The sequence below is a fragment of the Sylvia atricapilla genome, chromosome Z (genome assembly GCF_009819655.1).
Source record: "Sylvia atricapilla isolate bSylAtr1 chromosome Z, bSylAtr1.pri, whole genome shotgun sequence".
In the NCBI taxonomy this organism is placed as follows: Eukaryota; Metazoa; Chordata; class Aves; order Passeriformes; family Sylviidae; genus Sylvia; species Sylvia atricapilla.
The window spans coordinates 24,238,900-24,383,078 of NC_089174.1; the positions used below are offsets into that span (position 1 = coordinate 24,238,900).

The 144,179-nt window shown below is 36.8% G+C and overlaps 1 protein-coding gene across 1 annotated transcript; it reads left to right on the forward strand.

The window, feature by feature from the left end:
• The first annotated feature begins 32,025 nt into the window (after nt 1-32,025).
• On the forward strand, nt 32,026-98,327 carry KCNN2 (potassium calcium-activated channel subfamily N member 2). Its single transcript, XM_066340016.1, has 8 exons — nt 32,026-33,185; nt 33,371-33,466; nt 52,238-52,656; nt 76,668-76,809; nt 88,855-88,965; nt 91,407-91,534; nt 96,082-96,151; nt 97,998-98,327. Exons 1-8 carry the CDS (start codon nt 32,034-32,036, stop codon nt 98,283-98,285), a joined length of 2,406 nt encoding a protein of 801 aa, XP_066196113.1. The 5' UTR covers nt 32,026-32,033; the 3' UTR covers nt 98,286-98,327.
• The last annotated feature ends 45,852 nt before the right edge of the window (nt 98,328-144,179 follow it).

The window sequence follows — 144,179 nt, forward strand, 5'->3', positions numbered from 1 at the left end:
GTGTATATCACTTACTACATGAAAATAGATATATATTTAAAATTGCTCAAGAGCCATGCAGTTTACCTCTTACTTCTGATAATTTTCTCCTTCTTGGGGTTTTCAAAAGAAGAGGTAAGGACAGCATAACTAGGGATTTTTGGCCTTGATTTGCTATTAGATTTTGTTGCCAGTCTTGCTGCAATAATTTCATACAGACATTCTTGGGATTTTTTTTTGCATGTGCATTTGTTTTCCATGATCTTACTGTTAATAAAACACAAACCGAACTTGAGGGTTTCTTTTTACTTTTTCGCTTGTGTGGCTGGTCCAGTTTTTACCTCTAGCTTTTAAAAGCATAACTTATTTCTCTCACCATTAAGAATCACCTGCATTTTTTTCATGATCTTAATGCAACGAAACGCTAGCATTCCTCTTTTTCCAAGGATGCAGTTGTTAAACAAACTTGGCATTCAGTGGTGACCACTTAAGTTAAATTAGCAGTGGTTTAGAGCTACAATGTGACAGTATGAATTCAGTCAAGTTCCTCCACTTCCAGCTGGATATTCAGCTGTAAAATGTGCTCAAAAAGGTTTCAGCAGGTGGTCACAGCTCCAGAAGAACATTGGGAAACATCTTATTTACAGGGTCCGCATACAGTCAGACACTAATGCTGTGGTATGTATACATAGTAATATGGCTCCCTTTCCCCCATTTTTTGTCCTGTCCTGTTAGGATTTTTATTCATGGCCAGTTAATTAATTCAGATACTTAGCAGTACCTATAAATAAGTATATCTTAGCATTGATGTTCAAATTAAGTTTTAAGATTCAGTTTCCTTGTATAGAGTGTAGCATCCATAAACTTTTGGCACTCTACAGGGTGCTCCTTGGGGCACTAAAGGAATTGGATGTTTGTACACTGTTCTGCCATATCACATAAACACCATAAGTAAAGGGCATAAAATCTCCTTGTTTCCATTTTCTGCTGATGGAGAGCAGCACCTGAGAGGTGGATTTGGCTCCCTGTTTCTCCCTTTTTGTAATGTAAAGAAGCATGGGGCTTCTGGTAGTAGCTTAGAATAAAATAAGTAATGGGACACAAGCTGTGCAGCTCATACCTTCTGCCCCTTGAAGATTTGAAACTTTCTCTTCAGAAACAGGAGTGCAGCAACCACTGTATGGTTTATTAGTTTCAGGCTGGCACGGACTGCTGCTACTTTTCAATGGATGATCACGTGCAGACCTCTGGCTATCTCAAACCCACTGTTTCATGTTCACTAAAGAAAAGAGTTTGTATGCTGCAAAGTTTGGACAAGTGAATCTCATTTGTTGTTAGTGCAACGTCTTTCAGCATTTGTGCTAAGTTAAGCTTTGGACGGGTTACCAAAGATAAAAGGAACACACAACCCTTGATAGATGTGCATAGCTTCACAACAGTCTGTAGGAAAAAAGGAAAAGCAAAAGGATTAGTCTGCAATTCTTCACTAGTATGGTGTTAAAGTTCCTCTAAGTCATGTTTTCATGATTAACATAGTAGAATTAAAATAGTTAAAAATTTATCAAGTTTCACATAGATGTTCATTTCAGAAACATGGTAGATTAAAAAGCTATTTTACTTGGATTGTTTGCTACAGCTCTTTGCCAGAACTTAAAACAAAGGGATGGAGAGGATCTTTCCAGCATTCATTATTATCTTCAGGACAGTGAGAACCATATTGAAATTAACATGTTGTAGAGGTCACTCTGAAAAGGAGGCTGAGCATGATTCCCAGTGGTTCTGGATTAAGAACCGAACTCTCACTCTGGGGAATAGAATTTTAACGGTTGTACCAATTGACTCAGTAGGCATCTCTCTCTGTTTATCATCTTGCTTTGATAGAAACATGATAAAAAGTTGAAAGATATTTTCAACTTGTTATTCAGATATCCTTTTCATAAATTAGTAAATGATTTTAAGATCTACAATCTTCATTTTCTCTCTGAGTGCAATAAGAGCAAACATACAGACAAAATTAAATTTATTTTGCTTGGACTTGGGCTCTACTAGCAATATTTGAAAATTTGCATATTTCATGTATTTCACCTATTAAATTTTAGATGGATCTTCCTCTTTGAGGGAAACATCTATATTTTTTGATTTGGAATGGACATTAATTTGAAAATGTCAGTAAAATAGGGTTATTTCTTCCTATTTCTGCAGATTTCAGTCTCATTATGAAACCATGAAATGGTTTGGGTAGGAAAGGATCTTAAGAATCATCTAGTTCCAACCCACCTGCAAAGGGCAGGGACACCTTTCACTCAACAAGGTTGCTCTAAGATCCATCCAGCCCGGCCTTGAACACGTTCAGGGATGGGACACCCACAGCTTCTCTGGCCAACTTGTTCCAGCACCTCATTGCTCTCACAGTAAAGAAGTTCTTCCTAATGATGGAACTTTCCCCTGATATTTTCTTCTCTATTCTTTTAACTTGTTTGAATTAGATGTAGTTTCAGATGAAGGCCAGATTGAAAACAAAAATATATGACATATATAAGAAAATTCTTGCTCATAAGATTCAGGTACTGCTATTTGGGTTTGTTGCAATAAGAAAATTTCCCTCTTTTAAAAAATGTCAAAAAGAAAAAACAAAATAGAGTTACTAAATAAATCCTTTTTCTATAGCTCCTAGAAGTAAACACCTGTCCCTTGACTTTATTCCTCCTCTCCTTTAGATTTTTACTAGTTTTTTACATCTTTTTTTATTACTGTTATTGTCTTATTTTGCACTGGCTCTCTTTTGAGCACCTTCAATACACATTGCTCAGATTACATGTGACCATGATGTTTCTTGAGGTTCATGTTTTATATTAAATCACAAGATGATGGGGAAGTGTCATATGACTGTTGCCAATGCTGAAAAGATATTGCTTTATAGACAATTGGATAGAAGTCTAAGCTGGTGCAAACTCTGACATGGATCTCCTCCGATATTCTCCTTATGGTGAACTCCGATACAAAGACCAAAAAAATTTTCCATAATCCAAAAATCTTATTTTTCATTGATAACATCAGAAGGGTCATACTTTCAAAATAAATCAAGCACCAACTAAGACCTTAGGGCAGAATAGAAATAAAAAGTGTCTGTATAGGACTTGCATTCCACCTCTGTCTTGTCAGCCAAATGCTGCTGCTGCTGCTAGCACAGCTTACCCCTGAGATGACATATGAGGCTGAGAAGCTCCAGGTAGAAGAACAAAGCCCTCTCTTTTACCACCTCCAGGGAGCTCTGTCTGCCTTAGACATCTTAAAAGAATATATACATCTAAGTCAAGAGCAAAACAGCTACTCTCTGTGATGTATGATGATCACACTGTTTTCTTGTGTTTTCTTTATTTTTGTATGTTCTTTATTTTTGGTGTTGAGAGGGCCTGTGGATCGAGGCATTTGTTCCACAACAGTAGGAAAAGATCAAGTAATTAGCTCTCATACAGAAAAGCTACAAATGCTATTAGGGTTTTGTTTTTTTTTTTTAATATGGAATTCATTTAATAAGATAGGAAGATATATTGGGTTTTAATTTCTTCATTCATTGCAGGCTAATGAAGGCAAACATTTAATCAAAACATTCTGTCTACTGGAATGATAGAATCATGAAATGATTTGGGTTAGAAGAGACCTCAAAGAGCATCTAGTTCCAACCCTTCTGTTATGAACTGGGACACCTTTCACTAGACACTTTTTCAAAGCTCCAACCAACATGGTCTTGAGCACTTCCAGAGATAAGGCCACCTGCAACTTCTCTGGGCTACCTGTTCCAGTGCTTCACCACCCTCATAGTAAAGAATTTCTTCCTAGTACCTAACCTAAATTACTTTCATTTTAAACAATTCCCCTTTTTCCTGTCACTACATGCTCTTTTAAAAACCTTCTATCCATACTTCTTGTCAGCTCCCTTCAGGTATTTGAAGGCTGGTTTGGTACAAAATAAAAAATTAAAAAAAAGGAAGAGAGGAATTATGATCCAAAAGAAGTGTCTCCTGGTCATTACAAAGAGGCAAAGAGGCATTATTTCCAAGGCAGCTAAAATGTCATTCAAGGGTGTAGGAAAGTAATGAAAAGTTTTGGAAGAAAGATTTCAATTCTAGCTTTAAACTGCTCAAATGAGACACCAGTGTACAGAAACCCCAACTGTGAAAAAAATTAATGCTTTGCAGCTATGCAAATTTTAACATGCATAGGAGGATAATGATATGATAGAATAGCTACTTTGCATTGTAATGCTGCCAGGGACTGTGGGATCAAAGACAATGAAAAAATTTGATGATGTGTATCACATTGTGATAAGCATCTATTAATTAGTACACACTTTTGCATGCCAATGTATTCATAGATTAGGCAGCTTGCAAGAGACTAACAATGGATCTGGAACAATGATATGTGTTCAGGATTTGGTTTTGAATTACTGAATAAATGGAGGCCCAGAATATTAATCTGCCTTAGAAACTTTCAAAACAATTCTCACCTATGCAATACCCTAGCTAACTGGCTTTACAGGTCAAGTAGGTCTGGTGGATTGCAAGAAACACTAACATTTTCTTCCATGTTTGTATATAACAACCCACCTGAGGGAGAGAGCGTATAGGCCATGTCTGTTTCTTTTTCCATTATGGTGGTTATGGTCAGGAGACCTTCTACAGGGGAAATTCTGCAGGGTGGCAAGAATGAACTAACATCTTCTAGAAATGCAACCTAAGCCTTGCTGGCTTCACTTGTGGGCTTTGCCTCACTCCAGAAGGATGCAGTGGTCTTGATACCAAAAACTGGTGAAGCAAAACTCTTTACCATCAATGTAACATTCTATATTCATCCAGATGCACAAAGGGATATATGCCATGAACTTCTGTACATGCTGAGTACAGAAAAGGCTCCTGTTTATGTACTGTATTTCACATATATTTTCATTTGTTTTCCTGGAATGAACACGCATATGATAATAACTTCTTCAAAATTAATAAAAGATATTCACTCCCTTTTGTGCATATGTTCCTCTGTCCTGGAGACCTTTTTGGTGGTCCCTGGTGGCTGGTGACCCCAAAGCCATAGCTGACAGCCTGATGAAGTACTTCTTTCAAAGTTAGGAAAAAAGTTGGCATAAGTGGGCTGGTTACTCTCCCATTCTTCTTCTTGGTTAATGTTTAATCTGATTCCTATAGAAATAAGCATTGTGTGGTTACATGGGCTGGTGGTTTTTGAAGAATAAGCATTGTGTTAACCCACCAAGTGTGCAAACAGCTCTTCATCTTAACAGTCTTAGAGGACTCCTAGAGATGGATGTGCCTCTGGAGCATAAAAACCTCCAGTGAAAGCAAACTAGAACCTCACAAGGACAAACTAAAATGGCTTTTGACATGTCACATTGTAACTAAACCATTTCTACATTTTTATTCATTCATAGATGTGTATGCTTTTCACATACAAGATTTGCCACAGTCCTGGATGAAAAAGATATGTAACAAGATTGCTGCAGACAGACTGCTCTTTAGGTGGTTGCAGTGTCTAGTGATCTGGAGATATAAAGGAGCAGTTGTCTTGATTTAGTGGTCTGTTAATTCATTTTGGTAATTAAGACAATTTGAGGTGCATATATGATCATGGTCCACTAAGGGTTTTTTTATGTAATCTATCCTCTGATATAAATTATTTCAGACTCTCCTGGCCCCTCCGTGCCAAAGGCTGATTTCAAATATCTCAACTTAGTTTCCTTTAATTTTTAATGTTTTCTAAAGAAGTTAGATTTTAGATTCAGCAGTAACTAGAGAAAACTCTGTTAGTGATTATTGGCTATCAGAGAGAATGACAAGCCTGAAATTTAAAAGAAGTCTGTGAGTAGTGAGTAGTGTAATTTCCTCAGCCAAACTATGGATCATTTCTCTAAATGCTATTGATAAGATAATTTTTTGATAATAGCAGGGAGAGAGGAGAATTTTACTGGGTTTTAATCAGAGAGATTACCTTTACCACATTTAAAGTATTTTCAACTTAAAGCTTTTCTGCAGGAGTAGAGAAGAAAGGGTGAACACACAGCTTTGTTTACTCCGAGTATCAGTCCAAGTCTATCACCAGAACTAACTATACTTGAAATAAATAAAACCATTTATTACTCTAAATGAGAAGCATCAGAGAGAAAGAAATCAATTGTTCTGAGACATTGATGAATTTGGCTCAAGGGGTCATTGCCATCAGCAGACAAAAGCTGACACATGCTGCATTGTGCTGCACTGCACGTTGTGCTCCAACAGGCATGCAAACACAATGCTGTTCAGTTTGCATCGTATGCCATTGGTAAAACACCACAGTCCTGAAACGTTACAGGGAACTATCTGTCCTTGTGCTCCTGTAACTGGAATTTAAAATTGTGTCACGTGTGCCTTTAAATGGAACTTTCAATTATGTCACTCCCACAGAGCAGCTGATAAAAAAGACCAAGGCAGGAACAATACTGGATTTTTAAAAATAAATCTTAATTAAAAGTTAAACAACTATGAGTTTGGAAAAGGAGTCTTCCCTCCAGTAATGTGTCAGGGAGAAAAACAAAAGGTAGGTCAGGAAACATGGGTTTTTCTAAAAAGTTCTTTGCTGTGCTGCGGAGGTAAATAAGAGACAGCAGTGGTGACTGTGGTAAGAATGACATGCATTGTATAGATTAGGTGCACAGCAAAAAATTAATGACCTGAACTTGTGAGCCACTATACACATTAGCCCAAAAATATGTCACGAAGTTTTTGAAAACTTATTTAGCACAGGAGATTAATACCTAGCTCTTCTAGACCCAGCAACAAAGAATACAGCTAGAAGAGACCTCTTGAGATTATCTAGTTCATTCTTAGCCTAAGGAACTTTTCCAGAAATTTTCCTGGTAAATGGTGTTTTTTCTAGAAAACTTTATATTCTTTCTTGCATAATACATTCCTTCTGTTAACCATCCATACCATCACATACATCTTACCTATGTGCAGTTCAGGATTATTGCTCTTGTTCTACGGAGACTTAAGGAAATACTCATTAATTCTTCCATTGAAATGTCATGTCTCAACTAAACAAATATCTCCATCATTCCTGATTTTCCTAATGCCCTGAAATTTTGTTACCAGTTGTTGTTGCTCTCCTCTGAAAGCTTTCCCTTAGTGTTATAGTTCCTAAATGGTGGTGCTCAGAGCAGAGTACTCCCATTAGTAAGGCTTTCACTCATGTTGGTCCTTAGTCAGTTTGACTGCTGCTAGTCCTGCTAATAACTCATATGATTCCATATCGGAAAAGTATGAGTTGTTAAAGCCTCTTTAATCTATGAGTCATTCTATGCCCAGGTTCTTTCCTGAAAAGCTGCTTCACAGATGTTCCTCCAGTTGAACTTGCTCAATTCATTATTCCCACAGACACATGGCATTGTGCACAGATTATTTCCTTGACTTGTCAAGATAATTTTGCATGACTTCTTTCTGCCAAAGTGGGTGCAATTTTTTCCACTTCACACACACACAAACATATTAAGTGCACAGTCTACTCAAGGGTCCAGAATCATTAATGTAAAAACCCATTTGATCATTTTTTACAGTTTAACGGTGAAGCAATAAGGACTATTCTGACTATTATTTTTTAGTCATTTCTATGTTTGGTTTATGGTAGCTCCCACCTGAACAGTATTTCTGCAGTAAAATTATGGAAAGGTCATGAGAGACAGACTAATTCCTCTCTAAATTAAGAGGTATTGTATCTACTCTCTTTTATGTATCTTCAAGGCTTTCAAAGACTTTTTTGCCCTTGAGGAGATTGTCTTAGAGGGCAATGTATTTTCCCTCTACTTGTAATTTTAGATTAGAGAAACTGGTGTCATGAATGCCGAAAGGGAATTGCCTAAGAGAATTGAGTATGTGATATCTTGAGGTCTATTTCATCCCAATTTTCTGTGATAGAAAGACATTGCTGGCTAGATCATTCTTTGGCATTCTGCTAGCTTTGTATAAGCCTGATGAATACAGAGACTTATCACATAAAACTCAATTACATGTGTTCCAAGAAAGAGGTGGAATAAAGATATACTGGGTTGTTGGGGAAAATACATTTTGGAAAGTGGAGACAGTTTATTCAAGTCTACATCACCCTTAATTAAGGATTGAGCCCACAGTAAAATCTCAGTGGAGTCTCTGCTTACATATCTTCTTGGTAGTTGTATGTTTTGTTCTTCACCAATAAAAATATCTTGTCAGTTTGAACTGAACTCCTCTCTGCTCTGCTGTCATTTCCTACTTGCAAAGCCACCAACAAGTTTTAAGTTCTCTGACTCTGAAGATTTGAAACCAGTGCAGTTTAAACCAAACTCCATAGAGTAGCAGGAACCATTGGCACATCCTAGTCCACCTTGTGTCTTGTGTCCACCTGCCTCTTTGCAGAGCAGTGCTGTGACATAACTCTGCACCACCATTTCAGAAGGAACAATGGGTGGAAAGGAAGAATTGTGAACCATACTTTAAAGACAAATGCTTCAAGATGCATTGAAAGGAGATATAGTAACTGCTTTTCTTTGTGAATGTCAGGGTAAAGAGTATAGAGGGGATAAAAACGTTTGGTTTTCCACTTTAACTCCGTATGATTACTATTTGTTTATTTCAGAATGGTTTCCAGCTCCAATAATGGTTTGTAGCCACCTATCCTTGTTGTCGTTATTATCCTGGCAGTGCAAGAACTTAATACTAATTAATGCACAGAGTTTAGAACCTGGACTTTTGTCTTTACTAAAATTCATTTTTTGATCAAGTATTAGTTATATAGCAATGCATTTTTTGTTTTAATCCAGCTCTTGCATTGTACAGGTAATGAAGTTTGACACCTTGTTCCCATGTTTTCCACTGCACAAACACATTAAGCAAGTGCACATAGAAACTACATGACAGTTATTTTAAAACTCCCAGGAGGCTTACACAGAAAGATTGGATTGCACGGAAGATAGGCAGAGAAAGAAACTATAGTGCAGGGTATGCCACTTGTGAAAGCTGAGTATTTTCTAAACCACATACCTGTCAACCCTGGTTTCTTCTTTTGGTAAGAAATATAGTTTGTCTGTTTCTTCTGGGGGCAAAACAGCAATTCTCATGTCTCAGTAAATGTGAATTGTAGAATATATTATTTTCTGCTATAACTAACAAATTATATAGTGAGCCTTTTTTTTTTTTTTTTTTTTCCACTTAGTGGGTATTCTGGCACTATCTTAAGAAGCTGGCTTTATTTCTGTTGTTTCCAACGTTTCTTTATGGTCTGCTAATGTTTTCTAACTACCTCAATGACTGGTCTTAAGAGAAAGTACATCTGTTACGATAAAATAGGTGGAGATTTGATTTGTAAAACAGTTTGTAAGCTCCCATCCCTTCTTCTGTACATGCAAACACATATACTGAAAATATTTGGGCTACAGATGGGAGCATTTGAATAGTTGAGATTATCAGCACAAGTACTGGCAAATAAGTGAACTCATTGATACCCTTATGTTCACTTTTTAAAAAGTTGCATATTTCTGCCCTTTTCTCCTTTTATTTCCTTCTCAAATAAAAGAGTCAGCAAACTCACTCTTCCCAAATATAGAAATGTGTTAAGTTCTTCTTGTAACTAGATGAAAATATTTGCTTCTGGTGTAAGGGATAACATGATCTTGTCAATAATTTTTCAATAAATGTATCAGGCTTTTCACCACTCTTGGGCAGACAGTAATTTACTCAGGAACCTCATAGACTTGTTTGACTGCTGGGAATATATAAGCCAGTTTACCCCAAAAGTGAGTGATGCATTTCTTGCTCCTCGTGAGAGATGTTGGCTGCTGTGCTTCTAGTTTGACCTGTTACCAAAAGGAATGTAACTTTCAAGAGCAGCATAACACATTAAAAATATAAAGGGTTATACCGAGACCTATAAAAATATTCAGGGTTATACCCAGACTGGAGTCTATTCTCACTTATGCCCTTAATCAAATCATAATATAATATGAAATGCTTACATCCAGCTGACTGAAACTCTTGCTCAGTGAAATATTTGCCCTGTATTCCAGACTTGAACTAGTGACACACACTTATTCCAGTCTTTTGCTCAGGGTATTAGAGAATGCCACACATATTTTTAACTGTGTCAAGCCATTGTAAAAGCTAGGATCTGCTGTGAGTTATCACCTCTGGAAAGACTGCACTATCTGCATAAAACTACACCTGTAACTATGGACAAAATGTCCCAGGGGTTCACTTGGTTTCTAAGACGTTTGTCAGCTACTGGAAAGTTCCTGCAGTTCTGTAGCTGTAGTTCACCATCAGGAATCTTGTGTGAAATGAGAACATGTTTATGTCATTTAACTTGTATAAAGTAGGCAATTTCATAGAAGATGCAGAAATATTTGAGACTAAATACATCACAGTAGACTCTTTAGCTTACAGTTTTGTAAATTTGAAATCAATCCAGAACTACATTGGATCCATTCAAGAAAATAGTGCAAGTCTAAGGATATGAGACTGAGCTTCGTGTGTTAATCCCTCTCAAGCCTAGCAACAGCTGGAATTATCCTGTTAAAAAGGAGAGGAGAATAAGAGGTGTGTTGAGGGGTGTGTAGACATAAATATTCAGTCTGGATCAATATTAAATGAAAACTCCAACCCACTTCTGTAATCATAAGGTGGGAAATGTGACTATTCCTCCAGAATCTTACAGTAACAAGTATGTAGTGGGTTGTCCTGTCTGGATGAAGATCTCCAGTATGATGCACTATGACAAACTTGACATATAATAGCTGTGTTTTGGGAGGCTTCTTTACGTTTTGGATTTTTTTTTGGGGGTGGGTTGTTTGGTTGGTTGGTTTTGTGTTTGGTTTTGGTTTTGTTGTTTTGCTTTTTATCCTTACTTCCTTCCTGCCTTCTTTCCTGTCTCCCTGCCTCCTGGGCTCCCTCCCTCCTTGGCTCCCTCCCTGCCTCCCTCCCTTCTTTAAAAAAAAAAAAATACCTACTATACTTTCTAAAGTGCACCTACTTGAAAAAATTCTCAATATATCATTAAAGGGCAGTATACGTAATATGATTTGAATCCTCCTCCTAGGATGGCTACCATACAGTCATATAATAAGGCTGTTGATTATGTTCAGAGGTCTACTCCAGGGTAAATACTTATTTACTTGTTAGCAGATAATACAAAGACTTTGTTAGCTTCCTTCCTGTGTACTTGAATGTAATGCTTTATATGCCTGAACAAAAGGCTAATGATTGTAGAGTAATAGATAATGAAATCTGAGACCTAAATAAATGGAGAAGCAACAGACATCTGAGAAAACAGAATGCTATGGCTAAAAAATGACTTTTCTGATTGTAAAAAACAGACCCAGCAACTCAGGGAATGTATGAAAGCTTTGTATGAGTCTATCTTCTTGCAGAAGGGAGCTTGCCAAATAACAAGGTTCTGACATATTGGTTCTGATCAGAAACAGTCTGATTATGTTGGAATAATGTGGTTGAGCCCTATGTTTATCTGTTCATATAAGTATTTATTCTTTACATTATATTATCAAATTAAATTCCAAAATCTTTAAGATTTTTTCAGTTTAGAAAAATTAACTGAGGGATAAAAATGCTTAATTTTTATCACATTATAATGATTTAAGGGAATGGTTGAACAAAATTGTAATTTATACCTTTAAATATTTATCTACCTTGGGCTCTACATCTTGATACTTAGTTTAATCTGTTTATATCTGACTTTATTTTAGGAGCAAATGTCTCGGGTCAAATCCAACTTGATTCATGAAAGGTACTGAACTCTATCATTTAAATCAATGACTGCTACTAACACTGATTTTAAAAAGATATAATGAATCATACTTTCAAGTGTTCTGCCCATCTCAAGGTGTAGCTCATAACGTGATTAATCACATAGGCATAACAGACAGGATTTGAACCATAACCTCCTTGCTAGCATAGCAAAATATGCCCTAATGGTAACGGAAAAAAAAAAAAAAATCCCAGGATCTCTTCAGGCTGAAGTGACTTCCTGACCTCCAATCCGTTTGTTGTCCTAGTGATCTTACTGCAGATGAAGAAGAGGGTGTGAACTGTTCACATATTGGAGTAGCCAAGTTCTGTTTTCTCATGTGCAAACACTGTATGTTGCACTAGGGACAAGCTGCCCAGGTCTTAGAGAAGAACAATGTAGCTGAGCTGTTTCTGCAGTTTACAGACTGTAAACAATAAGGTATAGGAAGGTAAGATGTGACTGGCTCACAGGCAGAAAAATGTCTGGCTGTGCTAAGGCAGCTAAAGTAAAAATGGGAAGTACAACATCCTTGCAGATGATGTAAAAAAACCTTCTGTTTTCATGAACTGAGGGGCAACATAGCAAAGAAGAAAGTTGCATTTCTGTGTGAAATACCGGGTGAGGATCAGTGGTTAAGGCACACCCAGAACACATCTTATGTTCTGGCTGTGTGCTGAGACAAGAGTTTCTCTAAGAGACTCATCACACAGAGGAGTGCTGAAATATCACAGGACAAAGAAGCATAAATTCACCTTACTAGTGTCTATCCCAAAGTCTACCGAATTTCTCTAGATGAATCATTTCAATGTTGTGCAATTCTCTGCTGCAGCAATCATTTCTGCACATTGAAAGTGTCCACATTTCTAGCCTTCTCTTTGCAGCTTTCTATTCACTGGTACTGCAACTTGTTTCTTCCAAAGCACCATACAAATAAATTATTCAGATGAATGATACTCTAACTTTTTATATACTTCCTTCTGTTCATAAAGTTTCATTAAGTAAACACTTTCTTTGGCTTTCACGTTTTTTTAGTTAGCAGTCGCACACATGTAATTAAACATCAAAAGACATCCAACCTTCATAAAAAAGAAAGCAAGCAACATACTTACCAATTTGGTGATAATAAGGTTCAATTATTTTACCAAAATGAAAAAGTAATTTCTAGAGTTGATAGTATAGTGTATATATATATAGTCAATTAAAATAATTGCTAATATATGTATTCAAGCTAGTATTATTTATTCACTGAAAATGTAAAATGCATTTGCTGTAATTGTCTATTAAAAAAAGAAAGAAACCCAATACCAACAGCCTCCACTTCCCTCCCCACACTCTCAACTTATTGTGGGTCCAGTGAATTTTGTTTTCTTTACAAATTGTGGCTTAATTATCATGACTGGAAGACAACACTTGACTGAGACAGAAACCTTGGAGAGCAGTGAGACTCCAGGCATTTTAATACTAATGGGTAAAACAGCCTTGGGCTTGTTTTGTTCCTGCCACTCACCTTGAGACCAGAAGTACAAGAAATGAGATCATGGGACATTCCTGAACTGACTGGATAAAAAAATTGTTATTCCTAGATCAAAGTAATGTGCTCTCAACAATTTCACCTATTCAATTTGTATCTATCACATTAACAGATACACAACTCTAGTGAGAAAATAAAAAAAAACGCTGAATATACTCAAATATGTATAAATAATTAAAATTCAACCCAGGGAATACTACATGAACAAAGACAGAATCACTTTTTGCTGTTAGCCATCTCGCCTGAGTCAAATAAACACGTTTTACAAAACCCCAAAGCTTTTGTTAATGAATTACAGATAAGAGACCTCAAATGAACCATGGATATTTTGTGTTTTCTTTCTTATTAGGGATCAATCACAAGGGAAATGTGGGCAGACTCTGAATCACTAGAACAACGTGGGCGTACCAAAGAGTAATAACACAAGGGAGCTCAAGACTGCAGCTGTGCTTTGCTGTTGTGTTGATACACAGGATACAGAGGCACAGAAGATGAGGGAGATTTTTATACCCCCTCTTCTCCTTATCCATCTGAAAGCAATAATGAAAATATGATAAGTATTCACAAACATTCACTTTAATCTGGGAAGCCTTCCGGGATCCATTTAATTCTAACCTACAGCACCTAATCCAGAACTACTTTAGCACTAGAAAACTCTGTTGTACCTTTGCTGTGCAGTTAACAAGTAATCTCACTTTGACACAGAAATTAGATGCCACCACATCAGCCTCTTTGAGGCAGTGATCTGGTAGGGTTTCGTACAGAGCACTAGATTTTGTACAAAATCTAGAGGACCGCAACTTTTGTGAAATGTAATAATCACGGGCATTGTTGTCTTCCAAGCACAGCTGGAAGAGGTAATGAAGGTGATGCTCTGGACTGGTATAGGACAAATATCAGAGTCTTGGACAGCAAGAATTCCTGTCCCACTGAATACTGAATAGGCTGTATAATCATGCTTCTTACCTTTTTTTTTTTCTCAAAGATTTCATTCAGTGCTTTGGCAGGAGAGAGATACAGACAATAAAATATTCTGGGAGGGTTTCCAAAATGTAGGAAATGAATTTATAATTCCTAGACTATGATGCAGGAGTGAAGATGCTGTCTCTGTTTCTGTCTGTCTTCTATACTGACATGCTCAGAAGAGGTTTAGGGTTCTTAAGTGAAGCGAGATATTTTCCTCTGCTTAATAACCTGGGGAACAGAACACATATATTGTATATTTTTACACTTGTGTTTACCTATTAGCTAGCTCTTACAGTTCCTCTTTGGGAAACAGTATCTGCACAGGAAGCCCAAGTGCTATAAGGCTTATTTCTCTTCCTCAAAGCAGTTTTTGCAATGCTCAAAACTGTGGCATCAGAGTGGCTTCATGATAACGCATGCTAAATATGACAGTGAAAGTAGAGCAGCTGATACCATTCTACACAGAGGTTTGATTAATTAAGGTTTGATTAAGGTTTGATTAAGGTTTGATTAATTATTAAAGGAAATTAATATCCTTTTACTTACTTATTAATATCCTTTTACTTACTTTTATAGGCATTTGATCCTACTGAATACTTGATTTTCAGGTAAGGAATTTTTCTTACATACTTCAGAAAACTGAGAACTAAAAAGAAGGCTTACACATAACTCTTACAGGTATTTCATACAGGGACTGGTATTTCCACTGGCATCAGAGGCAGTTACATAGAACAGGTAAAAGTCCAAGACCTTCACAGGCCTGCAATGACTTTGGAAACACTGCTTTTGGTGATTTTAAATATTTCCAAGGCATGATACTTGAGACTGGATTTTCAGCAGCTTCTGAAGACCAAGATGCTCTTTGAAGTGTCAAGTATATCTGTCACGAATTAATGGAGCCAACTTTTAAACTTATTTCTGAAAGAAATAAATTAATTCTTTCAGGAGATATAGAAAAATTAGGTTCTTTAGCAAAGCACTTGTGAGGAAGCACACTGATGAATTAAGCGTATAAATATAATGAATGCATATTGATATGATGGGATAACCCCACCACTACCATACTATATTATCCAGATTCCAATCTATTTTATGAAGAAGAGAGCTAGAAGAATTTTTCAGTTCTTTGGTGCCACTTTCCCCTAAGTTAAAATCAAATCCTTTGTAAGTCATCTGCATAGTACAAATATTGTGGGAAGTAATTTTGAAGTAGAAAGACACCTTTTTCACAATGCTGCATGCTGCAAAAGCTGTAACTAGATCTAAAATAGATTTTTTTTTTCCTCTTTGGCTTAGCCATATGAGGAAGTACAAAAAAGCAAAGTGAGTATAAAACAATGTCCTATATATTTATAGACTGGCTATATATAGTCCAGCTGCAAAAGCTGAAGTTCAGCTTCTATAGTTCTTCTTTACTTTTCTTACATTTTGAAGATTGAGATAAGCAACATTATTTTTATGTAGACTGCTAATGCCATTCCTGTTAGAAGAAAGACAGAGAATTCAAAGGAGAAATTAAAATTCAAATGTTTGACTTCTTTCATTAACTGGATATCTTCTCTACAAAGGTTCTTCTCTTTTTGTAGGATCAGCATTTCTCAACTCTGTTTTTTCTCTTTCAATAATCCTTCTTTCCCCTTCATATAATTGAAATCAATATTGTCAGATAAACTGCTTCCTAAATTCCCTTCAATGAAGAGGAGTGATAGAATGAAATAGAATAGTAATAAATAGTAAAATTTGAATTTTCTTTCTCCCTGTGACAAACAAATTTTAGGCATAATATTCCTTTTGGAAAGGTAAAGAAAAATGTTGCATAAAAATTGTTGATCAGCTGTCAGTTAAAAAGTGATTCAAGGATCCTAGTTCCTCCAACCTCCATTGCCTTGGGTTTTTTTAATTAAATCAGTCAGCAATTGCATGTTGTTAGGTATAAAACTCAAGCTACTATTATAGCTTGAGTAAAGCTATGTAAAGAGGAGGAGAAACCTTTATGTATCTCACCCTTGATGAAACTATCACTTTTGATAAAAACCTATACATGTTTCACTTTAAAATAGAATTTCTCCATTATCCAGCTAATTCAGTCATGTAAAAAGTCTTCCTCTAAAATCCAAGCAAAAAAAGTCTTTTTCAGTATTTATGTACCTGGATGGTTTGCTGGAGGAATCCCTCTGCCCACTGGCTGGTAAACTAGCCACCTTAGCAGGGGTATTCCAGCCACATGACTCACATCCTCAAAGCAGGAAAAAGAAAAATATGCCGTATTTTACTGCATTTTAAAAAATATTCAGCTTCCATTTTCCTTTGTTTTATTTATTTACAGTAGAGCCTTGATGGAACAGCAGTAAGATTGTCAGGGGTGCTATGAATTCTCTTAGAGATAAAATCTGGAAAAATTATTAAAAAAATCTGATGTTTATACAGAGAAGAAAACCCAATGGTTAAAATCAATGAGTTTAAAATGCTTTGATGAAATGACTTGGTATTTTACTTCATTAAATTATAAAATAAATTTTAGCTTTGTGCTCTTGTCACATGAAAGTTTATTTTGGTATTTTAAAAAAGTTTTATGATTGGGTAATTATGGTAATGATTATTTACTGAAAAGACAACTCTATTTCAGAGTCCTCTACAGATTTTGAAAACCCAAATATGTTAAATGGTTGTCCCTTGTTAACACCATTGTGGTGACTTCATCAAGGAAATTCATTGAATTTTTAGATAGGACATCTGCTGAAGGGGAAGAAAAAAGATTTTAATCTTTCCCAAACACATACCAACCCAAGTATGTACTATCTTTGAATATAGTTCTTATTAATTTTTGCTGTTCTAGCATCAGGTTTACTGGTCTGTAGTGTCACTTATCTTCCCAGAAACCTTCACACTGCATTAGCCATTTGCCAGCTGTCTGGTGTTGATGAAGCCTTTAGCAAAAGGTTATATACTCTGCAATTCAGCTACTTCATATTGAAATACATTTATAAATACTGGTGATATTTCCTCCTTTATTTTTTTACTATATCCTCTTTTACTGCAAACACAATATAGGATAGGTATTCAAAACTGTCAATCTTTTTCTTCTTTATGGGGCAATTGGTGAAAGATGTAAAATCAGGACTCAAGACTTTGAGGTGTTTATCATATCTACTACTTGATTATACAGATGTTTTCCCTTCTAGTAGCCAAATTCTCACGTCATTTGTTTTTGGGAATGCCCAGGACTAAAATTTTACATGTAATGATCAGCTAAGCACTCAGCTCTATCTGCCTAGAACTGATTTTAAGTATTTTTTTCTGCATTTGTCTCACCATCATGGCCAAATCCATTGGACATTTTAGCAACTTGCTATATAATTTTTCTCCTTCCCTCACTGGTCTCTTCAAACCAGAGGTATTGCTACCTATTTACACAAATTCACTTCTTTAATAATCTTAAGAGGTAGAAGTGTCCCCTAGCATGCCAGAGAGCTATGCTATAGTTCTTTTCTGTGTGATAAAATTTTAAATCCTGCTGAGCAGGATCCCTAATTGCTAGAACATAGGGTAAGGTTTTTTCAATTACTCTTACGGTTGAATAGAATAATTAAATAGCCACCACAAAGCTCTTCAGACTAATAGCTGAGGAAGTAATTTGGGACTTGGAAACCTGGATTCCAATCCCTGTACTAATGAGTGTTTAAAGTTCATTCTATTATTTCAGAAAACCCTTTATGTGAGTGGCTAAAACATAGAGCTAGGAGATGCACATTAAAACTCATCAAGTAGAAGGAGATATTGACCCTATTTTTTCTGCAACATGGGCATGTGCTGAGCGGGTGAAACATTGCATGGGAACTCTTGCATCCTGTTTTTACTTTACATCCTCTCCACTTTTGCACAGAGCGGTGATGAATCCTGTGCCCCAGGAAACAGTTTGGATGTGGGATCTATCTTGGGTACTGTATGGTAGTGTCTCACTTCCCTGAAGTGCCATCGTCCCTCACAGAGTAGTTGCCTCCCAGCTAGCTTAGGTTCAGGTGATGCTTCTCTATTTTAAAGTTGGGTGATTAACTCTTCAAGTATATTAGGTAAAATTTCAAGTTGTAATCAGCAGGTAAAGAGTCCCTATTATATTAGTAGCTAGATACCCAAAAGCAGTTACAGTTCTGAGAAATGCAGCATCTACAACTACTGCTGGTGTGGTGCACAGCTTTTGAACCTCTAATTCAGGTCACAGAAGTCAAGTGATGCTCTGTGAAGCAAAGTTTGTATTCATGAAGGAGGATTTTCACTGGTTAACCATTTTAAGTACATATCATTTATGTCCTAGAATAATAGAGTTGATAATTTTATGAAATTATTGTAAAGATATACTCAGGTGAGAGACAGTGTAAACCATGATTAAGAAATCCATCTACTAGGAAATTTTCTGGAAGTAGAAACTTACAGTATGCAAGCTACTGAGTGGCTGTTCATAAGAGACAAAGCCTGAAATGAGAAAGGTGTTCCAGGATATGTAAAACTTGCCTACCTTAAATGACCACCTTTTCAAATTAATTCTAAAAATGAGAAAATACAGTTACAAAGATAAGAAAGATTGAAAATTAATCCTAATTTGGATTCTCTTCTAATGGTTCCTCCTTTTGCTGGTGGTCTTGTGTATTTCACTGATCTTATAATTTCTCAAGTATCTGGATTATTATTACATCTTTATCCCAGTTTGGTCATACATTAGTGCTCTGGCTCACTGAAAAGAGCTAAGAGGAGATGGGCAATTTAGTGGCTAAAAATCACCCCTTAAACACTTCACTCTTGAGATCCTCCAGGCATGCAGGGATTCAGATAAAACTAAGACAATGGAATAGAATTTTTATCAAGTTATAAAAATGCTAATATACTCCCTTCCAAACAAGAATAATTTTACTTATATTATTGTAAAATGTGGATCTTTGCCTCCATGATCAAATGGAAATGCTATTGCAAATAAACATTATTGCTACATGCAGGAGCTGTGGGGGAAAAGGCAAACAGTTAATTCATGTTTATTTAATAACTGCTTATTTAGAGTTAAATGCCTATTGTTCCTTTTTGTGATCTCATTCCTTCATATTCTGAGATTTATCATTGATCTCATTCTTTCATATTCTTTCAGTTTTTCAAAATCAGCAAGAGTCTCTTTAGTAAAATAGGTTTAAAGGGATGACTTTGGCATAAGAAATTTCTAGAATTACACAAAACTGTTATTAGGTAATTCTATTCCTGGAGATTCCTAGGAAGCAACTATACAAACCAAAACTAAATATGTGCTTCCTGTAATATGTAGACATAGTCTTATGCTTTGAATCTGCTTGCCTGTTTCGCTCATGAACAAGTTTGCACAATAAATATATTTATGCAATATTTTTACATGGAAATAGCAGCTGGACAAACTCAGTAATAATGTGCAGAGTTCTTCAAATTTCTCTTTGAAAGTTCTTCTCATCTAGCATGGCATTTTGTGTTCATTGTGATATTGTTACTGGGGAAGTACTCTCTAGTTTTCCAGGGCATCTGATTTCATTATTAAATGCCTGTTTTCATATGTTTTCTTTCTTCCTGAATTAGCCTAATTCCAGTAATCTACTTTTAATATAGCTTATTGATAGTAATTTAGAAAAACTCTTTACACTCAGGGGAATGACCTGAACTTGCATTTGCACTGTGATACTATTTTCTTCAGGTCTGGAATACTTTTCTTTTGTCTTCTATTGAAAAATAAAGTCTTGTACTAGAAATAAGAAAGAATTGCAAATCTGTTAGCAAACAGTAATTGGCTTAGTTTTCAGAATTCCTAAGCACCTGATGTAATTGTCAGTTTGGCAAAATGTATCAGTCAAGAAGTTCCAAAATATCTGTCACACCACCTCAAAGAGTATTTCATAACTTGCAGAGTACCTTCACAGGTACAGAAACAAATCTGTCCCCTTGACTGCAGTGCTATATGACAAGTACTTTTAGAAACATGAACTTTCACAAGCCTCCAGAAAGTAAACTGGGTTAATCTTTGCTCATCCTTAACAGGATAGAGGATGTTAAGAGTGACCTCATCATTACTAATCCGATGTTCTTTGCTTGGACATTGGAGATAAGCTTGGTTTCAACGAATGACATAAAACAAGGAACCTCGGAAAACTAATGTTAATTAATGTTAAACAATTTGTTGCTTTAATGTAGCAACAAATAAAGAATTTTTAATGTTCTTTTGCAGTGTCACCTGAGTTAGGAATATTAGACATCACTGTGGGTAACTCAGTGAACAGCTTCAGTATACTGTCACAGATAAAGATGTATATTTAAAAAATAGGATTAAGAATAACAAGAATAGCTTAATAACTTTGAAGATACTGCAGTAGTGTTCTGCTTTGAAATGCTGTCCTGGACATTCCTTCTCAAGATGGGTGTTTCAGTACTAAGGGTGGCTAAGAAATGGATAATTTCCATTGGCCAGCTATAGAGAACTCTTTTGAAAGAAAAAACTACATGGACTTCTCACTTCTTAACTTTTTTGAATGGTCTTCTCTTATAAAACACAATGTTATAAAAATAGGGTTTTTTAAATAAAAAGGCCTAAAAATAGAATGCAACAAGAACAAAAGGAATAAGACTTGAGTATTCTTTTTATTATCAGAAAAGTTAGCAACAATAAATAAAATATTAGAAATAGGATTATTCAAAATTTATAATGGGATTCTTTTTATTTTTTTTTCTAAAATGTGAATCTTTACAAATTACTATCTTCGTGAGTCTGATCTCTAAAGTCACAGAGATTAGAAGGTGGATGGGGTATCAATTTAGATTTATCACTGGTATTTCAAATAAGTGACCTTGGAAGGGTATCCAAGCTATTATCTCATAGCAATCACTGCCAAAATTGCTACAGGGCACATCTGAGACCAGACAGGTCTGTGCAGCCTGCCAGCCTGCTGCATACTGGAGATGCACTAGAAAGGGGCCCCTACCAGAAGCAAAGATGCTTCCTTGCTCCACGCTGACTGATCCAGCCACACCAATCACCAGGCTTCTGTCACCTACAGCATTTAAAGTCTGGCTGAACACATCCCCTAGCAAGGGGAATGGATGGTCCCCTTATCTACTGTCAAGTCCAGAGCAGTATTCATACACAAAATCTCTGCTTAGAGATTTAGCTCCCATCAGGGATATGATGTTCTCCTAAACTGGGGTCTGGGCACTGCTTTCTCCTCACAGATTACAAAGAGGGGCAATCCTGGTGCTCACAGGGCTTATCAGCTTTCTGTAGCAGAGAGGAAGGACATGTCAGCCTTCTCCAGCATCTGCTGAGGACCTACATCAAGCTTGTAAAAATGATATTTTCATTAGTAGGACTATCCTTAAAAGAGTAAGTACTTCGTACTTATGCCAGTACTTTGTACAGTAGGCCAGTTTTCACTGCTCAGGACTTACGCTAAAATGGTATTTGTATTCTAGATAGATAAAATGTGTTCCCAGAATTTAACACTGGCATTAAATTACTGACATCCTTGCGTTTTAAGAAATTCAGATATGGTGACACTCAAATTGAGACAATTGGTTTTTGTATATATATTTTATTTCTGGCCAAAACATCTGGGCAAACCTCTCCTTCTTTTAACCACACTTTCCAAGTCCTGTGTTTCTTTGTTTTTTTAAACATCTGCTGTCACATCTATTTAGGAATTGCAGCTTTTTATCCCTCATTACAATTCTTTCCACCTCATACAGTTCATCTCTATAGTTCCACTATTAGTTCACAGTGACTGCTATCTTGTTTTCATTTCTAGCTCTGCTGCCATGAGTCACTTACATACTACAGATCAGAGACCAGTAAGCAATATTGCACTACTTGGATGGCTTTACCTCCTTACAAAGAAATTGTTTATGAGCATGCAATGGGGCATTTTCATGCAAGCTCACCCTTTGGATCATAATAATGGATCAGAAATTACACTCTTCCCTCCAGTGTATGACTGTGGAATCACTTCCAGTGGTTTAGCACCCAGCTTCCTAGCCTGCCTGCAGCCTTGTTATTACATGATTACACATGTAGCTACAACATTTTGGCAGAGTTTATGCCTACCAAAAGCATTCACCCTTCTGCAAATGTAAATTACTACACTTCATTAGAAACTGGCACCTATAATTGTATGTCTTTTTTGTTAATGCCTCCTGTATTTCACTTGCTGTAGATCTATCATTCTCACCTAGAATCTGCAATTACATTTGCCACTGTCTTCTAGGACAGTTTTCAAAAGTAAGCCTTTGGACTATGTTTACAAAATATATGTTTATTTGTGGAAAGAGACACTTCTGTGGAAATATATCAGCAAATATTAGCTGGCACATACAGCTGTGCAATACATATCTGTACACATATCTGGCATACATATCTGTGCAAATACATGCCTGTAGAAACAAAAGCATTACACTCAAAGCAGCAGAACTAGAGTAGAAGGAGTAAAACTGAATAGTTTACTTCCCACAGAGTAATTAGGTAATTTAGGTTCACATCAAAATATGTTTAAGAATTCTTTTTAATCTGTGATGAAACCAGAAACTGAAAGAGGTTTTGTGGTTGCAAATAAAAGGAAATAGATAAACACATAATTTCATAGTAGGTGTCATTATTCTCTTCCTTATTCAGGAATCCTCATGCTAGACTAAGGCACCCAAGACCTTTCAAACTTCTGCATTTGTTTAGGAGATCCAGCCCCACAGGGCAGCACAGAGTGGTCAGAGCAGAGACATTCTTGTGCCACCCTTTTGGTATTTTTGTTCATTGGATAGATAGCTATTCATCAGTGCAGAAGCAGAAAGGACACTATTCACTTGCAAGTCTTAGCTGCCAGACCTTGAAGGCCTGAATGCATTCTTTGATTTGTGTTGTTTAACATTAAATTTAATAGCCTCATAAGGGGACATGAAAAACCTTCTGTTTTAATCCCCTCATACACAGAAGGGAATGTGAAAAGGGCATGACATAGGAACACTGCTTAACAGGTGATTGTTTGAGAAAGCAGAGATGGGCTTTATTGATTTATTTTTGTGAATAAACATAGACAAACTTTTTATAATATGGGTTTTTTTAAATTAATGCCACAATTGACATTGTAAATAAAATTTGTGGATATTTGAGTCAAATATAAAGTATTTTCTTCTTTTTCTGTTATGCAAAACATGCTCATAAAGCACAATTCACAAAGGTCCTGGTGAAGTTGAAAAAATTGCCAAAGCTGAAGCGTCTCTTCAGAGTGAGTAAAGAGTGCATGTTTAAGCGACTTAAAATTATTTTAAACTAGCAGCCATATTGGAGCTCCACCTCTTGGGAAAACTGTTCTGGCAGTTATGCTGCATGCACATGAGAAGGGAAGCAAGGCAAAAAGTCATTAAAGTTGTCATTAGCTGAATGACAAACAAATTAGATGCATTAGCTTGTAGTGAATCCTCCTTTTCCCACATACCTAACAGGAGAGATGAAATGCTGAATTTAACATGTAAGAATAACAGTTTCTACAGGCTGGCATGCTTTAAAGAGTAAGCTTTCTTTGAATGTCAGATTAAACACCCAGAGATTTTCAAAAATTTCTAGCAAATACTATACAAGCCTCAAAATTTCAGGGAAATTCTGAAAGTAGCTTTAGGATCTGGAGTTCAAAGTGTGTGCTTCCCTGAACATTGAAATGCTGATATTGCATTGAAGCAGATATAGAAGCCTGAGAAATGAGAAAGTCTGAAAATGGCCACCTGGCTCCTGTGGCTCCTCCAAAGGGGACAGCACTAGATGTTGCTACCGTTTGGTGAAGATATGCACACTGCTTTTGGAAAGGTGCCTATTAAAGGGCCTTGCTGCACCTCTGCGGGGTGGGGAGGAGGGGGGGAGTTTGTTCCTGTTTCTCTTCTGATGAGAGTTACTGATTTTTGTCTAGACACGTGTCTTGTGTACTTTCCTGCTCAGTGACCCAATGAATCATCTCAAATTTTATGAGTAGACAGTGGTGAGGGGAGGAGATGGGTTGCTTCTTCCCTCAGCTACAATACAGCAGTACAGCTTGATTGTTTAGGACCTGCTCTCTGAGATGGAGCTCATCCAGGCTGGCAGAAAAGAACTTTTTTTTCTCTGCTCTGTTTAAGAGAAGAGCACCTAGATACACACACTTTAAATTTAAGAGTCGTAATGTAAGACTTTACAATTACAACAGCTGATTATATTTAAAGGAAAATGTTTTGATTATACCCCATCTGGAGAGAGTTCTGAATAGAACCATTGGTTAGGTGTTGGGTTTGTGATTGTGTCCCTGTCCTACGTTCACACTTCTGACTAGCTGAAGCTCAGCACACTGGATTGCTAAACACTGTAATCTGCATCTCCAAACTCTGGAGTGAGGATCAAGGGCCCAGAAACAAGATACATGTAGGTGCATATAGATGTTGCCTCTCCACCTGTCAGAGAACATGACTTGCTGAATACCAAAATTTTGTTCTCAAAAAGACTTTTCATTGCCAAGCAGTGTGTAACACTTTGATGACTTGTTGCTCTCAACACTGTCACTTGCACTGCTGTTCCCTGAGACAGTACAGGAAGGTCTCTTATGTATGTGCCTTGACCATTCTGCAGTAATGATCACAAAGCGGGAAATGGATTCCTACTATCAGGGGTTTCTACTCCAGAGGATAGGCTTCTGTGACGTAAAAAAAGCTAGTTATATTCTGATTAGCTTGAACACTGATAAATTTTCAACATTGGTAAAATTTTCTGAGAAAGAACTTGTAGGTCACACTTTGTAACAGTAACAATTACAGAGATTTTGTAATTGAAACAGGAAGATCTTTTCCACTTTGAACTTGGTTTTGATCTTCTGAAAAGATAAAGAATCTAAAACACTGCTCAGGGGGAAGAAACCACACTGTCCATATATTTTGCATGTTTGCATCAGACTGCTGTAATATAGAATATATTCTGAATGTGTGAAGATGTACAGAACAATAATGCTTAAAAAGTAGTTTTTCTTCTGAGAAATTTTCTGGTTACCCAAACTTATAAAAGCAGTCTACTATGTTATACATATTTTTGAATGTCACTTTGCTAATACAAGGGCTACTAATCTCATACATTTGGTTTCAGAGATATCTTTTATCCATCTGGAAAGAATTAATTTTAATCCTACAGAAATTCTATTTTCTGAATAGGGTAGGATTTCATGTGAAAAGTTGTTGTGGCTTAACCCCAGCCAACCAACAAGCCCCAGGAAGCTGCTCGCTCACTTCTGCACCAGAGAGGTCAGGAAGAGACTGGGAAAGGTAAAAGACAGAGTTGTAGACAGTTTAATGGGGAAAACAAAATCCATGCACTCAAGCAAAGCAGGACACAGAATTATTCCACTGCTTCCCATGTGCAGGCAGGTGTCCAGTCATAACCAGGAGAGCAGGGCCCCATCATGTCTTCCCATCCTTGGGAAGACAAATGTCATCACTCCAAAGGCTCCCCCCTTCCTCTTATTTCCCCTCAGCTTTTTGTACTGAGTATGATGTCACACGTCTGGAATACCCCTTTGGTCATTTGGGGTCACCTGCCCCAGCTGTGTCTCGTCCCAACCTCCCATGCACTCCCAACTTCCTCACCAGCATGGAAGTACAAACGGCAGAAAAGGCCTTGGCTCTGTGTAAGCCCAGCTCAGCAATAACAAAACATCTCAATAATTATCAACCCTGTGTTCAGCACAGGTCCAAAACACAGCCAATGTGAAGAAAACAAACTCTTACCCAGCTGAAACCAGCACAAAAGTCCTAAGCACTTTCACTTTAAAATAAGTTTTAAAACTGTCTAGTCTTTTCCTCAAAAACACAGCAAACTTTAGGTTGAGTAATACTGAAATAATGGATAAAATAGAAAAGTGAAAAGAATTATACTTCAGGGAATGCAAATTTTATAAAACTTTCCATCAAGCTCTGGAATATCACTTCAAATGTTGCTTAGTTGTACAGCTTATCCAGATAGAGACAGCTTGAAGCAGAGGCTAGTCGAGTAACTCCCTACTTTGATAAATGCTTCCCTGTCTAGTACCACCTCACTCAGAAGTGCTCTCAAGCAACTTAAGTGTCCTGTTTCCTCTGCAGCAGGGAAGGGTTAGAAGAAAGGGGTAATGTGAAAGGTAGAGGGTGGGAGAAAAGGAAGTGCTGCAGAAGCATCTAGGAAGGAAAGAAAAGCTCTACCCTCTGGAAATTCTTTGCTCCTCTTCCAAAACTCACTTCCCAAACCGGCCATCTCATAAATTAGAAACACAAGCATACAATACAATCAAGTGAATATTGAGTAGGAAGTGTAACTGCAGCTAACATAAAATTGAACATTTGCTTTCATCTTTTCCCTGCTTCCATTTGTTCTGCAAGTGCATAAACTTTCCAGCTTCTTAAGAAATTATTTCTGCAAGCAGGACCACAACATACATTAATATTTCTGTGTACTATGAGCACATCCAAAAACCTATAGGTGTGATGATGGCACCAACAAACTAACAGACTTCTGCGACAAGAGATTTGAATGTGCTGTGGAAATGGCAGTCTTTCAGGGTATCAGGATTGCAGAAACAAATAAAAAATCTCCCAGTAAACACAAAGAAGCAACCCCACATTTTATATACATTTTGAATTGTGAGGGCTGTTGACTGGAAAAACCTACCGTTAATTTGAAAGCACTCTGACACACCCGATAAAAGCATTGTCCGTCTTTCAACCATCACGTTTTACAACCTAATAAGGGAACCTGTTATTAAGTAACCTTGAAGCAACCTTCCAAATAGAAAAAAGACAATGCAAATATATAACAGTTCTGTTCTTAAATCTAAATGGAGCACTGATGATAAAGTACCTATGGAAAAAAGCAAACACAAACCTTATTTTTAACATATGGGCAAATTTATTTATTTATTTAGAACCACATGCTACATGAATCACAAATGACATATTTTACTGAGAGAAAAAGCATGGCTAGCATTCACCTCTGCAACGTATAATCTTATATTTAATTATAAGTGCTGTCTCACTGGATTTGACAGGTCAAATGCTACAAAAACTCCATTCTGCACAGTTAGAGGTATATTCTTTCATGTGATAATCCCATACACACTAAAAGTCACTCTATGCTCTTGCATAGGCTGAAATAGAAAAAAACTGCATTAAGTTAGCATTTCAGTAATTGTACTGTTATCTGAGTTCTGTTACAAAACTACAATTTGTGAGAATAATAAAAGGCAGCCTGATTAAATATAATTCAAAAGTCATCTTCTGAGCACCTGTATCAGCTGGCTAAAACAGTATTAATGTTGATACATTTAGCCAGCTAAGAAATTCTTTAAAGGTGACAGCATCTCTTGATAATGACAAAAACCAGGGGCAAGAAAGGAAGTCATTAGGTTTGTGTGACCATCAAGTAGTATAAAAAATTCCAGAAAAGATGGGAAAGTGAATTAAGCAAAGAAATATTTTTACCAGGTATTTTTGGACCACATTCAATATTTTCAATATGTATTTAAAAAAAATCAGTAGAAAAAAATGGAGTTTTTTTCTATCCCTCCATCCCTTAATGCCCCTTAACAGGAGGAAGGGAATGCAGCAATTCTAGATATTTCTTAAGCTACATCCCTATGAATGAAGACAACCCCACTCTCAAAAACTTTTATTACTCTTTTAGAGCTGTTGTCAATCCAGCATCCTTATGTGCCACATCCTATGTCTCCCAGATTACAAATGAAGGTTTTACACTGGACTGAATATGCATTTTCATTGGTGGTCTTGCTGGAGAAGAAGAAGAAAGTGCAGATTAGTTGAACTGTAAAAAATCAAAAGTAGAAACAGCAAAGCACACATCCTCCTAAAACACAATTGCATTATCTGTATGGAGTCATAATATTTTCCTTGTCCCATTAACCTGCAACATTATCAAAAGGTCTTCGAAATAAACATAGGTATAGCAGAGGTGGTATTCTATTTAGGGCGTAGAATTACATGACATCAGACATTGCCGGGTGAATGTTAGAGGTGTCTGGTGGGTAAAAGCCCTGTCAGATGGTATTGAAAAGGTAATTTAAACACGTGGTTCATATCGTTAGTTTCCATGCCCATCATCTCACCAGCTACACTGCAGTCATTTGGTATTGTCTCAAAAGCAGTTTTGCTGTATGAATGATCCTATATTACCCTATTGCTGCTGGTGTTACCTCTGTTTTTACTAATGTGACTTTTATTAATGTGCTTTCACTGAATGGCACCTTTCAGTGTAATACTGAGCTCTGCAATGCTTGTGTGTTGGGGTTTTCTGGGGTTTTGTTGTTGTTGTTGTGTTGTTTTGTTTTGGTTTTTCTTTAAAGTGGACAAGGCATTTTCCTTTACTGCTTTCTAAAAAACCCCAAGTGCTGTGAAGAATATGCTGTGTGAATGGAATTTCCTAGGCTTTTTTCTTTTCTCTATTTAATTTCCTTTTTTTTACTGTATTTCTATATTTTTTACCTTATTATGAGTGCAGAATTCTCAGTTATTTTAACAGGAGTTTGGCATTAGTATGGACAAAAGGGTAAAAGCCAAAGTAGCTTTCTAATATATTTTATGGTAGTCTGTAGGTGCTGTTATCTCTGTTGGATGTTGTTATGTGAGCTTTTCAAATGACCAGCCAATACAGCAAATACACGTCACTTCAAATATTTCATAGTGGTTTTTATCCTCTCAAAGAATTATTTTTTCTTATTTCTGTTGTGTTTCCTGTCCTGCTGTTAATACAGTTTTGCTCAATATTGCTGGATATTATTTATCTCCTTTTCACAATTAGAGAGGCTAGGAAAAAGAAAACAACTGTTTTTTGAGTATCTCCATTAATCATAATTATCAAGTGAGATCTGCAGTAACCGTTTTCTATTACTTTATATTAAGGTGTGCATGTACATGCATGTAGACACACTCCTGTAAAACCTTTTTGGCACAGCATAAACAGACTCTATGGTCTGAGCAATTCCGCCCAGTACACAATGAAAAGGTAGGAAAAAACCCTCTTTATCCCTAACAGATAATGTTTCTTTCGTAAGTGTTCACTGTTACCATGTTAGCACTATTTAGCAGTTCTGAGCTGGCACACTAATTAATGCGTGGCATGAAAGCATGCAACAATTTAGTTCACATGAAGTATAGATTGTTTGTTTTAGGGTTTTTTTTTGTGAAAACAAATACACTCATTCTGGAAAATTAATTTGAACATTATTTAGCAATGAAGATAGAACAAATAGCTAATCTCTGCTTTTTCTCATTAATTGTGCCACGGAGGGGAAGGTTCACCTATTTAGATCTGGAAATGCAAACTCCACAATTCTTAGTTTATACCTTGAAATTGTGATAAAATATCCCAGACTATGCAATGAAAATACAGTGAAACGCTGGCTGATCAGTTTTCTAACAAGCTGTGTGATGAGTATGACCTCTTGTGTTAGACATGGGAATATTCATTTTTTAATTCACTCAATGAAACAACCAAGCAAGCAGACCAAATATCTAAAATCGCTGTCCTTGCATTTCAACAAATAAACAGGATAGCAGGAGTAGAGGTATAACATTTGGAACTAGTCACTTCTATATATTAATTAGAAAAATAAATGCAATCATTTCCTCATAGAACAAAGATACCAGATATTTTAATTTAAGACCTTAAAAAGGTTGCAGGTTTTTTTTCTTCTTCACAATTCTCATACAAGCTTTCATGATTAGAGTAGATAAAGTTACAGAACAGAGCCTGGTGACTTCTAAATAAAACATGGAGATTTACAAATTTTTTAAAAGGCTTTTTAAGGTAAACTAGGTCATGAGAATTTATCTTCTGGTAAAATGAAGGCTTAAAGGAATGTACCTTCAAGCAAAATTAAGGGCAAAGCATAAGCAGAAAAGGAAAGAGGAAACCTTGCCTATTTAATCTTTAACTAGTTCACAAAACATGTATTTGGAAAGCATGCTTCAGTAAGACTTTTATTTACAGAATAGTAGAAGTCCAGGTTCCCTGGGAGTTTAATTTTCAGATTCCTAAGATTTATGTGTGTTTCAAAACACAGGCAAAATGGCACCAGTAAGACAGAATTACAGCACCCTATTTTTTCAAGGAAAATGGAATATCTGAAGTTGTGTTAAACAGCCTATTCATTCCTAAAAATAAAAATACCTTTTATCTTGGCCATTAGTGTTCAGAGAAAATTAGTGTAATATTGAGCGCCCAGATACACTTTTGTGTAACTTAAAAACGAAAGTATTTTATCATTTATGCAATGAAGTGAGTGTGGATTTTTATTCAAAAGTTGGTTGTAAGACAAATTTTATTTATCACAAGACATAATAATTTTGTGTATCATATATATTCCCACTTATGAATGCTTTTTTGAAAAGAACATAGTATGTAAATATAAATGAATTTTGGTCTGTCTCTAAAAAAATTATCTGTATTGTAAACCATTATATTTACTACATTAGAGAGGATTGTTTTCATTGTGCGGCTGATATGTGTGCTTGCTTTAAAAGCTACATCTTGATTAGGAATTAACTATTTAAAATTTTATAACAGAGCATATTTTAAAACTTTGTTAATGGCACTGCCTCACTCATCTTTCTAACCTACAACTCACCTAAGGGTGTCAAAGGAAATTGAATGTCACAGGAGACAGAAAATACAAGGGTGCAGGCTTTTATCCTAAAAAGGTTTGGCGGATTTTGTCTAAAAACACTGCTGAGAGATTAAAAATGTAAGGAAATCTTCTACACTATCAAATATTGACCGGCAAAAAAAAAAAAAAAAAAAAAAAAAAAAAAAAAAAAAAAAAAAAAAAAAAAAAGCCCCCTCTTATAGTCTTACCTAGTTGAGACGAATGACACAGCTGTGACAAGGTAAATAATTTCTCATTTTCATAATTCTTTCCTTAAAGAACCTTTCCTTAAATAAGTGCAGAAAGGAGAATTTACCTGGCGCAGACATTGCTCTGCCTAATGGCGCTGCCGGAGCGGATGGGGGGGCTTGGGAGGCAAAGAAAGGGGAAAAGGCAAAATGGCAGCAGACAACCAACATCAGGACAGTGCACGGCAGGGAGCCGGAGGGGAGCTACGGCACCGGTCCCGTTTCGCGGTACAGCTCCTACCGACCCGGAGGAGCAGACCTCCAGCCCTCGAACCACCCCCGGCTGCCGCTGGCCTCACGCCCCGACTGCGCCTCTCCCTCCTTCGGCCGAGGGAAGAAGGAGCAGCCGGCAGAAGCCGTGCGTCCCGCCACCCGTCCTTTGTGACAGGCCCAGGATGTGCCGGGGAGGGCTCCCCGCTCTGCGCCGCGCCCGCGGCCCCTTCCAGCTCCCCGCGGTCCGGGGCGGCGGCCGGGGAGCAAGCCCGACGCTGTGTTTTGCAGGGCGGCGGCGCTGCTGGACAGCTCCGGAGCGCGACGCGGCGCCCATGTTCCGGAGACGGCGCAGATGTGAGTGGGGAGACGGGGAGAGCCGCCGGGGTAAACCGCGGCGGAGCCCCGTCGCCGACAGGCGGGGGCGATCCCGGGAGCCAGCGCGCTCCCCGCCCCCGGGAAGCCCCGGGTTTCCGCGGCGCGGGAGGGGCGGGCGGGGGGCGAGGGCAGCCCTCACCTGCGGGGGCGGAAGCTGGGATCCCCGCGGGCGGGGGCCCCGCGCCCCGCGCTGACGGCGCGGCCGCTCCGCCCCCGTCAGGTGACGTGATGCCCGTTGTTTTGGTGCGCCCGACCAATCGGACTCGGCGGCTGGATTCTACGGGAGCCGGGATGGGCCCGTCGTGGCGGCAGCAGGACGCTCCCCTGCCGACCGTCACGCATTGCGCAGGGTGCACCACCGCCCGGTCCTCCTGCGGCTTTAACGGCCCCGGCATGGACCCGCCGCGCCACTTCCCGGCGGGCTTCGGCCCCGAGCAGCAGCAGCAGCAGCAGCAGCTGCAGCTGCAGCAACAGCAGCAGCAGCGCCCGCCGGCGCCACCGCACTGCCAGCAGCACGGCCAGGACAAGCACAACCTCCTCCAGCAGCAGCAGCAGAGCCCGTGCCTTCAGTGCAACAACTGCGCCTACTACGGGGCTGCTGCGGCAGCCGCGGGGGATAACCTGCCCCTGCTGCTCCGCGCCTCCTCGCCGCTTTCGGGCGCCTTTCGGACGCACTCCTCGCCGCTGTCTTCCGCCGCCTCCTCTCGGCACGGCAGCCAGCTGAACGTCAGCGAGTTCACCCCGTCCAGCCATGCTGGCGCGTCCAGACAGCCTCACCAATATTCCCAGTACCACCAGTGCCATAGCCTACAGCAGCAGCAGGCAGCCAGCCCCAGCAGCAGTGTCAGCAGCAGCAGCACTCACCATCATCATCACCATCACCACCACCATCACCAGCAGCAGCAGCGCCGGGAGAGCAACCCCTTCACCGAAATAGCCATGAGCAGCTGCAGGTACAACGGCGGCGTCATGCGGCCGCTCAGCAACTTGAGCTCGTCCCGCAGGAACCTGCACGACCTGGACTCCGAGTCGCAGCCGCTGCAGGCGCCGCTCACCAGCCCCACCGCCGCCGCCGGCTCTGCCCCCGCCGCCGGCAGCCCCGCCGCCCCGGAGATCGTGGTCTCTAAGCCCGAACACAACAACTCCAACAACCTGGCCCTGTACAGCTCCGCCGGCCCCGGCCCCGGCACGGGCAGCAGCAACAACGGCGGGGGCAAGTCTAGCAAGAAGAAGAACCAGAACATCGGCTACAAGCTGGGACACCGCCGGGCTCTCTTCGAGAAGCGCAAGCGCCTCAGCGACTACGCGCTCATCTTCGGCATGTTCGGCATCGTCGTCATGGTCATCGAGACCGAACTCTCCTGGGGCGCCTATACCAAGGTACCAGCTCGGGCGGTAGCCGGTCCCGCCGCCCGCGGCCCCCGTCCCGTCCCCGTCCCGCCGTGTTCCCGCTCTCTGTCCGGTGGCGTCGTGCCGCCGGCTGCCTCCTCTCGCCGGGGTGGCGGTGGGGCGGAGCGGGCCCCGCGCAGGGGTCTCTGAGGAACGGCGGTGTCTTTCTCTTGCAGGAGTCTCTGTATTCCCTCGCTCTGAAATGCCTTATTAGCCTCTCCACGATTATCCTGCTCGGACTCATCATCGTGTACCACGCAAGAGAAATCCAGGTAACGCTTCCTTCTGTGGGTCAGGGAGCACTACTGGCTTAGGTGGGGGGGTGCGAGGCGGTTTGTCCAGGGGAGCCCTGGTGGTAAGTAACTGGGCACCTTCTGCCGCTTCAGAAAGTGAACGTGGTCTCTGCAAGCCTGCCGAAGTTGGTGAATGGACTTCAGCCCTGGAGATAGGCACCAAACGGCAGGCAGAGAGGAGCCAGGAAACTCTGACTGCTAGGGAATTCTGACTGCTAGGTACTGTTGCTTGCAGTTGTGCTAGAGAATTGCTTAGCCCTGAGGTTATAACGTGCTTTCTAGGTGATGTGCCTATCGTCTCCTGTAGCAGATGTACAGCAATAGTCTTTTATTTCCCAATGACTAAATTTCATGCTGTGCTTTTTCTCTTGATGGCAAGGTTAATGGTCATCACTGTGCAAGGTATGTAATCTTCAGTGAGCTGTCTGAGATAAGAGTATACTCTAGGAGAGTGTTTAAAAGGAGGAGGATTGATATTTGACTTGTTTTATTTAATAATGCTGCAGCATCTAAGAATGTGGTCAGGGGAAAGTGTCTGGAAGGTAAGAGGAACCTTATGGTCAAAGCTATAGAATAAATTTCACAGTTACTGTCACTGGTTCTGTCCGGGTGACTTAGTCCTAATTTCATTGCAATTTTTTTTTTTAACAAAGAAATTAAAATGTGACATTTCAGCTCAGCTGAACCGTACAACAGACAAAATTCGAAGTTTTGAAGGGAAAAATACCTTACTCATAGATATTATAGTGCCCTTGCTTTTTTAGATTAGAGACTCCTTGAGCTGAAGGCTGAAATGTCAGGTTTCAAGGGCAATGAAGACTTTTCCACTGCTACCAATCAGTTAAATTAAAAAAAAAAAAAAAAAAAAAAAAAAGAATTGTATAGTACAATTCTTCTTCTGTGCAAATAATGCTCTAGTTTCAACATGAAATGGTACATAGTCTCCTATTTAGGGTAGTGTTTGCAAAGTATTATGTCACTGAAGACTTTTTGCCAAACTGAATTCTGTTGTACAGTCTTTGCACATACAAAACTTTTTTTCCTGGCTCAGAACCCAGTTTTTCTGCATTAAAGTCAAAGATATTGAATGCTGTTTAATGATATGGTGTTGAATAAACAAATGTTCTGGAGAGAGAGCAAATTTATAAACTACAGGAGTACTGAGGAACATGTTTCTTTATCAGTATAAAAATTAATAAGTAGCACTCCTGCAGTGTGGGAGCCTTCTCTGTTGTATCTTCCCACAAATGTTGCTTCATGCATGAACAGCAAAGCTGAAAACAAGCTGTCTGTAAATGTTTAAAATATTCTATGCATTTTTCAGAAACTTTAAAAGAAAAAATTTGTGGAAGATAATAAAATAGTTGTAGGTCCATGCAGATCCCCCAGCTTATACTAAGTAGTTACTCCAAGATGCAATGGTTTGTTGGGGGTTGTCCGGTAAAGATTTAAAAATGTGTATTGTCTTAGGAGTCAGATCTCTTATGGATCAGAAAAAAATACTTCTAAAAAGTTGTCATTCCATTTTGGTTGGGATTGTGGTGGGTGATTCATTTTTTGTCGTTTGTTTGTTGTTGTTTGTTTGTTTGTTTTAACGGATTGATTTAAAGAATTCCCTCATTTGGCAGCTACATGGAAGGACTTGGACAATCATATGACTTAATCACGGTTAATGTAGTTTTCAGTACTGCCAGACAGAGCTCAAGTATACCTGCCTGTAAAACAGCAATACCCTGTGTTTTAGGATGAGAAGCACCAAAAACTGCAATACTCATGACAGTACCCCTGGAGGAGCTGCAGCTTCAAGGGGTTCTGTCATTCACATGAAAAATGAAAATAAGTTCTCTGTTTCAAGGAGTTTGTTAGAAGAAAAGGATGTAGTATCCTCCATAGCTATTAGATATCTGCTCACTTTTGAATTTAAGCATAGTGTATTTTTCTGCACACGCTTGACTTTTAAATAAAAGTAAGATGATGAGAGTGCAGGGCAGAGGTTATGTCAATTGTATGGTAACAAAATTTATGTTACTCCAGATGCCTGGAAAAAAAGTATCTTTAAATTCCCTTGGTTAAGTACAAAATGTGCATAATGTTCTCCAGGCAAAAGAAGATACTGTGTAACCCTGATAATGTGATGCTCTTAAAATAACCTTTAAAACAGACTGTTTTCTAAAGGCAGATGTGTCATTAATTCGGGGAAACTTTCTGCTCTGTGCAGAAGAATGAATAAGGTCTGTAGAACATAGCCCACAGATGGTTGGTTGTGTCCTGGAGGACCTTTTGCAGCAGCTTTTGTCAATCCTGTTCCTGTTGGAACATTCTTTTCTGATTATTATCTGAAATATACTTAAATATTTGTTACAGTGTAAATAATTCTACAAAGCATGAAAAAAAAAAAAAAAAAGATGGGAAATAAGGATTTGACAGATTATTAATTGTTACTGGTTGCAGGATACATACTGGCTGAGAAACTCCTGTGACCTAAAATGCTGGCAAGCGAAAATCAGCTTTTTTGGCTTTTTTGTTCTTTTCAGTAGTCTTTGACCTTGATTTATTGGTAGGAAGATCAAACAGCCATGTTGCAAGGATTTCCATGGGACAGTACCTAGCACCACAGCAGGTGGCTTTAGTCTTCTACTGAAGTGACATTGCTTGTGTGTTTTGTTTTGAAAACAGTCAGCCAGTTCAACCAATCTCTAGAGTTTGCCTGCCCCAGATTTGCTGCATTTTTAAGGGAGTTTTAAGGAAGTTTATAAAGATTTGCCAGAATTCTTCCGAGAAGTGATACAGCGACGTAAGACAACTGGGTTTTCTGTTCGTCCTTCCCCGCGGCCAGGCCGTGCTGGATGTGCAGTGTGGGGCTGGAGCCCCTCGGGCGCGGCTGGGGCCGTGTCGCGGCCGCCGGTTCAGCACCGCAGACAGCTCCGCGCGGAGCGCCGCATCCCGCCGGGCCAGCGGAACCCGGCATCTGCGCGGCTTTGTCCGGGCCTTCCCGAGAGCTCACACATAGCTCTGCGCCTGGCAGATCAGTCTCCAGTAGGGTGGTAACAGCAGTGTTTAGACAAGGCTAACTGTAGGGATGCTAAGTAGTCTTTGTGAAATACTGGAGCTGTTTAAATATTTTCCAGAAATATGTTTTCAGTGATGTCACTGTATTAGTTATCCTGTATAACTCTAGGAGTAAAAATGTGAGCTGTTATGAATTTTAATAAGTGTGAGTTAGTGTTCAGAATACAATGAAATTCAGTTGAAAACAGTTGGATTCAAATGTTAATTCATAGCTTAATTTATCATTTCCAGAAAAGGTGATAAAAATTGTGAGCAAGTTTGCTTCATGTCCTTACCGCTTCTAGATAAACAAATCCTACTGAACAACAGTAACAGAGTAGGAGCTGAGGCTAGTGACAACCCCAAAAAGTGTGTTCAGTTTTTGTTCCATTTTTGTCATGCCTATAATGCTATTAAAAACATTACACTTGGGAGATAATGAAATATGCATTTCTCTCTCTCCAGGCCTGTGTGGTTGTTGATTCAGCTCTTCAGAACAAGTGCTTTTTGTTTGAAAGATCAATGGGAAAGATGTAATTTGTCATTATCCGAGCCTAGAACAGGTATCTCTCTGAGTGTTACTCCAGTTGAGAGCTTGAAGAGGTGAAGGAGGGAAGACCTAAAAAGAGAGCATTACCCCATTATCATAATAATTTTTGATGTATTAATTATCCATTTGATGCATAAACAGTTTGTTACTTAATACTATTTTACATAATTAATGCAGAGGCAATATGTAACATAATTAAAATTCAGTTCTTTGAGACTTACTATTCCATTTCACATTTCCCTAATGGAATTTGATCCATAAATAAAATGGACTTTAAGAAAGTTTTGAGTGGCAGTTTACATGGTAAAGCTGCAATTTTTCTACTTTTATTTAAAAATGGGCCTCTCTGTCTGTCTCTAGTACAGTTAGAGATGGAAATGCTTTTTTAGTGTGTACCCCTGAACTACTACCGATACTTTCTTTTATTTCTGAGAGCAAAAGGAATAAAATGAAAAGTCTGTGAGACTGCAGTTCTGAGCTGTTTCATGTCTTTTGTTGGGCATTCCACCACAGCCTAGTATTTCTTGAGGGATGATATTTGGTGGAAGAATATATCCACTGGAACACTTCTTTAATGCTAGACTGCTTAATGTATCCTTTCTGTAGATAAACATACTGACTGTCCTGAATAGTAGTAACCTGAGTATTGCTAACCTGTGCTGTCTCAGACAGCATCTGAGCTTCTTTTCCTTCTTGCTGATACAGATGCTGTCACTCATGCAGAAACATGAAAGTTGTTGGTGTTTGTTAAAGCAAATAGAAATCGTGTCTGTGTGTGTGTGTATCAGTTGAGGTTTCTAACCACTTTTAAAATGTATTGCTAGTTCATACTTTGATAGAACATATCAAAGGAAAGGAAAGGCTTGCAAACTCCAAGGTTAAGGCTAAGCTATTACTTGCATAGCAGAGCCTCACAGGGCTGCAGGGTAAAAGCACTATCAGTCTTGATGATTCTGAACTGGTGAAAAAATAACATGATACTGATAGATTTGGAGTGAAACATTTTCAGACTTCATTACCTTTCTATAAAGTTACTGCAGCCGAGAGTCCAAATGTTTTGCTGAAGAATCAAGATTCTTCCTTTCCCTATGCCTGAAAAGTTAAAAAAATGGAACCAGGAGTATCAGGTAACAGAAAAGAATGGTAGTAAAGACATAGTACTGTTTATTGTGCAAATACATCCCATAATGCATGATGGTAATAAACACAGTTTATAGGAATTTCATTATCTTACTGATGTCAATGGAGAGTTTTGTGGTAAAAATTGTGCACTTGTGAACAGTTAAGCTCACTTATAATTTCTTTTCATGAGAAGTAATGCTTATTCTACAGGCCAACTTATTTATTTTTTATTTATCTATTATTTGTTTGTTTTATCCGTGTCATCATTTCATCTTCACTGGAGTGGTACACGTGCATTTCATGGTCTTTCTGGCAATCTTTTGGCTTCTTGTGTAGTTCAGCATGTCTTTGCTTCGGTGTGTTGATGTTGCCTCAAGTTTGCCGGCTTTTCACTGTTTGCATTTTGTTCTCACGCAGCTTCTAGTTTATTTTTCTGACTCCATAATATATACAATTTTACAGACAGGCCAAGATTGGCTATGCAGGTAGGCGCCTCTTCGACCTCGTTGGTGAACATCACCATCAATCATCTTTCTCCTCCTAGAGAGGAGAAGTATGTAAACAAAGATAATTTTCTAAAAACATACATAGTTTACTTGAAGCTGCGTGAGAACAAAATGCAAACAGTGAAAAGCAGGCAAACTTGAGGCAACATATTGAAGCATCAGGGATTGCTCATGCAGACTGTAAATCTTCAGCTTAAGAAATTAATGAGTTAGACTAAGAGCACAGAGAGCAAGTCTGACAAAAAACTGCTGCAAATCAAGAAATAAACTTAGAGTCTTATTTAGACTGTCTTATTTAGAGGTCTGAAATCTCTTGAGAATTAGTGATTTTTTTCCTAATTATTCTAATGGACTTTGAGTCAAGCAATAACAAACTCATTGTGTGGCAGTTGATCAAGGATATGGTAACTTAATGTGTAGATTCAAAACTTCCCTTCTACTAATTAAGTGTAATACATGTTTCTCTTCTGTAATGAACAGCAGCAAATCACTCAGGAATCCAAGGACACCATATTTGACTAATTAACAGCATATCTGTCAAGTTAACGCTGTAGAGTATTTTTGTGAAAACAGTTTCAGTTCTTTTCAGTACATTTTTGATAATTTCTATGTGCAGATCCTGATGATGTAGGAAACACTGCAGGTGCCCATTGTCTCTGAAATGCAGCACAGCAATGCATATGACATGGAAGGCAGGCTCAAAAATCCTTTAATAATGATCAGCCTTGGAAGGGGCAATAAGTTGAGCATATATTATGCCTCTATTTCCAGCAGACTTAATTAGATTGTAGAAGGTGATGATATCTGGTGGTCAGTACACTGTTATCCATTTGTCTAGGTTTGTTCTGACCATTTTTTTAGTGAGGCTGTTAGGAGTTTTTCAACAGGTAGCAATGCATTATGAGGTGTGAGAAAGTATGTCACTGCCCCTCTTGGAGGAGAGAAAGCACAGAGAACATTTGTAACCAGAGATCAGATTCTGGATTTGTATAATTTGTGTAGCTTAGCTGACATGAATAGATACTCTTTTCTGCAGTGTTAGAGGCATTCTCCATGCCCATCTTAACGTGAAACTATTGTATATGTCAGATCTTTCAACTGTGGGATCTTCAGATTAGGAAATTCTATCAGTTATTTGACTCCAGCTCTTTTTTGCTCGACTTGAAGTGAAAGAGTGCCAGAATTGATGAGTGTACATTAATGCTTTTTTGGCTTTGGTTCTTGTTTGTATGTGATCTACTAAATGTAGTATTTTGAGCTTTGAGTTTGATTTGAGATGTATTTGACATCTGTTTTGAGTGAATATCAGAAACTCTGATGGCTGCTGTTTAGGACTTTGGAGAATAAAAAAGTTCTCTTTCAATCCTCTGTTTCAATCCCCTGTTGATGATGAAAGTTGTCACCTTCCCGTAGCAGAGGACAAAATATTGCTCTGAGCCTATGAAGCTCCTTTTAAGATGTAAATTACCACTAAGAGAAGAGGCTGTAATTGATCTTGTAACTAGCCTTCAGGTAAGCTGGAAATATTGATCACTGTAAAAAATCTCTTTTATGAACTGAGAATAAACTATTAAGTGTTCAGGAATTTTGCAAGGAAGTTTTCACAGCTTTGTTCTATGGAAAATAGAGAAGTTCCGTATTGTGATAACATGCACACACACAAATAGAATTTAATTTTTCTCATTAATTTTTTAAAATGTAGTAACTTAAACAATATTACATTGAAAAAATGAATGAAAAAACTTCTGTTCAATAAATGTGATGTGAGAAATACACAGGGAAATATTTGAGGATCAAATCCCTAACATATAATGAGTGCTCTAAATTGAAATGTTCTAAAGATCCAGTTAATTTAGATATTCACAAATATAGATCTCTTTGTGTGATTATTCTTCATAGGGAAATATCATGATGTATTCTTGATTCAGTTGTGTAAATTGACCTTGTCCGATTATTTTAATGAAAGCCACATGAAGAAATTTCTTCATGTGTCTGTCAGAAGATTAAGACACTGTAATGAGAATACTCTTTACAGCTTAAAAATAATTCTTTTGTAAAGGCAGCAGTCAAATATGAACATTTTTTATTTTAAACTGCTAGGTTTGAACCCAGCCTTCCGCAAACAAAAGTTTTCAGTTAGTATTATGCATAAATATTTTCATAATTGCAGAGTATTGCATGTTTGTAACTCACCGATTGGTTCACTTCTTCCCACTTGAACAATGCCTGAAATTCTGCCCTCCATGTGTGTGAAAACAGCCATTAATAAGCACAGTTTTTTATCGGCATTTTATAAAACGGCATGAATATTATATATTCCATAAAGGAGCGAATGGGTTCTGAAGAGCAATGTTTGTATCTTCTAAGATGCTTCCTTATGTCTTTTATTTTGTTGGAGACAGACTGATCTTTTTGAATTAAATTCATTTTAAGGAAATTCAAAATCTTTTCATGATAGATGGAAACACTCTTACGTGTTCCATATAAAGTAAAGCAAAAGGGTAAGCCTCAGATTACTTTCTTTTTTAAAGTGCTGCTCTTAATCTTTTTAAGAGTAATGTGTCCTCTGGATTTTTTTCCCCTACAGAAACAAAACCTTGTGTAAAAGTGGCAGATTCCAAACTTTTTATCTGTACTAATACTATAGAGTTATCTTGATGTATAGCGGACATCTGGGTTCTCTGTTATATGACTGACCAACATAACTGTTTATGGAATTCTAATAAAATCAAAAAGTTACTGAAGGTTGCAGGAACCATGAGGCTCAAAAACAGAGACTTAAGGGCCTGTATAGGTGTAACTCTAAGTATGGTTCATCTTCAAAACCCCTTGTTGTAAAAGAGTATACTTGAAATTTAAAAAAAAAAAAAAAATTGAGAAGTAAATACATGTGGGCTCATATCTATAGATTTTATTTTCACCTGTGGATAAAGAGCTTCATTACCTTTCTTATCTGTATTCTGCAAAAAAATTATGTAACTGCATGCCTTCAGTGAACAGTTATACATCAGTTCTGTGGTTTGATGAGTAGGTGTAAGATAGTCTGAAAAGAAGAAAAAGATTTTATAAGAAGTATTTATATTGTAAAAGTATTTAATTGTAAAAGGCAATTACCTGGACAATTCCTCACTTTTTTTTGGTCACATAAGGGATATTTTTACAAAAGGCAGCACTGAGATTGAGTTCAAGTGCTGTGGAAGTAATCTGGAATGGCTTCATAGCTAGACTTGAAGCTCAGGCTGGCCTATCTTGTGGTCTTATTCTCAGATCAGTCATTTTTCATGTAAATAAGACGCTATAATTGCCATCCATCTATGCCTATAATTTTCAAGAATTATATTCCTACTTTAGCAGATGTCCCAAACACTGAAATATAAAATGAATGTAGTGCTCCACAATATGTTCTAATGAGATACTATTCTTTATGAAGCATTTTATTCCTATTAAAAGTTTTTATTCTGTAGCTTTACTACCAATATACAGAGGCATTCGCACCTGCCCTAGAACTGACCTCTTATGGTAATGTCTTTCACTAGAGTAATGCATTATGGAGCTTCATTTTCTGTCACTTAGCAAAACAAAGATTCATTCTAGTTGGTGAATGGTATTTTTTGTTTTGCTACGTTTTTATGCTTTTAAGACTATGGTCTATCCGTTGCAGGCAGAGAATAAGGCACATCTTTAATTAAAAACAAAAATGGCACAGTAACTTTAATTCAGTCTACACCATTGCATCCACAATATGAATAAATACAAATAAAATCCACATTCATAAAAAATCCGAATTCAGTCTGGGAACCTGGAGAACGACTGAATGGCTTGACAGCACAAAATAAATTAGTTCCTACCTAAACAAATAATAAAAATTATTAGAAATAATGATCCTGAGCATTCACTGGTAGCATCTAAGTTTGATGACATTTTCATCAAATTTATTCTCACTGCATTTCTGATACAGTATTAGTTATTTTTACATCAGTCACTCACAATCAGAATTTTTGTGGTACTAGTATGTCCCATTGAGCATAAGGGTTGTGAGAATAAAAATTTCTGAAACATTTTGAACAGCAATTTTACATTTAAATTGTGGATGGTAAGGGGGTTGATTGCTATCAGTGCAAATGTGTTTGACGTATTTGATTTCCAGAGATACTAAAAACACAAGTTGCTTTCAGAACAGAGCATCTTTTATCTGAGAGCTGCTGTAAACCAGACAGATTTGATGAAGCTGTAACATTCAAATAATTATTGGGCAGCAAAAAGACCTTTGTGTACTAAGAGGTAGGCTAAGACAATTATTTTCCCTGGGGAAGCAAGTGCACTCATAATTAGTTGTGATCAAGTAAAACGGTGTTTTACCTATTATGAAATAGAAGTAAATCACAGAATCACAGAACCAGTAGGTTGGAAAAGACCTCAAAGATGATCATCAAGTCCAGCTGAACCCTAACCTCCACTAAGCCGTGGCACCAAGTGCCACATCTAGTCCTTTCTTAAACATATCCAGAGATGATGAATCCACCTGTAAAGAAACTTGTGCCTATGCTTATTTAACCTGATGTTGAAAACTGCCCTACCTAAAGATATTTTAAGTTGATCTTTAAATGAGTTTGAGGACTTAGTCTGCTATATGGTTTAGCCAGAAACCCACTTTAGGCTTTCAAGAGGAAAAGATATTAAGTACATACCTCCTTTATTGCTGCTCCCTCAAAATTTACTTGTTAGGATGTTGAATAATACCAAATGCCTCTAAACACTTGAAGTTAGTGTGTAACTGTTTATTAGGATTTCTAAATACACAAGTACTTTTAACTCCATTCTGCTTTTCCTTCTGCACAATATACTTTCCCTTGTTTTAATAGTCAGGCTTTAGGAAAATGCTTCAATTTTATGTTTCTATATTTGTAGCTGTTTTAAACAAACACTTGAAAAAAATTCTAAGTTAAACTGTGTTTCCACAACAGTAAAAATGCTTCCAGGGACTTGATGATTCCTGTGGTGCTGATGTGTACTCACCTACTGTCATTTAAATAAAAATGTAATTAGTTTAAAAAAACAGCATTCAAACTTTCTCACATTCCTGAAGTATTTGTGTAATAAGTAAACACTAGAGGAGGAACCGAGAAGACAGATTTTTATGTATATGATGGTACCTGTCATTTCCTAAAAACAATTTCCTATTTTAGAGTCACTGTTATGCACCTTTGGCAGAACATATGAGTTAGCTCATCTTATTTAGCCTCAGATTCAGCATTTCTTCCTTTAACTTCTGTCTCTCCTGCAGAAATATTGCCAGTTTCTTCAGTAAATATGGGGGGGGATTGGGTTTTTGTTTGTTTGTTTTTTAATTGGTTCCAGTTTTCCTAGTAGTAATGAGGCTGAGCATCCCTGAAGGGAGTGAGGCTTCTCTTGCAGTGGCAGATGGCAGTCGTTTTGGGAGATGGTGTTTTCTTTGTGCAGTGATCCATAGAACAAATTATTTTTAGTACTGAATGAAGAAAAACAAATCCTAAATGAAGAATTGTAAACCAATTATTTTAAATTATAACATAAATATATTGAAATGTAGACGTCTTTCCCATGACTTTTGCATCTGCAAGAAGAATGTAGAATTCATTCTGTGTTCTTCATATACAAAGTTTTGGAACTGCTGCTCCAGTGCAAAGCTAAAAACATCCCTTACTTTGATATTAATGTTTCCATCCTTGTACTACTAAATTCAGTGTAGTAGTTGGAGCAGACCTAAAAGACAAGAAGAAATTTTTTAAGAGCTTGTTGTTGTTGTTAAAGATTATTTTATTAGCATGGTTGTTTGTCCAATGTGGCCATTTTTTAAAATCTGTGAAAGTAGACCAAAGCAATCCATTTACTTTGCAACTTTCCCTTTTAGATGTAATAAAGCTGGCACAGCCTTTGTGCACTCTTTTAGCAGGGAGAGTACTCCAGAGCAGGCTGGCAAAAGCACAGGGCAGCGCAGGTTGGCAGCTGATGGAAGCTGAACGCAGAACAAGATGTGCTGTGGCTAGGTTAGGTGACTGGTAGGTTTCTTAAGGACTGGCTATATCCATATAACCTTGCTCAATCCTTAAAAAGTCTCCAGAGCCCTCAGCACTTTGTGGGCTTCTCTGGACCTTCTCCAATAGCTGCTTGTCTCTATTGTACTAAGGAGCCCAGAATAGGACACAGCATTCCAGGTATGGCTTCTTCTAGGATCAAGCAGAGGGACAGGATCACCTCCCTGTTGACCTGCTGGCTGCAGTCTTCCTGATGCACCCCAGGACATCACTGGCCGACCTGGCCACAAGGGCACTGCCAGCTCATGGTCAACTTGTGATCCATGAATACTTCCAGATCCTTCTCCAGAGGGCTGCTCTCCAGCAGGTCAGCCCCCCCGCCTATGCTGGTACTTGGGGTTATTCCTCCCCAGATGCAACACCCTACAATTGCTTCTTTAAGTTTCTCTGGCCAGCTCTCTAGCCTATCAAGGTCTCGCTGAATGGCAGCATAGCCATTCATGGCAACATAGCCTTCAGGTATGTCAGCCACTCCCACAGTTTTGTTCCTTCTCTGTTATTCTCCTTGCACTTCAGTGATGTTCAGAGCTTTGTTAAATCATGCTGCTTCTGCATCTGCCTGGAGGACATTATTGAAAAGTCAGGCACAAGAGTTTTTGGAAACTTCTGATGCTGGATGGAAACCTTCTACATTTGTTAACTTAAAGAGCTTATTTTGATTGTTTAAAGCAGCACAGGAGGTAGTATCTGAAGCATTAGTATAATGAAGTAGCTATTAAATTAAGAATATTGTTAAGGAGTACCTTCCATAGACTTTGACAAGTAGAGGCTCCTGTTTCAGTCAAGTAAAATGAGTCACATAGTGGTTATTCTGCTGAATATCTCAAATGAATATTTGAGTGGTGATACTGAGTGGTGGACTTTTATTTATGGAACTCTGATTTGTTCAAAGGTTCATAAAAATTCATGTAACTAAATATCTCTCTGTTGATTACAGATCTGAGGAAGCTCAGCTGTGATTGTTCAAGCAAGACTCCAAACAGAATTATACTAGGAAATTCTCTTGTGAAATATCTGTTTAATAATGAAAGTGAAAAAGGTTTTATATTAATTCTGTTTACAATCTACTATTAATAGTAAGCTCATTATCTAATTACTTTGATTTTTTTATATATTTATAACCTTTTGATGACTTCTTACCTCAATCCATAATTATGCTTTTCTTAGGTAGTTCTTCTCTGTATCATTGGGAAAGAATACTGGTATCTTGGAATGTCTTTTCTTTTTTTTTTCCCTTTGTAGTCCTTGGATTTCAGTTCCTAATACTATTACCTGCATAGAGAGTAATGACATTCCCTGGACTGTCTCACCTTCTTTGGGTACCTAGAATGCATATATGTATATGGAGAGACTTATATGAAAAGAAATTATGTATGTCCCAGCAGTTGCTAGAGCTGTAATGGTCTTTTGGCATTGTAGGCTGTTGGGAGGGAGGAGGGGGTGTTAAGCTACTTCATAGTTTGGGATGAAGAGTAAAGCTGAGAATCTGTACAGTGCCATTTAAGAATATTGAGAAACACTTCTGAATATCTTTAGAGAGAGAAAGCTAAAAAGAATATTGTCAGCATGTGGATTAAACCAGAAAGGAAATATGGGTAGGTGGAATTTAGCTTTGTGTGCTTATGCAGAATTTAACCCTGTGTTGTTCATTGATTCTAAATGTCTTTCTTTCTAAAAGATCTCCATTCTTTAAATAGTGATCAGAGGGATAGATATTTTAAAAAGACACAGAGAACCTGGTAAGAGCATTGTTTAACACACAGCTATTTTCTGAAATAGTTGTGGTTACTTATGTCTGTCAGAGTAACCAAGACGTACTATGCAGATGTATTTTAATGGGAAATTTTTGTTACTGCACTTCTGAAAATATAATTCACAAAAATCATAAATGCTCTGAGCCTCTTCTCCACATCCCTTCCTGAGATGATAACATTTAAATGTACTATTTGAGAGAAGTATTTTGGGCATGTTTAGCCACCAGGACACATTAACATGAAGTTTGCTTTACATACATGCTTTTTACTTATAGCAAAATATGAATCATTATAAAAAACTAACTTTGCACAGAGATGTCAAATTTAAATTTGCTACACAAAAAATAATCTTTGTGCTGAAACTAAGTACCAGACTTCTAAAATCTTCTGTTTTAATTGGGATGTTTATAGCTGGAAGGGGAATATGTGTGTGTATGCATGTCTACATATGTAAGTGATAAAGCAGTCTGGCTTCGTCATTTGAATGAATTAAGCATGTTTCATTTGGTAGATAGCTAAAGCTTGTGGATCCATTTCTAGTGACCTACTAGAAAGTTTGGTTTTAATTCTGGATGTGGGAAACATTCTGGCAAATATAAGGTAGCAAATCCCTCATGTAATTTTGTGAAATGTTGTGCTATTTGCCTTCTGTGCTTTGTATGTGCAGAAGGAGTTTGATGCCCTGTGACTTTACATATATATTAAGCCCACTGACATGTCTGTTCTGGGGCATTGTACTTAGGATGAGGAGTACAGCAGCTTCCAGGAGATGCTGTGGGCTCTCCAAGGTCAAGAGGCATTTGGGTAGCTTACAGACCATTTGATTACATGCCTTCTGATCACGTAGAAAAGTAATTTCCATCTCCTAGTTAGAGGCAACTGTGCTAAAGGCTTCAGATGGCAATCTCCCATCATGACTTGAGAATGCTTAAAATAATTTTAATTTAATGAGATGCTGTGGGACAGTAGCTTGGCTTTTTGGAGTAGTGAGATGAAATCTTTTTGTCTACCATGTTTTTCTTTTTTTTTGATTGTGTAAATGATATTTTGTGTGCTACACACTGCAGAAAAAATAACGGATCAAAAATTCTGGTAGGTCAGAGGCTCATCAGTCTCAGAGGCTGTATTTTGCTACTCAAAATCATAGTCCTATCAGTTCTTTTGTAAGATTTAAGTGGCTCCGGTATTTAACCATTTTTAATTTGGGTTCTTAAATAAAAAAAAAAAATACAACAATTTGCTTGTAAGTAAAGTTGATTTCCTTACTCCAAGGAATGCTTCCAGCACTACCATTGATGCCACTTTATCACCGTTTATTGCTTCCCTTTTACTCTGTATTAATGTATCCCCACAGCATTAGAACTGGGTAGTTAGACAGTTCTCAGATTTGTTCTTTTGCCTGTGAAGGCTTTTTTAGAACGTGACTAGTTTTCTTTTTCTTTGCATTCACCAACATTTAGTGAATTAACATCTCTCCTTTTGTTTCTTTTTATTAACTGGTGTTATATGAATGTAACTGTGGAATGCACTAGTGTTATGTAAATATACCCATACCTATCAATATAAGTATCTGTCATATTTATTTCTATGTTTTTAAAGTGGGGCATTACAAATATCAAGTTTATTTGAAGTTAAAGATTGATTCTGTGTCTTACATTCACATACAATGTGCTAGAAATACATTACATAATTCCTGGTGAAAATAACTTCAGAATTTTTCACACAAAGTGGAAACATAGTAAAAGTATGTGAGAGTTCTGTATTTGGAGAACCTTTCAGTATTTGAAAATTATGAATAGGCATAACATATGTGACCTTGATTAAAATTTGTCCTTCTCTGTGAAGTGCAGGACTCAAATCTACAGAAAGGATTAATCAGTCTTTTAGTACATTCTCTTTTTAATGCTAGCATCATTCTCCATTCAGATGAGGAGTAGTATGCTGAAATTAATGCATGCTTATTACAGCCAGATTGACCGAAATCAGCCAAATGTCTGCATATATACCTTTTGAATTGTGCTCTTCTCCCTTCATTGATGTTCCTGACTTTCTGGAGTGGAAATGTACACAGCTGAGCACACAGGCATGCACAAATACCTTTATATCTTCCAAATTAGTGAAGCTTGCATTAAGTAGATTGCATAATTTGCAAGTATATATACATGAAATTCTGTCCTAATTTCTGTGTCATTTTTTAATGAACTTAATTGTTATTCACAGCATGTGGTCGAGGTCTGTTCATGTTCTGGAGTGTTTGATATCCATCATGGTTTGAACCTAGGCAAAGAACTGTTATGAAGTCATCCTCATAAATGTGATTTTGAAATGTTAATATTGTTATGAAATAGGAATGTTTTTACTGGATCTGTGTCTTTGTGGCTTCTGGTGTTTTCTGCCTTTTATGTTTTTATCTCCTAAATCTCATTATATGACAGCCTAAGATATTATTGCTTTAAAATATTAGTTTTCTTAGGAGAAATTGTCACAGCTAAGTTCATGGAAGGTTGACATCTTCTGTGTCCATAAACATAACCCATTCCACTGAGAAATGCAGAGACATTTCTCTCTGTGTTACATGTTAGAATTTCTTCTGCTGGCAGGTGACTATGTTATCAAGTATGTATTCCATAATGACATCTCAATGTTTTTGAAAAAAATCACTCATAAAATAACATTATCTGCTACGAAAATCGCAAGATCACATTTTAATGCCTGTGTTTAACTCAGCATTCTTCTATTCTCATCCTTTAAATTTAAACAGTACTGAAGGTATAATTTTTCTTGAGTTGCCTTTCTGCATATAGGATTCTTTTTGAAATCTATGAGAAGTGTATGTAAAAAGAGAGGAGAAAAGATCATTGCTTTTCTCAGCAGATATTGAAATTTTGTAGCACTGCCACTTTGACATGTATTTAATATGTATCTTTAAATTTAAATATTTAAAGCCATTATAAATTTATTCTTCTCTTTGTAAACCAACACAGCATTTGAGAGATCTGATATTATCTATATTTTTTTCAGTCACGCTGGTGAATATTAATCTGAATTCTGCATGTTCTAAATATCTAGATTTCTTCATGAGTGATGTAACATTTCAATGCTCTGACTGACAGCATTTATAGGCTAATCACAAGGATTAAGTGCGCTGGAGGTTTACAGTACTTTGAAAGTGTGGCCCTTGATACCAAACAGTGCACTTGCTAAGTGCAAACCTGCACTATTTTGGTTAGACAGACATACAGACAGATATAAATTGGCCTTCCAGTGTCAATTCACGTATCTAGTATGTGTAGTTTGCGGAGTGACCAGAGGTAAAAGGAACTATACGTGCTTGTGGTGCATGCATTGATTTTACAGAGTTTCTTTAGCTTAATTTAACAGTGTATGACTTTGTCTTCAAAAATACTGCAGTGGAGATAAGAACTACGTATACATGTGGCAGATTGACCTTGGCCAGCTGTCAGACCCCCACTCAGCCATGCCTTTGCTCTCTCTTTTCAACAGCGCAAGGAGAGAATATAAGACGGAAAAGTTTGTGAGGTGAAATAAAGATGGAGAGATCCCTTGCGTGTTACTGACACTGGCAAAACAGCATAACTTGGGGAAAATTAATTTACTTTATTGACTTTTAAAGCAGAATAGGATGGCAAGAAACATGCTGCCCCACCTCTCTGTCCTCAGGCACAACATCTTCATTCGCAGCTCCTGTATCTTCTTCTCCATGAGATGTGCAGGGGACTTGGGGAATGGCAGTCTGTCCACGACAGTTCCTCTCTGCCACACCTTTCTCCTCACATTTTTTCTGTGCTGCTATGTAATCTTCTCCATGATCTTCAGCCCTTCAGGATAAATCTGCTCCAGCATGGGACTTATGTGCGCATTATTTCTTCTAAGGAGAATCTGCTGCAGTGTGAGCTCTCTAGAAGGGAGCATTTTTTCAGCAAATATCCAGCTTGCTCTGGAGTGGTTGTCTCCACAGGCTTCAGGGAATTGCCTCCTTTATCATGATCTTTGGTCTCCATGGGTTTGTCTCTGTTCCATGCCTGGAGCACCTCCTCCCTCTTCTTTTTCTCTGACCTTAGAATTTCCAGTGTTCTTTCTCACATTTTTTCTTCTACTCTTCTCTTCCTGGGCCATGTTTTGCCCTTTCTTAACTATACTGCACAGAAGCAACACCTGCTTCACTGGTGAATTCAGCTGTGTCCTGCAGTGGGTACATTGCAGAGCAACCCTGACTGCTTCTTGCTGAACCCAATCCCTGAAGACATTCCCAGAGCCAAAAACATCCAGTGTAATAAGATGAAGAGAAAGAGCATAAGGAATAAAAACCAGATCCACAAAGACAGAAATTTATTTTGGTTTGTTGTGTTCCTTACTGTGGTTAACTTTATTTCTTTTAGTGTCAGTTCAACAATAATGGAGTTAATTTGTGATTGTCAATTCTCTAAACAGTTTCAGTTGAGCACTTTTGTGGAAGACAAACTGAAGGTACTATGAGGAGAATGTGGAGTGGTTTTTTGATCACTAAAAACATGTACAGGGAAATCAAGCTTGTATTTTTAAACTTTTGAAAGAAGGAAGGGGGCAAAAAAGAGTGCAGATGAATGGGGTTTTGATGTGTATATAGTGTTGAGTGTGCTTAAAATACCTTCCTTACTTTAGGAAACATGTGATGTACTTTGCCTTTGTCACCCATCATTTTTGAATAATCTAATTTTAAAGATTCTGCAAAAGTTTTTTTTCCTCTTACCTGTTTACTGAACAGCTTTTGTTAAGATTAAAACTATGGTTGAAATGATGGAAAATCTTCTGTATGAATTGTATTTTCTGTGTACAAATCAGTTATCTTCCTTCCTAAAAAAATCTATTTGCAAGGTCTTGCATATCTCTACTCTCAACTAGTGACAAGTACTGCTTGATTAGCTATTTATTTATTAATTCATCAGGCACCTAATTTTTAAACAGTGTGAAATGTTTTAGTTCCTTTGTTCCTGGGTGACGAGTTGAATGCCTTGATTGTGCAACAACCAATATGTGCATTTAATTTTTCACCACTAGTGGAAATCAGCTGGCTGGCTGGGCTTCTTTGATATTTGGTGGCTATTATTTTTCATATTTTCACCATGAGATACCTTCTTAAGTCTTTGTGCACTTTCTCATGTAATTTTGTATCTTCCATTGATCAGTATCAGTATCTTGAAGAAAGCTTGGATACTTCTACAGAAGCTATAAATATTACCTTCACTGAAGCTTAACAGGGATCTTAAGAAATATTTTTAATTTGTAATTTAGTTATCTATTCAGAAAACAGTTAAATACTTCTCAATTTTATGAACTTAGAGTAAACAATTGATTTTGAATGGACAAGGCTTAATGGGTCCAGACATTTTTTTAAACAAAAAACTACAATTAAAAAATATGAGGAATTCTTAGTTAATAGTGAAGGAAAATTCAGTTTCATGTGCAGTTTTAAGAACAGTATATTAAAAAATTCTTTTTGTCTTAATCAGAGTTATGTTTCCTTTCATATTGATGTAATACTGTCTTTTTCTGAGATGGCTTTTTTTGTTGTTTTTTGGTGGTCTTTGGCAGCACAGAAAACTATGGTAAAAAGTTTATATGGTATTGTTTAAAATGGAATTATAACAATTTTTCAAATGATGTACTAAAGGTAACCTTTTATTTTAATTTTTCAGTTGTTCATGGTGGACAATGGAGCAGATGACTGGAGAATAGCCATGACCTATGAGCGTATTTTCTTTATCTGCTTGGAAATACTAGTGTGTGCTATACATCCCATACCTGGGAATTACACATTCACATGGACAGCCCGGCTCGCCTTTTCTTACGCTCCATCCACAACAACAGCTGATGTGGATATTATTTTATCTATACCAATGTTCTTAAGACTGTATCTTATTGCCAGAGTTATGCTTTTGCATAGCAAACTTTTCACTGATGCCTCATCTAGAAGCATTGGAGCATTAAATAAGATAAACTTCAATACTCGTTTTGTTATGAAGACTCTAATGACAATATGTCCAGGAACCGTACTGTTGGTTTTTAGTATCTCATTGTGGATAATTGCTGCATGGACTGTCCGAGCTTGTGAAAGGTAAGGTTGTTTTTTTTGTTAATTTCTTACTGTTTGCCTTTCTATTTTTTACTCCTGTTTTGTCTTCTAAATTTGGAATTCAGGGGACCTAAACATTTGTTAGAATGAAACTCCCTAGTCCCTGATAATTTGAGTGTTTTTTGGGTTGTATTCTGTGACAGACCTTGTCAAGAGTGATTTGCCTCTTAATCTGAAGGACATCTGCAAAGAGATCTGTGCCCCACTATATGCTGTAGCACTACGATTTGATTTCGGTGTGCTGATACAGTTAACACAGTGGACAGATACCACAAAATGCCTTTAAGAGTAATTGTTAATATTCTGCATTTATATAAATTTTCATTTATTTTCTTTGTAAGATAAATGTAGTGAGGATAAGGTCGAAAAAATAGCCAGTGAAAATGCATGGGGGCAATGCGTAATTTGATTTTTATTACTCTGAAAAAAAAATAGAGTGCAAAATGCAGTTGCAGAGTTGGCAAGATCAGTAAAGGGGAACGGGAAGAGCACTTATAGTAATATAACTCTTTCTTCCAGTGAAAATCAGAAGTGCATTTGAGAGTCAAATCTTCAATTTCACTAGTTTTCCAACCTTCCTTTACCACAGACTTCAGTGTAGGTGCACAACAAATGGCTTTCAGTGCTGACAACTTGAAATTGAATTTCTCAAACATAGCTTTAACAAGAAAAGAAATGGGCTTCTGGATAGGATTGCTTAGGAGTATGATATAGGTTAACTCTAATACGATTCGAATGATTCTCTGTAAAAGATTTAATGCCTCAGACAGTTCTTAGATCCTGGAATAAATTTCTACTTTCTTAAGGTGGAAAATCATCAACATGTTTAAGGCATTTCTGCTGCTGTTTGTTGACCATTTTGTTTTTCCTATTCCTTTCCATGTCTGTCCATTTTAAAATCAGTTTAAGGGAGTTGCTTGTGACAGCTAGATGATTCAATTCAGCAGTTAAATCAGACACCAACTTTTTAAAGTTACTCCTTGCATTCTTTTTCAACTTGTTATAAGAAAAAATATCTGATCTTATAAAATGACTGTACAAATCATGTTTTAGTAGTTTTATTGTTAAAATTGCTTTGTATCAATATCATTTCCTCGTATTACAGCTAAACTAATAGTTTAAGAATATTCTGAAAATACTGTATTAAGAATGACATATTACAGTTTCAGAATGTTTCCCATAGTGGTAGTGGAGGAGTACCCTAGATTTTGGCTCAATCTATAGTAGCTGTGTTTTCATAAGCATGTTCTTATTTCAGATGTAACTGCCTTCTACAAAGTTCTTTCCTCTTTATCTCATATTATTCACTTCTCTTCCCACCAGTTTTCTTTCAATACAATTGCTGCTCAGGAATTCTTGAGTGTCTGCTCAGGCATTTCCTAAACTGTCATTTGTGAAGTGGCTCTGAATAACTTCAGCTTCCATTGTTATCATCATTACATATGAGTGGTTGATGATGGTGATGATGATGGTGGTGGTGATGATGATAATGATGATGAAATAATCGTTTTTTTACTGATGTTTTTATACACCTGCATTCAAAATAAGCTAGTACAACTCAGTGAAAATTACTGAAAAATATTTGCTACTGTCTGATACATGTCTTTGAAATGTATTTATTTGTTAGTATACAGATTGCAGGACAAGAATCTGTAGTATATAAATAATATTAAAAATAACATAAACAAAGACCACCTCACCCATGTTCCAGTCGGGAGAGTGAAGACTAGACTCACATAAGTTTTGATTTTCTTAGTTTGCTTATTTATATTTAGAAAGTGACACACTTCAGCATCTCTGTTGTCTTGGGAATATTATTTGGTTAGGTATACTAAAGTCAGGGTAGCAAAAAGCTGAATTTTCTTCAATTCTCTGTTGAGTTGGTAATTGATTTTCCACATTTTAATTTGCACTTGCTGTCCTTGAATTGACTGTAATAGTTTGGGCAGTAGGCTGAATAGCCACAGACTCCTCTAAAACTGAAACACAACACAAAGCAACTAAAAGCAAGTTAAATATAGAAGTGAATACTAGGTTAATACATCTCTAGCATAATTGCCTTCTGTCACTGGATCCCAGTCCAAGATTGATATTTTAAAAAAAGAAAAAAAGTTAATTTTATGTTTCAGAAACATTAAAAGGAATATATTTTGGCTTTTGGAATCATTCACGCTAGTTGCACAACCAGTTTTGTGTGTTTTTCTCCAGTTTTCCCTTGAGGGAATATGTAAGTATTTTGCCACACAAGATACTAACCCTGGATTCCAGTTACTAGTCAGCCCTGCAAAACCATTTAGATCCATAGCCCATATAGAAGTATGCGGTAAGAAAAAGTTCTCAGAAGAAAACCTCAAAACCCCACACATTGGAATGCTCTTAATATTCTGCCATCTGAAGTTAAACATCCCTTTCTTTGCATAGTGGGAGGCAGCTACAATAGCCATTTATCATGAAAAAGGACAAATATGGCCACTGAATAATTTCTGTTCTGTGTAGAAATCACAGTCCTCAGAACATATCTCACAAGGTCTTTATGGCTTTGAATTGCTTAGATGTTAAAAGTTTAGTTTACACTAAGGTACACTTTTTCCCAGCTGCTCTTGATTTTTTTCTTAGTTTTAACTAAAGGGAACTTTTTTTTTTAAAGTAGAATTTTTTAATGTACACAAAATGATCCTAAAGATAAATTCTATTGTTAGGACTGTTTTAAATTCAACTTGACACTATATATGAAAACATAATGAATTTTGATATATATATATAAAACAGAAATTAGGAATTAGGAAGTAACCTGGTAGGTTTGGTATGATAAGGGATGATCTATATTAATAAAATTTGATTATGTTAACGGTTTCTTTGCATCACTTCTGTCACATAGTAGCATTACATAAGAGTCTGCATCAGCAGTACTCTTTTTTGTTGGAACAAGATGGTGGTGATAAGATGTAATAGACTAAAATATTGAGATTTTGGAATGGTTAGGAAAGATTCTCTTTCTGTTCCATGTTCTCAGTGAGAAGGGAAATCACCAGAGGCAGTGTCCTTTATTGTGGAGTTGTATGTACTCAGCAAAAGCTATTGCTGCTGAACGACAGCCTGATATTCAGACTGTTCTTCTATTCGGAGTTAGTTTTTTTATTATTGCAGATGATCCTGGGAATAGGAAGGGAGATTGGAAAGCCCACATTTCATTGTGAGGAAGGTAACATGAAAGAGCATCATTATCCATCTCTTGAAAGATAACCTGTGGAGACAGGTCATGGGTTAAGCCAGGCAAGTTGACTGTCTGAATAAAGACTTTACTGCATTAATGGTCATCTGACTGATCACTTGATAGACACTGAACTAAGACAGGACATGTGTCTTTCTCGGTGCCTTAATGACTATATAGTTAGCTCCCAGAATGCTAATTATAGCAAGTGACACTTTGGGTTGGTGAGCAAGGTATTTTCCATGATTGCAGTTTAAGGTCATGTATGAGGGCAGAATGTGGTACAGATAATGGTGGTGGACAGCCAGCTGAGTAATAAATGGGTTGCTAGGGCTGCAGAGTGATCTAAATTAGAGAATTTGGAAGGTAAAGGTGGAGAAAGCATGAAATGTTGCTGTATACATAATGTCCGTTTTGAGGGAAGATTCCATTGCGTGGGTTTCAACATCTGCCTTCTCATTGCCAGTAGCAGTATATTGCTGTTTGTCATGTGTAGGATTCATAATTAAAATATAATTTTTTTTATTAGGTCAGACTCAAAAGATGTTTGTGTTCGTAACATCTCTGAGGACAAGGTTCTAGAACACTTATGAGTATGTTAGTTTCATATTTGAATTATGAGCCCAAGAAGCAGATGGATTTTTGCAGTTTTCCGTACATATGTTTTTACTGAAAATAGATTTGTGCATGGACTTCAGTTGTTTATATCAGTTAAAATAGAAAAGATTGGTTTCTCAAGAAAAGAAAGTATATATATTTGGCATTAAGTCATTGAAGAATCTGGCAAGCTTGCTTCTACTTTTCTGTTGAATGAATATCTCTTCTATGAGAAGTGGGTTGCTTTTCTAGGTCATGTGGAAGGTAGCCATTCTTTATTATCTGTTCTTTTTTTAATGTAAAGGAAGAAGCAATATTGTCTTCTGACTACACACAGGGGTATAATGTGCCCATGTACCAAGCAGTATGAACCTCAAATGCCCACATTAAACTGTTGTGGGTCCAGAGCAGATCATATCACTGGTCTGTGATATGCAGAAGAAGATATACTGGTGCCTGGTCTGTGTATTTGCAGAAGAAGAACTGAGAACAGAACTGGATTTTCTTCTTCCACAGAGCGCACACTTTTTGGCATTATTTGTTGTTCTATTTGTTTGTCTCTTTAACTTCTGGCAATGAAATCAGTTCAGTTTGAACAGTTTGTTTTAGTCAGCATTTCTCCCTCTTGACAGTTTCTGCTCTGTATTCTCTCCTTGTTTCAGAAAAAACAAACAAAAAACACACACATATGCAAAATCCCATCTGTGTGTGATGGTGAAATATATTTCTGCTTTTTCTCATCCTTGTTTTCTACAAATAAATGTCTGCCTCATTTCTTGGAAATATGATACCATTACAAAGTTTCCAGTAAGCAGCTCACACATGACAACTGGGAGGCAAATGTTAAGGATTCATTTGATACAAGCTAGTGGATACACTGACAGTTTCAGTTGTAATTCATGAAGGAAAAAATGTTTCTTAGCTATCTAATTACCTGTAAGTATGTTTTTCAGTTCTTTGCTTGTCTTGAGGGCCTTATCTGATGTTGTACATTGCATGCATATTCACAAGACCACCTTCAAATGGAAATTGCTTTTTGCATTCTCTGCAGTGCCAGTGTCAAGATTCTTATTCTTGGTTTTTAAAAAAGCCACCAACCCGCACCCACCCTCCACCAAAATCCCAACAAAAAAGCAAACAAAACCCACCATCAACAAACCAAGCCGGAATGTTTAATTTTAAGGCTATTTTTAGGCTCAGAAGGTCAGAAGCAATGACATATGATTTTTTTTTTTCAGTCTCATGACTGTCAACAGATCAAATAGTATTTGTGTATAGACAGTGCTGGCTGTTTATCATGGTTCTTCCCTTGGCTCACAGTTCACTGAAACTAGAAAGTGTGACTGGCAGTCAGGTTTCTTCAGTGGTGGCAAACATTAAAAGGTAAATATTCAAAACAACAATAAGCATTGATGACTTGTCATCATCCTGATTTGCACCTGTGCTGTGAATGAATGGTTCTCTGCCTGTGAGTCTTAATTCCTGGATTTTGCGCACTGAGTGTAACTTAACTTTAAATGTTAGGTTACTGTTTTATAATATTTACATCTCAAAGCAATTAATAACTAAAACCACATGTAACCAATTGCATTTTTGTTGCAAAAGTTTTAAATAGGCCATCAGATCCATTATTTTGTCACACAGTGAAGGCAATAAGGGAATCTATTCACAGGAGTACATTGGTAAATATCTGGCAGGCATAACCCAGATCCAAAAAAGAGCAATTGATCCAAATAAATTCTCCTTTTTCTAGGTGTATCCAGAAGGATAGTTAGCTAAATTCTTTTGCTACTTGAAAACAAAACAATTATTTAAGGGAGGAATATTTATATAAATATATAAATATTTAAGGGAGGAAGCAGATGTACTTGTTCTAATGAATGCAGTTTGTTGTTCTTTTAAATTCATAGTTTCCTTCCATTTGAAAATGCTCTTAATGTGTTCTCAGCAAAAGAATTTTGGGAATATAAGTAAGACTACTCTTCAGTTTGTTTAGGTTATTAGAATTATCCTTATAAATAGGGCAAGTAGCAATAACTGATGAAGTGTCACTGGATATAGTCATTACTTCATGAAAATGTATCAAGCCAAAGGAGATCAGTATTCCTGTGGTCCAAAAATAGCAGACTCAGCTTTGAGGAAGGGAGTGCAAAAGACAAAAAGTTAAAAAAAAAAAATCTATTTCCTTAATGAAAGAGAAAAATGTCTGTCTTTCAGATTAACTAGAGCAAGGAAAATTTTCTTATGTTAAATGCCCTTTTATTTACAAAGGACTTATATGTATATCTGTTGTAGAATTGAATAAACTGGAACAGCTCATGTATAATTCAAAAACGGTGAACAAAATGAAAACTATTTCTCTAAACAGAAAAGTCTAAGAAGAATGAAAATACTTACAGGGCAGTACTTACCTGCTTCCAAGGATGAAAAGATTTTTTTTTTCAATTAATCTTAAATCTATAAAACATGATTAAGAGAACACATGAGTAGGAAAATAGTCTTTGTTCTGATTAGTAAGAATGGTTGTATGCGCTCCAAATTCTTTCAGATAAGAAAGTAATTTATGTATTTTTTTATCATTATTTCATTACTGGATCCAAAATTATATGTTCTGGTCCTCATATTATAAGATTTGATAATTAAATTTTTCCTTCCTCTTTTGGCTAGCATTTTAAACTATTCAGAATATTTTGCTTCAAAACGAGTAAAAAACTATTTGCCATAGTATGCCAAAAGCAATCTTTATAAAATAGGGTCATACTGAAGCAAAAATCAATGTCTTTTCACTTCAAAAAAGAATGTGTTGCTGCAGTAGTTTAACATCTTTGAAAAGTGCACCCTGAAGTGTGAACTTAAGCTTTTCTTCTGGTTTCCTTTTGTTTCTTGGCAAGCTGAGGAGTATATGCCGTTATTACTTCACTAAGAATAAGCTTCTAATATGCTGGCTGAACTCTAGCCTTAGATATTGAAGAGTGGCTTCTGTTGGAAATTTACAATTCAGTCCTAAAAATTAAAATTTATGGGGTCAATATGAGGATATAGATAGTGTTTTGGAATTGTGCAGTTCAAGAGAATTAATGGTTTTATGGCAGGAAACATGAGGAGGTGCTTTTTCTATATTTTATGTTCTTTATTTTCCTTTTCTGTGATTTTACCCTTTTAATTTATTGTCTCAATAGCAGATTTTTCTTTCTTGGGTAGTTGTTTCTTTTCTTGAAAAGTTCAGAATCAGCTATAGTTTTTACTACAACTGTTTTGGAGATTGTAAGTGATTTGTAACATCACTTAGAAGTAGTAAGCATTGGTGTGTGTCACCATTTACACTTGTGTTCACCAAACAGTGACATTATACTAGTTCAGAGCTTGGACTGATCAATCTAGAACATTTCTGATTGAGAAAATAGAACATGAGTATATTTGCAGGGTTTTTTTCTCTAAACCAGATTGACATCCAACATTTCTTTATAAGCCTGGTTCTGTAATACATGAAATCCACTGGCAAAATTCCTGTGGCTTTCCACAAGAGTGATTCACTGAATTGAAGTATATTAATTGAGTATTAAAGGCATCAGTGCAATGTGAGTTGGACAAATATCTTGGATTATTTAGGTTGCAGGCTTCTGGGTCAGGGGCTGTCTTTGAACTGTGTTTGCACACTGCTCAGCACCGTGGTGTCCAAGAATAACACATATATATGATACCACAGTACTAATAAATATAGTCATTTCTAGTGGGGAAAAAAGGGAGCTAAACACTTCGGAAGGCTAGTAGTGTTCAGATGCAGATGATGCCTTCATGTGTTGATAGAGCAGTTTGAGCTGAACTGTTCAGTTTTGATGGATGCTGGCTGTGCTGACAGCTTGTGCTGAGAACACTGCCCAGGCAGGAATTATGCTGTGCTAGCTAGCTTGTTTTCCCTATGTACTCCCTGCCTCAAGTGGAGAAGCCTGAAGCAAGAGCCTCTGTGGTCTCACTCACAGAGGGCAACGTATGTTCATGTTGGTTTAGTGATGCGACCTCCAAGTGCCCTCTATCTGGTAAGGTCAGTGAAGCTGTGCCCCTGCCAGGTGTGTGCAGGCACCATGTTCAGCACTATGCTGCAGTCTCAACTTCTTGGTGAGGAACAGCCTAGCACTGTACATAACTCTCTGTTCTGTACTTTGTATACCATGCTTGTGACACTGGGCTTAAGTGTATCTTCTGTTGCCAAGCTTGACAGCAGAAGAGACCCATTTCTAATCACTGGGAAGGTGCAATGAAGATAAAAAGTACTATGTTCCAGAGCAGCAGGTAGGTACCTGAATAGGATAAGAACACAGAGAAACAGAGGGTGTCGGTGCTGCGAGGCTACAGCCTGGTTTGAAACCTGGTGCAGAATCTGGAAGTCCGTGGGCTTGCATTAGCTTTAAATTCTTTAATGATGGGGCTAAAATGATTACATCTTCTTGTGTAATCATGCAAATCATGCCAAGTTGTTGGCATGAGCCTTGGGTACAAACTTAAATATCAGTATCTGGAATTGTATACAGGCCTGAAAATTGACTTTGCGATGTTTTGGGTTTTTTGTTAGTAGGAGGGAGTTGTTTTAAAAAAAATTATTTATTCCATGAATTAAGTGAATGGGGATTCATATTGCAGATATGCTAGACCTCAGGATTGTGTGGCCCAGGCATAGGCAATGATACATTGTTCACCAGTGCTTGTTTTGTTTGATGACATTATAAAATACACCATTAGTCATGTTAAAGAATATCTTTATACTTATTAACTTGAATAGATACAAATGTAGTTCCATAACACTTGTTTGGTCTCATTAGACTGGCTGCATTAAAAACATCACAGTTGTAGGCAGTTTTCGAGTACAAGGCAGAAAGATTTTAAAAACCTGGGGCTTGCAAGTTATGTGTAGGACTGGATAAATGAGCTTAATTTTTCAGAGATCAGGATTTTCTGTAAGTCTGGAACTAAACTGAACTAAAACTTGGCTTTTCCACAAGCAGTTCTGCAGTCCAAGGGCATTCACTTACTACACCTGTGCTTTAGTTTTCTTGCCTGTGTGCTGTGATGCCTCTTTTGCAGCAGGTTATTTATGCATCTTCAACAGGTTCAAAGAGACCCTACAAGCAAGGTATACACAGCTTGAAAGTGCAAAGCAATTTTTACATACCAGTAAGTAAAATATCCAAAATCTTAAGCTGGATTTTAGTGGACTACTAGACTAAACATTAGGATACTAACTAGCTCAGTAAGACACCGAAAGAGCTTTTGCTGGCCATGCAGGAGTGAGCTAGGCAATAAAGGTTTGTTGTCCGCAGCTCTCTTTGTGCTGCTGTATTTTGCATTTGTTGGCATTGCCAACAAATCCATTTTAGAATATGATGAAAAACACTTGTATCTTGCTGCTTGAGCACTGCAACTGAAGTTTGATTTTATTTCTTTTATCTTTAAATCCTTTTATCTTTGGTTGGGTGTTCCTTTCATAGGAAAAACTCAACAGCAGACTAGGAAGGATACAAAGGACACAGTTTTAAAGTAGTGAGCTTCTGGTCATTGCATAGTAGAGCAAACAGTTAAACAGAAATGCAACTAAAAATCTTAAAAAGTTTGGGACTCAGCTTCCAAAACCTGTGTGGTTCAACCTGTAACCTGGTGATCTCATAAGTTGTTAGCATCTGCCATAAAAATGGCAGGAAGAAAGTTCTGGCTGAATAACTCTTGATAAATTATTTTGGAGTTAACGGTTCTGTGATATGAAGGTGTAATTTTTTTTTTTTGGTAGGACTTTAATCACTACCTAATTATTATCTGTAAAATCTATTATCTTTTTTAATAAACAAAGAGACACCTAGCAGGAGTACTTTGTCTTAGTTAACAGAAAGAACCATGAGCCAGTCTGCGTTTTAGTTGTCCCATATGGTCTGGATATTTTTTAATGAGATAAAGCATCAAAGAGTCAAAATACATTGTTTCCTCAGCTGATGTATAAAAGATGAATTGAAGAATTTTATGTGGAAGGAACAAACAATATTTTAGTCATATTGTGACTTACTGCTGCTTGTGGGGAGAGGAGGATTTTGTCTGAGTATGTTTTCCTTTTTTTGGCTAACACCTCTAGTACAGACAGGGTGGATGGAGAACGTGAGTTCTGAAGGAGAGAAGCTCTTGGTCAGCTCTGGCAAAAAGTACAGCAGAGCATGGAAGGTATTTTGGTTATAAGGTATTTGTGCCAGCAGGGTCTGTTGCTTTGTTTTGAATTCAGTTGTTGTCTACAGTATGCCTGAGGGAGAAACTTGGCCATGGGTTTATTTGTAACACGTACCTCACCAACTGCTGGGCTTGCAGGAGGTAGGAGAATGTGGAATGTGCTCTGGTGCAGGTGCTGTTTGGAAGTGCAGCCATCAAGCTTCAAACTTGTTTTTGGTAGCTTTTAGGTACAGAAGGATGACATTAATCTGTATTCTATGTTCTTCAGTCACTACATTCTTTGTTGTTATTGAATAACATGAATTTACCGGTTTGTAGACACTCTAGTTTAATTAGATTTACCTGAGAATTGTTCAGAATATATATATTACCTTACTGTTCAGTTCAGGAGCTGGACTGTGCATTTTTTGGGCAGGCAGTAGTATGTGAGGTAAACAACTTTGCAAAGTATTTACATTAAGTAATAACCTTCTAATAAAAAACAATGTATCTTTTCATTGCATTTCATAAAGAAGATACTTGATGTTCTAATTCTTTTAAAGGTGACCCCTTATTATTTTTTACTAAAAAGAATGCAGTGGATGTAATTGGCAAAGATTCTCACAGTCTGAAATCAGAGATACAACATTCCCTAAAATTGAACAGAGATTTCAGGTCAAGTATTCATGCCCAAATGTCTTTTTCAACTCTGTTTTTAATCATTCATCTTTTCAGAAAATCATGATACACCTTCAGACTAATGAGTTTCTAAAATTGTAACCCTGACTGTTTAAACTTTGATGTTAAATTGCAGTCTTTTGCAGTAGATTCTTTCCAAGGTGTTCAAAGGCAAATTATATATTACATTTAGTTAATTGAGCACCTTGATACTTGTCAGCTCTCAGTAATACCTTCTGCATTAATTTTCTTCCTTTCGCAAACTTAAAAGGATTTAACAAAAACTGTGCATGATAATTCTTCATAATACTCCTTTTACAGTGGTGTTTTCTCCTTGCAAGCAGATCACATGCCTTCCTTGTTCCTTGTGTGCTGGGAGGCAGAAGACCTGCTGTCAGTGTACCTCAGCAGGACACCATTGTCCTTCAGTGATTGTATTTCTGATGTTGTGGAGTATTTATCTTGGTTTTTAGAAAATCACATCTAGCATAGATATTAGGGCAAGAAGCAGATGCTGTGTCCTGGTCTAGTATCCGCAGGAGACACAACAATCTGTATCAGGAATTGCACATTCTATGGGTTTATTTTCATATTTTTTTCAGACGAAAATAAAAATTTAGACTACAATACTGTCAGCATGGTTTTAGTAGGATCAACCCTAGCACTCTTCTGTTATTGAGGTAAGTGGCAGTAGCATTTTTGGTAGTTTAGAACAATGGAGTGAAGGTTTTAGTATACCAACAAAAGTATGCTAAATATATACAAGTAACTTGTAAAGTCACAAAAGCAATAAATAGTGCATTTCTTTTTTAGTGGCAAACTACATTATTTACTGGCAAAGAAGATGTTCTGTTTGTTTGAAGTAGCATGAGCTAGAGAATCCAACCTACAATTCTGTTGTGACCTTGACCAAAGTCATTTAAGCTCTTTGTGTCTATATAATTTGTAGACTTATGTTTACTGCTATTGCTTGGTGTGATGTCCCTATTCTGAATAACAAAATTTATTTGAACTTAGCGAGCAAAGGATTCTACTCAAGTGTGATTGCAATGTTGATGTTTTATATTGTTTCAAATTAATGTACAGGTAGAGATGCAATATAGATATACTCATTCTGAGAAACTAGGTAAAAGGTATGAAAATAGAGGAAATGTTGTTAATTTTGCATGCTTATGTTTTTCTTTCTCAAGCCTTTGGGAAAGATATTCAGAATACATAAGCCATTCCCTACTGAATTACCATAGCTCCTCACATACTTCTCCAGTCAGGATTCCAAAATCTGGCTGAAACTGTACATCATGGAAAAGAAAGATTATAGATCCCATATATTTTCCAAGGATCTTTAATTCATATGGGTGGAATTGTTTTTCCTCTGCCACTTTAAGGGAGTCACAACTGAATTTTTGGAACTCAAAGGATGCAACCTAGAAAAAATCAAGGGAGTTTTCTTTTAAAAATGAAAGATCATTTTTCTTTAAGTCACATCATTTTTTGAGTTCTCTAAATGGTAACACTCAAATGTAGTTGAATTCTTACAGTAAAATTTTTTCTGTGTATACATCCATCCATCCATCCATCCATCCATCCATCCATCCATCCATCCATCCATCCTTCCATCCATCCATCTATCTACAAAATATGCTTGTTTGTAAATTTTTTAAATTAAAGTATTGTAGCTTCAGATATACAGCTTAGGTATAACGTGGCCTGTACACTACTCAAATGAGATAAATATCTACAGTACAGTGTCTAATTTTTCTTATCCAAACCAAGTATGCTAAGATCTCAGACTTGTTTATTCTTTAATGCAATGGATTTTTTCTAATGGAATAAGGTGTCTTTGACCTGCAAAGAAGTTTTCATTACACATTTAAAATGAGGAGGGGGGAACCCGCTAATAGTCTCTTTTGTTACTTTTTGTGATGCTTTCAAATTATAATTTTAGATAGTTTTTATGAAGCAGAACAGCTGAAACAGTTAAAATACCAGAAAAGTTGTAGCTCTCCACAATTTAGAGTTCTCTATTTACCTAGTCACAATTTAGAGTTCTTAAAAATGCTTGTGATTTTTTTTTCAATTGTGTTGAGTTTTTCTTGTGTTTTTAAAGTCTTGCAAGTCAAACAAGCGAATGGAGGAGGCTTAAAATCTCCCTAAGGGTAGCATTCTTTCTAGAACTAGATCTACTTGTGCATGTTACACTTCCTCTGTATTTGTCCCATCAGTGAACTTATCATCTCATCTCTAGGGCTAAGAGAGCACTGTAAATTAGATTTCAGGTTTGCTTAACATTTAATCTTCCAGCTTGTTGTTGCAATTTAATGCTAGTTATGTTGACAGCCTTTATGAATCATTCAACACTCAGAAAAATAAATAATTAGTAACAGTTAAAATTAAATCTAGTTTTCCTAGCAAGTATAGTTACGGACAGCAGTCCCTAAGTTGAATGTTTCCAATGTGCACATCCTTAGTTAAGCATGACCCCTGATTATGTGTTTGCCTAAGTCTTGACCAAGGAACTGAGTTGAAGCATTAAAGTCACATAGATAATTCACATATCTACCATGGTATGATTCCCACAGAATTTGCCACTGGTGTAAACAATGGACATTAGATAACTTCTGGTTAATTAAAGGACTCTTCTAACATATTCTACATATAAACTCTAAGACGCATGCTTCAAGTGTAGATAGTGCAAAAGGTAAGTTCTGTTGCCACACCATCCAGAATACTCCCCTCCATTAAAAACAGAGTGAAAATATGTGGTTTTTTCTAAAAATGTCATCTGCTCAAATTCCTTCAGAGCATGGAATTGCATTCTTTCTTTAGTACTTCATTGAAAGCAGTTAAAATGCAGTTTTACATTCAAGAAAGTTTTGAATTAAAGCTAAGATATCAGGCAAGAAATTGGTTTTGGTAAAAAAAAATCCATAGAAAGTATTCTGTTATGTTCATAGTCTTTAGAGAAAATAGTGCAAGATCTTTTTTTTCTAGTAAATGTTTGTCATTAAAATTATGGATGATCACTACAAAAGTTATTCTGTCCTGAAAGCAAATGGCAAACAAACTGAAAATGCAAATTTTTTTTTTCCTGAAAAGCAAAAAATCAGATTTTACTCTTTTTAATGACAGGAGGGGCGAGAAAAGTGCAAGGTTCAGGCTTCATATAATCTTACAGTGACAGTATAACAGAATTTGATGACAACATGTCAAGGTCTAAAAGAGAGCTAAGAAAACCATAATTGCATCTAGCATATTTAACATATTATGGTGAAGGTCTCTTAAGCCTTTTCTTTTTGGTTGCATTCAGGTGGGCAACACATCTGTCTTCAAATGTGACACTGCAGAGGTCTGTATAAGCAAATGAGGATGATGTTCCTTTATTACCATCGCCAGAGTAAAGTACTACATGTATTACATTTTTTCTAGCCTATCTGAGATTATATTATTCTCTCAACTTGCATTTGCCTTGAGGACCTTGGTGCAGAATTCCATCCCGGACCTGGTCCTTGTATTCTCACTCCACTGGAAGACATACAGTAATAGAGTCACAAAAATGTCTTCTGTATAGATAACCTTTCTCAATCTGTGTAAAAGAACATGTCTACTTTAATCACAAAAATTTACTCAAAAGTATTTTCCTAGACTTCTGATTGGTTTGACGAAGAGAAAAAAATTTCAAAAGGGAGAACTCTGGAGTTTTTTTTCTTAAGTACTGACAATCTCATGCTGAAGTTTCATACAGAAAAAGTAAGTGAAAAATCTTTGTTACACTGCTTTCTTTGTTTCTTTTTTCCATACAGCAATTCATAGTTATGTTTTTATACTTTTTGATACTTCAGAACATTAAATGTAGTCCCCAGTACTTCACTAATGAACTGTTAGCGCGATCCAGTACAACTTGCAGCTGGCTCTCAAAAATACACAGACTTTGGGTTTGGAATTGTCTTTAGAAATATTCAGTAAAATGAAGTAAATTTTTCTTAGTTTCAAGCAGTGACTTACAGAAGCTAAACTGTAAATACAGTCATTCCTTTTTATAGAAAAAATTAAAATACAGTCTACAATAAATTCAATTTGGCTGATTTAGGTTGAGTAGATGGCTGCAGCAGTGCTCATGATACAAAATGTTAAATTGGTCCCCAATTCTGAGGAACTCAATGAAACTTGTACTGATTGCAAGCTTTTGCTCTGATCCAAACTAAGTAAATTCTGTCAAGATTTTTAAAAATGCTTACTTGTAAAGAACTGTTGTATTTAAACCATTTTTATTCTCCAGTTTATCCAGAACATATATTTTGATTAATCCAATATTCTGGGTTTCAGTTCTAAAGAAAAGGGAATTGACATTTTATTTTATTTTATTTTATTTTATTTTATTTTATTTTATTTTATTTTATTTTACTATGTTTTACTATGTTTTACTATATTTCCCAATGTCCATTACATTAGAATGTTGCTAAAATTGCTGTTATCCTAATGAAATTTAGACAAAAAATCCCAAACCAGCAGACTTTATGACCATGAGCTTGTACTTCATTCCTTTTTATAGAAGGCAATACATCAGCTACAGAACTAGTAAATTTTGTGATGATAAATTAGTTCCATTAGAGAAAAATACCTTACAAGTGCTCTGTTTGTCAGCAAGTCTTTTTGAAGAATTCAGCATAATCTTTGCTATATAATTTCACCTCCTCCTGTTTTCTCCTCCAATAAAAGGTAACTTTTACCTACTTCTCCTGTTTTATGTTAAAAAAAAGAAGGTGTGTTTCATTTAAAGTCTGTAGTGACTAATTCTATTTCTGCTTTCTAAAACTTTTTTTTCTAAACTTTTTCTTCAGCAAACTAATTCAGTATCTTTCGATATCAGTTGATTTTGATAATCTCAATTTTAAAAAAAAATCCTTCCTCCTGAGAGGGGCTTAGGTATAAAATAATAACAGGGTATCTCCAGAGGAAATGTGAAATGCAAGATAAGGGAAAATTTTAGGAGGGTTAGAATTAGCTGCCAGTGACTATAATAAATGACCCACAGTAGAGCTATTACAAAACTCTTTGATTTTCAATTGTTCGTATTTCTGTCATAACATAGATTTAGCCAGTGCTTTTGCAGACCTCGGAAAAATAAAATAAACTTTAAAAATAAAATGCCTTCCTATTATATTGACAAATTTTAATGATTGGATTATGTAAACATGGCTGTAAGGAAATATGCATGCATATCTTTTAAAATAAGATTTAAAGAACAGAAAAATAGGAGTTTTCTCTAAAGCTTGCTTATGTCATTTCAGTTTCCTTCTTTCATTTTCATATATTTTAATATCACATTAACTGCATATTTATAGTAACTTATTTTACAGAACAACTTCTGATAATCTACAGATATGCAGAAGAAGCAGCTCTTGAATATTTCAGATTTTATTTTGTAATAGTGTGTTTGCAGTTACTGTGCTTTCTGGACTACTTGCAAAACTTTGCTTTCAAAGCAGAGTTAATGTTTACTCCAAGTGTGGCTTGTCAAGGATTTTAAGAGACATAGTCCTTTTTTCAGCTTCTGTCTTGGGCTTTTCAGACAGCATGTCTCTCCACTGGATTAAAGGGTCGTTTTTAATTTAATTTTAAATTCAAATAGCTTCAAAAACATATCCTTAGATAGTTTGACAGCTTGTATCCTAACAGGTAGAACAGTGATGTGAAGATGCTAATGTAAATCAACTTTGTGTTTAAGAAGAGCCTGATAACAAGTTCACTCCCCATGGTCAGTGCTCTCCTCACTAAGATGCTAAAGTAACAAAAGGGTTTCAACTACTAATTTTTACTATGCTTTGTGGAAAGCCTGATGTATTGCTTGCTCACTAAGAATATTTTTCCATGTTGCTTCATGTATGGATACTGATGCACCTAAGAGGCTATTTTGCTTCTTTGGGATATGCCACTGTTTTTGGCAAAATGAGGAATTTCGGTGTTGTGCAATTTTTTTATGTCTAATTTAAGAGAATTATTTTTAAAGGTGTGTCATTATAGAGGACTTTGAGTTCATTGGGTTCTAGCCAGAGCTTGAGCATGCAGGCTAATGAAGCTGTGAAGCTGGGAGCTGAGAGCTTGGAAGGTGAAGGCCACCAAGATAATCATCAGCTGTAACAGAAATCATGCAAAGAGGCTGTTGGAGAGCTATGAAAAATTAAACTGTAATATTTCATTTCCAAAAAAGTGAGGCCAAAAATACTGGCCAATAATGTATTTTATGCTGTGACTAGTTGTGCTTTGTATTGGAAAAGATACTAGTGTGTTTTTCATGAAGACCAAAAAGTGAAAACTGTTTTGGTGCTGATTGCTATTCCTGATTCAGCAACTTATACCAGCCATTAGAGCCTGATTTTGCCTCTTAAAGCTTAAGCTATATAAAGCATGAAGCATATGAAGCATATGTATATGAAGCATATTCTGCAGAGTCTGGGTGTGTCTACAAGAACTGAGAAAGGCTAGAGAGTTGAGTTTTTAAAATATAGAGGCACTCCTTTGAAACATGCGAGCTCTTTTTGTAAGTGGCAGAATATTATCAAATGTAAAGAAACAGAGCTGAGAAAAGCTGAATTCCTGAGCCCGCTCTAGAACACAAAGAAGATAGATCTTTCTGAAGGAAGGCAGTATGAACATAATAAAATGTGTTAGTCCAAATACTTTAGATTAAGCAGAATTTTGTACAAAGAATAATTAATGTAAGTTTTTTGAAATGAGAAGAATCAGTAATGGAACCTTTGTGACAGCTGCTAGTGGTAGTCCTAGTTTTCACCTCTGAGAGACACAAAGGTATTCCTACACGCCTTACTTTCTGTTCTGTTGTGCGCATTCAGCTTTATAATAATGGGTCATGTTTAGGCACAGCGAACCTGACTGTTTTTCAAAACAGTCAGATTATATGTTTAAAAAAATGCATCTGTAGGCAAAGATCATTCAGGTCTTTAGGAGTTAAGGGTTTGTTTAGGACTTTTTGTACAGCTTTCCAAGAGCTTTAGGAAGGTTCATTATTCTGCTGAGTCACAACAAGTCACAACTTCAGTTATGCTACTGCAGGAACAAAATAGCTTGAAACTACTGAGAAGAACACAGTGGGAGTAAGAATATGCCTGTACTGGGGAAAAAGTACAAAAACTGGGCCTTGGGGAGATATGGGTGTGTTTCTTAATTGAGGCAAGAAAAAATTCTCCTTAAACTCTCTGAAAACTCTGATAAGAAACATTATTGTTTTCATATAGTCAAGACCTTTGGAAGCAGTAGCTACCACTTTATTTGCTGGATTACTTTTTGATACATTGACACTGAGCTCTCCTATCTTTACTTCTTTCTAGGTGATTGCTGTCTGTCACAAATTTAAAGCTTTCCCAATTTCCCAGTACTTACAGAATTGATTCAACAGATTCTTCTTAACATTCTAAACACTACTATTGAAAGCATATTAAAAAAAACTGAACTTTTTTTTGCTTGTAACTGCCTGGCTTCTTTTGGAATGATGGAAAATCTTCCCATCTACTACAGCTGCAGACAGATACACTGATTTAGCACAGCATCAGCTCTCTACAGCACAATTGAAGACAAGGGCTCTATCAGTGGAGGACAAATAAAAGCTTGGCACCCTTAGTAAAAATGGCAGTTAATCCTTGTTTCTCTACTGATGGGCTATCTGTTGCTCAAACATTGATAGATGTGTATCTGACAGCAGCTAAAGATAATTTTATGTCTTCACCCTTAGATTTAAACCAAAATTTATATTAAAAAACAATGATAAAATTTCTTAAAGCATACTATCTCACCCATCTGATTTTGTGCTGATTTTTCTCTCCTATGTAATTTAGTTTTCTTTTAGATTATATTTTTCATTCATCTTAGCTAGCATAATAACTTATTCTAATTATATGGAATACTTTGCATGTCTTGGTTTTATTAGCTTTCTGTAAATAACCCAAAGATGCTCTTAGCAGAAAAATCATAAACATTTTTGGCTATTGTAGAAGCAATCAAGTCAGCTGACTCTTACCTATTACTTTTGATTGGGTTCACAACTGCCACTGTTGTGAGTCAGTCTGTTCAAAATGCAGGCATTTGTCATGGTGCTTCTCACATTCATTAAGCAGTTACTGTGACAAGAGCATTTTCTGCTCTTCATAAATATTTGGGGGACATCGACAGATGTGTTAGAAGAAAGATAAGGAGCAGCATACATTTTTGCAAGCTCTCCTTTTGGTCCTAAGCCAATCAAGGCAAAATTTCTTCCATTGACTTCATCATATTCTGAGTCTGCCCCACGGCTCCTTCCAAGTGGCATTATAGATTTCTTCTTTCCTTTCTTTTAAACAGTAGGGAGAAGGAATACAAAGGCATCTTTCTTATCATCACGGATGAAATGCTGCCAGTACTAACCATCAAACTAAGACTAAAAAGGCAGTTAGTAACAGAATGGTCTGATACTGTGGGGGAGCTCTAATAGGTAGTTAAATCAATCAGTTTCTCAACAGAACCTTGACAAGTTTTTGATTTAATGAGATGAGCCTGTTTCCAGCTGTTAATAGTCTAAAAGATTTTAGATTTGACAAGAAAAAAACCAGTCTGAATTGCCTTTGCTAGGACTTCCTTCATGATTATGGTAAAAGCAATCCATTTTCTTCCCTACAGAAATAGCAATCTTTTCAATCATTTTTAGTTCTTTTCTTGACTTGTTCAAGAAAGCAAAACCAAAGATAGCAAAGTTTACAGAGGCTATTCATGGAGGCAAGAGTAACTGAATTGAGAGTGCTGAACGTGAATTAATGCACCAGTGGTCAAGCTTAGTGTTATTCTTGGTTACTTCTTATTAATCTCTTTTTAAGGTAAATGTGTCTTAGATGTCTGGATGTGAATGTATGATAATTGCATGCAGCTAAAAAGCAAATGTTCTGCCAATTAAATGAAACTTCATCACATACAAACCGGGAAGGGAAGCAATACTAAAAATCATGATACCAACAGTGAAAGCAAAAGAAGGAGACTGCTGTTTGGTAAAGAATTTTAAATATTTCTTTGAAAAACAAAGCCACTTCAGTATTGTTGCCTGAGAAATATATTTATATTTTTATGGGATGAGTTGTAAAACTCTCAGTCAGTTTGGCTTGAGAAGAAATTGAGTGTGCTATTTATTCACAAATATAATAATTCGGCTATTTTTGATTTAAATTAGAGTGATGTCAAGACTTATATATGCTGATTGGTGAGAACTGGATAGTGATGTTTCACAGGATGATGATTGCCTGGTGAATAGTGTGTTCCAGCTGCAGCACTGCCTGCCTGCTGACATATCCCTTATTAGGAAAAAAGTGTGATAAATAATTCTTATGCGTGAGGGACTTCAGCCAATGATTTTTGTACACTGCAAGAATACATAGCTTCTGTAAAAGACCCTTTTTTCTGTGGCTGTGTGAGGCTGGGTGTAATCAAGAAAATCAAACTGTATATAGATTCAGTTTTAGTACAGTTAAATACTAGTTTTAGTACAGTTAAATGCTAGTTCTTATCTTCAAGTTATTCACTATCTTTCTTATACCAGTTTTTATTGATTAAGAATAATGGGCTTTAAATATTTACATGAATATATTTGTTGGGACCAATTTAAAAACATAAAAAATAAAAATAAAAAAACCTTTATATAAATAAGAATTAATGACAACAAATCTTCCGTTTTGGAATTTGGATAGTAATGACAAGATTCTGCTTTGTGTGAAACTTGTCACTGAAAGGACATCCTTGTTTCCTTTTCTTTAATTCTGAGATTTGTAGTTTCCTGGCTTTTCACGGTAAAGTGTTATCCTGTTGGATTTCAGAAGTCTCGATATAGAGTGAATGGATACTTTAGAAAAACGACAGTTGAATATTGGAATGTGTTACATCCAAGCTGTCTTTCACAGTCCAGCTGGAATGAGATGTTTGTAGTGGCTTATGATGACTGACAGTGAGTGAAATAGCTCTGCTCCAGTGCTGGTGTGGTTGGTTTTTCTTCTCTCTACGATGTCCTCTGGAATTGGCTCTACTGGGGATAATCTCAGTAGTGAACTGAAAGATACAGTTTTAGGAATGGCTTTTATGAGGTCTGCTGAGGTCTGGTGCTGTACATTATAGCTGCACTTACAGAAAAACATGAGAAAGTTTAACTTCTGCTGTGTCCATGTCACTATTCCTGACATAAATGGAGAGGTTCAGTCTTTGATGCTGGGATAACTTTGAAAGCAAGTGGGTTGATTTCTTTCCCCCTCCACCCCCTTCAACACAAAGCAATTTAAATACCTCTAATGTTAATTTTTGGCTATTTCCATGACTGTACAAGTAACATTCTGCAATACTACTTTCTTAAGATGCCGCTTTTCCTGCTTTGATACAGATGTAGTAATTTTTTCCTGGTTGTGGACATAGAGTAGCAAAAGACTCTCCTGGCTTTGCTGGTTCAGGCTTGAGTCCCAAGTTATAGTGATGCCTAGTGACTTGTTAAAATACTTGGAAGTCTATGCTGCCACAACTGTAATCTTATGAAATTCCAAATCCAGATAAGTGGATAAAGACTCACTCCATCCGGATGTCTACATGTAGACATGTGTAGACATGTACCAGAACTGCCAACCACAGAGGTTCAAAAAATTTTAGTGAGGTTGCAGAAAATATGAGACAAGATTAAACCATCTTCTTAAAAATATCACAAAGAAATTATAGGATTATCATGCATGCAATACTGGTTTATATTGCTTCAATTTTACTTACAGTTTTTAACTTGCAAAGTCAGCTCTTCAACTTTCCATGTACGGTGGCAAGAGAAAAAAGTTTTCTTTTTTTTTTTTTTTTTTTAAATATTAAATTAGGCAAATTATGTCATTTGCATGCTTTACTGTGCTTGAGCAGTTGCAGCAATAGGGAGGACATGAAATAGCCTTTGTTTCTTAGTCACAGTAAATTCATTCATAAGTACTGGTGATGATTTTTAAATTGAGCATGCAACATTTGATTGCTGAACTATAGACTTAAAATCATAACTAGGTGAAATACTCTGAGTAAGAAATCCAGGAGGCTTGAGCTAAGATGAAAACATTTAAACAGATCCTTGAATTGTGCTAACAAATATTGATGTAGATAGCTTTAATGAATAGTTCATCTAGGGAACCTTGTCTCCATGTCTCCAGTGAAACTTGAAAAACTTCTGACAGGCTTTTAAAGATCTATGCCACATTTTAAAGAACCTATGTTTAGGTTGGCTTGTGTGTTTTCTGACCTGGGTAAAGGAGGATTAGTGGATAAAAACTCTCATTATCTCTTTCTCAAGTTGTTTAAAGCTTAAGAAAGTAGTTTTGACATTCCTTATGGCTTATTTATTTATTTATAGAACTTAGTGACTTGTCTTTGAATGTTCTGTTTTCAGTTGTATGAAGCATGGAAATGGACCAAATTCAAAATCCAAAGAGAGGCATTAAAGAAAAATATTATAAATATTTATGTGAGCATTTATTAATATTTGCCTGACTTGCTAACCTTAGAATGTATTGTGGCTTTAGTACCCTTCTGTGAAGCTCATCCAGACCCTATGGGTCATATCTCTTACTTGATACTCTGTAGGGATTAGCATGATAGGTAACACAGGCTTTCTTCTTGCCTTCTGGAGGGGACAACTGTGTTTATCTCTCTGCATCCGTATATTTCGCAGCTGTTACTTGCTACATGGTTAAGTGGAGACTAAAATCCATAACTTTTAGTGCAGTCTAGAAGAATAAACAGTGTCAGATTTTGTTTTGCTATATGCAAAGCTTTGTGGTCATGAATTAAGTCTGCTGGGGTTTTTTTAACTCTTTTTTTGCTGTTGTGGTTATCATTGTTTATGTCTTTAAGACCTCCAACCATGGGCTTTTACTACATTGTTCTAGCTTTTTTTCTAGGCAAACAGAAGAACTTGTATAAAGTATGTGAGAGACAACACTGACACCAGGAGAGAGGAAAATGCAGGCAAAGCATGTAACAGAGTTGATTGGAGCGATTGCTGTGGTCTCTGGCAGTCAAAGAGCTTTTATGTTGTTGTAGTCATCAGAGCATAGGTGGGACTTTGAAGATAGCATTTTGCAGATATTTATGGTGAATATCTTACAAGTGTGAGAATATGGAATTTCTTGAGAGTGCCTGTGTGCTTGCTCTGCATTCTTGGTCCGTCACAGAGACTGCGGACCGGAAAGGAAGGAAACAGAAGCAGTTATTTCAATTGTGGGAAGCAGGCTGTTTACGGATTTGTGAACTAATTAAATAAATGGTCCTCTATGACCCCCTGTGAGACACAGATTTAGGGACTGGCTAAAATAATACCCTTGGGAAATCTAATAACATTTAGTTAACCTGAGGCTTCACAGCAGCTGCAGGGGTGATTGCAACCTTCAGTCTTCAGTGGCTGCTGCAGATAGTCTCTGTGGCAGAGCTGCTCTGTCCAGGGAGCAAAATCCCACCTACTTTAGGCTATTAGGCATTTTTTCCCCACCACAGGCTGAGTGGTGGCAACAGGTTTTTAAACCTGAAATGTATCTTCACCTTGTATTAGGTATATATGTCATGTGAAGACAACGTTATTAATATACTCAGGGAGTTTTGGAAGGGAAAAATGGACATATTCTATTATAATACTGAAACTAAGTCAAGAAATGGCACATTTCTAAATCATGAAATTTCACTTAATAGCTGACTTAACACTAAAAGGAGTTTTTGCTATATTTAAGGTACACATCTTTTAATTGTGAGAAATACAATGGCATGCTTTTTTATTTACCTTGAACTTGTAGAAGGAGAGGGAAAACCATAGGTTGTCTAAGTCAGCATTTATATCTTAGCTCAGGATTGGATTTTTGATCATAGACTTATATTTAGAACAGCGAGATGAAGATGTACTCTGCTATCTGGTTGTGCACATGACCTTTTCTGATTCTCAAATATTTGCTTCAGGCTGCAGCAGCTATGGTAGAATGGTGTCTTATGCTACTACAGAATATTACCAGGACTTGTACCCCTGATAAAGAGATTCTGTTAAAAACAAGGAGATTTCTGCTACTTTACAATAATAACCAAATACTGAATTACAAACCATTTCTACTACTGGTGCTATTTTTATACCTTCTGATTCATTACTGGTGATGTAATTGTATTTGAGTTGTATGTATTTCCTTACATTTAAACTGAGATTGTATACAAAAATGATTGTGTGACCAGTTAATACAATTTTTTCTGAGAGCACAATAGTTTAACAAATGTTTTCATGGTAAAGAAATATTCTTCTTCTTTTCAGATACCATGACCAACAGGATGTTACTAGCAACTTCCTTGGAGCAATGTGGTTGATTTCAATAACTTTTCTATCCATTGGATATGGGGATATGGTACCAAATACATACTGTGGAAAAGGGGTCTGTTTACTTACTGGAATCATGGTGAGTGAATTTGTTAATTGGATATGAGATTACATTTGCTGTTAAGTAATTTGAAATTAAGTCCAAAATTTTTGGTAGCCATAAAGAAATATTTATGTGCTGTTTTGTAGAGTGCATACTTAATCAGACCATTCCCATAGTCTTTCATTCCTGTTAATGAAATGGAGTTTTCTTCTTCTTTAGGCAAAAATTTAGTAGCAGTGTAATGAAATATAGAGGAGCAAATTGCATCCTGACAAAATTCAGAAATCTCAGTGAAGTCTTTCATTAGATGTTAAGGTATCATATCATCTTGATCATCTTTGGGCATGTGTAATTGGACCAGTACTAATAAAGGATTTTCAGTTTTGACTTTTGTGTTGTTTTTTTTTAAATTAATCACCGAGACATAATGATGGCTAAACTCTTAAAAGTCTTTTGTTTGATCATGGTTTTCTACTTTATTTCTTACAAGTCTTATAACATATTATTCGCAGCAGTCCATTGCTTTAAGTGGAATTATGTTGTGCAATTTGCACAGTGAGAGCTTTTGCTACCACTGATACCATGCAGCAATTTTTAGGTCGTGCATGCTCAATATATATTTATAAAATGTATTTAATGTCTTGTTTTACTTTTTTGTACTACACTATTTGGTCAAAGTTGGGCAGGGAGTAAGGCAATGTATTGTAATGCCAGGAAAACTTACACGGATCTACAGTAAATTAGATATAAGCAAGTTCTGGACTCTGCAACTCTTATTTGTAAAAACTTCTTTGTAAATGTCCCTGTGAAGGAGAGAGGCTGAATGGTTGTCATATGTGTACTATATACAACAATAAGATACATACTTGCTTCTGATTTTTGCCATTGATTATAAGTAATGCAGTTCCAATACCTACCTCTGTTAAAACAGCTATATTGGGATAATGGCTGAAAGCAAATGGTATCAAAATGTTTCCCCTTTTGAGTAGATAGGTTGATAGAATATTTGTTTGTAATAAGTGTATATTTTATGTCCAGAGAGTAAAAAAGGCTTTCTTTTTTATTTTTTAATGTTTAAGGATTTTTTTACAAGTGCTTCAAAAAAAAAAACAAAACAAAACAAAAAACCCTAAACCTTACAGGTTTCAGTTTATTGATCTTTATTCATAAAGATTGATAAAGACTTCCAGTATATTTTGCAAAAGGCATATCTCCTTAAATAAAGAGTTTACAGTTGAGTTGAAAAGTACAGGCTAAAAGCAGAGGAATGCCTCAGAGGGCTATTTTAAAGGCTCTTTGCTGAGCTCAGATCTGCATCTTCTGGGGCATTCGCCTTTACTTCTTTCTGTGCCGGATATTGATGCCAGAGAATGAAATATGGTCATAAATTTCCCAGGAAAAGGGATGGAGAAGCAGTGCTTATTGCCACCTTGCAGTGCAGGGATTGCAGAATGAGGATGGAACCCTCATATAAAGTGACTTCCACTGCTTCCATGAAAAACTCAAGTGTGGATTTATGCATACTGTTTTCACACACTGGCATCTCTTTTTCACAGCTGGTAGACTTGTGACATGCATGGATGATAGCTTCATGTCTCTGATGAGGTTTTTTAGTGATTATAAGATCTGCAGCTACTTTGGAAGAACAAAGGCTCCAATCAGGATCTCATGATAATGAATTTGGGATAAACATCTTCAGAGATGGAAAGCATTCTTAACCAAAAAAAAAAAAAAAAAAAAAAAAAAAAGGCCAAGTAGCTGCTGCATTATGAATGATAGGTAAAACAATTGTGAAATAGTGAAAGGCTCCCCATTAGTTACATTTAAGTAATCTTTCAGAAAAAGAAAATGGAACAATGAGAAAAAGGAAAAAGTCAGATGCTGGAATTACTCTGGGTTTTTTGGGGCTTGCATTTTATTTTAATTTTTAAAGACCTGAGGAATATGAAGTATGGCACAGTAAATATAATAACAAACTCTCTTCTAGCCTAACCTGCAATACTGTAAAGCTTACAGGTCTTGAATATCATTCTTTTAAACTAATTACTCTTCTGAAACTTGTATAGTAACTAATCTATGTTTGTTGTGGAAAGTATAATATCCTAAAAGAACAGACCTTGTGATTTTTATTTCAATAGGAGCAGTTGATATCTAATAAAAGACACACAAGGGTAATTGTTGTTTTAATTTAGTGTATATTAATAAAGTCTATCTATTTTTACTTTTAAGTTGTGCCTGTTTTGCCTTTTTTTCCCAAAATCCTGTCTCCCAATTGATAAATAAAATTTAGCAAATATAAAACCACAACATAAATAGTGTGTTAACCAAAAAACCAAATTAAAACCACAACAGGGCCTTGGAGTAGTTAGCAAAATTTTACTTGCTTTATAAGGAGAACAATGAGGTTAGCAAAAAATTTAAAGAAGGTCGGTAGAAATTGGTAAGGAGAACTGTAAGATATGGAAAGGTGCATAATTATGGACTGTGAGATGAATAACTTTTGCAGACCTCTGTACGTTTTTGCAGTTACACAAGATATAACAATGGCAATCAGTTTTTCTGACTGCAAATACAAGGACCTGTTAGAAGTTTTAAGAAGGACATTTTTACTTTTAGATCCAGCATTATGTGGTGAGGTGGTGCATTTATTGCATGATGCAAAGTTTATGATGTAGAATCTTCCTGCAAAGCTGCCCACAAACAGTTCAAAGCAGGCATGTAGGCCAAACCTATGTTGCTTCAAATGAGATGGATGAATTGCAATTGTGCTGTCACAGGATACAGTTGGTTTGGTATAGCTTGATGAAGTTTGCTTTAAATGAAATAGAAGTTATTTCAAAGTGTCTGCTTTGCTAATGTGAAAATAGCACTTTAATTGCTTTTCTTGTTGAAATGAACTTCAAAGAGATTGTTTGAAGTAATAAATAAGGAAATAAATAAGGAAAGTTTCTTAAATATTTACAATAGCTGAGGACAAGATTAGAGATTTTCCTTGCAAAAATTTTAAGTGGAGTCTTTTAGTTACAGTGTTTGAAGACTGCTCATGTAGATGAAGTATTCGTTTTAGAGTAGTTGTAATGCATTGCAAAGTCATTGTGTACAATCTGGCTTTAGGGACAACAGTTTTTATTAGTTCCAAATGGTGATTCAAAAATTAATGAGATCCCATTTTAAAATTTCTCATGCTGAAGGTTTTAATGTCTTTTGGAAGTCTGCATTTATTTCTAAACAATTACAGTTTGTTTCCTATGTATCATGACAAAAATTATGATGAGGAGGTGTTTTTGCTGTAAGAAAAGAGGACTTTTCATCTAAGGCTTAATTGTGGTGTTTGTGCAAATGGAAATTGTAGACAGTCCAGTCTTACCAACAAATACAGGGAGCTGTCTAAAAGAGGAACGTGGCTCTTAAAATAGCAGTTTCTAACTGTGTTATTTTTTGTTGGTAGCAAAATATGAACTGTATTGTTTTTGAAATTTAATCGTTGCTAGATTGTAAGTAAGATAGGTGAAAACTAAGTGGATTGTAACTGCATAGTTAACATTGTCTGCATGTCTTCTAGGGTGAGTCCTGAAAAAGAGAAAAATAAGCTAAACATCAGATTTGAGGAAATAGGAAAATCATTTTGTAGAACTTTATGGATTATGTACAAAATGTCATAAATTTATTGTGCAGAATAATAATAATAATAATAATAATGTGCATAATAATGTCTAAAACGTGTGTTTTTATGAAAACTTTTGCTCACATTGTTTAATTGTGTAGTGTGAGGGAAAAAATAATGGTTTATAAAATACAGGAATATATTTTAAATTACACTCTAAAAGCTGAAAGGGTATGATCAATTCTAGTTAGAGCACTGTGGTGAATAGTTCTGTGGATAAGAGGATATTTCAGATATCTTGAACAATGCTCAATTTTTACTTCTCTGAGAGTACAGAAAATATGAAAAGCTTTCATGGGCATTGATAGCATCTTGGGTCCATGTATATATGCTAGAGTATAATCCAGTTGATTCTGATAATTCAGTAATAAATATAAGTGACATCAGGATTTCAAACAGATTGTGTTTGTTCCTTCTAGCATAGTACAACCTAAGGAGACAATGTGTTGAGCAGAAATTTTATATGGTGGAGACAGTTAATGATGCCTACATTCTTAGGGATAAAGCCATTAAAAGGTATCCTGCTGAGAAATTTGTTGTTCCAGCAGAACATATTGCAAAAATGGAAACTTTTGTAGGGAATAAAGATAGTTTGAGATTATTTTATGTCTGTGGCTTGTTGTAATGAAATTTATAGCTGAAGTAAAGAATCATAAATTATCAAAATCAAATTGAGAAGCTTCAAATATGATCCCTTAAGTAGTGGTTGAGAAGGCAGTAATCTGAAAGGTAGGAGAATGGCAGAGGGTCTACTCCATTTTAGTAAGCAACGTCTCTTAAAGGTTTCACCATCTTTCATAACTAGAAAAAATAAGGGAAAAAGGCTTCTTCAGGAGATCGTTAGTTTGCATTAGTAGAGCAGGGAAGTTTTTGAAGTGTCGGAGGACACAGGAACTGTTTCCCACTTAGGTTCTAGTTATGGATGCATTTCAGTAAATTCAAAGCCTGTTAGTTCCTGGCTGGAATGCAGTTGTCTCATGCTGTTGTTGTTTACGTAGGTATGACTGGAGCATGATGACTGTTGCAGCAAAACTTCTTTGTTCTGAGAAAATGTAATTTCGTTTGCAATAACCTTAGATTTAATACAGCAGTTTTCATATATTTTATACATATTCTCATGGAACTTTTGTATTTATAACACAGGTGAAGAACAAGAACATCACAAGTAGCTTTCATCCTGAATTATTAAAGTGATATTTCCCATCAGCCTTATAGGCTATTAAGCCTGTTCATTTAATGAAATCAGACTTCAACCCTTGCCCAGCAAAAAGATTTTCATGAGTTTTGGGATAAAGTCTCCAGGGGTGGTTTAGCTGTTATGAGCACAGAAGGTTTGCCAGAAGCTCAGTCAACAGGGCGTATCCAATTGTCAGGTTTCCCTGAGTTAACACTACAGTCATTTATAGGTTCTCCTGTAGAAGAGATATTGTCTTAATTTTATAAGTCATTATGTCCTGTGCTGTCCCAGATGTCTCTCCCAGTACCCAGCTTTCATTTCTCAAGAAGTTTACTGCGCCCTCACTTATGACTACCCATTCTTATATGTAACAGTATTTAATCAATTTCACATTTATATGTAACATTTAATGGTCTTCATAATTTTTATTTTTGCAGCATTGCTAAAAACCTTGTGGACTAATTAGAAGCAAAAAAATCTGTTCATCTACTCTTATACAGATCAGAAGTTTAAATGTTGCAATAAATTCTAGATGAGATGAAGACAAACTCCACTGAAGACAATAGTAGCTAGGCAAATATTGAATACATGAAAGTATAAATAATGCAAAAATATTTTAGATCACCCATTTGGCTGAGATCGCATAGTTGTTCTATTACTCATTTTATTTCAGGCTTTCAAGGTTACGCATCTCTCCGAGTAAACAGTGACAAATGCAAACCCACATTTATACAGCACCATTTCCCCAGCCTCTTTCTTGCTTTGGAGAGAATTTTTTTACTTCAAGCAACACAATTTTTCATTTTTTTTACCCCTTCCCTGGTGGTCATGTATGTCCACCTTTGAGAGAGCCAAATGAACAAAATGCCTGTTTAAATTCTTACAGGATTTTCATTTTATGCAGAGCAGCAGGAGGAATGTTGTGCCTTTTCTGGTGCAGAGCTAAATTTCCCACCAGAACCATATGTCTGCAAAGCGCACCTTCTCTCTCCCTCAGTGGATCCCAAGGGAAGCGAGCAAGAAATGTGGCAACTGCCTTCTTTCAGCTACAGGCAAGTATAGCAGGACATTTTTGTGACACCTACACCACTGAAGAGTGCATTTCACTTCCAGTCCAGTAAACCAGAGATGCCAGGTGACTTTCAACAGAGACACTGATACACACTGTTGCTTCCCTTCTCGCCAATAGCACCCTCCAGGTGGTTGCAAGAGTGACTCAATTCACTGTTGTCTTGTAAAGGTATTTTGAAACCTTACCAAAAAAGAACCAAATTACAATGCCAGAAGCATTTACTTAGAGGACTACAGGGTTTCTCTACTGACCAAATGCTGCTTTCAATTCTAACTGAAAATGCAGCCAGTGCTAAGCTTTATTTGCCTTAGATAAAGCCCTGGTTGAGGAGTTGAAACCACTTCTCTGGCTGTCAGTAAAACACGAATGTTAGATGTACAAGCTAGACTGCACTTGAAGTCTGAATCCTGCAGTTTTGCAATCACCATTTTGCAGCAGTGTGAGCCTTCACTCTTAGCACTTTTGAGTTGTAGTAAAGGCATGGTCTTGATCCAGATTCCATAGCCACATTTTCATTGTGTCCTGTGGGAAACACCAGCCTTTTCTCTCCAGCTGCCATGGCTGTGTCAGCGCTGTGGTTTAATGTAATGTAAAATTCTCTGTAGAACTTTCAGTTAGTTGGCTTTGGTATGGTGATTCTGCTGATATCAGCAGAAAGCTCAGGGTGCATAAGTGAAAAAGACAGAGAAATGTGATTAGACTGCAAAAGGCATCTCATCTGGTGTGTAGTAAATATACTGGTGGATAACTTTGACAAGGAAGAAGAAGACAAAGTCGGGTATAGGATGATGTACATTATATATAGTATGATATACACTATAATTGGGTAGTGCAGACCTAGTACCTTTAATAATTCTTATTTATATTCTCGTAGCCCTTCAGGGCTCCTGATTGTATTGATACCAGTACTGTATAAGGACGATAGAAATACACAGTCCAAGTTACTGAAGAGTTTAGTATTCCTGTAGAGCAAATAGAATGGGAAACAGGGAGGAATTATGTAGGATCAGTAGAAGTGATCTTGGCATATGAGAATCTGACTCACCTTCACTGGTTTTGCTAGGCTTTGTAGTCAGTAAAATCCTAAACAAAGAAGGGGAAGGTATTAGAAGAAAACTAGGTAAAACATTAGGTAAATGTTTTTCTAGGGAGTTTTTACTAAGTAAATAAATGATGCAAAGGATCTTGTCTGAAAGGGCTTATTAGAGCTAAAATCCATGAGGAGTCATAAAATATTGCAACTGAGGGCAAATGTTCTGTATATGATGCCGTATAGAAGGGCATCAACACAGCAGAGTAACATTGTAAAGAATGACAGGCAAAGAAAATAATTATTGTAGCAATCTCTGATGTGTCTAGGACATAGTTTGCTTTGTTAAAGCAGTTTAAAGGAGCCTTGCAATAATTCATAACTAAGTGCCAAGAGGAGAGACTATGCAGAAGATAGGGAAACCTGCAATTTATAAAAAGTAAAGTAAAGTGAAAGTAAAGTGAAAGACAACACTGTGGACTCAGTATTTTCTGAACTTGAGAAGAGCTAGCTCTTCTCAAGGGAAATTTTTCAACAGTTTTTCCCGAAACAACCTTGTGTAACCAATATTACTTTCACATAACAACAGGTGCTGTTTTCTACTTCTGTTAGTTAGCCAATAGAAAAAGTCTTAGTACTACAGACCAATAGTTTGTCGTCTTAGAGCAGCATGTTATAAAAAGGCTGAATGAATTGTAAATAAAGCCTTCTAATTTCTGTTGCCTTCTCACTGGAGTCAAGCATCTTTCTTTTGTGTTCTATTATGACACAACACCAAGTAATAATCATGCTTTTTTCTGAGTCATGTTTGTTCAGTTGCTAAATTTAAAGTATAACTTAAAATACAATTAATTTCATCAATTTCATCTTTCTTCTCCCCCTTTTCAATTAGCATGGGCTTGACATCAATGCCTGATGGCATTATTATTTCCTCCTCAATTTAATATGTCCTTCCATTCATTTTTAAGGGAATATCAGTCATCATTTTGGTTTATGTAACAGACAAAATTATTATCCTACTTGTGTTTAACATATATGAGTAAAATGCCAACATACACTTCCACTTGCATTTCTATCAGGGAAACTCGCTTTGGATTCTAGGCATTTAAGAGGGCTAGAGAGGAGCCCTCACAGGCTGTTGCGTGCTTGCATTAGCATTTGAACTTTAGGTGTCATTCTTTGTCCTTAACAGGAACAGCATATTTAGAATTAAAGATACAAAGAATGTCCTCAAGTTGCTTGCAGTCACAACAAATTCTTTTCGTAAGGGACAACAGCTACATAGATTAACAATCAAGGTGAGTTCTGTCCTGTATAAACAGTTGTGAACCTTATGCTAAAGGTTGTACTGCTCTTAAATGTAAATTCTATACCACCATCACAGATCTGATGCCACTGTGAAGTCCAGAGTTTTTTGATTTTCTCCACTGTAAGACAGTGGATATGTTTATTTTCAGACTTCTTGCCTTTACTGTAGACTAATAGGCTACACTTCATATCAAGCAAGAAATACTGTGTGTTCCGGATGAAATTCATGTACTTCATCTTCTGATCCTTGCAAACAGGAAGTAGACATTGCTTGGCTCATCAGCGGAGTCCTAATCTTGCCTGTTCTTAAATCTGTGATCTTTAAGGGCTTCTTATGCTTTAGTAGATAGTTTCATACAGTTTGTACATGCTTTCTGGAAAACAGAAGAATTCAGGTACATCACCTTTCAAAATGGGTGGCTGCTGGCAAGTGCTTTATCACAGAGTACTTGAACACCATCAAATTAATGGATGGTTAATTCTGATATTACCTGTTTCCACTAAGTGGAGCAGATGAACAATGTAGTCAAATCTTAGCCTTGGCTTGATCAATTTGCTTACACTGCATGTGTTGTAATAATTTCTGTCCTGAGTGCCCTTAAAATCAGGATGCTTACCAAGCCAAAATACACTGCAATAACTCTGTAGTGCAGGAGATGGTCAGGCAGCTGATTAAGGAGTATGAATTCCAGATAGAATTGATTAGTGCTTTGATACCTGAAAATATATACATTCCTATCTTTTTCATTTTCTTCATCTTATATACAATTCTCCTGAACAGGAGCTTGAACCAATGATTTATTTTATCATTTACTTGAAAACTGGATAAAATAATGTTGTTGAAAGTTATAAAATGCAGTAACCAAATATAAGACTTTATAGAATTTTATTCTCTAGAAAACCCCTCCTGCAGTTGAAATAATTATTAGTGCTTTTACTTAGTTTGAGTAATTTCAATAAATAAGTAGCTGATGCATTACCAGTGTTGCTATAACGAACTGGGCTGACCTCCTGATTTTCATGTGAATCAGCATATTCAAAAATATGGCAAGTGTCATGCACACAATGCTACTATTTTTTAAAGTAACTATATTGCCTCCATTTAATTTTTGCAATTAGTATTTTTAAAGATGTTGAGGTCTCTGGGGGAGCCATGTGATCCTACAGGTCACTGTAACATAAAATATTAATTTGCGTTATGTAGTTAAGAGTGGAGTTTTAGTTATTGTTGTAAGTTGCTATGAGTGGTTATGAGTAATTTTTTTTCCTTCACAGTACTGTGAAATACATACAGGTATATTTATATTACTACAGTAATATAGTATATTGCTTCCTACTTCTGGAGAAATACTAAAAAAGCTCATGTTCTTGTCCTGATATCCCATCATATACTGCAAAACGAAGAGACTTAAACTGAGTCCAGAATACCTTGCCATCACGATAAGCTGTTCTGGAGATGAGGAAGATAGCAGTGAATATACACCATGGAAGTCGTTGTCTTATCTTGCCACTGACCATCTTATGACGCTGCAGGCAGTATATTTTGTGTGAGACATAAAACTCCTACTTTTGACAGCATTTCGCCCTTACAGCTGCTCTGCCACATTGAAAATCCTGGGACTTAATCACAAAGGCTGGAATGATTTTGCCTCAAACCAAACTCTTTCACCTGCCAGCATTCCTCTAGCCTTTTTGAGGGGGAGTGGGAAAGAACCGTCTAGTACATCTCTCCCCCAGTAAATTGGCTTAAACCAGTGTTTTGTACCAGTGGAGTCTGTATTAATAAGCTCATTTCCATTCTAGCTTTCTTGCTGTAAGCAGGCAGAACTTTTGATTATGTCATTAAATCAACATCTGGCCCTGTTCTTCCTGAAATACTGAACCAAAAGATGTCTGCTTTTATCTTCATTTTCTTGCTATTATATAGGGTATTTTATTAATTTATTTGCCTACAGAGAAGTCTTCTGCATATTAGCATTTCCCTCGACAGGAAGAAGACCTAAAGAGCACTGTCTGTTTTCTGGGGAGATAGCACGTGTTGGAGCATCTTCTGCCTCGGCCTCTTCTCAGAAGGCTCAGTGGGCTTCTGAAGTGCTTAGCCTTATGCTGTATGGGGTTTATTCTTCCTTTTTAACTGTTAATGGGGTCTAGAGAAGTGAAAGAACTTTTAGCATCCTTTGGCTCATGGAAAAAGCAAAATTTCAAGTATATTTCCATGAACTTCCATTGTCACAAGACTGGACAACAGTCTTGTTGAGAAACAGAGAGACAGAAAACAGCAAAGGCTTAGTATTCAGACAGGAAAGAAGCAGGAAATGCAGCAAAATTATGAAGGAGTCATTTGAAGGAATGCTGAGAGCTGTTGAGGATGGAAGATGAAAACTAATTGCAGAAAATTAGGTACTTGAGAGGAATTGGATGGATTTCTTGGAACAAACTACCAGGGAAATGTAGAACTTATTAATTGAAGGCTTTCACAGAATTCATTGTGTGCCTCAGTAAGTACACAGAGAGACAAGATCTAGTTTTTTAAGGACACTGTGGAAAAAGGGTTTCCAACGAGTTAATTTATTTTGCAGTCTCCATGTGTTTATTAATGGATTTTGTATTTTGAAAGCTAAATTCTGAGATTTCTTCTGGATTTTCAGGAGAGGGTAAGACAGTTATAGATGTGGGGGATAGAGAAGAAATTTGTGGGAGAAATACAGAATGAGTAGAAAAAAGCTCTGTGAATGAAAACGTGTTAAGCTTCAGTGATGAGCAATGAGAGATTGCTTTATATTGGCGTGCAATAATGACACAAGTCGAATAAGAACTAGATTGGAATGAACCTGCAAGTTAAACACAGCCTCATATATTTAATGAGATTTTTGTACTTTTTTTTAAGAACCTGTAAAAATTTGTTTATTAAAACAAAATATTAGGGCAGCAGAATTTATAAATAAGGTAAAGTAAATGATGCCTCGAAATGTGTATAATTGACACTGTATATTACCTGGCTCATTTTAGCCTTCTTTCTGTTTCACCTGCCCCATAAAGAAGCATTTAAATTTGTGCTGCTGATAAAGGCACTGTCATTCCAAAGAGACAGACACCTTCTGGAATAAGCCTGTTGTGCACATGCATGTTTGTGTATATAAATGGAATGTATATAAAATTATTAGAAAATTGCATATATTTTATATAGTTGTATTATATAGAATTAGGAAATTGTTTTTTTCTCTGTACAAGTTTTGAAGACATGCTCCTGTGTATGTGTTCTATTTTATATGGTAATAAGATAAGCAGAAATAATATAGGAAAATATCACTGAAGGATGCAGAGCAACAGGAAAATATACTAAAGTGAGTAAATACTAATTTTACTATTATTTTTAGGCTCTGCAGAAAATCCTAAGAAACTTTTCTTTTTTGTGTGTGTGTGCTAAATACTAATCTAATCTTATTTCCTCTTTAGCAGTTGCTATAACCTTGGTTAAGAACAGGGTACTCTGTTTCTAATATTCTGGGTTTAAAAAGTTGTTTTATTCACACCCTTTGTTTATGCATTAGAAATAGGATATGTCCAAATTTTCAACCACTGCAGGAAAAAGAAATGCAGAACAGTTAAATAATTATGCTTTCTAATTATTTGGTGCCTTGACAGTTTACCAGCCTGTAAATACTGACTTTTCATAATACTCTGAAATGAAATAGCTGTAGCATGTTTACTGTATTTTACCTGGGATGAATCACCTGATGTCTGCCATATTTCTACAGGAAAGGAAGAACTTCCTCTAAAAACTGCAGAAGGCAGTAGTAACATCTTGGGGTTTGTTTTATTGTTTTCAGGGTGCTGGGTGCACTGCACTGGTGGTAGCTGTGGTGGCAAGGAAGTTAGAACTTACCAAAGCTGAAAAACATGTGCATAATTTCATGATGGACACCCAGCTAACTAAAAGAGTAAGTCACACTTTATATTCACAACTGAAAAGGAATACTGTGTATTAATTTATTTATGCATTTGTTTTTAAGTAGTCTCCTTCTTGGTATCCTAGCTGAACTTTATCATGGGTATTATTTTGAAAGATTAGAAATTGAGTACCTTGAGTTTTTCTCTAAATTGAGGGCAGCTACAAGTTGTCAGCAAATTTTAAGGATTTGAGTGTTGTATAGAAGGTTCTTGTAACTGGAAGGTATTTGGTGTTAATTACTTAATAGTCTAGTTTTGCGCAGTTAAGTGCTGTGAGACTTGACTATTGTATTAAACCAAAAACTTTTGCATGGCATATGAAAAAAATATTTTTTTGTAGCTGAAATAGCTGAAATGACAGATAAAAAGAAGGATTTCAAGCTATGAGAGATGTTCTTAAGAAAACAACATATTCAGGCTTTGTGAGTGAGGCAGTCTTTCCAGCTGCTTTTTGTGCACAACACATTGTTTATTTAGTGACACACAGTACTGAAGAACCTTGAAATATGTTTGTATATATTATTTTTAGAAGAGACCATTTTTTACAAAGTAGAAACCATTGGTATTTATAGAAGTATTTTAAATGAAAGAAAATGCAGCAAAAAGGCAGCAGAAACCCTTTGCTAAAACAGGTCAGTGTTGAAGGAACAAGAAAATGAGTAGTAGCTGTACAGTCCAGTTAACTTGTTCAATATACATTGTTGAGGAGAGTCAGTGTGGAGACAAAGGTCCTTATAATCACAACAGGAACTCAGCAGAGTTTCTCCTTCCTGATGGGTGCAGAGGGATGTCAATGCCTGAGATGGAGACAATAGTTCTACTCGAGGCAAGGAGGAGGGTGACTGCCCTGGCACAGCTCCATGCAGTGCTGCAGTGCTGACTGCCATGGGTCCTGTGCTGCAGAGAGCCCTGTCCTATCTCCCACACGTTGTGTTTCTCAGAACACTGCTCTGGCTGTGCTGGCTCTCGTTTTTTGTACTGCTCACCACTAGCAGCCTTTATCTCCTCTAAGGAGTCACAGCAGGGAAAGTCTGAGGATGAGTGGGGAGATAGTTCTTACATAGGTATAAAGGGTGTCTGACAAGGTGTCTTTCTGATCTTGTTGATTTACCTTCCTGTTGCAGTCAGTTAAGGTCTTGTTGATACTAGACCACAGAAAACAATTTGTCCCTTCCTAACACAGTTACTTTTCTAGTGTTATTGGACAGCTAAGCCCAAAATGTGTCTCAGAGATTGGCCAGATTTTTAATCTGGTGTTTATTCTTGCCTTTTGAAGTTTATTTTGTTCATCTATTCTTCATATGAATCTCAATGTTAGTCTAATACTAACATTGAGTTTAGTTAGTTTATCCAATTGGTACTTTCATAGCTTCACGTTCATTAAACTCAAAGCACATGAAAAGTGAACCAAGCAAACAAATCCCAGATGCACATCAGATCACAAAGCATGCAGATGCTGGGGAGCTTTCCTCACAGCCTGAAGGTGGGCACAGCTTAAGGAATGCAAGGGCTACTTAGGGATTTTGAGGAGGTCTCCAAACAATGATTGGGCTTTCAATGAAGTCAGGACAAGGTTCTCCAACACTTACAGGTGTAAGATGGGGAAGCCTGTTGCTGGGCTAAGCTATTGCATGACATTCCTGCAATGTGTTACCCATTGACTTAGCTCTGACACTGCAGTTACTGACATGATGTAAAGCTGGAGGGAGAGAAAATAAAGATGAATAATCAGTACAATTTTTCTTTCCAAGTAACCTAGTCATTCAGCCATTAATCAACATTGCATTCAAATTATTTGTATGTTTTTAAGCATTCTTGAAAATTTTGGGGCCTAAAAAGAGAGCTGTAGATACTCTTAATATTTCGTGGAAAGCCTCATTTTAAAAAAGCCAAACCACTTTTTAAGTAGAACTCTGCCCACATTAACTGATTACATATTTTTTCATCTTTTTGGAGAATGCTAAAAAAGAAACAGGTATATAAACTAAATGCCACAAAAAAAAAAAAAAAAAAAAAAAAAAGCTCAAACAGCTCTGGAAGTTTAAAAGACTGTTAAAATGCTAATCATAGAACAAGAAAGAAAGAAATGCTGTGGTCCTATTGAATACACTTGATTAACATACAGATAAAACATTAGTATTTCTTCACTGTAATTTATATTGACATAAATACCAAACAGTTCCAACTCTTTGAAGAGGGAAAATTAATCCCAGATGCAAAAATATTTGATCAGAACATCACGTCTATATAAAAACAAAAGTGCTCAGTAATCCAGTTGTTGCTTTCTTCCGTCAGTGCTGCAGCTTCTTGAAATACCCACTTCCAATAGTTACAACAGCATTTCAAAAGTTTTAGGAAGAGTTATAACAGAAACATGAAAGCATAACGTTATACTACTTTTGTCAGTCGGGTATTTTCTTTTATTAAACAGGTGAAAAATGCAGCGGCCAATGTACTCAGGGAAACATGGTTAATTTATAAAAACACAAAGCTGGTTAAAAAAATAGACCATGCAAAAGTAAGGAAACATCAACGCAAATTCTTACAAGCTATTCATCAGTAAGTACTATTTTACTTTGCTTTTCCTCTCAAGGTGTTTTCTCTGTTAGTTTCCTTCTCTTCCCATCACTCTTAGTCCCATCCTGCCCTTCTGTCTTCTCTCCTCCCCATTCCCTTCTCTTCATGGAAGATTGTTCTGGAGGTTGATTTTCTTTCAGAGTAAGACAAAGATAAGGTTTTATTGTATTATCTGTTTACAATAAAATAAAATGCTATGCTGGAAGTTTGTCTATATAAACTGGTTCATGTTTTTCAGAAGATTACCATGCTTTTCAAATTATCTACGGGTTTTTTTGTTCTTTACCACTGAGACTATCCTTTGTTTTTATGCATTTGCTTCCAGGTAGGAAGATGCAAGCTACAACAGACAGAAAGAGATTTTAAAAAAACATTTTCTTTAATATTTAAAAATCAGAATGATGTGATAGAAGAGAGTATGTATATAGTGTTTAATGAAAAGAATATTCATCAAGTATCTCAAATATTTCATAGCCCACCAGCATTTAGTTGCCTCTCTCCACTGTATATTCTCAGTGCTTAAGATCAAATGTTCCTATGTCAGCTATGACCCCTGCCAACTGTTCTAGGAAATGGGAGTGTATGCCAGTCGTTGAGACCACTGAGCACCTCTAGAATTATTCAAATGACTTGTTCCCCTCTACTTTAGCTCTGAAAACAAGCGTGAGACCAAAAACTGGTAGCAGGATTAAACTGTGCCATGGTATTGTCAAACTACATTTATGTAAAATTTCCAGTATGTATTTGTCATAAAGCACATCCAAATGAGCAGAATTGCACAATGTTTACTATTCCTTGAACTACATGGGAGGGAAAACCTCCAGAGTTTTGTCCTCAGGAACCAGAATTCTTTTGAGGAATGGTCAGGATATCTGTCTGTTCTATAAGTTATCCCCATCCAGCCTGAGGCAGCCATTTGTACAGCCTGTGAAGATAGCTCTCATGAGTTACAGGGAAGAAGTAGATAAAATCAGATTGATTTCAGACTGATAGTTTCATAACTTTTGAGTGTAGGTCTGTGCCTGAGACATCCAGTGAAGAGATGTGAGGGAAGCATCCATGATGAAAAGAACATCTGTGTAGCATCTTGCAGGAAAGACAGGAAGGAAAGGCCAGGTTTACTCATTTCCTATTAGTAAATTTAGACTAGCAATCATTCTCTCTTTCATAGCAATGTTTCAAAGCAGTAGGTAGCTAAGCTTAAGCTATGAAGTATTCTGTAAACCTTAATGTAATACAGTAATGTAATACAGTATTATTTTGAGTAGACTTGCAGGAATAAATGTTACTGTGTCATTATGGAAATACTTTGAGAGACAAAAGGACAAACAGAAGTAGTTAAGGCATTTCTGTGTGAATATAAAAAGTATATTTTTATAAAACAGTTTGGCTGCTTAGCTTAAAGGATTGGGAGGTGAAGTGGAGTGGCAGGGGTTCTGGGGAGAGGATGGCATGTCATGTGCATCCTTGCTGGACTTGAATCCTTGATTGCAAAGGTTGTTCCTTAATATTTTAACTTTACTGTTTATTCTTTGTGTGTGTGTGTATGTGTTTGTGTGTCTATGTGTGTATGAGTACATGTGTTCAGAAAATAATCTAAAAAGCACAGCAGGCTCGATCTCCAAATTTTTCTGTCACTGAAGCTCAGAAGAATTTTGCAGGATATAAAGTGTGTTCTGCACCTCCCTTAAAAATTAATTAATCAGGTGGGGTGAAGAAGGTGGCATCAGTAATTTTTTTCCTAGATGTGGCAGCTGGATTATACAGCTATTTTAATCACTTCTGTCTGTCTTCTACCACTTCACACTACAGCCCCCAAACTTTTGTATTCAGGAAACAAACAAAATATATTTTTTTCAAGATGCTGAAGAATGCACTATGGATGAAAACATTGCACTAGCAGTTTGCTTTCTTCCTGTAGCTGAGTAAATGGATGCAAATTAATTTTCCATCCCTTTGCATCTTTGTAGTTCTTCTCAAGTGACACGGTTTTCCATCTTTCCAGAGTCTTAAGTTTTGTTTGGTTCCCCTCCTTCACCTTCCAACCATTTCACTGGAGACAAAAATGAAAGGAGTGGCATTTCAGGGCCAATTTCATAAAAGAAACCAGACTAGATAATGATAACAGCCATAGTCACAGCTCTAAAATGTGTTCAGCTGGTCTGGGTGTTCTGTTTCTCATGCACACTAGATAAGATGAAGGTGAAATCACGGAAAGGCATGTTATGTATTATATGAATAAGAAAATCTACAGATGATAGTTAAAGGGAAGGCTTTAAGATATTGCACATTCCCTTCATCATGAATCGAGTGAGTTAGACTCCTCAGGCAGCTACTGATTGAAAGTAGCAACTCCCTACGAGTTTTCACCTGCTGAATCAAGCCCACTGTGCTCATTTGGTTGTTTTAGTATATTTTACACTTTGTTTTCTTTTGTTTTGTCTTTTTTTCAACAAAATGAAAATAGAGCTCGGAAGTAAGTTGTATAAGCTGTTCCTTTCTAAACTTGCAGAATTTACCACTGTCTGCATGCAAAATATATAGAGTTTTTATTTGTGAACTTCAGTGGTCTGATTGCTGCCTTGGAAACGCGATCCAGAGTCATGATCTTTTTCTGTGATAAGTGAAGTTCATAAAATCAAAATTTTATCTTAATGAATTATATCATGAAAGTCTGTCAGTTTTCTTTAAAGCTGCTGCAGCTAAAGACTTGCCATATCTGTACATTCTTACAGCCTGTGGTAGGTGTTGGGTTGGTTACCATGAAAAATTATCATGTCAGTGTCAACTGGTACTTGTTCTACTACAATAATAATGATCTTCCTGGAATTTTAAGATTAAAATTCTGATTGTCAAACAGATGAGTCAGTGAATCTTAAGAGAACACATATCTGCAAATTATTTGAGAATTACAACCAAATTACAACCAAAACACTGGGGTTGTAATTCTCCAGTGAAATAATTTTCATTTGAATAATTATTCTGTTCTGACACTGTGATGATATAATTCCATACCTTGGAGACTCCTTTATATTGTTTGCTTTAGAAGAACTCCACCTTGTAGCCTCTGAAAACACCACTCCTACAGTCTGCATTCATGTTGCGCTCTGAAAGAAGCTTCCAGGGGAAGAGGAGCATATGACATTCCAGTAACAACCTCCTGGAATGCTAGTTTTATGTGATTAGTTCATTTGTGCCTTAACAGAGTTATTTATATTTTAAAGTTATTTTAAAATGATAATTCACTCTCCACAACTTATATTCTCATACCAGTTAGCCCAGATATGAAAGGAAATTCTCATAAACTAAAGAGATGAAAGAAAGTTTCTGATTTTGGAATACCTTGAAGAAGTTGTTTGGTTTGTTTTTTTTTTTTTTTAGCTAGCTTTCTAAGTAAACCATCATTGAGAAATGGGCAGAGAATGCATTAGCAACCTACCTGTCACAAAATGCTGCCAAACTTACTTCCCTTTGACAGCTAACCAAATTGTTGTTCTGGTTGGCCCTTGGCACACTGGTAGACTGAAGTTTTATCTTATCACATATTGTTTATACACTGATACCTTGGTTTTTCAATACCTTATTTCCTGCTCTGGAACTACTAGAAAAGTCATCGAAAGTCCAAGTATAGATCTATTATGGGATGTTGAACAGTTCAGTGAATCCTATTTAAGAGAGAAATTGCCTATTTGTGAAAATCAAATCTACAAACTGCTCCTCTAGCAGTTAATCCGGAAAACATGGAGTTTGTATCAGGGAATGTATAAGAAAGGTCGTATATCTTGCAAAAAAACGTGCATAATCTGCAACAATAATGCAGATAGATACACATCAAAGAAAAAAAATGTACCCTTGCTGCTTCTTTCATAGTTTTTCATTGTATTTAATAGTGCTTTGAAAAAGAATGATGTAAATTTAAAACGTAGTCATATTTAGATTCACAAATTTTCTAAGAAAACCAAATGTATTGGCAAGCATGTTGGTTATTTAGCTGCTGGTCAGATGGAAGTTCTGTTTAAAGTAAGGAGAAACTCACTTATCACTGTATGTTCATCAGGTTCCAACACCTGCTAACCCAATCCATTTCCGACAGAACAGGGCTAATACCTGTATCTAGTCATGTAGGCATGGGAAGATTCTTGACTAATACAACCTTAATGACAAAAAACTTGTTCTATGTTTCTTCCTATATCTACTTGTCACGATACTGAGGCTTTGAGGAATGTTTTGGCTTTCTTTCATGTAGTCTGGATAAATTGTTATCTTCCTTTTTGAATTCAACTTTGCCCATGACAAATGGTATTCTCAAGGACATCACATTTCCTTGCTCTTTCCTTTTTTGCGGTGTTGAAGAAGCATGCTTCCCATTGTAGCAGGCACATGACTGATTCTGACTCTACACAAAGTAGTCAAGGCATTGTCCATGCAGTTATTTGCTCTTCTAAGTTTTTGTGCATGCTCTTTAGAAATCCTAGTATGACTTCATTAAAAAAAAAAAAAAAAAGCTGACTTTAAATTCCACTTTTTAGATTAAGAAGTGTAAAAATGGAACAAAGGAAACTGAATGATCAAGCCAACACTTTGGTGGACCTGGCAAAGGTTAGTAGGCAGTTACTGTTGTTTCGACATTCATCCTTTCAAAATGAGTAGTTTTTAAGTGAAAATGTTATGTATTATATGTGCAAATATTGTTAACAAGGTTGTTATTTGTAGCAAATGAAAATATGTGTGTGTTTTGTGGTAGCACCTACTGAAAGAAACCTCCTGATGAAAGTTTGAATGTGCCATGTTTATTTATTTTTTTGTACATTTGAAAAAGATTTCACAATTGAGAGGCTGTTCCTGAGAGCTCGTGAGGTGCCTGTGGTGGTCATGGTAAATGCTGAACTGTGAGTGGGCTGTAGCGGTGTAGTGCTGTGTAGTAGGAATATTTGCCATGTGATGATAGTGACTGTGCCATGACAGACCATAGTAAATAGCTTCTAGACTGGAGTTAGAGGTCCTGGTTTCCTGTTCCTGTTGTCTTATGCAGCAGTAACTTTGGGCAAGGAAATTTAGATCTGCATTTATTTAAGTTTTTATAGTGAGTAATAGCTGCCTACTTTGCCAATATATCATGAGACTTTTAAAATATTTTTAAACCATTTGAGTTGAGGTAAAAGAGGCTATTCAGTTGAAAGCTGCTTGTTTACTGTTGCCAGAATTTTTCATAAATATATAATAACTAGAAAGCTAGAGGTCTGAGCTGATAGCGTTTTCGATTTCTCATTAGATCTTAATATTTAATAGTTACTGTGAGCTTAATTTGAGGCTACATTAGAAGCATTAATGGGCTCTTCCTAAGGGTTTCTTGTACACCTCTTCATTTACCTCAAAATCCTCCTCAATTTCAAGTGGATCTAAGCAAAGATTAAACTCTTCAGTGTTCATTCCCCTCTTGCTTTACAGAATCGCCTGACAACTTCAGGTGAAAATGCAATTCAGTCTAATGCTTCTGGCAACTAATAAGGACTTTTAATATATTATTTTGTGTAGACTACTCCACTTTCGAGGGTTTATGTTAGCATCCTGAAACAGGAGGCAGAGCAATGTATTATAACACACCTGATACTGAAGTGATTTACACCTTAGGCAATCATTCAATTACTTTTCCTTTCCTTTGGATGGTTCATACATTTGAGCGGTTTTTTCTACTGAATTACATCCAGTTTGGACTCTAGTTTAAATAATCTGAAATAAGCCTCAATTTATAAGAGGCAGACATTCAGCCATTCTTTTTAACCAGTACTAAGTCTCTATGAAATAACACATTTTAGATTACATTTTTACTGGCCATTGTGTCATTTTAAAATAGACTGCATATATTTGCTGTATTCAAGCAATGCTTTGTAGAGGCCAGATAGATTGGAGAGTGCAAAAGTATAAAGGCATACAGTTGAGTTTTTACTCCTTGCATTATTTTTCAAAAACAATCTGTTCAACTCCTCTTACTTCCAATTCAAGAAAATCTGCTCAGTTTAAGGAGTAAGCCAGTGACAAACATTTGTGCTCTGCTTAGAAAAATGAAGGTATTTAAAACCAGAATCAAGAACATTTAAGGATGGAACATATCAGTGGAGCCTTCAGTCTCCTGGTGGCTTACACTGACTGTTCAAAAGCTTAGCCTGGTGCACTCCCAAGCACCTGAATTTCAAAAAAAAGTCTGGTCTTTAATTGATTTTGACTTTGACGTCTGAAGTGCTACTAGAGACATTACATTTCTGCTCATGAAATTTAGTAGAATGTTTAGTCTACCGTAATTTAATCTACACGGAAAATTATTTCACAAGATTAGATATTGGTATAATACTCATATCCTCTTTTACCAACCCTTGTAGAGTTGTGCTACTTTTTACAGTACTTGTAAGGTCTCTCTAAACCTTTACTTACATCCTTCTACTTTCAGACTCAAAACATCATGTATGACATGATTTCTGACTTAAATGAAAGAAGTGAAGATTTTGAGAAGAGAATTGTTACTCTGGAAACTAAACTGGAAACTTTAATTGGTAGTATTCAAGCTCTTCCTGGACTGATTAGCCAGACAATCAGCCAGCAACAGAGGGAATTCCTCGAGGCTCAGATACAAAATTACGATAAGCATGTTGCCTACAGTGCTGAACGATCACGATCTTTGTCAAGAAGAAGGAGATCATCCTCCACAGCACCACCAACTTCATCAGAGAGTAGCTAGAAGAGAATAAGTTAACTGCAAAATAAAGACTCTTTGCCATCATATGGTCAATATTTTAGCTTTTATTGTAAAGCCCTATGGTTCTAGCCAGCGCTTTCTGGGTTCTGATGTCAGAATCCTGGAAACCTGAACACATTTTAGGCCAAAATGAGTGAAAACTCTTCTTTTTTTCCCCCCTCCTCCTCTCAGATGCACAGTGAATGCACCTAGTATTGCTATATTAGATTGTTCTTCCTGTAATTTCACTTTTTATTCATGCACTTCAAACAAGCTTTACTACTACAGTACATAATCTAATATAATAAAAATGTTAATTTCTGCACATAATTACTTGATTATTTTGACCTAACAACCAAAAAAAAGATCACAATCAAAAGACCTAATTATGAACTTATAAGAGACTAAATTGAAGCTTAATAATTATTTCTCAGTATGAAAGCTAACTGTCTAAACTTTGCTTGCAGTGGAGGGGGAAAAAAAACAATATTAATCTAACAGTATGCTGTATATGTATAGTCATTTTAAAAGGTCACTGACAGCTTTGATTCCTGAACTGGTTAATTAAAAATATAATTTATCCTAGAAAATTAGACTTGGAGTAAGCTATGGGTTTTTAAAATATTATTAGGACTTTTATTTAACATGCATTGGTACATACACACACACATAGATAATATATATATACATATGTATTTATGTATATAAAATTATTTATGCAATGCCCATAGCAATGATCTTTTAAACTGACTATTTGTAAAGCTGCTGGCATGCAAAAAGCACAGGCCAAGTCCTGTTTACCTATTCATAACAATGCCAGGTAAGTTTGTCCAGATCAAAAGCATTACTTTCACCCAGAAGTCTCCTAATAATGCTATTTGGGTTTTGAAAGTGTTAGGTTGCTACTTTCTCCACTCCTTTCTTTGTGTTTCTGGAGTGAATGACTGACATACAGATTTACAGTATACACAGTTGTGTGATGACAGCACAGTGTTCTGTATACATTATGTTTGGGCAATCCCCATGGTTCCTGCTATGCAGTCAAGCTTAGCAAAACACTTCTAGCAATATTTCCAAAATCTCCTGTAAAAAGCCAGTTGTAGACTGGAGTTACAACAGTAGGGTATCTATAGTACTTTATTTTCATGCATAAAAATAAGGTCTCCTACTTTATTAAAGAAAAAAAAAAGAAAGAAAAAAGAGAAAAAAACATTAAAAGAAAAAAAAAAAAGAAAAAATAACAAAAAGAAAAAACAAACTACAAACAAATCACAAAGCATAGTCACCAGTAGGCACTGGTGAAAAGATTTTGACTGATGCATCTCCTAGTTTGATCTCCAGAGTAGCAAAACTAGGTGATTTAAATGCGCAGTACATGCAACTTGCATTCACAATTCCTAGTTACAAACAGGAAATTATTTGACTTTATGAGACATTTTTTAGTATTTGCTATTTACGAAATATGCCAGTCCAGTCTGCCTCTCCCCCAGTTTAGAGACAAGGGTGACATCTGTAGCTAAACAAGTAGACATGACTGTCTGTTTCTAAGTAAAACTATGTCTGCCTAGAGGTAACCAACTTGCTTGTTGAAGGAAATGCGCATTGCTCCATGAAACACTGTGACTTCTGGTCAGCAAGGACAGGCAGGAAAGAGTAATGCAGGAAGTCAGGGCAGAGCCCTTCTGGGCAAGACAGAAGAGCTGTTCTTTACAGAAACCGGAATTCCCCAAACCAAATACGTAATCTGAAAAACGACACTTTAGGCCTATTCAAATTAAAGGATCTTCCTTTTCTGGTGTTACGAATGTATAAATGATGAATGTATAAGTGACATCCAGATGTATTGCATGCTTATTAAAAGGTCAAGAATTTCTCCAACTTTTTATGTCCTTGAGAAAGATGATGACTTTGCAGTATTTTTCCCCCTAGAGCAGGACAGTTGCATGCCTTTGGCGTGCCTTATTTACAGACTGTGATATTTTGTGACTGGAAATAACAAGCAGTATGCATAGTATTTGCAGTTCTGCTTTTGTTTTTATGGAGTTCATTTCCAAAGGAAAAGATGGATATTATAAAGTCCTAATACTTTTCTAGTGCAGTCCTTAACTAGTCAAGTCAAGTTTTAGTATTCTTTTTTCTTCTATTTTGCATTTTGTTTAGAATACTTTTATTGACATTGAATGTGAAATACACTTTCTCTAGCTTGAATACATTCCTTTTTCTCCTGTCAGCTTGAACTAGCTCTTTCATTGTTTACATCTTTTTAATATGTATATAACACCCGTTTTTTGCACAACTGGGTTTTTAAAGAACTGTAGCTCCACTTTGAAAATTCTTGCCATCTGTCAATTTTAATTAAGATCCAGCTATAAGTACTGAGCTGGCTATTTCTGTTCTGAAAGAGCAGCTGTCAATCTTTGATCTTTCCATTTCTTTTACTCACTAGGACCTAGAAGCCTGAACTTAATATTATTGCCACAGCTTTATGCAATAGTGAGATGCATCAGGATTATTTCCATCAGTAGCATTCTGTAAAAACCTGCCAAATTATTTTGGATTCCTTTCTTTCTTTTTAAAGCAAAAAACAAATGATGTCACCGTGTAATACTGCAGTTCTACATGTTAATTACCTTCAAGCTCACTACAGATACTTTATCAGCATTTTCAGCACATATGATTTTTTCTTATAATATCTAATTTCAGCACTAAAGTGCTGCATGGGGATAACTACATGAAAGGACAGATATAAACTTTTATTCAGGAGAGCACAAAGCACTCTTGGTTTGATTTTCTTACTCTGGACACTAAACTCCTTTTAGTCTTCCCTTGTCTTACTTTTGTAGTACCACAAATTCCATTACTGACTTTTCAGTTCCAGAACTTTAGCTCTATCACTGTCGACACATATGATCACCAAAAGGAAAACATATTGTTATGACAGGTCATGGAAACTGTATATTTAAATGTAGACTTTTTTGGAAATGTTTACAAATGACAAGGAGTCTTTACCATATTTACCATATTACAATTGTAAAGCTTCATGCACCTCTTGCCTTAGTTTCACCAGTAGAAAAATTCTGCTTTCCGTAGCTATTAAATTCCTCCTTTTCACTGCATTTCAGACACTGATTCCATTATCAGTTTCTTGGGAGTCTTGTTGCTAGTCTTGCTTTTTTTAAAGACACCGAGCAAAGTTACCTTGCTTGGAAGGACTGAAATGTAAGATCACAAATAGACCTGTTCACTATGCTTAAAATTAAATGCATTGATTTAAATAGTACTTTTTACTTGCATTGAGGTTTTTTGCAGAATCAGAGTAATACATTCAAATATTTTATGCTTGCAAATGCTCTGCAATTCTTGATTCTGTAAATCATTATGTATTTTAAGCCTGAAGATCTTTCCAGACAGACTTGTGCAACTCAGCTTTTCTTTACCTCCTGCTCTTCCATAAGGATGTATCTAATATGGAAAGAGATTTACTATCTAGAAGTTTAGCATCCAGCATAGGAGCTCTAAATGCCTTCTGGAAGTCCATAACTTGTGAGCTATTTCAAAACTATGGCTCCCCAGATTGAGTTGGAATCACTGTCATCATTACAGCAAAGATAAGTGATAAGCATACTGTTTTGCAAATTGTAAGACTCTTTCCATGTCAGATCATATATAAACATTCAAGTTGATATGCCACACATTAAGAGCATACCTAAGCATAAAAGAATAAAAGGTGTTCAATGTGTCTAAAATTCAGAATAAAATCTGTAACTCTTATCAATACTAAAAATTAAAATTGTTTGAAAACTCTTTTTCCTTAACTAAAAGTTATGAAAAATTCTTAGTCCGTTTTATCCACAGAAGGTTTTCTGATTAATAAGTATGTTCTCTCCATCTGCCAGACTTTTTGTTCCTCTCCATTCTTTTTTTGAATCAAAGTCCTTGAAGTCTTTTTGCCCTTTTATTAATAATTATTAAGGGGTGACAAAATAATTATTGATGGGTGACAAGCAATGAAACAGAGGGGAAGGTACAAAGGAGCTAAGACTTATGTGTGGAATTTTCAGAATTCCACCTCTGCACCAGCATATCTAAATGCTCAGGTAGAAATGAACACAAATTTTAGCCAGCATTCCTGCCTACCAGGTCCAAGCCAGCCCTAGCCTGGGAAGAGCACTGCCATATCTGAACAGCTCTGAGGTGGAGCTCACACACACTTAAAGCCAGCCATTTATGTGTGTGGAAATTTAGGTACACAAAATCTTTTATGTGCATAAGAAAATTAATTTATGTCTGACAATTAGGGCTTATGAGTGTGGTCCTATGTCTGTTGGCACAAAGTCAGAGAAAACTAAGCTATAATGTATATTAGTCATTTTATTCTGAACCTTTTAAGATTTTTAACCTTTTATCTGTAAGATCTTATCTCTCTCCATGACTTAGAGAATAAAGAAAAAGAGACATTTAGAAGATGCTTAGGAGTCAGGTGTGCATAGGGTTAGCTCTGACTTGCCTGAGTGCTTCACTGCACATCAACTTAGGTCCGGAAACCACAGGGTTTTATTCACTTCAGAAAGAACAGGTTTCTTTCAGTGTAGCGGGAGTTAGTACAGCACTGAGCAAATAAGTCCTGTCTCTCAACACAGCCCAGTGTGCAGGATGATCCTAATAAATAGGAGAGGAGTATTGCGTTCGTTTATGCAACTCTCCTCAAGACTTGTGGCTTAGCACAGCATCAAGCCCAATGCAGACACTTGATTCCTTGCCAAGAATTGCTTGCAGCTGGACAGTACAGCACGTGGTTGGAGCAGGTGCAGTGTGGTCTGAGCTAGGGTATGTAGACATCCTAAACTGGAGGCAGTCACCAGAATTAGCATCACCATACTGCCATATATTAGACTTTGTTACAGTGATATAGCTGAAGATCTATTAGGTAAATAATTTTCAGGCCTTCGTATGAAGAAGATTCCCCTGCAGAGGTTTGCAAAGCTTATCTGCACATTGTAGTGAAAGAAAAAAATATATGCCACAATCTTAAACCTGTTGCAAAATAGCATGGCAAGTAGCAAAATCAGATGAAGAACTGAAGCTTTGTGCTGACTTCCCTTTCATTCAGATTCACTTAAACCCATTAGTATCTTCAAATATTTAGGAGAATCTATACTGTTTTCAATTATACATGAAGTAAGCTACAAGCTTTTAGTTAGATTAAAAGGTTCTACTTTAAGACTATGCTTATTCTGACCTACTGTTCCCTTTCCAACTTGAATTTCAAAGTACCATGAGTCTAAAGAGGACATGCATATTTTCCCATGTGGATTGCAACAATGTAGGTCTCTGAACAAAAAGGCATCTCCCATCCAGATAAATGACCAACCATCATCTAGCACTAGGAAAAATAATGAAATTAAAATGTTCAAGTAGACAAATCGACCAGCTACAGGATTCAGAGCTTAGAAAAGGTTTAAGTGAAGCCTAACTCCGTATAGGAAGTTCACGGGGATCAATAGAATGAAAGAGACTGTGCAATTACATTTCCTGACAATGAATTATAGGGTCACACTATATGTTTAACACCAGCTTATCATCTTATATGCAGAAGTTCTCTAAATGTGAATAATATGAAGGCTGACGATCACACCGAAATAAAGGAGGATTTTCTTTTAATAACGAACTCCAAACTCTAATAGAAATATGGAGAAGATCTGAAAAAGACTGTACTAGACTATTCTCTCAAAAGGCAGGCCCCTAGCCTCTGTAGGGTAATGTAAATTGCGAGAGATAAGGTTTCAAGTGGTTTCAAGCAAAAATCAAACAAAAAGTGTATCTCAGGAATAGTTTGGAACTTACAAAACATCACTGTATTTATAGTCAGTACCACAAAACTGCACCAAATTAAATGTGGCTGATTGGTTTTCCTGATGGAGGAGTTAGAATAATAGTCATATGAACATGAGATGCACGTAGAACAAGAAATCTATCTTGGCACCACTCTTTAACTTAAGCTGCAGTTTCAAATAGTATGGCACCCTGGCTAATATAATAGTAACAATCAGAGCTCCAAATTATTTTATTTTTTTTCTACAAATACCACTTAGCACAAATGAATACGCTTTGGTAAGAGGCCCCTGAAGGGTGAATGCCACTCCATCCAATTTTCCAGCACACCCTCAACCCTTTGCTCTGTGCTTATTCCTTCAGCAGCTGCTGAGCACTGGGAACTGTAATTGCCCTCTGTCAGCATCCATGGTACAAAGCTGCCTAGACTGATCTGAAAGGAAGTGGCCCTGGGGCACTTTAGAGGTCACTGGCCCAGCTCCTGTTACTTGAGAGAGCAGATGGCCAACCTGAAGGTGGCCATGGTCCCTCAGTGGGGCAGCAGCGTGTTACCTCTGTTCTTCCTCCCACACCACTATATCACTACATTCTTCTGTGTCTTAAATGGTCTAATAGACTGAAAAATGCTTTTCTTATCCAATCTGAAATGTGATGTCAGTCCTTGTGGCAGGCTGTGCTACCATTGTGAAGAACGTGCAGGGTCTGCTTCTCCACTGTGCCACTCAGCAGGACTCTTTCAGACATTGACCTGCTTTCTAGATAGAAATCAACAACATTCCACCAGAACCAGTTACCAGGATTCAAGGGGAGTAAACCAGTATTCTGGCTTGGCAATGAGATTTGGGATCTTGGCTTCTAGGTAGTTAAACATTAAATCTACTTTAAAAAAATGGAGGAAAAAATGGCGCAAGAAGAGATGTCAATTAGCACAATCTATGCTGGCTGGAGTTCAGTCTCTCCTATCCTGCATGATCATGAAACAAAAGACTTGTAGATTGACTCCTAAATACGCAAGTTCAGAAAACAATCCCAAGGTTGAAATGTGCTAGCAAACCCCCTAGTTTCACTGGCTTACTTTGAAACAGCTTTCAATCAGTGTGGCTAGTAATGGTGGATCAAACACATCACAGTTCCAATGGTTTCAATGTGTTTGAAAGCATTTCTTACTGCGGAGCTCAGTACTCTTGCACTGACTTGAGGCTGCTCAGCTGGCACTGCTGCCAAGCCAGTTCCACAGGCATGACAGAAAACATCTATGCCCATTTAATTCACCTGGTCAGCCCTACTGTAACACCTTCCACTGAGCTCAGGACATCACCGCTAATCAGGTCTGCGGAAAACAAGCTTTTTCATGATTTCCAAAGCTGCTTTGGAAAATAATGGAAGAATAGCTGGAAGAGTTTCTTTCCTTTCAGGCTTTTTAGTTGCAATCTACACACAGAGGAAGCTGTTCAGTTATTAAAAGCACAGTGGTAGGAATTTAGGTCATTTTTTTGGTTATTAGGTGCATAAAAAATGAACACAAAAAGTGAACATAAGAAATAGATTGCTTTTCCAGAACTTATATATCCAGGGTTATATTTCCTGCTTTTCTACCCTGTTTTATCCAGACTTTAAAATACATTTTGTAATGTATTTTATGTAACGTAAGCTCTACTTATTTTCAATTGGAAGCAATTACTCTTATACAGCAGCATGAATATATATGCATTTCCAGAATTGCAGATACTCTTTTCACTTGAAGGGAAACAGAAGAGAGATGGGCAAAAAGCAGGTAGGCTTCTCAAATAATTTTTGCAATTAATTTCAGAGAGGCAAAAATAGGACAGAGAGAGGTTTGATCCTCAGCCTCCCTATTAGTGGGCTATGGATACATATGAGTTGTCTCTTAAAGGCTATGCCCACATTTGCCATGGTGAGGAAATAGGCCATATCTGCAGATAGTGCAGCAGAGTCTGGTATCTGGTAGCAGCATGAGAGCATCTCTTTATTGCCCACATTTCACTGATGTGAATCTTCACTATCAACTTTCTGCTCAAAGATCTGCAGCTGATGTATACAATATTCAAAAAGGACTAGCCAAAAAACAACCACCAAAAAAAATTTGGAGAAAATACTTCTTACATGTGTATTAAATGGCCAGAGACTTACTGGAGGTATTTGAATGCGCAGTTCAGGATATGAAGTTCTACCTGCTATGACTCATGCAATTTGCCCTGCAAAGGAGCCACAGAGTAGCACACCTCACACTTCTCAAGTTTCCCAGTTTTTTGAACAGTTCTGTCTCAGTTCAGCTGACTGCATGACGAACCCAAAAGGCTGAGCAACATGACTGGGTACAAAGCAGCTGCATAAATGAGCCCCGTAAAGAGTGTACTGATTTGATTTTGTGAATGAAGAAACATTTTCCGACAACTCTGTTTAATTCACTTAAACAGAGCCAGAATCTTCCCCTAATGTGTATTACTGTTCCAAATAACTTCCAAGATGACTGTCAGAAAATTTTGATAGAAATAAATTATGTTGTAAGCCCTGGCATTTCTGCTAGATAACTCTGATATGGAATGGAAGTCTCTGAGAACAATGAAGCTTTTTATCCAAAGTAACTTATAGGAAATACCACTCTTTTCACTCAGATTATATTTCTAACCCATCAGGGATGGATATACATTACCCATGCCTGTAAATAGACATTTCCTTTTATTTTCAGGCAGGTGAGGGAGAAGGAATGTTTGAATTACCCTCAAAGCAATGTAGCAATGACATTTGTAGGAAAAAGATACTTTTCATTTCTGGAAGGTTTTGCTGCCTAATTTTCTCTACGTCCTCAGAGGACTGAAATACAAAGGTATTTTGAGCAAGCACCAGCAAGCAGATTTCTTCTCCTGCTCCTTTCCAAGTACATGGCTGTAATAGCTACCCATTCATCAACTTTATCCTTTCAGTGTCAGGATGCTTTCCCTGAGAAAGCAGGAAAACTGGGCTCAGATCCTTGTAGAAAATAGTAAGTACATACTTTCCTACAGCCTTTTACTTGTCTTATTGTCTGGGAAGAACCCTGAGCAGCTTGGTGGTTAGCTTTTTCCTCTGTGAGTCAGAGACATTCTGAATTTCTGCAATCAGGCAACACTGTGCAATTGTACATTACCAAAAAAACATGAAGCTGTTTCTGGTGGGATTTGAAAGCAATCCAGACAGAGAGCAGGTCAATGATGCAAGTGCCAGACACAGTTTGAGAACTAATGGCATTGTTAGATACCTCGTGTGAAGTTAGTCCTGGGCTTTTCCTGTCCCCAGTCCAGTCTGTGGGAAAGAAAGAGGTGTTTAAAAAAAAAAAATCCTACAGCATTTTTAAAAGAGGAAGCAGAAGATAATTACTTTAAAAATACTTCTATAACAGAAAGAATTAACTAAAAATAAAATTCTCCAGAAATAATGGAATAATTCTGCACTTGGGAGACTAATCCCTTAAATAGCCAGAATTAAAGATGGGCAGTTTCACGGTTTGCCCTATCAAGTTCTGTGCTTTTGCTTTCTGATACTCAAGTACAAGTTATTTTGTTTCCCTTATCATATTTTTTCTTTACGTAATGTAAGGTATTTGTACATTTTTATACATATATACCTTCATCTCAGTAGCAGAAGAGTTCTTTTACAGATTTTGTTTGAGGTGTACAAGATCACATTTGTTCACACAAGTATGCTCATCTTTGCAGTTACCCTTGGCCACTCTGCCTCCAACTATGTGACATCTATCAGAGAATTAAACAGAAAGCCGCATTAAGAAGCAACAGCATCTTGAAATCAATAGGTGCAATACACTCTTTGTCTTCTTTTATTTATCCCTGTAATGACAAGGCAAAATAAGTTTACTCTGGTTAGAAAAGATTGAGATTGTCTTCTGTTTAGGATGTCACTGAACACAGTGAGACAATTCTTTCTCAAATGCATTTCAGTGTATACAAGTTTAAAAGCATGGGGAAACTCATCTACCAAGTTTGCCACATGAAACTACCATGGAATCTCAAGGTTTCAATCTAGACTGGAGTTCTGAGCTCATAGCCCACCAGTATTTACCAGCAATCTCTTGTCGGCTCTCTGCTCAGCATGTGGAATCTGCATATCATATTTCAAAAAGACAAAACCTTTCTGACACATTGCCTGCAAATCCTTGACACATAACCTTGGCAGTCAGGGTCACACAGGATAAACAAGGAAGTGCACAACTCTCACATAACCAAAGCTTTTTCCATGACAGTCCCTGTCTTTCTTTATTGTTTTGTTGTTGGGGTTTTTTTTAGGGTTTTTTTTGGGTTTTTTTTTTGTTTTGTTTTTTTTTGTTTTGTTTTGTTTTTTTTTAGTTTAGTTTTTTTGTTTTGGTTTGGGCTTTTAGTTTTTTATCTAGGGAGTGAGGAGGGTGGTTTAGGTTGGGTTATTTTTATTTCAAAAAGTCGGTATGTCAGTGCATTAATTTTATTAGTACAATTTGTACATTATATTGAGATAGTGCCTTTAGCCTAAGATACCTTTTGTCCAAAGTAACCTATCAAGTTATAATGTTAACAATCTGAGAACTTTTATTAAGGCTTTGGTTTCTGTGCTCCTCTTGACGTAGTTTTCCTTTCACTTTCCTTATGTTGGTTTCAAGGTTTGAGGTCTTCGTATACATCCACTGTAACTTCCTTGGCCACAGCAACTGACCTGGATGGGTACCAAATAGCATAAAAATTTGAAGACTGTTCTCTATCTAGCATTAAGAAAGCTAAATAAATAGCTAATACTCTAGACAACTTGTTTGCAAGATTTAAGATTTTAAAAAAAGTATTTTTAAAATTAGTTTACCTGAATAATTAATCTTTGCTATCTTTCTTTGTTCCTTAATTCCTGAGAATTTCTGCAATTTTTCTATTTGCTTTGTAACTCTCACCCAAGAACTTCAGTCTTTACAGTCTTGCATAGTTATTTCTCCTGAGAGAAGGCAGCCAGAGACCAAACAAGTGGCAAACTTCCCTGGAGAATTCCACAGAGACAAATACAAAAGTGCTTGTAACAACAGATGAAGCTGAAAAAGGAAAGAGAGGGGTCCATGTTGATTAAAATACGTTGCCAGTTAGACAAGAATAATATTGAGAAATCCTTTTGTGATGTCTGCACCTTTCTTCCAAATACTTGCAAGTTTTAATATAGCCGTGAGACAATAAAGAGGGGGGATTCTGGCAATAGCTGGGTCTCGCAGGTAAATAGATGCTGTATGTCAGCTTAATCAAATGGGAGCTCTCATGTACCTTCTAAACCTCAGCACTCTTTCAGCTCATGCATAGCTGGTAACTTAACCAACTTCAGAGAATGAGTTGTTTTTACCTTGGTTCTTTCACACTGGTCTAAACTACTAAAATGTGTCTTCTGTAGCAAGAAAGTTGGTGTAATATTCCAAAACATTCAGGAGGATCCCACCATCTTACAAAAGAAGAAATAAAAAAACAAGGGAAAAAATAAAAGAGAAAAAATCCCAAACCTCTACAAATCCAATTAAAAAACCAACAACAAAACCCCAAAGTAAATCCCATCCACCTTTCTCCAGATATATCACTCAGCACCCTCTGCATAATTCACGAATACTGACAGCATGCATTCCTTATGTGGAGGAACCACAAAATTGGTTGCACAACAGAAACTGTCTGAGGATCCAGCTCTTGCCATGATGTTGCCACTGCAGTGGCTCTTTCACAAGCAGTGTAGTAATAGATCCTCTCTTTCTCCAGCTGCTAAGATCCTAAAAGTTTTTAAAAATTATTTATTTTACTTTTCTACTACAATGTTAGGGTTTTTTTTGAAAGAAGGGACTGATTAATTTTACAACCCTGCATGCCTCCTTGCTTTAGGAACTCAGATCAAACCACTTTATATACTGTACACAATATATAAGTGCTTTGGTAGAGATTGGTAGCAATCTCCACCAAAACTAGCTAGCTGGTTTGCTGTTGCAGTTATTGGAAGCTGCCTGTGTAACAAAATCTGGTTTTCCCACAGCTGCAAAGAATCCTCACAAGGCTCCTTCCACACAAAAGCTAATTAAATCTCCTGGCTGACCTGTGGCAAAGATACCTATGTTCACCTTCCAGAGGCAGCTGGTGAGTGCAGTTGTAGCAGTAAAATAGGGGAAAAAATTGTCTATAGTTTTCTAACCTATGCTTTCTGCATTAGCTACAGGACTACTTAGAAAGTACTGTCAGTTCCTTGGGAGCTGGAGTCCAGTTTCTGGAATATATCAGACCCTGACTACTTTACAATACAGCTTTTTGTGTCAGACTTACCTAGCCACATAAATACAGAAGCAAACCAACATTTGTTCATGTACACATAAAGCATATTTTTCCTCTTAGCCCACATTTACCACTGATGCTTTGATTTCTTCTCCACATAATGCAATATTAGCTCTCCATTCTGTTTTTAAGTGTAAGTCTATGTTCACTGGTATGGTACAATGCCTCAACCCACCCTGCCTAGAGATCACAGAATCACAGAAAATATGAAGGCTAGGTAATGAAAGGGATATAAATTGTGCAGTTGTTTTTAGACTGACAACAACCAAGTCAAAGACCCTCATTTGTTCCTACCTCATCTCCACTCTACCAGATGCCTCAAATTTGTGCTTTCATAGAAGAAAGCCCGCACCATAGTGGTTCCCTTCTAGACACTTATATTCAATAAACATGTGTTCAATAACCATGTATTCAGATATTTTAATGCACATACATAAATAAATAATAAAAAAAAGTAATTCTCAACCTTATGTGCACATCTTGGCAGTCATGCCCATGATTTACTGTTTTGCAGAGTAAGTCCACAGTTCTAGGTCACTAATCATGTGTTACTCCAATCCACAGGATGTACATTACATTCACACATGCAAGAACTAAAACAGACCAAAATTCTTCTCCCAAAAAACAGTTAGCTTTATTTCTTCAAAGGAAATAGAAGTATAGTAAACTTTACTTTGGCACATCAGTTATCAAATTTCCTCTTTAGGACTTTCCATGACAAGTTTTACTAAAGAGCCGAGCTCATTAAATGTGAACACCTGACCAGCATTTATTTGCTATAGATTGGAAAAAAATTGACTGGATTATGCTATGTGAAAAATAATTGTAGAGAGATGCCACTATATAAACCAAATTCTTGGTGAATATATAAAGTACACCCTGATTTTCCTAAACACTTCAAAGTTTAATGCTGTTAGCCGGACTTAGTATTAGTCTTTGTACACAGTTACATGGTCACACATTTCTTGGTATAAGTTTGAGGAGAAATGTTGACTTCTTTATGTTGGCCTTAAAGGACTCCAGATATAGCTCCTAAATCCTTATGTCAGTACAGAAATAGCCAGCTTAGTTTTAAAGCCTGGAGAATGCACTGGCTTCTATCAAATTTCCTGACACTTCACATATTGTAATATTTGTAAAGTACTTTATTTCCCTAAACAACAGCACACCCCCTTGAATTCTGAACATACAGTCTGTTTAAAATAATTATTATATGTGTTTTGTGAGCAGATGAAACTGCTGTCTGTGGTGTAAACAGAAATACCATTGTCCAATTTGATCAGCTTCCACTCCAACATAATTGACTGCACCATCCAAAAAACTAAAACTGAACAGTAATTGCATCATCTGCTACTGTGTCCTGGTTTGGAATAAATTAGGGAAGAACCTCTAAAGGAGCCCCCTATACCAAACCCTCCACCACCCCTCCCCGCAGCCCTGGGTTCGGGAAGGAAAAAATACCTTGGAGGAAAAGTGGAAAAAAACGGTTTATTGACAATGAAAAGAACACTCCCCAACACCAAAGTGGGAAAAAGAACCGTGTTACTGTTGGGAAGGGTACTGAGCTTCTCTTGCAGACCCAGGATCTCCAACTTCTCAGGTCAGGTCAGGTCCGGAGCTGGTTCAAACCTTGGAGGGGGCGGGGAGGGTAGGGAAAAGGAAGGAAAAAAAACCAAACAGAAGCAACGAGAGCCAGTGGCAGGGGCAGGCAGCAAACAGAGAGAGAGAGAGAAAAGAAGGAAAAAAGAAAAGAAGAAAGAGAAACAACAGGAAAAAAAAAAAAAAAAAAAAAAAAACAAAAAAAAAAAAAAAAAAAACCACCAGACCAAGCAAAAGCAAAAGCAAGCAGCAGAGAGGAGAGAGCCAGCACCAGCAGCCAGCAGCAGCAAAGCAAGAAGCCAGCCAGCAGGCCCTGCTCCGCCAGAGGGGCAGCTGCCAGACACAACAATGTATCCAAGATATGGGATATATGGGATAGGAGGCAGGTCAACCCAGAACATACTGTTTTTCCAGATACTGATTCTCCATTCTCTTAAATACATTACATTTCAGTTGAGGCATTGTATTTACCTCATTTCATAGAGATGTAGTAAAGAAAATAGAAAGGGATGGGACAGATGGTGGGTTGTTGTTATTTTTTTTTCTCCAAAACAAATCCAGGAATCCAACACTGCTAGAGGCAGAGTTTCTTAGTACTACAACTCGTAAGGAAGACAGACATCCTTTTGCATGATCTCTTGAAACAGGAGCTTTCTTCTGTCTGCTATCAAGATTAGTTGCAGGAAGAGAAAAGATCAGCTATCCTTCCAGTCACTTCAATGAATCTTGGAGGTAAACACCTGAGTGAAGAGTAAGAGAAAACAAAAGGAAAAAATTCAGACCTTAGTAATAAGGCGAAAGTAGACATGAAAATAAATAGTTCTGCCAAAATTATTGTATTCTCTGACAATGAATTTGAGTTTTTCTCAAATGTGATTGAAGGCCAAGATGATATAATCGAATCCACTTGTGTTGTGGATTTTTTTGGTTTTTTTTTAATACATTAATGCTGAAAGGAAAATATGTAGTTCACATTAAGTACATGCTAAGCAAGAATGTTAGGTGTCCCATCGCAAAGCAAATTCAAGTATCATACTGCAAAATTAATATTAACTGCAGTCTCCCTTGTAGAGAAGCAGCCCTCTACTTCTCATATGAAGCATTACTTCGGCAGCTGGAGAATAAGATGCAAAGCTGACTGCAGCCTTGTAGTAGGCAAGAATTAATGTGAGGATCCAAACAAAACATGGAACAACTGTGCTTGTTTCTCTTATGACCTCCTATCCCCTGGTATATTGGTGTCACAGGCAGCTTCAGCCAGTCTCACATATCTCTAGAGATACTCAGGTTATGCTCTTTATCACCTGACACCAGTATAGAACAGGATATCCCAGACTTATTTCTTTCAAAATTGTGTAAATTTAACCAAAAACTTCTTTTAAATTTAAGTGAATCCCATTTGAAATGAAAAGCAATGTATTTTTAGTTCCTAAACTCTTTGCTTCAGAAGAGACATGGACCAAAATCTTCAAAGAGGTCTTCCTTTTCTTTTGTGCTTCCTATATGAGATAATGAAGAAAAAGGTAACTGGTGCTTTCAGATATGAGACCTTGGAGAAGGAGGAGGTAGGAAAAAGGATGGAAGCAAAACCAAAGGAGATTCATCTTAGCACTACAATTCTGAAATTGCACCTCAAAAAGTATGGGTCAGAAATATTATATTTCTTATATAGGTGCAAAGATACTTATAACTGAATGCTATTCTATCTTCTTAAACAAATAACTACCTTGTCCAAGCTTTTTTGAGCAATGATATTTCTCACCATGATGACACTGGAATAAAAATTCATTTCTGGGTACACAGGCAGTGGGTTCCTTTGGGAACTGTCTTCTGGCATAAACTGGACTTTTCTTTTTCCCCAGTATTACTAAATAGTGGAGGATCCTTGTGAGGCGTTAAGCCTTTCACAGCTCCACAGCAGGCAGCTGGAGTAGGAAACACATACTGAGTCTGTTCTTTCTTAGAACAAAGCAGAAATATAGTCTCAGCCTTATGTGATTCTATCTTGCTGCTTTAAAGATCTGATCAGAGGCTAATGCAAGAAAGGGCTTGGGTTTAGATTTATTGCTGTCATAAAGACCATGTTCAGCATTCTGCAGGAATACTGTGTGCTGTTTACAGACATGCCCAACAACTGGGTGTGTGGGAGGGACAAATGAAGTATGTAACTGGATCTTGTTGTCTCGGATGATAGCAGGTCTTTAGCATGATCTGTATATTCAGATGAAGATGCAGCAGTTGTCTACAGATTTGGGATTTCAGTGGATACCCCTGTTGAGTGATACAGATTCTGGTGCTGGGGTTGCCTAATACATGGTGTGTGATCTGCCTTGTACTGATGTAAGCTGCAGCCTTCACACCAACAACAAAGAAACCAACTAAATAACAGACCTCAGGAGTGAGTTTTACATCTGGATCCTTTACCTCTGGCCATGTCATGATACTTAGACAAAATCTGTAAGTTTTGTTTTGGCTACAGCTCTCAGCATCCTTTGCCTCAAAAGCCACAGAACTAGAACTAAGGACTATCCGGCTGGACAGTTAGTGGAAATTTTCTGGAGTATCGAGATTTTGCTGGCTAACATTAAACCATTGATAGCAGCCATTTCACTCCCCTTTATGAATCTAGAAGCACTCAAAAAAAAGGAATAAAACAACATGACTGTTGCTTTCAGTCAGAAAACTGAGGAGTTGAAAAGATTTAATTTTTTAAAAATATTCTGTCTTTGTGCACACAAAATGGAAAATTCTGGAATTATTTGGTTTTATCATCTAAAAGGTCTTTTATAGGTTTGTGAAGAGTCCATAAAAATCTCCTGGTTTATGATTGAGGTAATCAAATGTCAATACAATTTATTTTTCTGAAGCTATGGTCACATAGTTTCATAGACCAACTTCTGAACTGTCTTCTATGTATGACAGGAAATCCTGTTGACCAAGTATTGCTTTATCTTTTCTTTTATCTACAGGCAAGTTTCGTACTGTGTACAATGAAGGACTTGAGAATACAAATATCTATAGTGAGGAAGACTCACTCTTTTTTAATGAAGTTTGGGGAGGATGGAGGTGGACATGAATAGTGAGGGGATATTCATAATCATAAGATGCAAGGACTTTCCCTGCTACTCAGAGCACAGCCACAAGAAACACCTAAAAATAACTTCTAACTTTACAAATCCACAGTCCTGCAGCATTAATTTCTGCCAATAGACTGAAATTCCACGAGCTGTTGAACATGAGGAAACTTATTATTGAGAGCACAAGGTTGCTTTCCAGCAGCTTCCTGAAAACCATTTACGACAGTCTTCTAACTAGAAAACTGAGCCTGGTGAGAGATTCAAGTACTTCTTTAAACTTAGCATTGACAGCATAGCCATTTGGGGAAGGGAAAACTTAAATTAGGTTGCTAAAATACTGCCAATCCCAGTGTCATAAGAGAAAGTTAAGTCTTATCTTAGACTGGTCCCAAACTCATGTTCTGAAATTAAATGATGAAACACCATGTTGTGATTTGGGGTTTTTTTTTAATTAGCCATTCTGTCAGTTGCTCTGAGGGAAAGCTCAGCAGCGTAAGAAAGCAGGAATCTTCCGTTAATATGCAGCAGCTGTTTGTAAGAGCTTGTTGAAATCACCATGAAACTTGAACTCTATTAGAGGCAAGACTGTGAAACAAAATAGCCTGTAATGAGCAGCTGTGCCTGAGGAGTTCGGCTTCAGTGTTTTAAAACCGCCAGCTCCTCGCAGGGAGTTTTTTCCAGGCTCAAGAATGGATTATCTTGGTACAAAGGTCAGAGGAATTTTGAAAACTTTCTGGGTCAGAGGACTTGTTTATCTCTTGATTTCTTGCTAACCCACCAGACTTGCAAGCACTGGTGGCATCCCTCTCACTGGTAAGAGACTGGAGCAGCCAACTCAGTAACTATCAGGGAGACAAGACTTGATCTATTTTTAAAAACGTAGGATTGCTTATAATGCAAGTTAAACCACCTTGTATTCCATTCCCTCTGCTACAAAGGACAGAGTCAAGAAATTTCCCAAATATTGCTTTTCCCCAATGAGTTGAAAACAGGCAGCCAGAACAATTGCAAAAGGATTGCAAGATTTGGAGCTTTTTTTTTTTTTCCTCCTGGTTGCTGCTGCAAAAGATTCACACAGAATCACAGCACACAGTACTTTTCAGAAGTTTTCAGATATGTGATTAAGACAAATAGGAAAGGTTTTAATCATAGACCATAGCTTTGGCTTTGTAGTACTGGCAAGAAATTCACTTTCATAAAAGAATGTTCAAAATCTAAACTGGAGGAATGAGGAAAGGAGGTCAGAACTCCCTAACAAGATATCTGCAGAGACACAATGCACCCAGATCTCAGGAAGAGTTACTCAAGAGTAGCCATTGCACTGTGAATAGTAGCTAGCTCTTTTGACATAGCTTCTCTCTTCTGTAACTACTGGCAGATATAGAGCAAATTGAGCTGCTTAACCTATTAAATAAAAACCACACCCAGAGAATATAAAGCCATCTATAGCCCAAACAGCAAATTTTCACACTGAAAAAAAAATCATACAAACATGAATGGGCTGCACAGATTTTGCCATATTTGCAAAAGTGGGTTTAGCTGTGTTTGAGTAGGGCAAATTGGCAGGTTTGGGCCTAACCCAAATTTAGTGTGCTCAAGAGGATAATACTTAGACAGAATATGAACAAACTGCTGTAGGTCTGCACAGCCTCTGTGACTCTAGTGTTAATCCTCTACCCTTTTCCAGCTTGTAACTCAGAGGAGAGGCTAGCCTGCTGTCTGCACCCATGCTCGCACTTGTCATTTGTCACAAGACATGCTAGGGCATAGGCTGGCTCACCACCATGAGAGCTGCATCTGCTCGTGGGTGGGTTTATGGGAAGATGTCATTTAGACAGGTCTATCAGAACCCAGACTTGTTTCACCACAGAACCCAAAGCTAAAAAAATCACAATCAAATAATAATAGATAGCACATTTCTAAAGAAAAAGAGGGATTTTTTTTTCTTGACCAATCAAGTCAAATGTGAGTTCATCCCTACAAAGTTAGAGCAATTAGTGTAGTATGTTTCTAAATCCTGACTTTTTTACTTTCTTGGTCATTTTGGTCCTACATGAGGTTGAAAAGGGAGGGGAAGAGAGAGGAAACCTAAAGATGGGAGTTCATCTTTGGAAACCGTCAAGATCCTTTGAGGTGTTTTCTTAACAGGTAAGCTGTTAACTTAAGAGATATTTTCTCAATTTACAAGATGTCTCACTGAACAATTCACAGCCTTTTACACTCAGTTCTCACAATATTGCACTCTTCTGCCAATGTGGGTGTCTCAAACTCACTTGGCACCAAACTGAGTTGATATGATAAGCACAGCACGAGGATCAACAGAAAGCATTGCATCTTTCACAAACCCTGAAAAAACCTCCACCCCCATCACTGCAACTGCTCTGTTTCATCCCTTTGTGTTATTTAGTTTGCTAGAATAAGTAGTTCCAGAAGGAGGTATGAAAGGAAAGGTTTTGGAGGAAGATTGCGCAGCTGCCACATTCATTTTTGGAACTGGAGAGCAGATTCAAGAGGAATGGGGACAGGGAATCACTCATCTCCACCAGTAGCATGTTATACTGGGATCAAGGCAGTCAAGCAAGACAAGGTTAGGAATTTTCCATTTCCAATACTTTCTGCAGTTGTAATGTTCTGTTGAGAATGCAATTTCATAACGTGTTTGTTCTGCTTACTTCTAACTGAGCATTCAAAAGAAATCAACTTTAATAGCCTGCCTGTTACATTGCTATTTTTTCTGGTATGTTTTCCTGATCCATAATCCAAAGTCTAGTTGGTGGAAAGATGATATTAAAAGAAAACCCATGAAATATCCTATTAAGAGTTCCATGAGTCATGAGCCTTATTTAAATTTAAAAATTAACTGAGACAAAGAAGTTAATTTTAAATGCTGTAGGATACTGGGGCCCTGTGAGGAGGGGACATTGCAATCTTCCATGCTGCTTGTCAGGGTGTAGTTGCCTGTGTCTATGGTTGGCTCTGCCACAGTGTACTCTTGGGTGAAATTCCTGTGTTAACTATTTGGTTGTGAGAAAGAGCTGTGTGATGCCTCTTGGAGCACCCCTCACCCCTTGGCTCAGGAGATACATTAAAGCTCAGGGTATTGCTCCTTGCTTGAGCTGTCATGCAGATACACATTTCCCTCTGCCTGCCTTTGTCAGAAGCTGATCCCTAACTAAGATCGTCTTAAAAACAAAAAAACTTTTGAACCAAAGATGTACCAAGTATTAGCATCACAAACTTATCTGGAGGATGCACTAGGCTACTCCTCTGCAGTTGATTTTCTGCTTTCCTTCAGGGATGCCCACCTCAGAACATCCTGAGCAGCTGCTCTCCTGCCCTCCCTGCCTATTTTCTTTCACAAGCCTAATCCACTGTGCCAGGGGCAGAAAGCAAGAAAGCCTGATGGATTCCTTCAGAATTTGTTCAAGCAGGGGTGGCAGGTGGGGAAATCCATGAAGAGTACATATATCTTCTCACTTGCCCTGTAAAACTGCATGACAGTCATCCTGTGCAGTCTGTGTGGTATCCCAGGGGTGCTCAGAAACAGAAATCAGGACATATTGGAGGATGTATAATTCACAAATTATATCTGCTTTAGGGAAGGGGTACTCCTTCTTACATATCTATTTAGCTCTACTGCACTGCAGCCCTTAAGCATCAAATTATTGTAATTTCTGTTCTGTTTTCAGAACATGTCAGAAATCTCTGAAAAAAAACTCACTGAGAAGCACTTGCAATCATTCCAGTGAATTAAGTGCTCATTTGGGGACTTCTTCACCTTCTGAAGTTTGTCTAGGAAGGAGGTTTAGACTAATCTGGAGCACTTTTTCAAGTGCTATTGATTTGGATCAGGCATTTGCTTCTTTGCTGTTCACTTTCACATAGCACAAGAAAAAAATCAAATGTTATCTGGGACACAGGTTCTTTGTCCTTTTGTTGTGATATGAAGAAATAGTTATTTGCTGAATAGGGGGAATAGAAAACCCTCATTCCTCTTCTTTCACCCAACAGTTGTATTAAGATACTGGAAATTATTTCTTTAAAAAATCTCCAAAAATCTTTACAAATGCATAATATCACACCACAAATTGGTGGGAGCTTCTTAAGCAAGTTGCCATGTATCATTTTAACATGTGAGCTACATAGCAAAAAACATTCCAGAGTAAACATTTACTTTTATCTTATTAAAAATGTGGCATTGTATTTTATAATACACAAATTTCTGCAAATTGCTGGCATATAAATGAAGCTACTCTGAGATATCTCATCTTTCAACTTAAACCTTCTATTTTACTCTAATTTCCACCAGGATGAGAAATTTTTATCATGCAATGCTACGTTTTCAAACAATGCTGCTCTTTATGTATAAATAGTGAGTTGTCCACTCACATTTGCATTCCAGAAGAAAACAGTTGTTAGGATTATACTAGTTTAATAGTACAGATGTTACAATCCAGTTACATCATATATTTCAAATTTTTCACATTTGTGAAAGATTCTGTGTTCAAAATCTGATGTATATAGAAAGGAATCCAGCTGCTAGCAGCACTGGAGTCTGAGGTCTGTCGCTACTGCACAGACTTAATGTTATCTAGTGTTATTAAAAGCTGTCCTTAGTTTGGTAGTCTCTGTATTCCTTCCCACTCCATCATATCCATTTTCTTTAACAAAATCATCTCATCTACTGTCATATCATACTCTGCACAAACTGACCTCTCTTCTTAGCGAATTTCTCTAAAAAGCACCCACCACACTGCTCCAAAAATGAACCAAAACTACCTTTCCTCACCACTGCCATCAACATTTCTACATGCTGTATTGACCACAACTGGCTACTAGTTATTGTTTTTTCTTTGATAAGCAAGAGGTACTCTGCAGGTGCTGTTAGAGCATCACAGTGATTACAGAGTAAGTGACTTTGGCATTGCTGCTGGCCCAAACCTTTGTAGCTCATAAATTAGCTTCTTGAATGTGTTTCCAAGTAGTCATGAGGATTTTCTGAGATTGCATGTTTCAACATCATAGAAATTCAGAAACACAAGATCAGATCCATCAAAAAAATCCCCCAAAAGGCCAAGCCAACACCCAGAAAATCAGCATAATTTTTAATATTGCTGAGCACATTTGTTACATATTCTTCTCAAACACATTCTGAGAATTTTTGTTGCAATCTAAGGTTAATTGAGTGAGTGCAGAATTAAACCAAATATTATCCCTCTACTACATTAAAGCATTGCCTTTCCTCACTTTATTAGTCCCAAAACCTTTTTTAAAAGGCAACATGAATAACATCTAGAATTGAAACTACTGATAAAGTTTATTCAACATGCAAATAAAACAAAGCCGAATACAGCCCAAAAGGTCTGAAGGAAACAAGCATTTAAGAAAGGCTTTTCCCTCCCTCAAGCTATGCTTTTAAAAACAGGAGACAAATAAGAACCAGGGATTCTTTTTGTTGTTTTGATGTTGTTTGTGTATTTTTGTTTGGATTTGGTTTTGGTTTTTGCTTCAAGTGCCTCATGTAGAATGTGCTTGCAGACAGCAAACTACTGGGGCAATACTAGGACATTTTCCCACAACTTTCTAAAGATTTCATTGGTTATGCAGAGCCTCGGAACCACTGAGAGTCTATTCTTCTGGTCAGACATAGAATACATGTGGAAATACATGCCAAAAGGAGTGAGACACCTGTAAGCTTGTAGAGAAAGGATTTCTATTTGGAAATAAGGTAAATAAATTTTTTCTTTGAAGATATACCTTTTAACGTTGAAATCTGCCACAATCAATCTCCTTCCACAGCAGAAGAAAAAAAAAATTAAAAAAAGATCAGAAACAAACCAGGAAAAACAACAAAGGAAAAGGAAAAAGAAACACAAAAGCTAAAACCCAACTCAGACACACTTTTTTCCATCCCTATATATATAGTTTCTGCTTGTTCTTTGGCATACTCACTACTCTTCTCCTTTGTAATTATAATTTACTTTTGTTATTTCTATTAGAAACTACTATTGCCTTTTAAGAATAAAACCCCCTAGGAGACAGGTAAAAGCAAGCCCCATGTTGACTTTCATCATTTTAACAGGAAACAAGCCCAAGGCTTAGATCCTTATCACATACTTCTACATGAAGCTTCCTGGTCTGCACTGTCTGGTACAGATTCACCCTTTCCAGAGATCAATGCTGATCTTCTCCCAGTTCAGTTTCTAGTCAGTTCTGAAAAATTGTTTAGAATTGCTTATGGACCTCCCAGATATTAAGATGTTAAAACTGAGGTGACTTTGATATCCAAACATTTGTCTTTTCCCACACTAGACTGCTTACATCCAGAGTTACAAATCAGAGTGTTTGAGATTGTTTAAAAAATCATCACTAAGGGTATGAGCAAAAGTCAGATTTTATATTTAAGCGACAAAGCACAAGTTTGTTAGCACTCTACTACTTACACGACAGCTAAGGCATGAGGGAAAGCTAGGAACAACAAAACCAAACAATTTCCAGGAAATCAAACAGAAATGAACCGGGACCTATCTAGGGGTGTGTGTGTGTGTGTGTTCAGGGGTCTGTGTATGGTGGGGGGTAGTGGGTGGTGGATGTCAAAAGACAGTACAGACAAGGATAAAAAGGAACATGGCCTAAGAAGTTAACAGCATTCAGACTTGCCATACTTAAACTTAACTTATACCTTAAGTTTAACATAGGAAAAAAAACTTATACCTTAATTTAACATAGGAAAAACACTTAACTGATACCCAACTTAGCTTATAACTTAAACTTAATTTATAGCTTAACCTTAATTTAACAGACGCGTAACACTTAACACCATTTAACCTAAGTTACAACTATTACTTTGATGTCGAATTTCGCAATTCAACAGAAGGACACTTAGTAAAACTTAGCTTACCTTATAACTTATGTTTAACAATTTAGAAAAAGAACAACAATTAGAAGCATTTCAGTGAGTTTATAACTATAACTTAACCTTACTTGCAGGCCTAACTAATTTTGATATTCAAGGTACATAAAAATCTAAAAAAGTGTTATTTCCCTCAGATTTGCTATAGCATATGCACAGGGGCAGGTGTGCAGACAGAAATAGACAGTGCAGGCAAGGTAACTGAAAAATTCCCCTCAGGGGTCAGTGAAATTCTCACTTTGGATGCTTTTGCATTCCCCAGCAGGAGTAGGATTGGGCCTTGAGGAGTGAGGTATTGGCCCAGGACAGGTGGAGCAGGTACAGCAAACCTGAGGGTTTTCTGGCTCTAAGAGGCATCCCACTCAGAGGGACATTGCTGCTTAAAGGCCCACCGTGGTCCAGGAGAACTCAAAAGGCCCCATTTTGGACCATTGTTTATAGGGTTACAAGAGAATGGGCTTAAGTCACAGCAACATCTCATCACAGCCACAGTTTGGATTGGCACTTCCTTTGAAAGTGTAAGAACAGAAATGTTATGCCATCCAGGCCAGAGGAGTATTTTCCAAGGTTCGTCATAAGGTAAACAGGAGCTTGGTAGAATTCCTAGGAAAAGACAGTGTTTCTGATAAGCTTGGTAAGAGCTGAGCCCAGGTGCTGCTTTCAAGACCTAACAAGAATTTCTCAGATAGCACTGCAGCCTGGAAAATGCTGGGGGAATGAACCACCATAGAGGCATAAATGCCAACACAGATGAACTTAGCATTGCAGGATATTTCCTACAGTAAGGACTGTGTAAGAGTTGCTCAAATAGAAGGTATTTTTGGCACTGAGATTCAGTCATCATTGTAAAGAACAAACACGTTATGTTGGGTTCATGGGTCACAGCAGGAAATCATCCTGCATCATCCTTTTAGATTAAGGGTTCCAGAGAATTTTGCAGTATTACATAATTCAGATAATATTTTAAAATAAAAATAAAGAATGAGAGCAATGCATCCTTTAAAAACAAATTCGCACTAGTGAACTAGAGACAGCCCACTTTGCAACTCCATGAAAAGAAAATTCCACCTCTTTTCTAAATACATCTCCCGTTTGCACAAGATTAAATACATTTTCTCTTTCAAGGTGGGACAAAATTAATGTGTGAACTTTAGGTTTGAGTGAGATGATCTAGGTAAGATTCCGGTGGCAATGAATCCACAGACAACAAAGGTATTTACACTTTGGTGCTAGGAACACAGTGCCTTTAGTTCTTGAAGTCTCAATGCTGGACTAGATGAAATTGCAGCCATGAAGTGCACAGTCCCTCTGTGGTATAAACTATTGTGGGTAGATCACATTCTTGCAAAAACATCAGTTTTGCATGAGCAGGCTTCAGGCTCATTTTATCCTGGGTAATAAATGAAAGACACGGTTTTGCTTGTTCTGTTTTCTTTACCACATCTGACAAGTTCTACAGAATTCCAGTCTCATGCTATGTTCAATTCAGCTTCTCATCCATGAGTGACTTAAGTTCATACGGTGCCCATCCTGTTTTATGATGGTGAAAGCAGCAGTCGAAAATAGAAGAGGGATTGGTTTTTGGTTTTGCAACTACACCAGTTCTCTTTTCTTGAGCCTTCTGCTTTAACATTAGTTAATACAAGACTGTTATTTATACTGGGGGAAACTAACCACAACTTCATGGTCTGGTAGTGTTAAAAGTCAATGTCTCATATACTGTCCTCCTTTGCCACATGAATTTAGATGCCTGCATTCAAGATCAACTTTGCCACGGTACAACCTTGAATGGAACCCCTCCCAAACAGAAAGAAGAGTGAGCTGTGCAATGACTTGCTAACCATCTCTACCTTCCTAATTTGAGAGCTGTGTGACAGCTCAGGCAGACCCTGGCCATCTTTGACCTGCTGAATTGTTTTCCCGGCTGTGCCTGGACCGTCCTCCTCAGTGGTGCAGCTGTGATGGCCACAGATCCTTTGGCCATCCCTGATGTGATGTGTCTGTGCATGGGTTGATGCTTCACACCACATGCCAACCTCCTTAAGATCCTCAACACTTTCTCCTGGCTTTTAAAAGAGTGCTAGCTCCCTAATGATATCTGGACTTTTCAATCTCCTCTTTTACCCTAGAGTTGAGCAGTGGTGCTCATTTTGTTTCAGCTATTTTCAGTTTTGAGATTGTGTCCTTCCATGCTCTTTTGAACGTACATTCCAGATGTGTCAGGGGAGATTTTCTCTTTTTATTAGGATTTCTCAGAAAATTAGCATTTCATACTACTTACAACAGTAGTAGTAGACTATGTAAAGTTAATTTTTTCTTGTTAGGGAGAGAGCAAAATATTTTTACATGAAAACCTTTTCCTTTCTAATTGGAAACTGACAGTCATCTAGAGACAAGACTAATTACATGATTCCCAGTTAATTTTTTCCACACAGATCACTGAATTTCTGGATTTTTCCTACAGCATACTGGTTATTTATGACAGTTTTTAACCTCTCAGATGACAATTGGCCTTTGGATGTTATGGCACTCAACATACCGTAGCTTCAGGTATCATGATGGAAATACTAACTCAAGTATCTTAAATGTCTCTGTTTTCCCAGTGCTGTAGTCTGAAAATGAGCACTATTCAAATGCCACAGCATAATTCAGCTGTAAGTAGTTCTTTTCACTTTTAAGTGTTCATTTAGTGCTTCTAGCAATTTTCTCACAATTCTTTAACATTTTTTCCTGTTTTCCAATATTTCATTATCATCTCTTATAGGGTTACTCTTCTTTCCATGGCAACCAAGTCACCAGTACCAATGATCTTGTCTCACAGAGTAGTCAGTAGTCTCAAAACTAGTCAGTACTTTAAAAGCAAGCTAAGAACTGCAGAAAGTGATGATAAGCAGTTTTTCCAAAGTACTCAGTACAGAACTGATGGCACCTCTATGACTTCTATGCTGCTTTTCTCACAACTCAATTGTGGAGCAGTTCTGTGAGGCAACTTTTATTTTTGTTTATTTGGTACATTATTAAAATTATTGTGCATAATAGTAGTTTGCAACCTACTCTTGCAACCCTACAGGTCTTCAACTCATTCAGATCTTCACTTGTGCAAGCTGGCTCTGCAGACATGAGTTAAGGTCTTGAAAACTAATCCAGTTTGTTCCTGAAAGACTTTGGTCATCCATTTGCACTGGACACTTGCCTGAGAGGACTTGTATTGGCCATAAGGCGCAGCCAACAGGAGATGCCAGTTCCTCAAGCTGCAGCTGATTCCAAGTCACTTTCCTCTTTGCTCAGCTTTCCTTCTGGCCCATATACTTCCTACTCCTGACACTGCCTGGCTAAGTAACAGGTGAACTTAAATTTTACTTTGCTTTAAATTTGCTGTTTCATAGGCATATGTGATGAAAAATGTTTTTCCCTGCCCTGGAAGTGTCATCTAGTTTAATCTATTACTTTAAGACCATACTTCTATTCCCATATAATTCTTTCCACCCTAACCATGCCACCACTTTTTGTCATGAATTTCACAAATCTCAGAAAGAGATTTGTCTTCCTACTTAAAGTGCTCACATAGAGCCTAGCAGGTTTTTTCACAGTTTTACAGCCCTTCTTTTCTCATGTGTAGACTTAAACTATTTCTTAGTGAGATGTTTAGAATCGTCACCTTGATTACCTAGTGAGCCAGTATTTCCATTGCTTATGACACCGGCCCACAAACCATCACAAGGTCCTGTTATGAAACTCTGTAACTCTCACCTTGTCTACTAAGACAGCAGCTTGTACACTGATCTTATTCAATATCATATCTCATAGATTTGTTATAAAAACCTTGTGTTGTTTTGTTGCTACCTGGAACTCAGGATCTGGATTCATAGAGACTCAATGTCTTGACCAATGTGTAAGACAAAACTGTAGAGAGACAAATTCCCAATTAAATTCAAAACAATTCAAATTGTTGGTATTGCAGTAGAATAAGATTTCTTTAAGGTTTTGTTTAAATCCATAAGCAATAGAAAAATGCTCATGAATATCCATTAAGACCTTCAGGATACTTACCTTTGGCTACATAACAAGATTAAACTCTGAAAACATGTAAGCATCTAAGAAAGGGAAATGAACAAAATTACTGAGCTAAGAAGTCTTCACCACATAGAAACAAGGAGTGCAAAGGAGGATGGGACATAAAGGTATTTTTTTTTTACTTTTTAAAAACAATTGGGCTTTTATTCTCACATACAAACCATGGGAAGTTCCCGAGAGAGATCAATGAAGAAAATGTTCCGATGTTTGTCTCAATTTTTTTGATGTATTCAGTCAAATCACATATCTGTAAAAACTGGGAAGGTAGAAAATATGAATTTCAAAACAGTAAGGCTATTTCTGGATAGTTCTGGAAGGCTTAACAGACTGGAGCCCAAGAAATAGTGGAAAAAGAAGAAATTCTGTAAATTAAAAAGATTACAGGCATGAAATTGTTTTCCTTGCTACTCATAATAAGTATGGGATAAGGTGCAGGAAAAAGATGTTGAGAAGTCAGGAGAACCTGAGCAGTTAAGCAGCTAAAAGATTTATTGTGTCAGCAGTGGTAAATTGCAACTGCATGCACATGCAAGCCCATGGATATTATAAAAAGGAGCAGCACAGATTGCATTTCTATACAGAGGAAAAGGAAGTCACAAATTCCAACTAAGCAGATTTATTATGGCTGTATGCAAAACAGGGCATTTCTAGGATATTCCCTTTTATGGAAATAGAGGCAAATTGGAGTGAATAAGAAAGAAAAACCAAAGGAAGGTTTAACAAGAATTTTGGACAAAGTTGATCTTACAGTAAAATAAGAAAGAGATGCTGATCTTGAAATATCTATGTCTGATAATGTAGATATTGACATTACATCTGAAGCCTGCAGGGTGCAGGCTTCAGAACCAGCCACAAGACTAAAAACAGCCCATTTCTCTGGCACTTTCCTTCCACACTTTTTAAAAGAGAACTATTGCAACAAAACTGAGAAGCACCCAAATTTCTGTTCTGCACTGTCATGTGCTTGGCAGCTGCTACAGTGAAAAGTTTAGGACGTGGTTCCCAGGGAAGCAGAAAGGAGGAAAAACACAACCCTCATCTATTTTTCCCACAGGTTAAGTCACATGCTCAGGCCTGAGCCACTTGTTCCTCTGCTCTCTCCTCCTCCATATCCTCTCTCATTCATGTAGACTCCTGCTTCAGCATCTTCTTCAGCATTTCAGTTTTCAACCTACTTCTCACATTGCAGGGAGTCCTATGTATGAAACCCTCATACATGGCTAACATCTTGCAGTTCCTTCTTTTGCTCCCCTTGTTTACTAGAAATGCTCAATCTGTCCACAGAGTAGTTTGCTTCTTTCTGTTCCTTCATGCCAGGTGTGTGCAATGTGAGCAGAGCCAACAAACAGGGCCTCTCCAGTGGCTGCAGCCAGGCAGAGATCAGGTCTGGACTGAGGAGTAAAGAAAGCATCCAGCTGCTTAGAGTAGGGAATATGTGGAAAGGCATGTACAGAAAATTCAAGGAAGGTCTGAGACCTCCAGAGATTGCAAGATTCAGGATGGAGAAGAGTCCTGTGCTGCTCCTAGGCTCTAGCATCTCTGAAAGGATGGCCCAAACCTACATGATTCTACATCTCTAAATGATGGTCCAGCTGACATCATTCAGTGTTGTGTCTCTTCCTCAGGATATACTGTACTACTATTAATTTTGAGAAACTGAGAAGACTGTAGCTGATTTCTAGCACAAGGTGACCTATGTAATAATTAACATGCTTCTGCGTATCATTGATATGCAGAAATTTCCCTTCAAATAACAGGAGATTCCCTTATTTATTATTTTTCTTTATGTAATGAGGCATTGGACCACAGAATTGACTAGTGATCGTGGGAATATCTCAAGTCATAGATTAGTAAAAGAGGAATATGCTATACTGTGCTTGGATTTAAATTTAGGTTGCACAGAGCACTCCTTACACTACTTAAGCACTACTAGTGAAAAAATTTCCATTACCAGGATAGTAAACTAAATTACTTTTAAAATCTTTGTCCTGAAGTTACTGCTTTCTTTTGGTCTATTTTTTCAAGGACCTAGTCTTTGGTGTTCTCAATAGGCCGTACTATAAATTGAGAAAAAATGGAATAGGCTTAGGAAGCCTCTTGCTACATAACCAGTGTTCTGTTGCTGGTTTGATGTCACCAGGGGATTCAAAGAAATCATTTATGCAAGAGGAAGTCATTAGAATAAAAGGAAACAGTCTTTGCATTCTAAGTTACTTGACAAAATAGCCAGAGAAGCAATCTTCTCTTTTTTAAAATGCAACATCCTGAAGGAAGTAAGCAATTCTAAAGCTGGAAAGATTAGAAATGGTGTATGATCAATTAAGCCCCAGGTAAATCTGACAGTAATGCCCCCAACATTTTTAAAGAAAAAACTGAGTGAGAGATTGTTATCCTAGACGTCAATTTGTGAGCTAACATCAACCTCAGAAAGACCCTCCTGGATACCCAACAAGACTTGTCTTGCAAGACTGGTGCTAAAATATTCCAGATACATTTTCAACAGCAGACTAAGTGCCATAAGGACTCTTTCAGAATTTTTTTTCTGGGGTTATTCCTATTGGGAAAATAACTATGCCACTTCTATGCTGAAAGCCTCTGTGATAGCAGCCTTTTTGCAATCTGCCATTAAGGCTTATCTTTGCACTTAACAGAAGTTCGTGGCATAGCTTCTTCATTTCCCCGTCAAGAGTATGCCACATCTCCACCTATTTTTGTAAAGAAGTCCCCAGAATCTTGTTTCGACTCTATTTAAGGACAATTTCTAGTTCACAGCCATAGCTACTTGTTACCTGATGGAAAGCATGAGCTCCACTGCCTGCTGGCTGAGCTCTGTCTCTTACAGTGGCTTGACTTAGCAGACTGAGGGGCACGGGCTGGCACTGCACAGCAACATGTGGCACTTGGACCACAGGCTCCAGGCATATGATCACAATCCCTCAAAATATTCAGATGACTGTCTGTGGAGATTGTTTACTTCTGATCCAGTATTCTCTGCATTCAAATGATAAACCCAAAGTCCTCCAACTTGTATTTTAGATTACAAAGGATAGTTGTGTTATTATAGCAGGTTCAAAGACAAGAATGGGAGTCTTGAAAAACCTCAATTATCAAACATCCTCTTTAAAGAATTTTTTATGCAGACAAGCACTAAGCCTCTCCTAATCTTACAGCACATGATATTTTGATTATTCTATCTATCCTAGTAGGGTGAATAGCTAGGAAAGAGCAAAAAGTGTTTTACTCGTTATTAGGTCAAAGGAATGTATTTTTCAAAAATCTTCATTCACACATTTATTTATGAAACAAACTATATCCTCCTATTCAGACAACAGATTAAAAAATTAGGATTTCTTTTTCTTTTAAATTTGAAATAATAGAGGAATAAAGGAAGTCTTTTTCTTAACTACTTTGTTCTCAGAAGTTATGACTATAAATCAAGTTTCCATCCGTCAGGCTTTTTCTGCTCTACGATTCAAACAATAATTCAATATGTCAAGAGAGCAGTTTTATAAAAATATTGGAAGCTCAAAATAAATTCATTTTACCCACTTGAGACAAACAAACAAAATTTTAAGAATGTTTGAGAAGTATCTCACTCAGACACTGAAAACTTGAGAGCTGTGGATGTTAACCATATTTAACCAAATGCTCCTAGAATTCAGCACATCCATTTACCACAACTACTAGAAGTTAAGAACTATTTAAAATAGATATAAGGCAGATAATATTCTGAGTCTCAAATTTGCATCATTTCCATAAGAAATGTTTTTTTTTTCTTCCCAGTATCATAGTAGAGGGCTAAATGTAACATAACAGAAGTATATGAGGTCATTTCCTCAGCCAGAATACTTAAGTGTGAAACAGCTGTACTGAACAATTCTTTATCTCTAGATGTAAAAATATGCTTTACACTTACAGTGGTAAAATAAAGGGCATTAATTATCATTTTTAGCCATTCACTCAAACAGAAGTGTGTTTGTAGTTTGATAGGACTCTAGATACTCATGCACTGCTGAAAATTGCTGTCAAGGACTAGTCCTTGCATTTGCCCTGATTTTTCCTCATAGATGTGCAATAAAGAACAAAGCAAAGTCTAGTCTCTGTGATTAATTAGAGCTTACTCAGCACTGTTTTCACTCATGACCAGCTGTATCCTGGTCCTTTCTGCCTCTTCTGATTGCAAGCAATTAGTTGCATACATAGGTGCTTGACTGTCATCCCTTCAACCGAGAAATATATTTGCCATTAAGAAAGACCATTGTGAGAGGGATATATATAGATATATAGATAAGAATAGATAAATAAATAGATAATGTAAAATAAGGTAAATTGAAGTAATTTCTGTGTACCCTATTCATCAGAGTAGAGTACAACAGGTGATACATTTCTTGTGATATTATAGGTATTCAAAGTGCATTACTGTTCATGTAGAAGCTGATGAGGACTGATTTGAATTGACCAAAAAGCAACCATAGGTCAGATACCACAAATAAATTCCAAGACTCTGTTTTATATGCAGAAACTGAGATCAAACTGCACGTTTTAACTCAGAATTAATTTCTGAGCAAATTATTAGAACACTTGAACCCTTAATTTATTATAATTTAAAAAGGGGTCTTGAGATTGATCCTATTACTTTATGCTCAGGAAATCTAAAAGCAATATTGTGGATGATAACAAATTTAGTTTAAAAGAAAGATTGTTTGAAAACCTTCATAATGAAATGTTATTTAAAAATCACCTGCAGAATAAAAATATTTAGTGTAGAAAATGCCTTACTGTCCTTCATTTGCCATTGAAAGAAGAGAAGAAATAAATGATGAGCCAGATATTGACAAAAAATTTTTTAAAGACTTTTTCTTATATTGTTAAAAACTTCTATTTCAACTTAGCTGTGCACTTGATTAGGGGAAGTGCTTTAATGTATGTCTGTATCCTGCCAAGTCATAGATGGTAGCAGAGAAGCACAGTGCTCCATGCTGCTGTGCCAGTGAAAAGTTGCAGTGTGAGCACTCTCCTTGTCTGAATGAGAAGTGAGAAAGAGCCTGCAGTCTGTGCTTCACCATCCTGGATGGTGTTACTGAGTGGTTTCTATTAGACAGATATGGTCTGCTGGACATTTTGCACTGAGTTTGCTCTAATTCCAAAACGAGAACGGTTTCAAGGTACTTCCTGAATAAATCCTATCTGAAAGGTTATACTTGTCATATGGACATACCCTACTGTTCTTCATAGAATTACTGTTCATTTTGCTGTAAAAAGCTCAGTTCGAAGAAGTTAAAAAGACCAAGCTTTCATTTGTGAACTATTTCTTTGATGGAGATAAGATTTACAGTGTTTCACTTGTTCAATGATGCTTCATTAGGATTTTGGATATCCTAAATCTCACATCACTTTTTTCACTTCAAGGACAGTGAATTTTTCTTGTTGTAGTAACAATAAGAAATCTGACTTTCATATTTTTCCATTTCTTTCTCTCTTTCTCACGAAAGGGACCCTAGTAAATTCTTTCTGTTACCAAAAAGATCCTTGTTTCTCCCTTTAGGCACTTCAGATAAGTCTTCCTTTACAGGGGATAGTAAAACCCACTGTGGCATCAGTGGGATTCCCAGTCTCCTGATGGAGGCTGTGCTGCCAAGCCAAGGTAGTTGCAGCAGTAGTTGCAACAAGCCAGACCTGACCTAAAACGGAGGTGTCCTAGTTGTGCTTTGTATTGAGCAGAGTACCAAAACCACAGTAAGAAAAGAGCCAGATTTGGCAAAGATATGTATCACTAAATTTCTGTTCAAAGGAGCTCCTTTGTCTTTAACAGCTACAAAACATAGCAAACCATGTTATATGTATATCTAATAGTCCAGGTTGTCCAGTGACACAAGTGAACATGTGACACTTATCACAGTGGAACAACGTTCTAACAGGATCTGAGCTTTCTGATTTCTGACCAGTTAGCCTCTTTCTAAGGCAAATATTGTGGCAGGGGCATCTGGTTCCTTTTCCATTTTGGTCTCAAGCACATTATGACTGGAAAGGACAGATTTGAAGGGGAATGGAACCTCTTTATATGATTAGGAAATTGTGAAGCTTGAGCTCACTTTGTATCCTCTGAGTTCTGGATGCCTCTGGTGCATTTCCACTGGTGTTTCATAGATTTTGTAAGTGCTCAGGTATCATTTTAATTGTTATTCTATAACTTCCTAAGAAGATACATGGAGGAACAGATTATCCATATGTTTTATTTTATAATTCACCATTTGATTCTGTCCAACTGATGTGAAACTGATTTTTGCCATTTTGTTTTTATGTATGTTTTTAATATATATTTGTAGCTTGGTATTCTATTGTATAACCACAGATTCATAACTACTATTTCACCTCTTCTGTTAGACAGAAAGACAGATCACATTCCTAAAGCCTCCAATACTAATCTTGCTTCCTCTGGGAACAAGGTTAAAGCAGCTTCCCAAGGCACTTTTTCATAAACAAGGTAAAGTTATTATCTAAAGGGAGAGTTTTAGAGAAGAGTCGAACCAAAGGGGAATTACCTCATCACATAGTATCTCTAACTGGGGATTCTTGTCAGATATGCTAATTTGTAAAACATATAAAATTGTGTCTGCTTTATGTTATGGTGTGAATCTTTGATGCATTTCGGTGTATATTTTGGTGTATTGTGCACCATAAAGTATCCTTTATAAAGATAACTGCATTTTACCACCTGACTTTGTCTGGCTCCTTGATTTTAAGACTGGGAAAAACCATCACAAGCACATTTACACTGAAACTATTGCAGAAGTTTTTCAGTAAATCTAACATTATAATATGAATAGCTAGATATTGTTACATTGTGTTGGGTTAGATAGACAGGTATCTGCCAGGGAAGACTGGAGTATCCCTTGGAATGTAAGCCCCCTCCCTACTCCCCCTTTCCAAATTATTATTAAATTCACAATTAAAAGGCTGTCAGGCAAAGATTTTGGGAATAGGTATAGCAGTTCTTTACTAGGGATATACAAAAAAATACAAATGTTGTAGTAGAGAAAAATAAGCCAGCAGATAAACAAACAAGAAAACCTAGAAAACCTGACACCCTGTTGGTCAGGGTGTTAGAAACAGTCCAATAGGAAGCCCTCCTGGAGTGGCAGATATGGTCCTGTTGGAAGCAGAGATGGTCCTGTAGAGAAAAGGGGCCAGAGATGGATCCAGTCTTCCTTTGGGAGTCCCATGGAAGCACTCGATGACTGGTGACACTTGTGGCTCCCTTTTATCTAGGTGGAAATGGTTTGGCTCTTCCTCCCTGGGTAGAGCATCTTATAATAGGATAATGTAATGTGTCATGTCATTGGTGAGCTTTAATGACCCATTAGCAGAAGATATCCCCATGGGGGTCGTGGAAGACTGAGCAGAGATAAGAAACAATGCCCCACAGGTTTTAACAGATGGAATAGAACAAACTTTTTTTTTTTTTTTTTTTTACAAAACCCAAGACATACTTACTTTTCTGAATGTGACCAGTGAAAAGAATTACAAAAATACAAAAAGAATAATTGTCTATAATCTTTCTCAGGGATCAAATAGTAATGATGTTTCCTTTTATCCAGAAATGATAAAGTGCAACACATTTATCCCCAGCATATAGTCATGGTTTGGGGGTTTTTTTAGTATAAGTGTATCATAAAAAATAACACATTGAATATGCCAAATATATATGTTCATTATTGTTCCAAAGGAATCATCCAGCTGAATCAGTGCTGAGTCAAAGTATAACTGTTACCTCTAAAAATACAGAAGTATTCAAGTAAATTATATATAAGACAACTACTTTTGAATTATAACAATCAAGCTCTTATAAAAGATAACACATGAAAATAGTGAATTTATATTTACTAGCAAATTATAGAAATGACCATAGAACTGGGTAAAAGGTTTGCTTTAAAATAAAATTCTCTAGGTTTTATATTTAAGAATTTAAAACTATGGTAATTCCTTGTGACTACTTTTTGTTTCAAATATTACTGAATAGGCTTTGGTGCACTGCAGCTGAACATTTGGGGTAATAACACCAAGATATATGCAGGCTCTGCTATAATTCTACTATGCATACTGTCGGTTGAGCTTTGCTCACTAATGTCAAGCTTCCTCAATGAAATGTAAAAATCCTTTTAGTGGAAAATTCCTACATTATTCAACATACCTATCCACTTTAAAAAACGTTCTTACACACAGCTACTTTTATTAGGTAATTTTTAATTTTAACTGCAATATTATATAGGAACTCAACTATAGATTAGGCCCCACCACACTTGCCACTGATAACCATAGATGCAATTTTAAGGATAAGGTTTTTTTCACTATTCTCATGGGGAAAGTTGCCAGATTTCCTCTATCTGTTTATCTGAGAAATTCTTAGCTTGCAAAAATGCCAGGAAATTAGAACACTCTAAAGAAATATAATTACAAAATAATAGCTCAGATGACAAAGAGTATAAGGATATCAGACATACAAGGGATAGCTCACAACAATCCAGGTGGAATCCAGTCCCAAGAAAAATGGCAGATCTTCAAAACCAAAAGATCACAAAATTCTGGGCAACAAATTGTGCAGAGCCAGGTACAGATGCAAAAGGTGTTCTCCAGTTTTGTAGGTACTTTTAATTTCTGGAGTCTTGATTTTTCTATTTTTTATTTATGGTAATACTTATGGTAACATTTATGGTAATTTCAATTAATTAGCAAAAATAGTACACATAAGCCAGTAAATTCAAAGTCCTATTTTACACACAGAAAGACTGTGAGAGTACCATGGTCTCTTCCCCAAAGAAAGATGTTAATATTGTAAGAAAACCATAAATGCTTTTATGCCCTACTATTAAACAATGACATATAGAAGAACATGTACCAGCTTTAGACTGTGTAGAATGATAAATCATACAGATGAAATATTGGTTAAAGGAACTAAGAATTTCAGAGGCATAGCTTGAAGTTTAGAGACCCTATTCAAATGGCAGGTCATGATTGTTTCTTGGGTCTGTCAGACAGTATTTCTTAGGGAAGTATAAACAGAACAGAGATTCTTGGACAAAATCTTTCTCCTGAGTTTTGAAACATATTTAGAAATTAAGGGCTGTCCTTGTTTATTTTTGAAAAAAGATCAAAATGGCTATTAACTCATTAGTATTATGTATATTATCTTTGTTGTGAGTCTCAAACGTCTTCCATAGGCATTTCATCCAATAGATAGAAGTACTTTTACAAACCCTTTTTCAGCAACAGAAGGCATCCAGAAATTCAGTAAAAGGAAGGGACTGCTAATTCTGCAGTTGTGTGTGTAGAGTTAGGACTTCTGTATGTTGCAGATGGAGATCAAGAAGCAAAGTATTATTAAAGGAAATGACCCACAGAACTGCCTGAGTGCAGTCCTTTGGTGACATTTATGGAGTTTATGTGCCATATTTGGATGACAGAAGACAGTAAACTTAAAAAAACCACAACCTAACAATACAATGAGGTATAGCAAAACACACTATTGCTAACTTAAATACAATTCTCTGAGAAATCTGATGGGTTAACGCCTACATATATACTTGCTATATGTTATGTCCATACAGATAACTATTCTGTGCATTTCAAAATTGCTAAATTTGTTTTTAGCAACTAGGGGCAGGTTAATTTCAGGCAAGCTATTATTCAAAAACCTGATGAACTAAGAAAACCAGGAAAACTGAGTTTTGTGTGGTGACTGTGAAGCAGAGAAGTTAAGATGGTTGTACAACTTCTGAATTTTGCAGATGCCATAATTAGTTTATTTAGCTCTTTGAGCTGAATTTTTAAATTTAAACACATTCTTATATGATCAAAGGGTACATTATTTCAGGCTGTCATTTTTGTGATGGTCTTCCCCAACTCTGCATGCCATGTAGCAATTTCATTAATGTTAGTAAGCTCATCAATTTGGAAATACCAAATTGATGAGCTTACTAACAGAGAGTAAATTAGTCCACTTTACATTTATTGTTGTAAGTGAATAAAATATTTATTAGCATTAGCAGATGTATACTTACACAAGAAAGGAACAACAGTGAACATCAAGTCATTAGATTCCATTAAAAATAGAAATGAGCTTGAACTGAAAAATCTGTCATTGAAAAATCCAAATATTAGTAATGTCTAATTGCCAGATGTTGGGTTCACTTTTTTTATAAGGGGTTGTTTTAGCAAGACTTTGTTATATATTTTGATCCAGAGAATTGACCATGCTTTACACTGCAACAATGACCTGAAAAACAGGTAGAGATGAGGACAGCAATGTTTACATCATAATATTTAACTATAGTTCAGTCTACATCTACTCCTATGGATGTCATTGAGGTCATGCCCTACTAGAAAGGTTGTGACTGTGTTGTGACATATTTGTTGTTACCTTTCAGCCTCCACAAGATCTGGAACTATTTGCCTAAGGCTTCAGATTGGTGACATAACTTGGAAGCAGCTTAAATTATGCCTATAGTTCCCAGTGAATGTTTTGTTCCAGATCTCATATTTGTGAAACACTGTGATACAATCACTAATTTAAATTATTTCTACATATCTTATTGAATTTTCAATAAAGTATCAAAGGTAGATATACTAGATAATATGTCTAATTCCTAGCTGAGTTGTTTATCAGTGAGGATGTTGTCTGGGGATGCTCCAGGCCTACATATCATTTTGAGGTTTGCAGTGGACGCATTTCAGTCTCTGGACACAGTCATATTGCCACAGCCTGATTATCTAGCCTGCTGCTTTTGCAAAGTTATGGCAGGACTATATACGATAAAAAGATGCATCAATCTACTAATACCTTCCTTAATTCTTTGGAAATCTTGTCTCCTGGTGTTTATTCAGAGTTAGTTTGGTACACTTGTTAGAGCAAGCTCATTTAATACAAGGCAGAGAGCAGAATATGTTTTTTCCTTAATTAAATATTTACTACTAACATCTGTGACTATCGTATGATTCCTATTGTGTCTTTTTAAGCCTACCTCACAAATCATATCTTCACTTTGGCTCAGTAAATTGCAGCCAATTTCTACTGAAATTGAAGTAGTTGTATAACTAAAATCATGTGTTCACTTATTTCTTCAAAGATGCTTTGCATTTAGGTTCAGAATCAGACTCCTGAAGAATAAAGATGACATTCTTTGCAAGGGTAACTAGGTGATTATTTTCATTGGCTTTTCTCAAGTGGAAATAAAAGCCATTCACAGACTAAAATGAAAAATGTGTGTCATTTCCCAGGTATGCAGGAATGTTCATAATCAATATAAAATGAGTTATAAAATATGGGAAGTACACAATTTTTCAAGGAAATTTTCAAGAGAAAAGGATTTCATAATATGTATCTTCTGCTTTCCAAAAGGCATATTGAAATGCCTCAGAATACTATTTTCTTTCTGTTTGGGACAGAAATTGTGAGGTCTGCTTTATGTTTTAAATTCTTATAGGTACTTTGAAAATTTTTGCCACTTTCTATAAGTCTATTTTTTTCTAATTCTTTTTCCTAGAAATCAATCTTTATTCATGAACATTTATATAAATGCATATTTATAGGGTTTTTCAAAGTAAAATAGGTCTTGCTTATTTGTCATTTAGGATGATATTCCCCTAAAAGTTGGTTAATGCAAAGATTCAAAAATAAAGGTTGTTTGAGTTGTTGCCCATATCTGCAAAATAATGGCTATACAGGGAAAAAGAGGGAAAAAAGTTTTCAAAATGTAAAAAGTCAGTGATTTTGTGCAGAAGTCTGTCCATATTTCAGTGGGAAGGCAATGAGGGCTGTGTATAAGAACTGAATCTGCATCTTTTTTTGAGACTTCAGAGTACTGAATGTCCAACTCAAACAGAATTCTAGTTTTATAGATGGGGTTTTTTTAATAGAAAGCCATAATCTGTTCTTTCTAAAAAAGCAGTGACTTTAGAAGACTGATGGGAAAGGTTAATTTCAAATGTTTAATGTAGTTGAAAAAACTTTTGTCAGAAGCAATGATTAATGTGTTCAGAATTTTCTCTGCAGGATATATTCTGCTTTAAATGAAAGAAGTCAGACCTATCAAGAACCTGTCTCTATGGAGTGCACACAAAGTAGGTTTCCTCCCTACTGCTACACCAAATTACTGTAAATTGCCCTTCAGTTGATAGTGGCTTCAAGCTATTATAAAACATTTAGAAAATATGATCCACACATTCATATTTTTATGGGCTTATTACACACAGTTTGAATAGGTGTCTAGCAAGCAAAGGGAAAATAAAGAGGTGAGATTGGCAGAAATTATCACAGAATCAGAGAATATGCTGAGCTGGAAGAGACACACAAGGATCATCAAGGCCAGGTCCTGACGCTGCGCAGGAATATCCCCAGGAGTCACACCATGTGCCTGAGAACATTGTCCAAATCCTTCTTGAGCTCTGCCAGGCTGGTGCTGTGACCACTGCCTTGAGGAGCCTGTTCCAGTCACCCTCCAGATGAAGAACTTTTCCTAATATCCAATTTAAACCATTCCTGACACAACTTCAGGGTCCTGTTGCTGGTAACAAGAAAGAAGAGATCAGTGTCTGCCCCTCCTTTTTCCCTCATGAGGAAGCTGTAACTGCAGTGAGGTCTCCCCTCACTCTCCTCCAGGCCAAGAGACCTCAGTCACTCCTCACCTCAAGGCCCTTCCCTTCAAGGCCCTTCACCTTCCTCATGGCCAGGTGGTGGAGGTCAAAAGGGGTGTGAGGCAAAGCGCCATGTGTGAGACTGAAGAGCAATCCTGTGCCATTGAGAGAGACCCCCAACGGTGTCACTGACAGGTAGCAGAAGATTTCACTTTGAAATCAGGGAACCAGAATGACCTAGTGCTTCCTGCACTAGGAGCCCTAGTGAAGGTAGAACATGGTGGTAGACTCACTTGTACTCCCAGCTTGGAAGAAATCTGTCCTACAAAATTCCAATGCCATAACAACATTGAGCTGTCACCACCTCATGACAGTTTGTATGATCTGCTGATGAAAAGGAGCATGAGAAGAAAGAAGGAAAATTTAAGAAGAAAGAAAAGAGAATGGAATGTTTATGGTGCATTTCAAGAGGACAGTTTCTGTGATGAAGCTGGAAGTTTTTCAAAGTTGAAGCAGCCCAAGGGAATACATGTCCCAAGAAACCCAGCTTTTAAAAAAAAAAAAAAAAAAAAAAAAGGTTAGAAGGAATTTAAAATTAAAGAGAAACCAAAAAATGAAATGCACACACAGAAGACAAATATGAAGAAGACAAATATAAAGACAAAGAGTTAAAAGATGTAACTGCAGTAGACATAGTAAAACAGGGAGGAAAAAAAAGCAAGCAAGGAGCAACAAGTCAAGCCAACAAGTAAAGACAGCAAAGATATTCCATGTTGATCAGGATCCTTGTCTATGCATAAAATCATCTGAACTGTGGAAATTACTGTAATTTGAATTAAACCGCACAAATTATTGCTTGCTGTGTAGACTCCATAAAGAAGCCTTTCTTCCAAGCCTGGGGAGTTTAATCAGACATCAGACTCTGAGGGGTTTAGAGATGCCAGAATAGTTTTCCAGCGACTTTCAGATTACTTCAAGACTAATTTTCTCCAGGTGATTTAAAATAATTCAGAAGCAGTTTTATTTCCAGTCAAATTAATTATTCACATTATGATACTTGTCTTGCTGTGAGTTTGTAGGAGGGATTTTAAGTTACACTGAAAGCATCTGAACTTTGAAACCCTTTTGATGCATATTTTTTTCCCTTCAACACACTCTGATTATGACTAATTTCCTGATGGAGCTGCTTTCTTAATTTCCAAAACATGGTTTCTATCACTGTTTCATTGCAAACTTCTGTTGGTTGATGTTGTTTGTTAAATATATTAATCAACACCACGGTGTGCAAATTACCTGAAAGTCATCATCCAACATGACATAAAATTGTCCACTCTGTATATGTTTTCAACCTTAAGACAATGATATGTGGGAGAAAAGAGGAAAATAAGAGATTGTATATCAGGTACTTTTTGTGGAAAGGGATTGACATCTAATAGTTTGTGTGGGCTTTTCTTGGTACAGCAACAGACAGACCTTAAATTAATCACTTTTACACTTGCTATGTACAACTTAGTTTTCATAATTGCACACAATTGTGACTTTTATTGTTCTATTTGAAGTAAGGAAAAAATAATTTCTTTCCCTCTCTAGATTATATACCCTCTAATTCCCTTTCCAGTGAGGAAGGTTTAAGAAAAAAATTAGCAAAATGTCAGGTTTATATGGTGAAAGTACTTTAAAAGTGTATGAACTAAGCACCAATAATCACATTTGATGATCAAGGTTGATATCTGATTTCATTTACTGAGAATTAGTCATCAGATTTCATCCATACACCCATCAGACTTGTAATATTTGGAGCCTTCCAAGCAGAAGACAACACTCAGAAGACTGTTTCTTAAAGTGACTCATTGGCTTGGAAATTTCAACCTACCTCTCTGTTTGCACATATTTCACAGCTGTAGAGGCCTCCAGAAAGCAGGATTTTGTGAGAGGAAACACCAACCTATTTCAAGTAAGTGGAGACAGTGAAAATAAACCGATGTTTGTGGAGCTCATCTCTTCAGTTTCCAGCTGTGCCCAACACACTCTGGAGGAAGTAAATGGCAGAAAATTAATTATGCGGGTAGCTGAGAAGGTTAGAATATTTTTATAACTAGACTTCTGAATAGTTGTTCTATGATCACTAAATGCAAATGAGAACAGTTGCTGTAATAATCAGTGTCTGAAACTAGACAATTATTTGTTTAGGTACTAAAAAAATAATAGACATTCATAAGTAACATTTCTACAGACCCTGATTATTATAGTTTGAGTAGCGTCCTAAATGAAAAAAACATGAAAGACTGAGAAGTGCATTGAGCTGAAAATTATATTCAGTTCAAGAAGTTCAAGTAGCTATGACACATCTGGAATAAGTATATACACTTTTAAATATTACAATTTTCTGTGAGTCCACCATATCTTCTATTTCTTCCATATATTCCTCCTTAACTATCACATTGGTACGGATATCTTCAAACATCCTGGGATTTGGGGGTATGTGGGGAGGGGGAAGCTGGCATTAAGGAAGAAAAAAATAGACCACCCCATGCCAAAAATCGCAGTTCCAAGTAAAGGTAACATATGGCATACATGAATTATTCTACTTGAAATCCCTGGTTGTTTCTCCTGTAGGATGCTCTGCATGACAACTTGGAGGGTAAAGACTAAATGATTATCTGGTTTTGGCAACAAGCAGGAGGCCTTTCTGAGTTTAGATAACAAGCACGTTTAAATAATTTAATTTCTAATGTTTTTATAGAAAGCAATGTAGGCAGCACATGAACACTGTAAAGTCAGAAAGTGGATGTAAAAAAGCAAACACTAGGAGGCTGTCATGAGAAATCTGGGGAAATCTAATGCTGGTTTTATTGTACTGAAGAGAAGAAGATTGGAAACACAGTCTGAGAAATTACATTGCCTAGGCAATAATAGTCTTAAGAAATTTGTTTTATTAAGTCTAATTATAAGAATTTCTAGGCCTATTGTTATATTCTTGATAGTTGAGTAACATCAGTTTAAAATATGTACCACTCAAAAAAACACTTTAAACCTGTTTAATACATGAACCCTTTAATTATAATCAGTGGAATTACTGAATGCTTACTGTCAGGCAGACGTTTAAGTCTCATGTTGAATCAGTTATCTCATTGCTGTGAAGTAGATTGCACAGACCAGCATTTTCAAAAGAAAATTCAACAAAACCCAACTACATGGTTGAGCTGAAAAACAATGGAAGTTTCAGTTGCCAGTGACATGGCTTCTCTTAATACTTAAAACTAGAATACTATTGGACTGCTAGTACTCAGAAATACTTTCCAGTTGGCTCAGTGTAACACTTGAATGTTTATTCAGATGACAGGAAACTCGCCTTAGTAATTAATTATTAGGCAAGGAATATGTACATCTTCAGACTTTTGGATTAACCTTAGTTAGAATGCTTGACCAATTTGCAAAGAAGATGAAGGTGGGGAAATGAAAACTTAGAATCACAGAACTACAGAATCATTTAGGTTGGAAGGGACACAGTAACACTGAGTCCAACTATACACCTGACAATGCCAAGTCCACTACTAAATTATTGTAGTAGTTTGAAAGCAAAGCCAGTAAGACACTCTAAGTCAGAAATACAATTTATTAGGAAAAGGAAAAAAAAGAGTAAAATAAAATAAATGCAATAATATAAAAGACTGCTGACAGAGTCAGAATACAACCTGACACCCTGTTGGTCAGGGTGTTAGAAACAGTCCAATAGGAAGCCCTCCTGGAGTGGCAGATATGGTCCTGTTGGAAGCAGAGATAGTCCTGTAGAGAAAAGGGGCCAGAGATGGATCCAGTCTTCCTTTGGGAGTCCCATGGAAACACTCGATGACTGGTGACACTTGTGGCTCCCTTTTATCTAGGTGGAAATGGTTTGGCTCTTCCTCCCTGGGTAGAGCATCTTATAATAGGATAATGTAATGTGTCATGTCATTGGTGAGCTTTAATGACCCATTAGCAGAAGATATCCCCATGGGGGTCGTGGAAGACTGAGCAGAGATAAGAAACAATGCCCCTTAAAATAAGAAACAGGTTTTAACAGCTGGTTGTTATCAGAAAGGCAGTCACCCCGTCCCTTCTGGAGTTACAACAGATAAAAAAAAATACCTCCTCAACTGGGAGATATTCCATAAACAGATGGAATAGAATATTTTTTTTTTTTTTTAACAAAACCCAAGACAATCATGTCCCTAAGCACAGGCTTTTTAAATACCACTTATTGGGCAGGAACTTTTAATCAGTTAAAAGTGTAGAATAGGAAACAGAGCTCTAAAACTGAGAAATGTGCCTCAAAACAGAGAGGGGCAATTTGTCAAGAAACACTGACAAAATATCTTTCTCTACAATACTAATCCTAATGAGATCTAATGAGCCCAGGAAGCTAAGATAACAGCTCTGAATCAGCATTACTTAGAACCTAACAACCACAAGGCAGTAAAGAGAAGCCTTCACTGTAAGTACAGCTCCCAGTCTTCTATGTAACACACTGTACAGCAAAATTTCAGCATTCCCCTGGTTGATCTGTCACATGTTTACGTGTCAGATGCATGCGCTGTGTCACATGCATTGTGTCACAGCTAGCAGGTAATTGATACCAGTGATGGCCATCAAGTCACAGTTTTATTTTGTACAGCTTCAGAATCTAAAATACTTATTTTCCAGGATTTCTGTATAGACTACCTTAAGACAGAAATGAGGCAGAAGCAGTAAGAAGAGCACTACTTGTAAAACAAAATAATATCCTTACTTGGTACTCATATGCTAATCTACTGTTCCAAAAATCTTCCCTGCTGTTTCATGTGTCTATCAAACAAATATTGGAATAGATATTTCCTGTTCCACAGTAGGTGGTGAGCAGAGAATCTACGTGACAGCAACACTTCCTCTCAGCTGGAGACAAAGGAAGGAGGAAAAAAACTTCATGAAGCACTTCTACTCACTCTGCAAGGATTTCCTCTCTAGCAAAAAAAAAAAAGCGAAACAGAGAGAAGGAATAAATTCCAACAAAGGAGCAAAAACGGAGCATAAATCCACAGGTTTTCTGAATTTTTGGACTCTCACTATTCCACTGGAAGCAGAGATTGCTATCAACTGCAAGCTGCTATTGTTGCTTCATAAGTCCAGCTCACACTGATAAAATATCTCCCGTGGTGTATATGGTAGAAAAACCAAACCACTTAAAAAGACATCCACTTAGCCTTACGTGAGGAGATCTACTGTAATGGTCTCTACAATTGCATAATTTTAAATTAAAAAAAAAAAACAAACCATGATGACAGAAGTGTAAGTCTGAGCATGAGAAAAATACAGTTGTAAAAATCTAGGCAATCGAGAAAATTGCTTTTGAAATCTCCAGATTCCTAAAGTCCCAAATGAAAATGTGGATTGCCCTTAATAACATAGACTAAACTGTACTCAAGAGTGTTTC

Coding starts and splice junctions, on each gene's coding strand:
- KCNN2 (XM_066340016.1), top strand. CDS start 32,034: ATGCCCGTTGTTTTGGTGCGCCCGACCAATCGGACTCGGCGGCTGGAT. Junction 52,657..76,667: donor ACTGTCCGAGCTTGTGAAAG/GTAAGGTTGTTT, acceptor TCTTCTTTTCAG/ATACCATGACCAACAGGATG. Junction 91,535..96,081: donor TTCTTACAAGCTATTCATCA/GTAAGTACTATT, acceptor TCCACTTTTTAG/ATTAAGAAGTGTAAAAATGG.